This window comes from Uloborus diversus, chromosome 2 (assembly GCF_026930045.1).
Source record: "Uloborus diversus isolate 005 chromosome 2, Udiv.v.3.1, whole genome shotgun sequence".
NCBI lineage: Eukaryota > Metazoa > Arthropoda > Arachnida > Araneae > Uloboridae > Uloborus > Uloborus diversus.
The window spans coordinates 27,291,032-27,418,557 of NC_072732.1; the positions used below are offsets into that span (position 1 = coordinate 27,291,032).

At 33.6% G+C, this 127,526-nt stretch overlaps 1 protein-coding gene across 1 annotated transcript; it reads left to right on the forward strand.

The window, feature by feature from the left end:
• The first annotated feature begins 2,912 nt into the window (after window positions 1–2,912).
• Window positions 2,913–120,006, forward strand: LOC129235139 (uncharacterized). Its single transcript, XM_054868830.1, has 19 exons — window positions 2,913–2,999; window positions 36,940–37,176; window positions 52,423–52,610; window positions 54,478–54,576; window positions 60,021–60,171; window positions 61,901–62,188; window positions 63,650–63,904; window positions 65,873–66,023; window positions 67,656–67,809; window positions 73,099–73,278; window positions 74,098–74,312; window positions 91,939–92,087; window positions 95,408–95,527; window positions 103,383–103,529; window positions 109,062–109,238; window positions 113,555–113,769; window positions 114,140–114,223; window positions 116,344–116,511; window positions 119,582–120,006. The coding sequence occupies exons 1-19, from the start codon at window positions 2,913–2,915 to the stop codon at window positions 119,829–119,831; spliced, it is 3,315 nt and encodes a 1,104-aa protein (XP_054724805.1). The 3' UTR covers window positions 119,832–120,006.
• The last annotated feature ends 7,520 nt before the right edge of the window (window positions 120,007–127,526 follow it).

Here is a 127,526-nt window from a genome sequence, read left to right on the forward strand (position 1 = left end):
GGTGTCTGTACGTTCCTAGGCATATATCCACGTGTGGTCGAGTCGAAAAAAAAAACAACATTCATTTGGGGGTGAGCAAAATAGAAATTAAGGTCGATTTTTTAGTGAAAATTTTTTCGCGAATACGATACTTCCTTTTTTGTAAAAGGAGATAAAAAGCCCAAAAAACGAGTGCAAACTGCAGTCTCTGGATATTGTAGCTTTGCAGGGATTGCTGGAAAAAGAGCTGTAGGGTATTTGCTTGCAATTCTGCCACATCTTCGGCCATATTTGCTTTGGGATCTAACCAGTACACCAATAAAAGGAAATATCCGTTTAAACGAAATAAATGCTCAGTCCGTTTTAATTTCCATTACATTGCATGAATTCTATAGCAACGGAATTCCCATTATGACGAACATTATTTACGGTCCTTTGAAGTTCGCTGTACCGCGATTTCAGTGTGCAGTGCATTGCCGTTACAACAAACACCAATGCAATGAAATAAGTGTTTTAACGAAATAAATGTTCAGTACCGTTTTAATTTCCATTACATTGACTGAATTCCACTAAGTTCGTAGTAACGCGATTTCAGTGTATTACCATTCCCAAAAAAATTCACTCTTTGACATGCTTCAGTATTTAATCAGAATTTGTGGCCGGTATTATTATTATTATATTATTATTATTATTATTATTATTGAAATCAGGTTGATAGAGTAATTTTAAAGCAAAAAGGGGTTAAGTTTCGAGCGAAAAAAAGAAGGCTAACACCATTTTCAAGATTGCAAAGAATTTTTCTTTTTCTTATCTAGATTATACTTTCTGATAAATATAAGTCAAGCAAATATCTTCCACGTAAAAACTTTCTGAAATGTGAAAAACCTCCGATATATCTCACATTCTTCTCTCTCTCTTTTTTTATTCCTTTTCAAATAGTCTTTCAATTTTTCCGTCAAACCTGTCGCGCTAATTTGGATGCGATTTTCCCCCTTTTATTCTAATTTTGTGTGACTTTAAGAAAAAATAAATATCTCTTGTAGCTACATTTTTTTAATGGCTTCTTTTATTTTCAATTAAATTTATTTCTGACTTCACACTTCAGGGGGGGGGGGGGGGTACGTGCCGTACGTACCAGTGTACGTAGTTTTATTAGAAATAAGGTAACATTCTTGTTCATATGCCTCTTGTACTCCGTGTGAATATTTTCTAGAAACTGAATTTAGTTTTGCATCTACGTTAATATGTTAAAACTCTCTTTTTTTTTTTTCCTTTCCTAAATTGAAAAAGGAAAGACATTTTAATCTGCTTGCAACTGAGCAATCGCAGTGGCAATTCAAGTTATAAAACTTTGATAAAGCAGTTGTTCCTTCCTTCAGGGGTGCCCACCTAGGGGGAGGGGTCATGGCACAGACTGCGCCATTGAAATTTTTAGGGGAGATGTTTTGAGGGGTATATTTTTCTTTTAGGGGGCTTTTGGTTTTGGGAGGGGTTTGCGATAGTTAGGGGGTCGCGCCCTTGCTCTTAGGGGGGTGGGCAGGGCACTCCTGCTCCCTCCGATCTTTTAAAGTAGGGTGTAGACCGGGGAATTGCCGCCACCTGGGGAAATGCAGCCACCGCCACCCCTGATATTTGTGTCAAGGAAACCGGATAGCCGGCCTGACAGCTCCTGACCTGTAACGAACGATGCTACAACCAATGCCCCAAGTTGATGGCAGCCATTGCGCGCGTTGTTTTGTTCTTGTAGTGACGAACGTTGTTTTGAAGAAGTTTGATCTTATTTTTCCACCGTGAATAAGCTGAGATACGTACCTTTAGATGCTACAACGGCTGCATTTGCTAAGAACAACCTTTAACTAGATATTTTAACCTATATTTTAATCAACAATATTCATGACTTCCGTTTGTTTTGATGTCTTTAAATCTACATTTCTTCCATCTTGTCGGATCGGGGTTATGACGCCACCTCTCTGGGGGTAATGCCGCCATGGTGGCGACATTACCCCCCGGAAGCATCTTTCCACTGTATAGGTCAAAAGCAATTTTATAAGGAACGACAATGTAAACTGTGCTTAGTAAAAACAGGATTAGTTAACAGAAGTTAGTCTTAACTAGACTTGCCGGACGTACCAGTTTGACCTGGACAGTCCCGGTTTTCAGACAAAATCCCGGTGTCCCGGCCGGTTTACTTCATGTCCCGGAAAAAGATAAATTTGATTACAGATGACCAAAAAAGTTACAAAATAGTTAACAGGAAAGGATTATCTGGGACTATTACTTTGTCATTTGTAACATTGACTTGAAAAATTAATATCGGATTAGCTTGTGAGGATTTTTACAACAAGATTACAACAAAAAAAATCTTACTAAAAAAAAAAACTTTGCCGATGAAAAGTATATGTAAATATTGTTCAATTTTTTATTCCTCATTCAAAGCATTTCTTCTTACAAAAATAAATTGTAAATATTAACGTACAAAGGAGAAAAATTTTAATTTTATCTGCCTGTGTTATTTTTTATTACCCTTGTTTTAGGTTCCAAATTAGTAACCCTTTAATCATAGAATTGAGAATGAGCTGCCCTGTAAAATATTCTAGAGGCCAGCCAAGGTTGTGAACCTTTTTGAATACTCACGACGCTAGGGGGGGGGGGGGGCATTCCGGTGACCCGGTTGAACATTTCAGAAATCTGGCAAGCTTAGTCTTAACAGAAGAAACTGGCGAAGAAAATAGTCTTGTAAATGCGAGCAATATACGTCTGAAGGTGAGTTACTGGATGTAGCAGCTTGTTCGTCAAAACCCGTTCAGGAAGTGCCTCAAAAAACGTTTCTTCAGTCGCTAGAAAAGTTTTCTCTAGTTCCAAAATTGGCAGCAGAAAGGGTAAGGGAAAGTTCTAAAAGGAAAGGCCACTCGTCAATTCTAACGGAAACAACAATGAAGGCAGCTTTGGAAGAAACAGAAGATAAAAGAAAGGGAAAGACATTGAAAAAGAAACAAGCCGAAAGAAAACCTGCAGCAAAGGTTCTGGGAAAGTCCATCAAAACTGAATCTGAGGCAAAAAAATGAGAAAGCAGTGACAACATAGCAAAAGAGAATGAATAAATCTGTTAAGAAAAGGGGCAAGCGACTTTTCAGTTTTGAAAACTCTTCAGATGAGGAAGACATTGACGTTAAAAAGTTTCGTGGCGACGACGAAAACGATGACCTTTTTTGATCCAAGCGATCCAAACTTTGTGCAATAAATATGGAACGAACGAACTGTAATACAAATGCACTTGCTGTGGCAAGTGGGTGGTATTCGGAATCTAGCGATGCTGAAACAACTGTAAAATACATTTGTGATTTTTGTAAATTTTAAGAAAATCAGATGAATTCAAAATACTGTTTTTTCACTCGTATAAACTAAAAGTGTCATTTTTTTTGCTTTTCGATTCCCATATTGTAATTCTAATTGCATATAGGATTTTCAATAAATTTTCCTTCTTGGTCTTTTAGTCATATTTGCTAGTGGTGGGATTACCCCAGCTCCCTGGGTAATACCGCCACTCTGCAGAGGTTGACAAATTGATGTTTTATGACTACAGTACACTCCCGATTATCCGTGTGCGGATTATCCGGTTTGCGGATTATCCGTGCATCATTTCAGAATCACACTTTTCTAAAGCTTCGATGATGTTATCGATAATATCGATAACATCATTGAGGAAGTTAAAAAAATCGAAGGTTTAGAATCAGTTGACGCTGAAAATGCAGAAGAATGGTTTAAAAGCGACGAATGTGAATCAGGATTTCAATGTCTAACTGACGAAAATATCATTGAACTTGTTACTGAATCAAACGCAAGTGATGATACCAAAAACGAAGATGAAGAACAGGAAGATTATATAATTTCACATTCTACTGCTCTAAAATCTGTGGAACATTTATTGGATTACATGAGTGAAAGAAATTACGATTACGGAGAAATAATTGCAGTAAGAAGAATTCGTACGGACATACGCAACTATTTAAACAAACAAAGAAAACAAAAATATATCACCGATTTTTTTAAGCAATAAATTTTGAAGAAAAGTTCTTGGTTTGTGTGAGTATTTAGTTTTTTCTAATTTCCCCTTAAATAGTTACCCTGCATATTCCTTAATTGATTTTTCGGATTATCCGTGCTTTTCGATTATCCGTGCTACGCCGCCCGGTGATTAGCACGGATAATCATGAGTATACTGTATTTCGTTTATATATTTATTAATAACAAATTTTGTAAACATTCTTAAGATTGCGTACAATAATCCAAAATATTGATCCAGCTCATAAATACGATTTTTGATGGGGATAAAAATTAAAGTTCCTTAAGGTGGCGGCATTCCCCTGGTCTACCCTGCTACTCGCTGATAAATGCACGGAAGTGCGTTTTTGCGATGAAATGCAGGGATGGCATGTTTTTCGTTTCTTTGAATTAAAATTGTATTTCATGATTTAAATTTAAATAAATTTTTATTGGTGTTTTATTGACTAGTTTTTTGTGATTGTTCAAGTAAAAGAGTTCAGTCCGTGTTTCACATGATATTCTCTGCGATAGAAATTTCCAGCAGGTTTAACCGGTTGGATGGGGCACTAATTTTTGATCCAGACCAAGAGCAGAGCAACCTCTGATCCAGCAATAGCCAGATGACAGATCTAGCCCGGAGATATTGATTTAAAAGGGATTTTGGAGGACTTTCTGGTCACGAACATATTTAACGCTCCTCAGTCACCATTAACAAACACTGAGGATCTTCGACGCGTCGGCATCGAATCCGGGACCTTCCAGTTACGAATCCGACGCCATACAGATCAGGTAAAATTTATTTCTGACTGCAGTTCTCTGGGATGGAGGAGGAAGCAGGACACATTCGAATGCAGTGAAATACCACGTTGAATATTTTTCCTTTACAATTCACTTGAAGTAGAGCAGGGTTTTCAACCGTTTTCAACCAAAACGTACCTATTTTGTGTACCATTATCTACGCGTACCCCAAACGAAACATAATACAGTCGAACCTCCATATATCGAACTTCCACATATCGAAATTTTCTATATATCAAAATCCCAGCAAATTTCTATGTTCATTACACAGAAAAATTGTTTATATATATCGAAAAAGTCTCTGTATATCGAAATTTATTTCGAGACATTCGTAAGGTTTTTTCCCCACTTTAGACTTTGTCTCGTGAAAAATGAAGGTTAGCGGAGAAAATTATGATCACTAAAGGTTGGTACGAAACTCATACGGAATCTGTGGGTTCAAGGGTGTGTAGATAGGGTCGTCGTTCCATTCTGGAGTTCTTACATTCCCTCAAGTTTATTTCAAATCTTAGTTGCAACCAACACTAAAATCAGTTTCAAGTTATCCCTTTTGTCTGTTGATTATCATTCCTAGTATTTTTAGCTTCAGTAAAAATCATTCAAGTCAAGTAGATTGATTTTTTACTCTTCTCTCGATTACATTGTTAAAAAGGAAATCCCTAATGTGGCGGTTCAAGTTGAAATGCCGAAGAATGAAAGTGTATGAAAGAGCAAAAATGTAATTTCTGTTAAAATTTTAATTAGTAACTTTCATTTAATCCGATGCTCGTTTAAATTAGAAGTTGGGCATACACGAAAATTAGTTTTAATTTTAATGTTTTAGGATATTTTTATGATAAAATAAGATTATTTCTATATATCGAAATTTCTATATATCGAATTTTTTTCCGGAAATTTGCTACTTCGATATATGGAGGTCCGACTGTATGTTATATTAGTTTTATAAAAACCTGTTACGCAAGTAAAAGTTTAAGTGTTTGACTATTTAAATTAGAGCGTTGACTTTGCAACAGAGTAAAACAACAGCTCTCCAACTCACAACTCACACCTAATTTTAAAGACAGTTCCAGCTCCTTTTCCGGACAAGAAACACGACCGTATCTAGTAAATTCCATAGTTATTTATTACGCTCAAAATGTTGTCAAATTTGTCCTCAAAAAGAAGCCAGCTTGGTGATATATCGCCAATTTCTCACCAAACCTATTTATAGAGCTCCATGTTAACTGTTGGCTAATTAGGAAAAACCCACAAGTAAAACTTCCAAATACAAGCAAATTTTGTACAAAAAATATTGATAGAATAAAGCCAAAATGCACAATATTATAACAAATTAAGTAGAGGAATGTGGGGCAAAGGGAAATAGTTAAGACAACATGCTTTTTTCAAAATGAACAAATTGGAAATTTGTTCTGAAAATTACGGTTAAGAAAGAACAATATATCTAACAGCAAAATTTGCACTGAAACATTATATATTTTTTTCGGCAGTAAATTTTCAGCTCCAAGCAAAAGTAGAAATTTTTCACTTTTTTATGGGGCATAATGAAAAAAAAATTGTTTTTCTAACAATATATTTTTTATTCGATAATTAAAATATTTTTGATCAAATAAATGAGCAAATAAAGGAGTGAATCAATAAATGAAAAGAATGTAAAGCAAAAAACGAATAAATAAATTAATTAATTAATGAAAAAAAAACTGTTTTATAAACTGTTGAATAAGTAAAATAAACGAGCTATTTCACTTTTCCCCATAGATTTTGCCCCTCAAGTATGTACTAGGGCCGTGGTAGCCCGATCGGTAGAGTGTCGGATTCGGGGTCGGAGGGTCCTGAGTTCGAACCTCGATGGTCGAAGATCCACCGTCGTCATTAAAGGGGACTGGGCGACGTTAAATATGCTCGTGGTCTCAATGTCCTCCAAGTGAAACGATACCTCTGGGGGTGCTAGCACCAGGTAGCTATTAGCTCCTGGACTAGTTCTAAATTCTCATTAACTGTTCGATCCGGTGATGGTGCTGCCATCTATCGGTATAAAAAATAATGGAGGCAAGGCACTTAGTATGCAGTCCTCTACATAAATACAGTTGTAGTCAGTTGTGACTCGAAATCGGAATCGGAAGTATGTACTAACTTTCCAAAGCATTTAAAATACAAATTCATTTAATATTAAAAGAATAAATGCTGCACCGAATATTAGTAGACCACAATTTATATTTAAAACGTTAAACAAGAACTTAATCATTTAATATTAACAAAAATAATTTTTGAGTTACAACAAAATATTATAATATGAATATCAACTTTCGAAAATTGCGTTTATTATTGAATTCCTTGATTTGCAGAGGTTATTTTTCTTGACTGTAATAGATTACATGTATTACCGCATAGTTAAAATACTACCAGATAGGTAGCTCTAAAAGCGGAGTAAATATTTCACCATTTCACTTTGCCCCACATTCCCCTTCATATAAACATAAAAATAATAAATAGTAACGAAATGTGTAACAGTAATTACCCATGCAAACTTATTTAAAAAACGAGCTGATGTGTGCATCACATGACTTCCTTTTACTCCAATTTAATGTTATTTCCCCATTACTGGCAATTTTAATGTGATTCAACAGTTTACTCTCTAAATATCACCAACAGTGGCCTAATTGTAACCAGATTTAAAAAAAAAAAGTTGACAAATTTGTCGCCATGTTGGCAACAAAACTTGGGGACCAAAAGACTGGCGATATATCGCCAAGTGTCCTTCAAATTATAACACCACTTGAGTTTACATCGAAACTAACAATGATTTCCCCTAAAATGGGGCAAAAGACCCTTTAGAAACATGCGAATGCAACCAAAAGGGGAGGTGCACAACTAGACCCCACTAGGAGTCTACGTACCGTATTTCAACTTTCTAGGACTTACCGTTCTTGAGTTATGAGACATACATACGCACATCCGCAAAATTCGTTGTAATTAACTCGGGAATCGTCATTATGGATATTTCGCGTGTCTATACGTTCTTAGGCGCTTATCCACGTGTGGTCGAGTCGAAAAAAAAACTCAATAGTCATTCGGGGGTGAGTAAAATGAAAATTAAGGTCGATTTTTGAGTGAAAATTTTTTCGCGAATACAATACTTCCTTTTTTGTAAAAGGAAGTAAAAACTTAAGTTAATTGTAACTTTAATGGTCAGTAAGCATCCTACACAGTAGAACATTTTCGTTTAAACAAATTCATGAATAACATAAATGAAAAAAATTAACGATATCCACAAAATGATAAAATTAATCCGGGTGCTTCGCCATTTTTATGCTAAAGTTTTTAACGCTTTTGACAGTTACATTAAGCCAGACGTCAGGAGAGAATTATCTCTCTTTCGGCCAAAACATTCGCATAAAACAGGGAGGAAAGCGTTTAAAAAGGATATAAGGATAAAGGTATATAAGGAGATATTGAGCGTGCAAAGAAAAATGTAAGTTCCAGTTTTTTGGAATGACAAGTATTTGAGATTACTGAAAGCGTCATGTTTTGCACAGGTAATCTTAAACACGAATCCGAATCGTATTTTTTTTTTTTAATTATTAATCATCCGTGTTGTGAGTTTCAATTCAATTACTATTCTTTTAAACATAGAGATAATTTTTGAGGTGAAGTTGCCTTTTTATTATTTTTTAAATGAAAAATAGTAATGCATCAAATCGAAAAATTTATTTTATTCGAATCACTAATTTTAATGACGAAAAGAAAAATTTCAATAAACGGATTCGCTACTCCAGAGCTTGAATACGCTACCTTGCGGTTGTTAACAATACTAAAGAAAAAGGTAAAACATTCCATTCCACGTGTTTTCTTGGGGTAAATTAAAGGCTTCAAACAGTTTGTGCTGTAATGTAATTTTAGAAAAATTGAAAAGAAAGCTTCCCACAAGCACGATGAAAAATTACTGCCACTCACGAAGCGTAGATGCAATTTATAAGTTACGGCATTTGTTTGTTTTACCTTTTTCATCCGCCATTAGACAGTGGCTGCAGCGCCCTCTATAGTTTATTGAAGTTGCGAATAAGCACTCTAATGATAATCTTTTAGTTGAACTATTTATGAAAATATTTTGACAGTTTTTTTTTTTTTTGGTGTTGACGTTGACATTTTATATTCTAACCTATGGGTATGGGATATGGCTATGGGTTTAGCTAATACCCTGTTTTGATCTTTAAAAATAATGAGTAGATCTTAAAATTAAAAAAAAAATTATGTATAATAGTGCATTTAAAAAGAATAATAATGAATAAAAAAAATAAATAAGTGAGATTTGTTTTTCTCTTTTAGAATATCTTGTTTCCACAGTTGAGTCATTCCATGTCACTTAGGGGTCCCCACCAGAGTTGGGCAAATTTTAATTGCATTGACAATTAAAGATTAACAATTGATTAATTGGTAAACGTAACCACAACAACTAACAATTGATCAATTATAATTGTGGAAAATTACAACTAATAATTAATTAATTGTTAATTGCAGTTTACTACAGTTAACAATTAATTAATTGTTAGTTGTAGTTTACCACAGTTAACAATTAATTAATTGTTAATTGTAGTTTACTACAATTAATAATTGTTAATTGTAGTTTACTACAATTAACAATTGTCGATTGTTCTGTGAATTTTAATTAAAACTAACTCATAAAAAAATTACTGGTTTTGTACAATATATTCTATCGACAGGTCTACCTGGGACGTGGACGCTAAACGGTTGCCAAATTACTATCTAACTATTTAAATATACATGTTAGCCACAAATAAAATATCAATAAAATATCAGTAACTTTCAGTAAATTACCGCCCAATAGCCAAGGCTAAAGCAGAAATATATGAAATACTCGAGTTGAACTGAACCATTGCTTCGGTCACTCGTCTGGTCTGCGTTAATTCTATATTAGCTACCAGTTTGTTTGGCACTCTCTTGGCTTCCTTAAGAGGTTTTCCATCTCCAACTCGGTCACTTTCCTATGCCGGGCTAATGAGTGCTAATAAGCACGAAACTGCAGGCCTCGGCTGGAAATGACTGAGCTGGCGGTGTATTTCATGTATCAGTAACTTTATTACGAGCAGTAAAATATTTACTGCGGCATATGACTTTTCTCAAAAAATTTTATAGCTCCAGTAAACTATCCTCAAAAAAGGTATATTTAAAGTAAAAATTAAAATTTTTTTTCCGTACTAGTAAAAGTCCGAAGAGCATCTGAGGGAAATTTTAAAAAATGCATCTAATTACACGATTTAAAAAAAAAAAATAATAAACAGCGGTCTCTGAGATCTTACGTCCCTTGTTACGTCCTTCTTTCTGATTTCCCCTGTTACAGGTTAAACTATAAAACAATGATTTGCACAGTTTTAAAACATTTAATTAAAACACAAACATTTGCGTGTGGAAAAAACTTGCCAAGACGAGAATAGTTTACGCGGCCAGCGAGCAATCTCTCTCAATACTGAATGAAAATACGAATTTGAATAATACTTTGAACTCTGTACGCTGCGCTGTACCTATTGATACATTAAGTTAATTGTTTCATAAAACAATTAAAAAAATTAATTGCAATTATTTTAATTGTGAAAAGCGATTAACGTACATTAATCCAATTAAATTAATTGCAAAGTACAATTAATAGTTTAATTGCCATTAATTTAATTGCAATTACTTTTTTAATCAATTAACAAGGCAATTGAAAAAATAATTGATTAATGCCCAACACTGGTCCCCACTCGACCATCTCCGATTTGGATGAAATTTTATAAAGGGGTAGAGATGCCTTTGAAACTAACCTATGCAAATTTTCAGCTTCCTAGATCCAAATCCTGAGGATCTAGGATCTTCGAAAACTGATCCGAAATGGCGGATCAGCTTTTTGTGCCAAATTGCCAAGTTTAGACTAAGTTTACAGAAAATTTTATCACACTGGAGACCAGAAATTTTAGGCGCTTAAAGTACGTTTGGCCGTTAATATATTCAAGTATTTTTGTGAATTTGAGCTTGTTAGATTTTGTGTAGTATGCACGTGAACTTGTGAAAAAGCGCAATGTAGGAAATTTTTCCAGGATTTTAGGATGTCATAAAATTTGAAGAATAGTAATTCAAATGCTTGTGCTGTGTGACTCCATTGTAAAAATACATGTTTTTAATGGGTTACAGTTGCAGAGCTTAAATATCGATTTTCTAAAAGATATTGTAGTTCAAATTGGCTACCAAAGCCGTTCAAGTGCAAAATAGCCCATTTTCAAAGCGCTATAGCTCAAGTTTGTCACCTCGCATCTTCTTTTCGTTAAAATCATTAGAAAAAGAGCAGATTTTTTAATTTCAAAATAAGTTTTTTCTTCCATGGTGTTCTTTCGTTTAAGGATAAAAAATGAGCTATGGATTCTGTTTGTCATAACGAATTTCCATGTTTAAGAGCAGCTTGCGGAAAAATTTATCACACTGGAAGCCTGAAATTTTAGGAGCTCAAAGTACTTTTAACTCTCAATACGTTCTAGTATTTTTATGAATTTGAGTTCATTATCTTTTTTGTGGCACGCGGTATACGCCCAAAATGTCGCGGCCAAAATGTCGTGGGCCAAAATGTCGCGGCCAAAATGCCGCCGGCCCGAAATGTCGCAGGCCCAAAATGTCGCGGGCCAAAATGTCGCTGCCGAAATGTCGCTGGCCATAAATGTCACCGGTCCAAAATGTCGCCGGCCCAAAACTTTTAAATGCTCGTACTTTTAAATTAATGGTACCAAATAAATAAGGAAATTTTGAACTGGCTACTATTTAGACCAGTGTTATTTTGGGAAAGCGACATTTAGGATCGGCGACGTTTTGGGTCGATGACATTCTGGACCAGCGACGTTTTAGATCGACGACTTACTTCTTGGATTGGCGACATTTCGGCTCGTCACAATTCGGTTCCAACATTTTGATCTCCAAACCCTCGAGAAGTAATAGAAAGATTCAGACAAATTTTGGTCTGCAGCTATATTTGAAAAGGGAAAGTGCTCATTCATTTTTGGCGTTTACCTACTCAAAGCTATGATGCAACCAAAACCTTTTCTAATTTATTATGAGACATCTATTCTCTCAAGAAGTAATGCAAAGCATTCAGACAAAGTTTAGTGTATAAGTGAAACTAAACGAAAACAAGAACTGTTTTCGTTTCAGTGGATTTTTGTCAGCGTTTGCGTGATTTATAATCATCTAGTAAACTAAACAATTTAAAAAATAAATTAAATTTGGATTATTCACTTACGATCGCCTCAAGATCAGCGAAAAAAGAGAGATGGAGAAGTTAAGCAGGATATAAAAAACTCTAAATTAGCCAAGTATTCTTCTCATTTTTGTAGCACTTTAACTACTGGGGATATTACATATCACTGAATTTGCATTCTTGTGCACTTTTCGTAGTGAAAATTTGCTAATCGAAAGAACAATTATTTCTGAGAACAATTTATTTATTTACTAGCTGTGTCACGCGACTTTGCACGGACCACCTCAAAAATAAAAATTACGTCAAGTGACGCAAGTTCAACAATTAAGCTTAAATAACAGGGGAAAAAGGGGGGGGGGGACAAAAATACTGTAAAATTTTTCTGCAAAATAATTATGCTTAAATAATGGCAAATCTAAGAGTGCCGAATAAATTGAACACAACCCTCCAGTAATACAACTAGAATCTGAAATTATCTTCTGCGGACAATTAAAAAAAAAGATAAATAGCCGAATTTTTACTTAAAAGCAAAAGCAAGGATTTAATTTGTTTGCAGTGTGGGAAAAAAATGGCAACAGATCTTTCTTCTCAATTACAATTATTTTATTCCCGTTAATTAAAACTGATCTCGTAGCAGACGATAAATTTCTGATTTAATTTTGATGTTCCATTACGCAAAAAGTGCTAAAAACTTTTCTCCTGGGATTTTAAATCCTTGTTTTTGAGCAATCACGATTGCTTATTGTTCTCACTTGACTGCTTTGATGTCCTTTGATTTTATTTTCCCACCGCCACCCTCTGCACTATCACCGTCGACCGGCTCCTCACGATGCTGCTCCTCTAGCGAAAGCCGTCTCCAGGTTGCATCCATGTCCTACACACACGCGCATACATACACAACTACACACACACACACATATACACACACATACACCTACACACACATATACACACACATACACCTACACACACATATACACACATAAACGCATACACACACATACACCTACACACACGCACGCACACACATATACACACAAACACATTCACACACATACACCTACATACATACACAAACACATACACACAAATACATACACACACAAATACACATGCACACACACAAACACATACACACACATGCAAACACCTATCCACACATTCATACCTGCACACAGACACAAACACATATGCCAACACACCACATACCTCCCCCACACACACACATTCATATACACAACTACCCACACACTTATGCCAGCACACAGACACAAGCACACATGCCTACACACACATACACATACCCCCTACACACAAACGCACATACCCCCCACACACAAACACACACGCCTACATACACACACTCGTGATTGCGAAAAACATAATTTGAATTCAAGATGTCAAAATTCAAATTATTATTATTATTTTTTTTTTTTTTTTTTGAAAATTGAAGGAAGTAAATCTAATGTAAGAATATTTTTCACAGGTTTTCGAATGAGACTAAAATTAATTCAATCGTATAATTACTTCAGGTAGAAATTAATTTAACGCCATTTTCGATTCCTAAAATTAAAATTCGGACGGTTCGGAACTTTTTTGGGGTTCAAAAATCCTCCTCCGGTTTCTTCTCGAGTGCCCAAATACCTCGCGAAATTTAAACTAAATTTGTATGAGGAACCTATATACATACACAATATGACCAAAAGAATTGGGACACTTTGAAAAATTTACATTTTTACTGATTTCTCTAGAAATAAAAGACAAATTTCTCTCATTTTTTTCACATGAAAGGTATACTCCAGCTGTCATTTTCCAATAAAAATTGAATGTACTATTCATTTAGGGGACCAACAACAAATGGAGAAAACGAAAATAGGTTTTTGATCATCCTTCATTGTAAATAGCTGGGATTAAGCTATCAATTTAGAATTAGCGCCCCCTGTAGCGACGCCACTGCATTAGGTATCTCATCTTGCGCGATACACCAACCTAATTTTCATCTTAAATCACATGTGTTTTTTATGTTTGATACCGTTTGATACCAAATAATACAAATGAAATTATAATTACTAAAGTACTTTTATAATTTTCAATGAAAGAGAACGGTGTTGTAACCTGATAACTGTAGCGCTAAAAATGTTTCGGAACTGAAGCTAGCATACACCTATAACGCGGCTCAGGCCAGACCTGGGTGGTCATTCCAAGCTCGTCAGCTTGCGAGATCGAGATTTTCGCTCACGTGATTGGTTGTGACGTAGAAATGTCGCCAAGTTGCATTTTAATCTATTCGAACTTAAATTGCAGCTAGGTTCGAGTAGATTAGAATACTACTTTGCGACATTTTTAGGTCACAACCAGTCACGTGAGCGAAAATCTCGATCTCGCAAGCTGACGAGCTTGGAATGACCGCCCTGTGCGGTCCACACTGCGGCTCAACTACTGCGACTCAGATATTGTGAGGCTCTGAGAAGTTGAGCTCCGACCATGACAATGTATTCCTCTGTTTCAGAAAATAGGGAGGGGTAATTGGCGCTAAGTTGAGTTGAGAAACTTTCAGTAGTTTTTCAAAAATATTCCAATCCGAGCCAATAACACGTCAATTTTTCCCTAAACTCCCCTGAAATAGGTAAACATATCCAAGGTTACAGCTCAACTAACCAGAGCTGCACTATACCTCTATTTCTGGTTTTAAAAACACAAAGAATCAGTTCTTGGAAAACTGGTTGCGATATTCTTCATAGATGTCGGATGCATGTTTTTTTTTTTTCTTTTTTGAGCAATCACGATTGCTTATTGCTTTCATTTGACTGTTTTTGGCGTACTATCATTTTTCCCACCGGAGCGGCGCCACCCTCTGCCAGCACCACCCGTCGCGTCGGCCGGCCTCACGATGCTGCTCCTCTAGCGAAAACCGTCTCCAGGTTGCGTCCATATCCTACACACAAACGCATACATACACGCACCAACACACACGCACACACATACACAAACACCACCATACACACACATACCCCTACACACATACACAAACACATACACACACGCATGCATACAGACACCTACACATACACACAAATACACACAACTGCCCACACATTCATGCCTGCACACAGACACAAACACATATGCTTACACACACATACACATACCCCGCCCTCACGCACACATACAAATACACACTCGTGATTGCGAAAAACATAATTTAAATTCAAGATGACAAAATTCAAATTATTATTTTTTTTTCTTTTTCTTTCTTTTTTCTTTTTTTTTTTCAGCAATCACGATTGCTTATTGTTCTCACTTGACAGTTATGAATTCCTATGATTTTATTTTCTCCCCGCCTCCCTCTCCAGCACCATCGTCGACCGGCCGCCTCTCGATGCTGCTCCTCTAGCGAAAACTTCCAGGTTGCGTCACTTACTTGCCTACACTTACACATACACCTACACACACAAAAACACACGCATACATACAGACACCTATACACACACACAAACACATACACACAACTACCCACACATACACTTACCTCCCCCCCACACACAACTACCACACACACATACCCCACATAACCTACACACAAACACAATAACCTACACACACAAACACATACACACATGCATACATACACACACCTACAACACATACACACACAACTGCCAACACACACATACCCCCCCCACACACAAGCACACACGCCTGCATACACACACACACACACACACACACATACACACTTGTGATTGCGAAAAACATAATTTGAATTCAAGATGTGAAATTTCAAACTATTTATTTATTTATTTATTTTATTTTATTTTATTTATTTATTTATTATTATTTATATATTTATTTATTTATTTATTTATTTATTTTTTTGAAAAAAAAATGCTCATAGAGTAAATTTAGAGCACTAGCAATTCAACTGAAGGCAGAGCTTGGGCATTAAGCAGTAAGTTATCTAACTTTAGCCAGTGCTAAGGCAGAACTACATGCAATATACCGAAACCTGGTTGTGACATCCGAAGACTGCAGTTTCGTCCTTTTTGCGGACTCTTTAGCCTATAGTAGTCCATAATCGAGCTAGAGGCAGATGTCATCTCATTGACGCTCAGAGTTCTGACCAACTGTTAGCTAAAACAAATTCAACACGCCAGCGAGAGTCCGCAGCAATAGCGTGGTTCAACTCGTCAATCGAAAAAAAAAATCTATGCCATGAGAAATGTGCTCCATTGCAGAAATAAAAAATGTTGACAAATCATGATTTAGTTTGAAAAAAAAAACATTCCTATTTTAGCTAAAAACAAAAATGAAAAACAAATTCTAAATGAACGCAATATCGTTGACATGAAGAAATTCTTATGTTAGATCATGTGGGCTATGGTTAGATATGGTTTAAATTATAATCAAGCATAATTACTGCTTCGAAGTGCTGAAAATTAAGTATTAAAATATAGTAAAAGTAAGTAAAATGTTCTGTTAAAAAGGTTTGCAGGCAAAAAAAAGTATATTCGCATAAACAAAAATTAAAACTTTTTATTTAAAAGCAGATAAAATGAAAATGCAAAATAATCTAAGTGGATTAATTTAAATATCTTTGGTACAAGAAATTATTTAGCTATTATTAAAGAATAACTATTCAAAGAATATTATTCTGCGTTCAATATTTCACACTATTTCGACGCTTAAAGTTGACAAACATTCCAAAAATGTACAGAAATAATAACAGGTACGAAGAATATCCAATCGAAAAGAAAGGTCTAAAACCGTATTTCTAAGCTATCACTGGTGATATCAGGAAAAGAGATGAAAGATTCGAGAGCTCCCTCTCCTAAAAACATTTTGAAGCTATCTTTCACGCTTTTAGACTACATAGTGGAGGTGCGAGAGGTTCCTAACCGGAATTATTTGAAACTGAATATGCTAAAAAACATTTTTAGACTATGTTTGGCCAAGTTGACCGACCAAATAATATGTTGAAAAATGAAATTCGCTTACTTCCATAAGGAATAGTCTAACATGTGATCCAAAGTTGTCGGATAGATTTTCTACTCTCAAAACAGAACACAGAAATCCCTTTTATTTCTTTTGAAATAAAGAACTCTTGTAATGAATACGAAATCAAAGTAAACTCAGCAACATATAAAGCCACTCCTGTGATGAGCAATAAATTGTTTCGAGAGCCATTTTTCATTTCTCCCTTCCTTTCTTACTCTTTTCACCATTTTCCTGAAGTTAAAAAAAAAAAATTGTTTTACAGAGAGGTTTTTAAAAAACTCTCTTAAAATTGGAAAATTTCATTGTTTTCTCCCTCCTTGAGTTCGTTTCTACAGTCAAAAAGAACATTGTTCCCATGACTGTCCACTGCCGCCCCCTCAGAAAAAAACAAGGCATTGTACTGATATACTATCAAGAAAGACTTTTAATAAAAAGTTTTGAAAGAAAGCGGAAAGTTTTGTATAAAAGTAATTTTAATCTGGTAGTGACACAAAAGTCTTACAATTCAAAGATTTTCATTTTGCCTGCAGCAACAGGTTAAAACCATAATTTCCTTATTTGAAAAACACGTTTATTTTTTTCACGCCAAAAGGGTTAATTTGCCGCCTCTCGAAAAGTGCCTCCTGGGGCGGACCGCCCCCTTCACCTCTCCCTAGCTACACCACTGGGTGTACGCTCTCCCACTGAAATTTCTACAAACGAAATTTTAAGATATCTTTGGCGATGTTGTGAGAATGCAATAAATTTCCACGACTATCCCGAAAATATTTCGACATTGAAAGATTGAAGTCCTTAAAAAGCAGTTTTAATTTTTACTTTCTTCTATATCTAATATATAGAAGAAAGTATTGGATTCGTGAAAATTTTCGAATTTCGAATTTTGACGGATTCGAACATTTTGAGGTGTGCTGAGTTCATTTCGACTATTTTTGGAAAATGTCTGTCTGTCTGTCTGTGTGTGTGTGTGTATGTATGTATGTGTGTATGTATGTGTGTCACGTCTGTGTGTGACCAGTTTTTTGTGGCCGCTCTACAGCAAAAACAACCGCATGAAATCGAACGAAATTCGGTACACATATGTGCCCGTATGTGAACTTGTGCCCATTGGTTTTTGGCGCGAATTCCTCCAAGGGGGGTGGAGCAATGGGACGTTTTTTGAGTTACGCGTGCTTGCTATTCCTCAGGAAGTAACTGGCGGAATCAAACAAAATTTGGTCCATATGTTGCCATTAACAGGAACAGGTGCTGATTCAATTTTGGTGTCAATAACTCAAACGGGGGTTGAGCTATAGAACGTTTTTTTGTCGTCAATTGTGACTGCTGTATCTCAAGATATAATGAACGGAATGAAAGAAAAATTTATCGGCAAGTAGCCCTTAGTGGGTATAAGAGCTGATTTTATTTTGGTGTCAACAGCTAAAAAGGGGGTAGCGCAATCGCCCGTTCTTTTTTTCCATTGTGAGTACCCTATCTCAAGAAGTAATGCTACGTGCTGGTTGAAATTTGGAATATATGTGAATCCATACGTAAACAGGCTTTGGTTCAATTTTGACGCCAATCGCTCCAAGAGGTGTTGATTTTTTTTTTTTTTTTTGCGAATAAAAATAGCTTTATTAATGCAACAATAAGAAAGATAAATCGTAATAGATTGTCGTCTGCGTATTTCTCGTGATTTTAATTGTATGGAAATGATCGGAAATATTATCTCAATGATTTAAAATTTTTAACTGTTGCCATCTTATATTTGTTAACAAATAAAATATTTGTAATTAATTCAAGCAAGGCTTTTAAAATAACTTTCAATTTTCGCTCTTTGCTTTGCTTTTGCAATAATTCAGACATTGGGATGGTCGTCAAGTTTTTGCATGTGTAATTTTGTTTTTGTTGGGAATATTGCTTCCTCGTCAAGCATGGGGAGGGATCAGAAAAAAAGAAAAAAGAAAAATATAGAAGAAAGTTTCGTGATGGCCACAACATACTAGTCTTTTTCTGTGGTGGCGTTAAGAGAAAATTCTCTGCTTTTTATCTTTCTCTCTAGAAAATTTTCAACATTGCTTCCTGAAAAATGCAATTGCAGGCATTGGCGGACCAGGCCCGGATCTATAAACTTTGAGTCCCGTACAACAATAGCTGTAGGGCCTCTCCCCAGAGGCCAGTAGTGTTTATTTGCAACGTTCATATGCTTAAGTTCTAGTTCTTTTTTTTTTTTTTTTTCAATTTCTTGGGCCGCTGGGCCAATTTCAGGAAGTGACCCCCCCCCCCCCCTACTGCGGAGTTCTGCGGGTACGCAGATCCGGGCCTGAGCGCAATTAACGGTACGCGGGTTAAGTGGCCACATGGGACCCCGTACCCAGTGATGTCATTGGGCAAAAGTTTGACTTACGAATACGTTTAGAGTTAGTAGATATCTCAAACTGAAACGAGTTTTTTGCGCATGCATGGTCTCGACTTCGCGCATACACACGCAACGTATTATCTGCTGAAAGGATCCTCCCTCCCGTATTCCAAAGATTATATTTAATGATTCTCTAAATTTATGCAAAAACGGAATTCATAAACCACTGGTTGAATTTTTTGATTTTAAGTAGACGTTTCTTCACTTGTATCAAATCAGTCTCTATCAAAAAAAAAAAAGTAGCACTAAAAGTGTAGCACAATCAAAACGTGTGAATTCTGATCTTTTATAGTCTTTATAAATAAAATTTTAAATTGAATTTTGTAATAAAAAATTAAATCTATCCGTTGTTCCGAATATAATTTCAACAATTAAGACGCTCATTTGCCAGGCCTGTACGGAAAGTGTCAGGCACCTCTCAAAGCGTTTTTAAGGCCTACCCAAACATTTTATCATATCAGTATTGGGACACATGGACGCCCCAAATTTAAATTTTTGGGAGAGAGGAAATTGAATTTGCCAAATGGAAAACCACATTTTACCAAATTATAACGAGTTGATGTGTGTATCACATGACTTCCTTTACTCTAATTTAATGTCATTTTCTCATTATTGGCAGTTTTAATGTGATTCAATACTTTACTCTCTAAATATCACCAACAATGGCCAAATTGAAACCAGATTTAAAAAAAAATGTCAAATTTGTCTTCAAGTTAGTGACAAAACTTAGCGACCAAAAGACTGGCGATATATCGCCAAGTGTCCGCCAAATTATAACACCACGTGAGCTTACATCGAAATTAACAATGATTTCCCCCCAAAAAGGGGCAAAACACCCCCTTTGGAGCCTCCGAATGCAACCAAAAAGGGAGGTGCACAACTAGACCCCACTATGAGTCTAAGTTCCAAATTTCAACTTTCTAGGACATTCCGTTCTTGAGTTATGCGACATACATACACACATACTTACGTACATACAGACGTCACGAGAAAACTCGTTGTAATTAACTCGAGGATCGTCAAAATAGATGTTTCGGGTGTTTGTACGTTCCTAGACATATATCCACGTGTGGTTGGGTTGAAAAATAAACTCAACATTCATTCGGGGGTGGGCAAAATGGTAATTAAGGCCGATTTTTGAGTGAAAATGTTTTCGCGAATACAATACTTCCTTTTTACTTTCTTCTGTATCTAATATATAGAAGAAAGTATTGGATTCGTGCAAATTTTCGAATTTCGAATTTTGACGGAATCGAACATTTTGAGGTGCGCTGAGTCCATTTCGACTATTTTTGGAAAATGTCTGTCTGTCTGTGTGTATGTGTGTGTGAGTATGTATGTGTGTGTGTGTGTGTCACGTCTGTGTGTGACCAGTTTTTTGTGGCCGCTCTACAGCAAAAACTACCGCATGAAATCGAACGAAATTTGGTACACATATGTGCCCCTATGTGAACTTGTGCTCATTGGTTTTTGGCGCGAATTCCTCCAAGGGGGGTGGAGCAATGGGACGTTTTTTGAGTTACGCGTGCTTGCTATTCCTCAGGAAGTAACTGGCGGAATCAAACAAAATTTGGTCAATATGTTGCCATTAACAGGAACAGATGCTGATTCAATTTTGGTGTCAATAACTCAAACGGGGGTTGAGCTATAGAACGTTTTTTTTGTCGTCAATTGTGACTGCTGTATCTCAAGAAATAATGAACGGAATGAAAGAAAAATTTATCGGCAAGTAGCCCTTAGTGGGTATAAGAGCTGATTTTATTTTGGTGTCAACAGCTAAAAAGGGGGTAGCGCAATCGGCCGTTCTTTTTTTCCATTGTGAGTGCCCTATCTCAAGAAGTAATGCTGCGTTCTGGTTGAAATTTGGAATATATGTGAATCCATACGTAAACAGGCTTTGGTTCAATTTTGACGCCAATCGCCCAGAGGTGTTGATTTTTTTTTTTTTTTTTTGAGCAATCACGATTGCTTATTGCTTTCATTTGACTGTTTTTGGCGTCCTATCATTTTATTTTCCCTCCGCCACCCTCCGCACCATCACCGTGGACTGGCTCATCACGATGCTGCTCCTCTAGCGAAAGCCGTCTCCAGGTTTCATCCATGTTAGAAACTGAAGTGAAGAGAGGTCCAATTGAATGATAGATGTGTGCACGAGAAATCGTTAGAACACTGAAAAATAAAATTAAAATCAGTTGGAGTTTAAAAATGGTGCTGTAATGCACAAAATGTTTTTGGCTCTGTAGTTTTCTGGTAGTTTAGCAAAATAAATGTCTTTTTTATGAAGAAAAGGTGAACTTCTTGGATTCTAGCACCACGCATTAAGTAATGCAGTCCTGATAAAATAACTCATTGTTAGAATTTGAGTTTGTATTCAACATAATTTTGGCGTCCGTGACAGGACTTTGTGGATGCTTCTAAAGGAGCTTACGCGGCGTGCGTCTACGTTCGATCAATAGTGGAAAATGAAGTTAAAATATATCTGGTTAGGGCTAAATCTAGAGTAGCTCCACTAAAACCACTGAGTATCCCTCGGTTAGAGCTCATGGCTTGCTGCATAGGTGCTAGACTTTTGAATTCTGTACTAAAAGCACTCGATTTTCCGAATTTTAAAATCTCACTTTGGTCGGATTCAAGTGTTGCTCTTTGGTGGATAAAACGTCAGGAAAATTGGTCAGTTTTTGTTAGTAATAGAGTGAAAGAAATCAGGGAATTGACTCAACCTGAGTTGTGGAAACATGTTTCTGGGAAAATGAATATAGCTGATGTATTGTCACGCGGATGCAGTCCTAGACAATTTCTTGACTCCAAATGGTGGGAAGGACCGACCTGGTTGAAGTTGGCACCAGAAATGTGGCCACCAAGTGAAGTAGATTGTGAGCCCAAAGAAGTCGACGTGGAAAGAAAGAGAATAAAAATTACCACTATTGATTTGAACCAGGACGCGCCGTTTTGGCCTCCAATAAAGATTTCTAGTTATGAGAAGTTCATAAATGTGTTCGGATGGGTTTTGAGATTTGTAAACAATTGTAGAAAAGCTGATAAATGCAAAGACTCTGAGCTAACTATATCTGAAATTGAAAATTCTGAAAAATGTTTAATTCTTTTAGTGCAAAACTTTTACTTTTCAGAAGAAAAGGTATTAAATGGTATCCATGTTTTTAAAGATCATGACGGCATATTAAAAGTTGTTACTAAGATCACTTGTAGAGAAGATAATAAGTCGTTTTTGAATCCTATTTTGTTGCCAGATAAATGTGAATTGTCGAGACTCTTGATTGAGTCCATTCATCGAAAATATTGTCATGCGGATGTTCTAATGATGTTATGTATCCTGAGGGAAAAATTTTGGATTTTGAAGGCACGTAAAACTGTAAAAAATGTTTTGAATGATTGTGTAAAATGTAAACGTTTTAAAACGAAGTCTTTAATGAGCGAACCATCACCTTTACCACCAGACCGTGTGGCAGATTCAGTTGCGTTCGAAGTGGTTGGAATTGATTTAGCCGGACCACTTTTCCTGAAATCCGGTGAAAAGGTTTGGATCGCCTTGTTTACTTGTGCAGTATATCGCGCAATTCACCTAGAGTTAGTGGGTTCTTTATCTTCTGATGCTTTTTTGTTAGCACTTAGGCGTTTTATAGCTAGACGCGGAAGACCTAGCACTATTTATTCGGACAATGGGACTAACTTTAGGGGTACACATAATGAATTTTCGAAGCTAGATTGGGCTAAAATTTTAAGGGAAACTTCTAGACCAAAGATTTTCTGGAAATTTATCATCCCCCACCGCCGCATGGTGGGGAGGCTGGTGGGAGAGGTTGGTTCGTGTTGTTAAAGACTTACTAAAACGAACTCTTGGCAAATCAGTACTGAATCATGATGAGCTGAACACATTAATATGTGATTGTGAATTAGTCATTAATTCAAGGCCTCTAACATATGTGTCGGAAAACCCTCAGGAGTTGATTCCTCTCACACCTGCAATGTTCCTTATTGAAAACCGTAGTTCTGATGTTACAGATATTGATCATGTGGATTTGCAAAGTCTAAGAAGGAGAATAAGATATAGATATAAGCTGTTCAATGATTTAAGACAGCGTTTCAGAAAAGAATATTTAGGCCAATTAATTCAAAAACACAATGAGAAGCCAACCCGAGAGCCAAGAGTTGGCGAAATTGTTTTAATTGGCGACGATAATAAAAAACGCGTGTTTTGGCCTTTGGCGAAAATTATTGAATTGATTCCTGGACGAGATAAAAGGGTTCGCGCTGTTAGGCTCAAAACTCAAAATGGGATTTTTGTTCGTCCAGTGGAACGTGTTTACCCATTGGAGATACGTACTGATGATGAGGCGGTTGCAATTTCCGACAAAGCCATGAGTGTGATGGAATCAAATCCTAAGGAAGGTGTTCAGAAGACTTCTGTTAAAAAGTGTTATCCTGATATTGTTCTGGAAAAATATACCAGATCTGGAAGGTGTGTGAAAGTACCAAAAAGACTGGATCTTTTAAATAATGAGTGTTACATGTTTGAGACCCTTCCCAGAGTCTCAAAGGGGGGAGGTATGTTAGAAACTGAAGTGAAGAGAGGTCCAATTGAATGATAGATGTGTGCACGAGAAATCGTTAGAACACTGAAAAATAAAATTAAAATCAGTTGGAGTTTAAAAATGGTGCTGTATAAGTCCTGATAAAATAACTCATTGTTAGAATTTGAGTTTGTATTCAACAATCCATGTCCTACACACACGCGCATACATACACAACTATACACACACACACAAACATATACACACACACATACACATACACACACATACACACAACTACCCACACATTCATGCCTGCACACAGACACAAACACATATGCCTACACACGCATACACATACCCCCCCCCCACACACATTCATACACACAACTACTCACACACTTATGCCAGCACACAGACATAAACACACGTACCTACACACACATACACATAACCCCTACACACAAATACATACCCCCACACACAAACACACGCCTACATACACACACTCGTGATTGTGAGAAACATAATTTGAATTCAAGATGTCAAAATTCAAATTTTTTTTTTTTTTTTTTTTTTTGCGAATAAAAATAGCTTATGCAACAATAAGAAAGATAAATCGTGATAGATTGTCGTCTGCGTATTTCTCGTGATTTTAATTGTATGGAAATGATCAAAAATATTATCTCAATGATTTAAAATTTTTAACTGTTGCCATCTTATGTTTGTTAACAAATAAAATATTTGTAATTAATTCAAGCTTGACCTTTTTAAAATAACTTTCAATTTTCTCTCTTTGCTTTGCTTTTGCAATAATTCAGACATTCGCAACTCCAACGAACTATAGGGGGCACTGAAGTCACTGTCTAATGGCGGACTTAGTTTTCTTTTCAGTTGATTGACCATTATTTCTTTTCACTTATCGAATTCTGTAATCTTACTACCATTTTATTCCACTCATGATAAAAATTAAAAATGGTTTAACTAAAAACGCGAAATCTCGCCAAGGCTACTTTGCTCGCACTATACTAAAACTATAACCCTAAACAAATTTGGCGAAACCTTTCAGCTGAGAATAAAAGGAATAAAGTAAATTTTTTCTCGGTTATTCATTTTGTTCTACGATAATATATTCAAGAAAATATTTTGCATACTGTCCATTCCAACTAAATGCTGCTGTAAAATATGGTAAGTTTAATTAATTTAAGATTAAAAAAAACCCCATATTCTTACAAATTCATACAAAACAATAAAATTTTTTACCTTGTATAACGTTATCCAAGTTTGTTAATCCAGAATTTTCGCTTTCACCAATTATTAAGGAAATACTGAAAACTAACATTATTTTGAGAAGCTGGAGAATACTACTGAGGGACGAACTAATTTCTGTAGCTGAAAGCAAACTAAGACACATTGATTGCGTTAATAAATACTCAGAACAAACTGCCTGTGTTTACGTCAACAGACACACGTGGAACGCAACGTGGCAATGTTTTAGTTTCATTTGCAGTTTTGTAAATCACCGCAAGGTAGCGTATTCGAGCGCTGGAGTTCCGAATTGGGATGGTCGTCAAGTTTTTGCATGTGTAATTTTGTTTTTGTTGGGAATATTGCTTCCTCGTCAAGCATGGGGAGGGATCAGGAATAAAAAGAAAAATATAGAAGAAAGTTTCGTGATGGCCACAACATACTAGTTTGTAAAAGGAAGTAAAAAGGTAATGCACTTAACTAATGGGACACTTGGGCCTTTAAAAATTGCAATATTGCAATTATATCTCCAAATTTGCCGAATTTCAGACAAAATTTGCCGAATAAGGATTTTTTTTTTTTCGGAGGGTATGATGGCTACTCATCGGGACCCCTGATTGAGGCCCCTTTCAAATTCTATGTCGGGTGAAATGAACCTGCATCCCTCCCCCTCACTCCCCTCTCCACTCATAAGAATCATACCCAGTTTCCGAAATCCAAGTTAAGGACTGATTAGGGTCTTTTTAAGCATCTTTTTAAGTACAATTTTTCAATCTTTTCGTACTCAAAGCTGATCTTTACTTAGCTGGTCTCAAAAACACCAGAATTCTGAGATCAAGCATTCTATTTTTTTTTTTTTTTTTTTTTGAAAAATTGACAGCTAATTGATTACTTATTTCGGGAAATAAAAAAAATTGTTAATTTTTTTTATCTTTCAGTGTTTTAGAGGGCACCTTTGATGTGCTTCAAAATCGGTTATCTACTTTATGCATTGATTCTGCAGCATAATTAGAGGCGGCCAATACAAAAAAAAATTGATCCATTCTATAGCATTGTTCATCACTGATTACAGTTTTCTAACGAAAACATAAAGCGCTATTATCAGACACAGCAGTTTTATAAAAAAAATCATTTATATAACTATCCCGGATCCGGACCTACAATTTCCTACTCTAGACCTTTCTAAAATGATGAGATTGTCAACAAAGCTGAAGTACACTAGAGATCAGTGTTGCCAGATTGGGGGAAATTTCCCCATTTTGGGGAAATCTGGTGCTCTCTGGGGAAATGGGTTTTGAGGGAAATTCTTTGGGGAAAAATTTTTTCCTAGGGGAAAACCTGGGGAAAAAAAACCTCGGGAAAAAAGATTTTTTTTCGTATTTAAATTCGCGTCAAGAAGTAGTGGGAACATTGTTTGTATCAAACAGCGTTGGGTTAGCTTTGCTCAACTTTATGGAATTCGCATTTCGCATAATGTGGAATATTATGCTATGAAATTCGCATTAATGTTCTGCGTGAGTAACTAGTTGATACGTGAAACAGGTAAAAATAAGTGTGATGAAGAGTGTTCTTGGATAAATATATACAAAAATCATAGTTTAAATGTACATACAAAAGTATGTACATTTAAAACTTTTACTACTTTTACTACTCTAGAAGCAGAGTAGTAAAAATGCGAGTAGAAAAAAAAATTTGGTTATTTCTTATCTCTCGGTCAGGCGCTTGTATTTATGACTAGTAGCACTCGCACGGCTTTGCCCGTAGTAGAAAATTAAAAGGTCTTTTGGTCCCCATGTATATTTACAAATAATGCATGACGAATTTCTCGCCAATTGGCTTGACCACGTTAAATTTTACGGTTCCACGTTATGATAACTTGGTAATTTGCTCGTCCATCTTATGATAATTTTGCTCAGGAAAATGTTCTTAAAATTGGAATATAAAAAGAACAAAATTAAATTTTCAAAAAATCGCTTAAACCCAAACAGCACAAATCGTCCCAAAATCGTAGAAGTAATGTAACATCAACGTGATCACATGTACCGAAATCCTCTTAAATTCGTAGAGAACTGGTTGATAAAACAGCAAAATGTCCGCACAGCACAGCGATTTTACGTGAAATCGCTGTTGATATGATATGACTTTCAACATTTTTGGGAGCAATTATCAACGTTTTTTGGATGCTTACAAAATATCAACGGTATTTCTATTTTGGTTATATTGTTCTCTGGAGGAGTTTTCAACGGATTTTAGAGGTTAAATAGATTTATCTACTAATATTAGATGAACTAACAACCTGTTTCAGATGATTTATCAACGATTTTCTCATGTGTTTGTGTCACAAAATATATACATAAATTGCATCTTGGTAGGTTACCAATAATTTATAGCCTGTTTGCACACTTTTTGAAAGTCTTAAAATCTTTTTTACCCTCAAAAATTTTAAAATATACTTAAGATTTTTTAAAAAATCATTTGAATGAAATTTAAATTTGGAATATAACTCAATAAAATAATTAAGAAAGACAAGAAAATGAAATAATTTTTAAATTAATTTCAAATATAAATAAATATGTATATTTTATTTAAATAATTTAAGAAAATAACTATTTCTAGCGTTTTAAAAAAGTAATTTTAAAGATTTAAGACTTCCAAGAAACATGTAAGTAATTGATGAATCATTGATAACCTATTTTGTGTTCATATTTAAGTAGACAATAAACCATTTCTTTTGTATGCACAATTCACAAATTTTATTCCAGCAACAATCTGAATAAACAAACAAAATAATAATAGTAATAACATGAGAACTTTTAATTCAGAGCTATCTCTACGTCGTTTCTACGATCCGAACATTGTTTCTTGAATTTAGAAAATATAATTTTAAAAAACTTAAAAAGCAGGCAATTACTTACTTCACGTTAATACAAGAAATCGCTAATTCTTTTACACACTCACGCTCGCAACAATACACAACCCGACAACTGACAACGTGGAAACATACTACAGTCAGTAAATAGCCATTTTTCTAAACTGAAATTGTTGCGCATGAGCAGATTAAACAGTTTTCAGACATGTAAAAACTCGTCAAAATGATTACAAAAATTAGAGATACGCTATATACTATAAATGTAAACTTTCAAACATATTTTGGATTTATTTTGAAACCTGTGCCAATTTCGTACTTTTGTCAACCATATTTGGAAAAGCCCAACTACGTGAGGAAATCGACATCGCGTCGATATCCGTTTGTGATATGTCATGAGTTTTGCACCAGTTCAACGACATAACAACGAATATTGGAAGGTCTGTGCTGTCTGGGAAGGTGCACACCCCTATGCTACAAACTAATTCTTTGCCAAATTTCATGAAAATCAGCCGAACGGTCTTGGCGCTATAAAGATCCTGACAGACAGAAAGAGATCCAAACAGAGAGACATCCAGACAGAGAGACTTTCAGCTTTATTATTAGTAAAGATGAAGAAAGATAAAGATAAAGACAAAAAAAAAGCGAAAATATGAAGAAAAAAAAAGTTGGGGAATTTTATAAGAAAATTTGGCTATTTGGGGAAAAAAAAATTTCAAGAGACAAAAAATATTAGAGGAAGTCGATTCATTTTATGAAAATATTAGTGGAAAAATAATTTTTGCATTTGGGGAATTTTGGTAGAAAACATCGGTTTTTGGGGAAAAGTTGGAAGGGAATTGGGGAAATCTGGATTTGACCATCTGGCAACACTGAACTAGATGAGAAAAATGTGAAAAAAAAAAGAAAAAGAATTGCAGTTATTGCCTTTTGCCTTTTCCTCTACACTGTGCTACTACTGTGGGCAGGTAAAGGGTAGTAACTGCAAATTTTTCTTTTCTTTCTTTTTTTTTTTTTTTTTTTGCATTTTTGCGTTTCTTTAAAGGTTTTGAAAACTCATTTCTGCAGATACTGCCGTTTACCTACCTGACTCCAATCAAAGGAAGAGAAAGATTCTGTCCAACGGATTGCATGGAATTTTCAGACGTCCAGATAAGACGAATCTATGTGAATAAGGGGGGAAAGTAAAAATTTGATACGCGTATTCCGCTCATTTGAATGAGACTCTGCTTCTGCAAAAGCTGACATTGGTAAAAAATAATAGATTCATTCATTTCCGACTGTAAAACGGATGTTTGTCTTTCCATACAATCCGTGGTCAGACAGTAGTCACGTTTAAGTCACGTGACTATCATTGAGCTGGCATAGTCGATTTTTTTTTCCACTATTAAAACTAACTCTATAAATAAGTTTTTCTTTTTTGCGTTTGGCATCTTGTTTATCTGTGTATATGCGCGCATTGTTTAATTTCTGTAATCGTAAGGTTGAAACTTTTATAACGAATATAATATATTCTTTTAGCAACTTGTCCGTCCAAAATGCGGTGAGAAACTGCCTTTCTTAAAAGTGAGAGAGGTAAAGTTATTTTATTTCTTCAAATTTTATACTGTGAGTCAGCTTTCAAACATTTTTTGAATAATTTGACGTAAACGTTTAAACTATTTGGCTATTCTCATTCTATGAAAACGGAGGTACGAAGTAAGATTTGGTCAATCATTCATACATATCTATCATAGAATCTGCATACTTCGTATTAAAATATAAAAATGATAGATCAAATTATGAACACCTTGACATACCTGACCTAAGCGACCTCTTTTTGCAGTTTCAAATTTTTATTTTAGAATACCTACAGTTTTTCTTTAAAAACTTTTAGTCATTATTGAAAGTCCAACAGTCGTTTCATAAGGGAGGGGACAAAGAGTTTTTGCTCAATGTAAATTTTATCGGAAAACAACAAAATCCACTCCCACTTAAACATTGATTTTTAAAAGCTGGGGGAGGGAGCAGTTAACCGCGACCCTCGAAAAATGACTCCAACCGATGGGTGATTCAGGGCATATTTTCCCCCTTCCAAAACTCAGAAATTTTCGCTTTTTGACCATAAAATAGAACTAAAGTTAGCCATATTCCCCTCCCTGAAATTACAGAATATCCCCCTCTAAAATTTTTATCTGGCTATGCCACTGGATAGTTTGTCATGCTAAGCAGTTATTGAGATCTGAGTTATGCTATTGCAGGTATAAAGTAAGTTGACAAAGCAAATTGTTAGAATGTATGGTGCAACACAAAATGCTGAAATTATCAAATAGCATTGTTATTTTTCTTTCTCCCCCTTAAAATTTTAATCCTTTTCATTGGTGCTGTTCTTGAAAAAAACTGTTTGGGAAAATCACCTTAGAATTGAACTAGAAGAATCGGTGGTTTGAAGCCAACTGATATTATTTCACTTACAATTTTACTTTTAAAAAGCCAAACGCTTCGAGGAACAGACTCCCCTGTGCTACAAACAATAGCACTGTTTTTCATGCATAAATCTTGCACAAGAGCCTTCTCCCCCCCCCCCCCCCCTGCCAACGCATACACTTCAGTGTGTTTGAATTTTAAACGCTAGAGTTAGAATTTGTTTCATTTAATTAGGAAATTCAGAAGCGTTCAATGGCCAATGAAATTCTTTAGATCTTTTTTAGGGCATTTTCTTTTTTTATGAGCTCTCTCTTGGGGAATATTTGTATTTTATGGGGTTGTGCCCTGACTCTAGTGGGATGAGCACCCTTGCAAAATTCATTTTGTGCTAAGATGATTTTTTTTCTTCTAAAAATGATTATTTATTTATTTATTATTATTATTATTATTTTTTTGAAACTGCATGGCACAATTGATGATGCCAATTTAGAACTACTAATACAAGTTGACAAGCTTCAGTGGCAAAGATTGTGGGCATTGCTTCTGGTAGAGAATTATTTTCTAGGATAAGAGGTTTAATCTCATGTGGCCTAGTGGTTAAAACCACTATCTTTTATCCAGTCACTTTATGACAAAATTCTCAAATCATTAGTCAACAGTTCCTTTCATGATGAATCTGAACTTGCAACCTTTATTGGTTCCTGCACAGGAACCAATAAAGGTATTTTTGTAAAGGTACCTATTTTGTTATTCCATGGTATTTTTGACATTATGTAGAGTCCGTAACGTGACCTTTTTTTGCCATAACTTTTTAATTTACCGTTTGATTTGCAAATTATTTTATTTTGAGCTGGTGTGTTGGTAGAAAAAGATCAAACTAAAATAATATGCTAATCAAACAGTAAATTAAAAAGTTATGGCGAAAAAGGTCACGTTAAGGACTCTACATAAATGTCAAAAATACCGTGGAATGCCCACGGTCGGTGATTCATTTTATCACATGATAAAACAGAACACAGGGTCAGTGCTAAGCATTTGCCACTGCTCCAAATGCAATTCAGGGGCAGAAATTTTTAAAATAAGATACTAGTTCAAAGGACCAGTAACTGCAAAATTTTACTGGTCCGTAGACACCTTTAGTGGTTTTTTCTTGCATGCTGGTTTTAAATAATGAAACATTTAGGGGAAATGGCACAGCCAAATAAAACTTTACTCTACTGGTCCCATGGACCGCTGCAATTTGTATTCTGCTGGTCCAATGGATGTTTTTGTTGTCCCGGACACAGGGTTGTTTGGTTTAATCCAAATAGTTTTTTTTTGAAAATCTTCATTGTTTTCTCCCAAATGCGTACATAAATTTTATATATTATTCAGGCCCGTGTCCAGGATTTCATAAAAGGAGGGGTTGAAACTTTTTGCCTTTGTAACTTACGTTGTCAAAGGAAAACTGAATGCGTGTTGAATAGTTCATTTTAGTTTGATAACTAGGCTTTTTTTTTTATACGTTTTGTGTTTTTTTTAATGAAATCTTATTTGTACAGTTGAACATTTTGTAAAAGCACACATATTTCTTTTATGCCACCTAATGCTAGTTTTTCTTTCTTTTTTTTTCTTTTGTTTTTCCATCAAATAACATTGAACAGGAATTTAATGAAAATAAAAATTTTATTTAAAAGAAATTGCTGTTTCGCATAGAAACACTTTTCTAATGTGTGAAACGACTAATTCATCCAACACTAAAGGTGTACCATAAAAAAACCTAACAGTAAGCAAAGTAACCATTTTCCCTGTCCCTAAGTTTTTTTTTGGGGGGGGGGGGCTACGTCATTGTCTAATCTTCTTTTAAATAATTTTCCCCTGCATGCTTACAGCATTGCCGGACTCTTCAGCCATTCCTCCGTCGTTAATTTTTTCAAGTACTTAGAAGCGAAGGGGCTTGGGAATCCTACAATTGAGGAAAATGCTTATTGTTAAGCATGGGGAAATACTAAAGAGGGTGAATACTGTATCAGAGTTTAACTCTAAAATTAATTAAAACTTAAAATACAGTTTGGAAAATCGTTTAATGATTCATTGATTTTTTTTCTTTCAATGGGAGGGGTTTAACCCCTAAAACCCTCCCCTTGGACGCGGCTCTGATATTATTGCAAAGAGTAAAATCTAATTGATGCAAAGTAACTGGCAAAGCTTTATAGATAAATTACTGATTTAATAAATTTAGAAACTTATATTTTTTAAGGTAATGCAAATTTGCTAGATTTTCTTTTGTTTTTTCTTTTTTTTTAATCAGTGCAACTTTACTATTAGTACATCTTTATGCAAGGCAGACCAACTAAGTTTTTCTAAAATTACACGGAGAAAAAATCTAAGTAGCTCTTTTTTTATTAATTCAATTATCATTATTTTTCAGTCTTTTGTGTTTCAAAATAGTCCAAAAAGCATATTTCAACTAAAATTTCATTTACTACATAATTTGCTTGATTATTTAAGATTTATTATGAGATTATGAAAACATATATGTAACTCAGTTCTCTTATAAAAAAGAAAAATAATGTCAAATTTTCACCTTTCAAAGAACTTTTTTTAATTCTCCAATATAATAAAAGAAGTCTCATGTATAAATCATAAAAAAATCAATAAACTTTAATTTTTATCAATCTCCATAAGTAAAATACTTAAAAAGAGTATTTTCAAACTAAGGCTTTTACATTTTTTTTCCCTTGGATAAAAAAATTGTATTCCTAAATGCAACCAGAAGAAATCAAAATCAAAATCATAATGGTTTTTTAAAACCTACTTGTCCTGTTTCTATAATTGCTGTCACTGATACATTAGGTAAATAGATTGCATGATTTGTAACTTTTTTCAAATTAAACAAAATATGTGTTGATCTTTTGATTTTTAAAGTTCTGTAATGTACAGAACTTGTGATTCATTTGCAGATACTGCAAAATACTTTCCATGTTTAAGAATGTGTGATTTTAAATTTAGTTTTATTTTTTTACTAGTGGTACCCGCACGGCTTTGCCCGTAATAGAAAATTAAACGGTCTTTCGTTTCGCCTGTATATTTACAAGTAATGTATAGTGAATTGTCTCACCAATTGGCTTGTGCCCATGGTGTTCCACGTTATGATAATTTCGTAATTTACTCGTCCATCTTATAATTTTGCTCAGGAAAATGTACTTAAATTTGGAATAGAAAAAGGACCACATCAAATTTTTGAAAAATCGCTTTGAGGTACACACCCCCATACTACAAACTAATTTTGTGCCAAATTTCATGAAAATCGGCCGAGCAGTCTAGGCGCTATGCGCGTCACAGAGATCCGGACAGAGACTTTCAGCTTTATTATTAGTAAAGATTTATCGTAGATAGCTATGAGGAAATTAGAAATTTACAAGAATTTATTCTTGGTTATTTGTAATTAATAACTTCTGAACAATCACAGTAAATTCTTTCTTTGATTATTTATACGGAGGCTCATTTTCGGACCGTTTTTTATAATAGCTAAAGATTTTCAAACAATATTCTCCTATAGAAATCTCTATGTATGCAGAAATAAAATTACATGATTTTACTCTTAATTATTTTATTAATTACAAAGAAATTAGGTAGATATATGAACATTAAACACTTTTTAACAATTAATTGATATAATCTTTATGATTTTCCTAAAGTATATTTTTTTCTTTGCAAAATGTAATAAAAACCAAACAAACCTGGTTTAAACCAAAACACTTTTTTTTTTTGGTTTTTTCAAAAAAAAAAACTTTTTTTACCAACCCTGCCCGGACCAGCTGACTACTGTTAATTTCGAGTCCTGGATGAATTCATTAATTGGGCGGAAGCGACCTATTTGGCGAAAGTATTGGAAAATGGGAAAAGTCTCTGAAATTTCCACAAAACGAAAAAAAAAAGAAACTCGATGTCTTGTACATTGCTATTAAGTATTTATTCAACAAAAGTATATACTGCATATTTAAAATATAAGCACTTGCATTCTATATTTTTTTAAAATTATTACTTGAGTTTCTGATTGAAGTTTTCTAAAAAAATTATAAAATTCAAAATTAAAATTTATTGAAATTAAGTTTGGGCTAAGATCTTTAGAATTTGACAAAGACTTTTAAAATTTCTCTAATTTGCTGACTACCAATTTTAAATTCCAAATGCAGACCCTGCTACAAATATTTGAATTTATAGATTTAAATGATATTGTTTAATTCTTATTATAGGTTCTAATTAGAAACTTTCCACCATGGTGACATACCATGATGTCATGAAGAAGTTAAAAAGTCAGGATATATATACGTTTCTTGATGAAATACAGGTAACAGTTTTTCACTGCATTGAGCATTTCTTTCTAAATCGATAATGACTAATTTATTTTCGGAACAAATCTGATATACCCCCCTCTTGGCGACTTTTTCCTGTTGGCGCCAAAAAAGCGTCGCCAAGAAAACTATGTATGACGTCATATGTCATACATCGTTCTTAGCGATGCTTTTTTAGCGCCAACAGGAAAAATTCAAATTATGTCATTAATTATTTAATGAAATTAATGCATTAATTTTTTTCCGTTGTTTCTCCGGGATACGAGCCCTCGGTCTCATAGTACTTTCGTAATGAGACCCCTGCCTCGGTCTCATTACGAAAGTACTATGAGACCTCGGGCTCGCCAGGACCTCGGTCCGTTATCCCTCCGACTTTTAATATACATCACAGTCGGATATAAGTCACAGATCTCCTCCGTTCTGTATACAATAAAGTCACAGATTTTATGTGAAATTAACACCATTTTTGTGCTACAAAAATGCCAACCAGACCAAAATACAAACTACCAGAAACACACTAAAAACACAATAATTCAAAATATGTTCACTTACCTAACCTCTTTATTTTCAATTAGTTTAAATATAAAAAATCTATTTAGGACTCCGGTACGTCCAAACGTTGGACGACCTGACGAAAAAGAAAAAGAAGATTCATTCAAAAATTTCAATTGATACATTTGGACAACATCACAAACCGAACTCATAATTAAAATAGAAAATTCAACTAAATTAACATTAAAAAACAACAAAAAAAAGAATACTCTAAAATAAAGTTTGAATTGAAACTTTATTTTAGAGTATTCAACTTAAAATCTCCCTAAGAGCGAAACATATGAGCACCTACCTCCTACCACACATACACGTGCAAAAAGAGACTTAGAGAAACTACTTTCCAGCGTTCAAGTTGCAAAACCAGGGTTGCCAAGTTATCGCCTTATTGGCGATTTTCGTATCGAGCGAAAAATTAAAATCTCGCCAAGAGGGGGGCATATCAGAGGAGAGCCTTATTTTCTTAGCTTTGTATGGAGTAAAATCTCCTCTAATTAGCAGACATTTTTTTTCAAGTTGCAGTCTCTTAATATAGAGAATGAATAGCGGCAGTTCCAGATTTTCAAAATTTTACAGATTTAGTGATGAACAGAACTATAATATATTTTTATGTGCCTCTTTGGATCGTTTTAAGGCCTCCTATGATCATAGAAGCCCCTAGCAATTGAGATATTTTCAACGTGTTAAATGTGTCATTGAATAGAAAACAATCCAAATCAGGGCTAGAAAAATCATTATAATTTTACATGCCTTGCCAGGCATGTTTGTCTAAAAGATACATGCCCAGTTTTCCTTATTGTATATCAATAAAAGCATTTGAATTTGTTGTACAGCATTAATCAAAAACAAATTTTTTTTATATAAATCATTAAAAAAAATAATTTGAATAAATAGTACAGAATAAACCGTCGTTAAATTCAACAAAATGTAAATTATATAATGGGAAGGATTGCTTCCACGCAAACCAGAAGCAGCAAACCACCTTAGCAGTAGGGCTTGTAAATTTTGAGCTCCAAGTAAGGATACGGTAATTTTTCAATAAAATATGAAATAATAAAGTTTTAGGAAAAGATATTTGATCAAAAAATTACATGCCCGGCCGGGCATGTAAGGGTAAAAGATTCATGCTCAATTGGAATTTTTACTTGCCCCGGTCATGTCGGGCAGTATAATTTTCGAGCCCTGGTTCAAATAACAGATAGTTATTGGAAACAAAAAGTTTCTTTTTTGAGTGATTTAATAAAATTTTCTATAATCTAACCTAACTATGTGCAAAATGGTTACATTTGTAAAGAATTTTGCCTTTTACTCCCTTTACCCTTTTTTACCTGCAAATCGTTTGATTTTGAAATTTGCAAAATTTGGCATTGTAATTATTTAACTTTATGAAAAATGAAAAATAGTAATTGTGGAATATATGTTTATGTAGTAATAATACCTCGTTTTTACAAAACAAAATGATTTTATGAATTTCTTTAAAACATCACCATCATTTTAGAAATAAAGTTACACTTGATTAAACATAATCTTATTTTATGACTTATATTGAAATTTTTCAGCTGCTTCTTAAAGAAACACCTAGCTGCTCAGAAATATCTAACATTCTTAGAGGCATTTATCATTTCATCAAAGATGAAGAAGCTTGTGCTAAATTTGGGGGAAACTGCACTTTTGATTTCATTCCTTGCATCAACTTATGTGTGGATTACTTACTGAATCACTTTGCCTGTGATGAACTTCTTACAAATCAGTTTGCTAACATATTATATTATTTCATTCGAAATTTCCTCAGCGCTGTAAGTATATTTTTTTCTTTAATTTTCTTTAAATAATCTTAAATTCAAATTGTTCCCAAGTAAAATCATAATGTTATTTCACAGAGGCACTCCGAGTAAAATCATAATGTTGTACATCCGACAAAAGTCGGATTTTTTTTGACGGATGTCTTTACATTCATGAGCTCACATTTTATACACTGAAAAAGACGTTCCTTGTAACACAGAAACACGTGACTGCAGTGTTCCTGCATATTTGTGCTTTTAACTTTGTTTTATTTGCTTTAAAAATTATTTACGTTTATCGGACTAGAACTATAATAGATTGATGCAGTTAATTTTAATTTCAATTTGATTAATCGCAACTTTTATTTATTTGTTTATTGTTCATTTTTAAAATAACTTTTTTGTAAAGTTTTTGACACAAATTTTTTAAGTAGTGTGTAGTTAAATTTCCCCTGGAATTTTGTTTTAAAATCGATTATATGGCCATGGAGGTCTATACTACTGCTCCAATAAGTTTAAATTCATCGCATGTATGTCGTTGGTTCTTCTTAAAACGTAATCGGTAACTCGGTTCTCGGCCGAGTATTGAAGGCCGGGTACTCTGTACATGTCTATATGAGTGTTCTTGGTTTGTTCTATTATGTTCCAGTACTTTTATGTCATATTTATACAGAAGCCCCTCATTATACAGGGTCCATTATGAAAGTAATGAGCATAATGTTATTGTGACGCGACGATAGATGGCAGCACGGTAAAACCGGCTGGGAAATGTGGTGCGGGATATGCCCTTTCAATGCATCCAGTCGTCAGTTGCTTTCGAGCAGTGTGAGCGGAGATAAGTGCCTCCGCTTGAAGTATGTTTTCAACTTTTGTAACATAACGCAATGGAGCGTTCGCTTGAACAACGATACGCCATAAAGTTTTGCTTTATGGCGTGTCATTGTTCATTCTTCTCCGTGAGGTTTGGAAAAAATGCAACCGAAACATTCCAGATGCTGCAAGAAGCCTTCAAGGACGATTGCATTACAAGATCACAGTCTGGGAAGTGGCACAAGACATTCAAAGAGAGCCAGGAGGAGATCGCCGATGAACTCCGTTATGGATGTCCCCCCCCCCCCCCCGGTGATCCCTCACCACCTTACAGTCCCTACTTTGCTTCATGTGACTTCTTTTTGTTTCCGCCACTCGAGAGAGAAAGAGAAGAAAAGAAAACATTGGGGAACCTTGGGAAACATCCAACACCATGTTACAACGTTCCTGAGAGGCATTCCCTTGGAAGAGTTTCAGGGTGCTTTTCAGGCGTAGCAAACACGTCTCCGCAAGTGTATTGATGCTGGAGGAATGTATTTTGAAGAATATTGAACATTTGTACAAATTACGATCAATAAATATATTTTGCCAGTAAATGCTCATTACTTTCATAATGGACCCTGTATATGGCTCCTTGTTATATCGCTCATTCTGATATCTCGCTTCTTCTGTCTTCCGGAATATTAAAACCTTAAAAAACCTTGCTTTAAGTTTAAAACCATTTATAAAAACATATGGTATTATTCAGAAAAGTTCTCTTTCTTTATTTTTACTATGAACAAAACGAAGATGGCTTCTATTCTGAATTTGCTGGAAAAGCTGTGGCAATTCCTATCATCCAGATATACATAAGGCAGCGTATTTTAGTTTAAGATATAGTTAGGTAATTACTTGACATTTTCTTTTGTATTGATACTAAGGCTTTTAAAACTGAGTGGGAGACAGCAAACAGATATGATACTGGCCCAAGTAGAGGAAAACATACACCCTTCTCTGATTGCCTTTTAGTACAGAAAACATTTGTGCTTGGTTGCGCAAATCGGGATTTGTATCAAAGAAAGGAAGAATGACCTGGACAGGGGAAAGAGTTTTCTAGAAACAATATGCTTACTTCTACTTTTCACATCCTTTCTACAGCAAATCGAAAAGATTAGAAAGTTGATTCGAATAAGGGGGTGTTGGAATTCTCTCGTGGCTCTATCTTGTGATAGCTAAGAAAGATAGTCATTATTTCAGGGTTTAAGCTGGATTCAAAAGTTCTTTAGCATAAAAGCTAAAACTGTAGGAAAAGTTTTAGCAAAATGCCAAAATTTTACAAATACAAATATGACGACCAGCAACAGGCTCTGGGTCCAGCTAAGCTGCTCCTAGTCAGCTTATAAGTCCTCAATGAAGATCAATGGCCCTCTTAAAGCTATACACCCCCTTGCTCATTACCGCCTCTTCCGGTAATCTGTTCCAAGTACCCACAACCCAAGTACTTTTTCCTAATTTAAGGTTAGCCTGAGATTTGAATAGCTTAAAACCATGACCCCTCGTCCTGCTTTCTATGCAAAAATTTAACCCATTAACATTGCTTATTTTGATGAATTTAAACAAGTGAATCATGTCCCTCTGACTCTCCTTTGCTCCAGGCTATACATATTAAACCTATTAAGTCTGCTATCATAGTCTAAATCTGAAAGGGAAGGGGGCGATTGAGGCAATTCCCCCCCCCCCCCCCCAAAGCTTGTAAATTCAAAAAATTTGCAGAAGAAGACTACCAAACCTCCCCCCCATCACAAAAAAATATTCGACAACTATTTTTATGGCTTTAATTCCAAAAATTTTCCAGGGGAGGGTCCCTGAACGCCCTTTCTCAAATGTAACCAAAGATCATCAAAAACTTTGAATTTTAGGAGTTTGAATTACAAAAAAATTGCCGAGGAAGATTCCTTGAATCTCATTTCTTTACCTAATGTTATCAAAGTCAACCTGCAATTACGTTTGTAAGGCTCCAATTCCAAACAACTTCCGCGGGAAGACTACAAAACCTCACCTTTTCCTAACATGACAAAAAAGATCTTAAACTATGTTTTTGTAACTTAAATATCAATACATTTCAGAGGGAAAGTTTTGAACCTCATGCCTTTGCCCAGTGTTGCCAGATGGTCAAATCCAGATTTCCCCAATTCCCTTCCAACTTTTCTACAAAAAGGGATGTTTTCTATCAAAATTCCCCAAATTCAAAAATAACTTTTCCACTTATATTTTCTTAAAATGAATCCACTTCCTTTAATATTTTTGTCTATTGAAATTTTTTTTTCTCCCCAAATAGCCAAATTTTCTTATACAATTCCCTACTTTTTTTTTCCTCCCATTTTTGCTTTTTTTTTTGTCTTCTTTATCTTTCTTTATTTTTATCTTTACTAATAATAAAGCCGAAAGTCTCTCTGTCTGGATATCTCTCTGTCTGTCAGGATCTCTGTGAGGCGCATAGCGCCTAAACCGTTCCACTGATTTTCATGAAGTTTGGCACAAAATTAGTTTGTATCATAGGAATGTGCACCTTGAAGCGATTTTTCGAAAATTCTATTTTGTTCTTTTTCTATTCCAATTTTAAGAACATTTTCCCAAGCAAAATTATCATAAGATGGACGAGTAAATTACCAAGGTATCATAACGTGGAACCGTAAGGTGGGCATGCCAATTGGCGAGATTCATCATGCATTATTTGTAAATATACAGGGGAACCAAAACACCTTTTAATTTTCTACTGCAGGCAAAGCCATGCGGGTGCCGCTAGTCATAAATACAAGCGCCTGACTGAAATATAAGAAATAGCCAAATGATTTTTTTTTCTACTTGCATTTACTACTCAGCTTCTGTATGTACATTCAAACTGATTTTTGTATATATTTATCCAAGAACATTCTTCATCACACTTATTTGTACCTGTTTCACGTATCAACTAGTTTCTCACGCAGAACATTAATGCGAATTCCGTAGCATAATATTCCACATAATGCGAAATGCGAATTACATAAAATTGAGCAAAGCTAAACCAACACTGTTTGATACAAACAATGTAACTACTACTTCTTGTCGTGAATCTAAATATGAAAAAAATTCTTTTTTCCCCCAAGGTTTTTTCTTTTCCCAGGTTTTCCCCAAGAAAAAAATTTTTCCCCAAAGAATTCCCCTCAAAACTCATTTCCCCAAAATTTCCCCAGAGAGCACCGGATTTCCCCAAAATGGGGAAATTTCCCCCAATCTGGCAACACTGCCTTCGCCTAGTGTCTTTAAAGAGGCCTCTCAATTGTGTTTTTGAAGCTGCAATATCAAACTCTTGAGGGACAGCTCCTGACCCCATGAAACTCTTAATGCTACCAAAGATGGCCAACAACAGCATTTTCCAGGCTTTAATTTCGAGCAATATTCGGTCTAAAGGTTTAAACCCTGTTCCTTCCCCCAACGTCATAAAAGATGACACATAACTGCCTTTTCAGGACTCTATATCGAAACACTTCTGGGTAAAAGTTTTGCACCCCATGTCTTTTGCTACGTCATAAATGGTGGCCTTCAATTGCATTTCTGGGGTAAAGCCCCCAAACCCCCTTGGCTTTAGCATCATTAAAAATATCAAAAGTTGCGTTTTTGGAGCTCTAATATCATAAAATGACTAGGGAGAATTCCTGAACCTCATCCTTTCCATTCAAGTCACCAAAGATGGCAAACTGTATTTTCAAAGATTATGTCCTCAAATTTCTAAAATTTTCCAGAGAGGGACTTCCAAACCTCCCTTCTTCCTATTATCCACCACAGAGCGTTTAAAAATGCGTTCCTAACAGAAATTTTCGGGGAGAGCTCGCAAACACTCCTACTTTTGTGCAAATAATAAATAGCTCAATCAACAAACAAATCCAACTGCAGTTGGCTTTCTATTTAACGACTTTCAAGGGTCCACAAAATATTGTCCTTAAGTGGAATGCATCCTTAAACAGAACGCTTCTAGAACTACAGTGGAGCATCCTGGACCGTCGTCTTTAAACAAAGAACATTGTTAAATAGAGCATCGTTAAACAGAAAGCCAACTGTATTTTCAAATTTTAGTTCTAAATGCAATTATGTTCGGTACGAAAACTAGTAAAAAAGGGGGGGGGGGGAGTAGAATTTATTGAGAATTTAAATGGCTTCTGAAATAGATCTATTGGTAAACCCAAGCATTCTGTTGGCTTTGTTACTTACAATGCTGCACTGTTGACTAAACTTGAAATCCTGATTTATTAAGAAACCCAGATCAATAACGTTTTCTGCCTGACTAATGACCAAACCTTGTAAATAATAACTCGTATGCTTATTTCCATGACCTAAGTGTAACACTTGACATTTCCTTTCATTAACTACCATACCACCCACTTAGTAATATGATCTAAATCCTTTTGAAGCTGACAATAAAATCCTTGTTTCATCTATGACATCTTTAAAGGAATAAATACAGCAGCTATTTTTTTAAGGTAAAATAAATAAAGAAAACTACATGTTTGGTTTTTAGAACGTTGCACTCCCCTCCTCCTAATAATGCAGTTCTTGCAGGGGACATAATGCAGGAAGACTAAGTATTGTTGAACTTAATAGTTCAGTTGAACTCTGTTCATATGACCACAGTTAATACGAACTAACAGTTAAAACAAACATTTTATAAACTAAGTTTGGTTTGCTATTTAACTACATTAATAATTTCACTCTTAATACACAGAATGAAATGAAAGTTTTGGGTAAGACGAACAAAACTTCTTTCCCCTTTACGGAAAATTTTACATACCATTATTTTTCTCCAATTGTTTGTGCCGTTGTAGAAGCTGTGCTCTGAAGCATTTGTCAAATCTCTTTCAACAGAGAATAAAGCTAGCACACCTGTTTACCTTTAGAAAGGACAGCATGCTTAGGGATAAAATCCTTCGGGTATTACCACCTGTTCTCCCCAATCAGTCACCTTTCTTTGAACGTGTGATTTAAGTATCGCAAAACGGATTCGCACAATGAAAATAATCATCCCACTATTTTAGGCTCTTCCATTTCGTCTGTCCTAGAACATTGATAAAGCCAGGATAAGGCAAGTTATTTCATGTTTTAAATCAGCTTAGCTTTTTCTGGTTCATGCAAGAAAAATATCAATAGTATCTATCGTGACAATCGTAAGTTTCTTGTAAATCAAAATATGCTTGTATTAGTAATCTTTCAAAAACTAATGATGGCGAGGCAACCATAAAAAGCCATCAATTATATAGTAACAAGTTTATAATAGAAACCTTGTTTAAAATGAACATTCAGATTTTTCTTTCCCATTTTACAAGTTCACAGCAGTTAAGAATAACGGCTAATACGAACAAATGTGTGAATTTTTAGCATTTCGTATGAACTGAATTCAACTGTAATTTTTAAATCTTGGCTTAAGATTTAAAAAAGATTTAAGTTGACTATCGCCATGCTGCTTCCTCTCTTACATCATACATTGTTTATTTTTCTTTTAAATTAATTTATTTTTTGTTTGAGCAAAAAAGCGAAAATGCTTTGCTTTATTTTCGCAATTGAGATAGTGTTTTCGCATTTTGCGAAAAATGTGACCGAAGCGAAAACCCTGCTTTATTTGCCATTTAATGTTTATAAATTCTGGTGCTGAAAAATTTACTTAAATTTCAATCTTGTTTAAATTTTAATGCATGTGATTGTACGTTCGTTAATTATGTTAAAAACATTCCAAAATCATGTCCGTGAAAAAAGAATGCTAATTCACTTGTATGTTGGATGGATAATTATTTTTTATTACCTCGGTTATATTGCTTTTTCGAATATGTCCCCTGAAAAGCGCGATATAATGAGGGATTACTGTAATTATTTTATAGATTGATGTTAATATAGAGTTTTCTATAATCTCTAGTATTAACCTCATTGTTTTTCTTGCAGTTGTTGGAATTCATGAGATCTCTTGTTTGCTTATATTGCTTCTAAGAAACTTGATTTCTTTTCAGGAGCTATATTCAGAGGCTTTGTCTCTTGCTGATATTTTGAAGAATTTTATTACTCATCCTGACAATAATGCTTCTGACAAATCTACTTATACGCAAAATATAAACATTTTATTTTGGAATGAAGCACTAGAAAAAGAAAAGAGGAGTCAGTCTGACCTAGATGCAAGTTTAAGTCTACGGATTAAATCTGTTGAATTTTTAATACTACAAGCAAAATTGCCTGATGTAAATGAGAAGGTAGTCTTAATGGTCTATAGATATATTCGTGATAACAAAAATATTGATTTTGAAAAGCTGTTCAACTTTTTAAAGAAGCTTTGGTCAGAAAGTTACAATAAAGATTATTCTTCTGCCGACAGAGCGCCTTATGTGAAAATTATTTATTCTTGGCTTGAAGTTCTTTTGAAGCACATAAATGGTACAAAATATTTGGAACTATTTGTTTTGTGGTTTGAAGATTTATCCAGTTTTAACTCCAAAAGAAATCAAAACCAGTTCTTTTTGACTACAATTGATGCTTTAAAATTGTTTTTGCAGTTTTTCTCCTTAAAAAACTGTACAAAAGTTTCAAAATCAGCTTTATCAAAATATGAGAAAACATTTAATAATCTCAAAGATTTTGACAGTGAAAAGTATGAATTATTTTTACATGTTTGCAATTTTTTCAATTTGAATTTTGTGGCAAATGTTAAAAGCATATGTACATCACAGAGCAAATTTATAAAAACTTTGAAATCAAACTTACAGTTCTGCATTGTGTTTGTGAAGTATTACTTAAGCATGTCATTTAAGGAAAGAAAATCTAAATCACATTCATCTTTAAATTATAAGATTCAGCTCTCTCATTGTTTGATAAATTTGTTTCAAACCCTGCTCAAGACTGAACCAGGTAATTATAAGTTTTATTTTTAAGTAGCTTGAAATTGAAATTTTTTCATAATTAGTTATAGTACTTTGTTATTCTAGATACTGCACATAAAAAACATTTACTATCAACTGCCCAAAGCTTCATTGAGTATTCTTTAGAACAGTTCAAATCAGATGGAAATGAAGAAAAAAGTCTGCTTCAAGTTTATGGTAAGCTTATTGTGTCTCCCCCCCCCCCCTCCAGAAAATTGCAAGTTTGATACATATACTGTTTCAAATCTGTTGGCCAGATTTTGTTTTAACTGATTTAATAACTTTAAAATTTAAAAATAATAGGATAATATTTTATGAAAAAATGTCGTTTTTATAGGAGTTTTAAAATAAAAAAATTTAAAAAGTTTAAAATGTCTCTATTTTTTATTTGATGCTGCAGTTTTTATGTGATTTCTTACCATGTTACTGAATTGACTAGAATTAAAAATTTTTGAACAAAAAAAATTACTTCTTCGAGGTTATGTTAAACATGTTTTTTCCCACTAAATCTTAAGCTGGACATATACTAGTTCAAATCTATTGACCTTTTTTTTTTTTTTTTTACCACAAAACTTCATTGTTGTAAATTGGTAGTTTTAGTATGTTCACTTACCCATTTTTATTTTGCCAAACCTTTAGCTAAAAATGTTGGAGGAATTGGAACATATGTGTATTCTATAGAGTTGTATGCAGAAAGCTGTTACTTCTTGGAAATTAGTTGCTCAATTTTATCTGAACATGAACAAAGGATTGAAGAAGAAAAGGTATCATAGTATTTGGCATTTTCATTCAATATTTTCTTAAATTTGTTACAAGTGTGGACTATGCACTGAAAACCTTTATTGAAAGGAGTACTAATAGTGCCATGTGCATAATTGCAAGTGGCATCTAAAATTCACTTTTGTGAATTATATTTTTTGTTTTTATTTATTAAAAGAAATCTTTCCTAATCATTTCTTCATTTCTGTTTTTTTTTTTTTTTTTTTTTTTTTTTTTTTCTGATAAGTCTTTAAGATGTCTTTTTCTGATAAGAATATATTTTGTAATTAGTGTACAGACATTATCAGTTTGTTTATTTTTTCAAACATAATTTGATGAAAGTTAATTTAGCATCCTTTTTTTAGGGTCCCAACTTGTCTTGAAAACACAGCTAATTTCAGGCTGGAAAAAAATTCAGTACAATTTGAAATTTCTAAGAAATGTTTGAAGCATTTTTCTGATTAGAAAACTAGTCGTATAATTTAAAATTCCTTTATCTGACAAAGTTTTATTGTTTCATAAATACTGTGAAGCAGAATATGGTTCACTTCTCAAGCTTTCTTTTGCCAACCTTTGCCTATTTTTACCCCTCTTTTTTTTTTTTTTTTAAATCTAAGTTTTACAAAGCAGGCTTTCACTTAAATCCAATGTTTCCCAGGCCCATAGCTGGGCACTTAGTCAGACATCAGATCATACAAGGGGAAAGCAAAATAGGCTCTTGAATCTTTTAGCTTTTTTATCTTTCTGAAGTGAAAGAACTTTTATTTATACCGTTTACTCCTTTAATTGAATAGCCAACTTTCAACTCATATCTATATATATAAAAATCTCGTGTCACGATGTTTGTTCGGGGTAAACTCCGAAACTACTCAACCGATTTTTATCAAACTTCATACCTATGCGTAATTTGGTCCAACTTAAAAGATAGGATAGTTTTTATAATTTTTTATTGCAAATTAAGTATTAATTATACAATAATAGTGTGAATTAATTGTTTAGTTCTAAAAATTTTTAATAGATGGCGGTGTAAGTTAATTAATTGATATAACTCTAACATCGTTTGACTTACTGCTAAAAACAATATGCTAAAAAAACCCGAAACGTTACTTATCATTTTTGTAGAACGTTTCGGGATTTTACAGCTTTTTATTCACTTGAGAAAATCAACTATATTTATCAAAAAGGTTTCTGAATTGCTAGAAATTGCAGATTTCACACTATTGTGAAAAATATTTTTCTCCACCAGTATCAAGATTAACTGAATGTATTTAATAGGTGTATCGGTTTCAGTTTGATCACGGTTCGTCCAGATCGTCTCAGCTCCCAATGAGAGCGAAAAAATGTCTGGATCACGGAGTCTTGAAAAGAACTGCTGACGCGTTACCGTTGAGCTACTTGCTCAAGAGTTTGTCTTAGCGTTGGCAATGATTGCATTAATGCTTTGGTAATTTAATTGGAAAACCAAGACGGTTCTAGACTTTTACATTAAACCTACGTTATGCTTCTCTAAATATGCCAGAAACATAACTGGCTTTAACCAGAAGACTACTGATTTCTTCGAAAATATTCCAGGATAATTTCTGGAAGGTTACCAAATTTAAGCGGAAAACATTTATTTTCTTTCTCCCCCCCCCCCCCCCCAAGAAATTTTTAATATCATTAATTCTTGCAAAAATACGTTCGCAACAGAAAATTGCAGTTACACTTGCATCGTCAGGCATTGCTGCTACCTTTTTTAGATGGTAGACGAACAGCACATTCAGCTTAAAAGTTGCGTATTAGATATTCATAACAATCCAAATGCAATGTGTAACATTAAAGAAAAAAACGAGAAATTGCTGCAGTGTTGGAAAAGAGATTGCATTATAATTTGGGATAAGTGTACTATGGTTCATAAGTAAAAGCATGCATTCGAAGCACATCATAGGATTATGCAAGATTTGAAAGGCAACGATAAACTTTTAGGTGGTATTGTCTGAATATTGTCTGGGGACTTCCGGCAGACAATACCAGTTATTCCGATGAAATCAACGGATGTTTAAAACAATCGTTTTGATAGCCTAATTTCGAGATGATACGGTTGACCATGAACATGCGAGTACAAACGCAAAATGATCTATTCGCACAAGAATTTTCTAATCAATTGCTGGGTGTTGGAAACGGTGAAATTGAAATGTATCAAAATACACAGTACATCAAATACCCTGACAATTTCTGCACTGCTGTTGAGACGAAAAGTGAACTAATTGAGAGTGTATTCCCGAATAAATTTAAGTTATTTTATTGTGATTGCCTCTGTAATCGCGTTATTTTGGCAGCAAAAAACGTTGATGCAGACGCATTTAACTTTTAAATGTAACAGTTGTTGCCCGGTAATTTGAAAAAAATTAATTAAATCGATACAATTACTGATTAGAACAAATCATTAAAGTTTCCAACTAAATTTTAAATTCTCTGTATATACCAGGAATGACACTACACAATCTCCAGTTGAAAATTTATTCACCAATTAATCTTCTCCATAATTTAAACCCACCCAGGTTTTCACAAATATACACGTATAGTTATCAAAAGGGTCACCGGAAATGCTCTTGAAGCAGCAATTTTGACGGGAAAGTTTAGAGGAGGAATCATCCTGCTGCCATGCATTACATTGATATCATCAGAATCTCCAATACAACTTAGAAGGCTTCATATTCCGCTTCGCTTTGCCTTCGCGATAACCATTAATAGATCTCAAGGCCAAACAATAATGTCGATTTGGACAAGGAAAGTAGGTGTTTCTCCTATGTTCAATTACATGTAACCTGCTCAGGTGTGGAAAAACCATCAAATCTGTTCGTGTTAGCAAAAGACAGATTAACCAAAAGTAATGTGAACAAATGAGTACAAAGTTAATTTTCAATTTTAATAATTTAAAATAATCGAAAAAATAGTTCGAAATCAATGTTATCTACCTTATTTTTAAAATTCCACTTTTATAGTTTATCAGTTTATTTAGTATATTTTGTGAGAAGTCATTGATTAAAAACTATAGTTAAAGCTAAGATGAATAAAATGTGCATACAAAAACTTTGTATTGGTTAATGCTTAATTTCAACATTATGATACTTTACCTACCACTTTCAAGTTATTTTGCACCATTGGACGAAGTAAGTACACGGCAAAAAAAATTCCGAAACGTTTCTGAGTATTTCCGTGTAACGTTTCAGGATTTCAGTGGTTTTTATCAACTTATCGGAAAAATCAAGTAACATCGTCAAAACGTTCTCTGAATTGCTACACATTGCACGAATGCTGTTTCTCACTGTTGTGAAAAATATTTTTAGCTGCCAGTTCAAATATTAACTGAACGTATTAATAAAGTGTATCGGCTTCCGTTCGACTACGGAATGTATATTCGTCCATACTAATCACTTCACAAAGAGAGCGAATGAGTATGAACTACTTGCTCAGCAAGAATTGCAAGCGCGTAAAATTCGTGGTTCATATTTGCAATTCTGGGTTTGCTTTGGCCATGTTTGCGAAGCTGCTTATGGAGTTTTCTTAATAAATCACAAAGGTGCCAAACTATTATATGATACCTAACTAAGTTTACTCTTAAGGCCATGTTTGCAATACTTCTTATGGAATTTTCTAATTAAATCATTAAAGTGCCAAGCTGTTATGTTATACCTACTTAAGTTTTATCTAATGTTCGGGAAACACGACTGGCTACAAGCGGGAAGATTTCTGAATTTTTCAGGAGGCTTCAAGGATAATTTCAGAAATGTTACTGAATTTTATCGGAAAACGTTTCTGATTTTTGTAAATTATCTTACTGGTAGAAATTGGTCACATCAGCCGCCCACTATTTTCCAGGAACAATTCTGAATCGTTTTAACAGTGATACTCACTAAATTTAATAAACGTAAGTATAGAAAGTAATGCTTTCACTGTAGAAAATTTAGTTAGTACTTTAGTAATAATTAGTTAGTTAGTAATTTAGTAGTCCTACTTCGGCCAAACACGACCATTCTCAATTCCCTGTAATTTAAAATCGACTGAATATTTTCCAGCATTGTTAAAAATATTGATTTGATCGTATAAAAATAATCAGTAAAAATTTATTTTCTATTATCAGCCACAGCAACGCGTGGCTGGGTCAGCTAGTTTTAAATATAAATGTAAATTGCAATGATTCACAATGTTATTTTACCATTGAAATCTTAGAGTCGGAATTATTACAGTGTAAAAAGAGGATTTGACTGCAAAATCAGTGCATACTATTAGTGGAAAGTTTTTCTCTCACATTATGTATGAAAACATGTTTTTTTTTTTTATTATTGAAAATTAACAGAGGATCAATACAGGATATCTCAGTATGGGGAAAAAATATTTCCAAAACGGGCATTGCCCGAACTAGTCTTCTTCTTGCTACAGCCCTTTGCTTTTCATGCTTCTTAAGAAGATTTATTTGCTGTTAAAAACAGAGAGAAAAGCAAGTCTTTGCCCTTTGAGGCGTAGTGGCTTCACCTAAGGCCACCTGGCATTTATTCATTTGTTCAGTTAACTGAGTCGTTACGTTATTCCCCCCCCCCCATTATTGAGGCATCAGAATCTAAACCTTATGCTGTTATGGCAAGCTAAACAATGGTTTAAACAGTTACCTGAAACAAATAAAATCTAGGTGACCTCAGAGGAAGCCACCGTGCCTCAAAGATTTAATGACCTTATTTCTTTCTTTGAGATCTTGACAGTACTCTTAAACTAATTTTTGATCATGCTTTAAATAAATGAGTTTCTTTTGGTCATCTTGATTTGAACTGTTAATGAAGTATCAATAAATCTAAGCTGCATTATAATTTTTTTTTTTTTTTTTGAGAAAGAAGAACTAAATGGGCTAAAAATCGCTCTCTATCCTCCCTAGTTATGGACAAACAATAGGTGCTAACGATTAAGATTTGCATTTTTTTAAGCTTCCCATGTTTTAATGTGTCAGTGGTTAAATTTTAATAAAAATGTTTAATGGATGTAGTGTGGGAAAGATGAGGGTAAACCTGCTGATTGCAGGTACAGTGGACTCTTTCTGTTTTGAACGCTCATGGGATGGAACAAAAATGTTCAAATTATAAGGGTTCATTGTGTTCATTATAGAAGGAGACTGGACAATGTATGTATATGTATTTTATTGTTTCAATGAACAATGCTCAGTACTTTGCCAATGAGCTATACCAGGTATTGAGGTAGAGGTGCATAATTTCGTATTGGCGGCTAGTGCAATGTCTAATTCAATGTAGTAGGACCTGAACTCTTGCTTTTGCTTCTTTCTTTTTTAATTTAAAAAGTTTTACGTTACTTTCAACATCGGTACAATAGAGGAAAAAAAAATAATTTTTAATATGTTTTTGCGTTGTGTATTCTCATGCAAGGTATGTGTTTCAGGGTTGGGTTTTTTGCCGGCAAAAAGGTATTTTTGCCGGGACAGTGGAAAAAACCATGGCAAAAATGGAAAAAAAAACGGCAAAAATGGAAAAAACGGCAGAAACCTAATTGCAAATAAAGTTGCATTATAATGTTAATCAAGAAATAGTGTCAATATAATATAAATAATGCACTTTAATATTTTAGTTATGTCTCTCCATGTTACTTCTAATTTATAAGGTGAAAAATAAATAAAAAACAAATATTAGGATTGCAAAACTTAAGATTTTAAATGTTTGCTAAAACAATTTTTTCAGAATGAGCCAATTCCTTCAATGCTAAAACAAAGAATGTTTACTTAAGCTTAGTAAATTAATAAAAAGATTGAATTCTAATTATATATATATATATATATGTATATGTATATTTAATTAATCACTTTTTTTTGAATCCCACTAAGATTTTTAAGCTATTTAATTAATAACAGAATATTTACTTGAATATAGAAAAATATTAACTTTTCCTCACTAAAGAAATAATGCATTTTTTCTCACTTACTGGGAAAATGGATAGCCAAGAGAAGAATTTAAAAAGAAGAAAAAAAAGCTGATCAATATGTGCATTCTATATTCACTCTACTCTTTAGTAATACTAGCTAACTCTACAGAAAATGGCAAAGCCTTTTATCAAAATCTTTTCATGCTTTTTCTTTTATATAAAAGAAAAAAAAAACTCCGTAAGTTGTTAACACAATCTATTTTTGCCACTTTGGCAAAAACTGGCAAAAACCTATTTTTGCCGGCCGGTAAAAACCGTGGTTTTTTCCATGGTTTTTTCCGCCCCCGGCAAAAACTTGCCAACCCTGTAGTGTTATCATCCGAGTGAAAATACTTCCGGCTGATTCTCAACAGCATTTTACTTTAAAGGTCTTGAAAACAACTTGATACAATGGTTGGTTCAGCAGCAGAAACTTCCAGCTGATATTGGCCAGTTGAATGATTGTATATGATGCGTGATGCAGTAATGTCCAGGAAAATAATTTTTCTTCTTCCCTCTCCATCTTCCTTTAATGCCTTTCAATCATTGTGATAAAATTGTAAATGCAGTTCCAACTTTACATCTTTATTCATAGGAATTCCCGAGTACGGATAGTGAATCTGTTCAGTATATAGAGGTAATAATTGAACAGGGTTAAAAATAGCGTTCATAATACTGGGGTGTTCAGAGTACAGAGAAGTTAGCTTATATTAAGTCTATAAAGTTTCTCCCAAGACCATCAAAATGTGTTCAGATTATCGGAGTGTTCAGATAGAGTGAGTACACTATATACAGTAAAGTCAATGTATTTTTTTTACGTATATCCTGTTCAATTTTTTAGCAAGTTTTGTGGAAAATGCTGGAAATTTTGGCAGCAGCATATTTATTGACTGGTAGACATGAAGAAGCTCTTCTCACTGTTGGAAGGTGTTATATAATGCATGAAAATAAGTTGAAACAATGCATGGATATGTGGCGAAGAATTAAAAAAGATGCCTTACGAGGAGGACATGAGAAAATAATTTCCAGGTAAAATTTTTCTCTCTTTACACAAATGTTTTTTTTTTTCACTTAACATCTAAAAGCAGAATTCCATAAATGACTAACCAATGTTCAAAATTAGGTTTGTTTTCAACCCTATTTTTTATGAAGTTTTATAATTCATAGTATAATGGTTATGAATTTTGAAAAACATTAAGCATAAAAATAATTTCTGAAATTAATAAAAATCAATTAATTTCCCCAAGTTAAATCATTTTCATTATCATTTGCCAAATATAATCCCATAGTCAAGTCTGAACTAATGTTTGCAAATTTATTAAAAATAAGCCAATTGGTACGAAAGATTTTTAAAAGAAAGGGTACCTGAAACGGTCTGGAAATGAAAACTCATATACTTGTTTCTTATATTTTTACCTAAATAGTTTGGCAAAGATTTTAAAATTATTTATGCCAAAAAGTGGCTTTTTTTCCGCAGTCAAAAGTCAAAGTTTTGAAAAAGTAGAGGTGGACCTATTTCAAAGCACTGTGTATGGAGAAAGAGCAAGTGACCAAACTAGTAAAGTATTAAATATACTTTGAACCAATGAATTCAAGCCGCATGTGTATATAGTGGAGGATACAAATAGTGCAGTAAAATCAGGCTGAAAAATGGCCAAACCCAAACATAAAAAAAAAGTAAGTTTAAACCTGTTGCAAATTACTTCTTACCCTACCAGTAAGAAGGGGTAAAAAGTCCCAGCATTTTGTGCTTCGGGTTTGGGGGGAAAGGGGGGATGAAATAATCCTCTTTAAAAAAAAATAATTTGTTGCTTAAAAAAATTGCTCAAAAATCACAGAAGCCACACTCTATAATAGTAGGATAATAAACTCTAATAGATGAAAATGCTAATTAACTGGGGTGCACAGGCAGGGGGGCGGGGGTCCATTGCGGCATTGGAATTTTTAAGGCAGTTTTTTTTTAAAGGAATTTTTTTCTATGAAAACCTTCAAAAATGCCCCAGAAAAAAAATACCATAAAACTCCCAACAAATTATTTCAATGCCGCAGTTTGTGCCATGAGCCTCCCTCCTCCCCCAACGCATTTATTAATGTTTATAAGTTTTAAATTTTCATTTTTACAAAATAATTTTATTTTCCACAAAAAAAAAAAAAAAAACTATCTTTCAAATTTTTTTTTTATTTTTCACAAAAAACGAACCCTGTGAAAAACCCTGGACAGACCCCTGCCTTTAGAATAGTGCTTTTAGATAACCTTATATTTTTTATAATAAATAAACCTTGGATTAAAAGGCTACTAATAATTTTAAAATAAATTTAAATTTAAAAATGCTCCTAAATTTGCCTGCTGACCACAGGCTGCGCCAAATATTTCTAAATTTTCTTGTCTAGTTAACATTATAAGATTTTATTAACATTAATATGAAAATTTGTCTTCAAGGAAATAAAGTATTCACTATTCCTAAAGTCAAAAAAAAAAAAAAAAAAAACCAAGAAAGAAGGGATGGAGGAATTGGTAGCATCAAAAATAATCATTATGATCATTGACCAGCCAGAATCAATTAATCCGCTGATTATCAACAGCCGATTAATCAGTAATCAGTTAATTTGCTTATCAGTGCATCCCTAATTATCACCTAAGCGGTTTCAGAAATTTTTCATGCCCAAAGCTGTAAATTTGTTCATGAGTCATTCTTCAACATGACCTCCCCTAAAATAGTAGTCTGTATTGGTTCCTGTGTGTGTACTTCTACCCTTGTTTACTATTATACTTTTCTTATCACATTGTTTTACTTCTGAATATTTAACTTTTTGAGTGCTGTATTTGTAGTGTTTTTTCTGTGGAAATTTATTAAGTCTTCAAATATGCTGTTTCTTTCTCCTTTTTTTTCTTTAGAACTATGAGTGACATACTTTTGCAATTAAACTGTACCATTGATGTAGATAAAGAAATAAGGTTGCTGTATGAGGAGTTGAAAATTTGCATGTCAGACAGGTATGAATCATGTTAGATTAATGTATTATGTTACAATCTTCATTGTTTTACTTCAAATGTATATTTTGCATTTTTTACCCACACATTGTTTGTATATATACATATATTTGCATATAAAGGGTGAAAACGTAAACTTTCAAGCACTGGAACACCAATGAGAAATAGTTACAGTAGGTGCTTCTTAATGTGACCACTTTGGGACAATTACAGTTTGATTACAATATCCAATTGATAACAATAACCGAAAAGAATCCAGGACACACAAAACGTTACAACTGCTAGTGAAAATTACAATGACTTAACTAAACATGCGTTTTAAAGCTATAAATTAGCAAAATGGAATACAGTTGACTCCCGCTACAACGTGATTCGACTTACGCGAAATGGCTACAGCGCGAATTTTTTCGGAAGGAAGTATCAGCTTCGTTATTGGCTACTAAATAATGGTTTCATGAATGTCATTGCAATGTGTATTAATAAAGAGGTCATGAAGATGAGATGTTGCCACAAATTGAAACATTATAAAAGAAAAGGCGAAGCAACCGTATTTAAAAATGTATTAGATAAGAATAAGGATCTGATCATGGAGCATAAATCATCACTATCTTCATTCTTTACTCTTAAATAGTGTTATTGTATCTACTGTACAGTACTGTTATAGTGCATCATTTTAGTATTACTACGTGCTACGCGTACCTGTGTGTGTCTTTCCCTCCCACTGATCATTCATTTTGTGCATCTTAAAGTAATTTGTGTTGAATGAAACAACTTTTATATTTTAAATACAGTAAATGTTCAGTTCTATGTGGAAAAAAATATAGTGTATGGTTGAGGAATGCTTTAGAGCAGTTTGAGGGGTGTTTATTAGTGTCTAAAAGAATTAGGTATGCTTTAAAAATTTGTATGCATACATTTTTCTACAACACGAAATTTCAACTTATACGAGGAGTCTTGGAACGCATCCCTCGCGTAAGTCGGGACTCGACTGTAGCTCTTTTTCCATCAATTAAATCATCCGTCCGATGCTGCAAAGTCCCTTTTGCCCATTTTAAAAACAAGATCTTCTGCTTTTTGCAGTATTAACGGACCATTTACTCGGGCATCCTTTTCCCTGACATTCGTAAACCAGTTTCAAAGCAGATTCAACTTCACCATCTTTTCCAGTACGGTTTCGATTGTTGTTTAAATTTCCATTTAGCATCACTTTGTTTTCAATCATGTCACGATTCTTCCAAAGTAATGGCTGAGAAATGTTTAGTTGTTCTGTAGCACTTCTTTGACTCATGATGGTTAAATTGTCAAAGCGTTTCAGATATCAATTTTTTCCTTGACAGTTAAATTGTTGCACTTTTTCTCCATGGCTAAAATGTTTGACTTTAGAGTGAGGTTTTTAGTGTAACTTAGCGGGAAGAAAAATTCTGATTTACTGATAAGAATGGAGCTTGTTTTGCCGGTTCGCCTTTGTATTTCTTTTGACTGAGAAACCAAAAAGGGGAAAAAATTTAAAGTTTATGAAAAAGTGATAACAGTAAACAAAGACACTGATTACAATATCCGACTTTTTTTAACACATGTTAATATGCAAATGTTCCGAAACTTCGTGATTCTGATAACATTAAGCGAATGATAACATTAACTATGATCCCATCAAGCGCTGCCTACTGTATTGAATCCTGAGTCATGACCAACTTTATGAAGAAAAGAATTTTTTTCTCCAGAAAACCTATATCGGAACAGCGCAGTGGTGCATTCTGGCATCTATTCACCCCTCATATTAAACACTCATACATACAGGGGGGACTTTGACCTAATCTGCCAGACAAATGGAACGATAGAAGGGCCTACGTAGAGTTTAGAAACACCCGGACCTTGTCCAAACCTTAACCATTTTTGAGATATGGCAGATAATAGGAAAATAATTCTAAAAACAAATTAATGAGAAAAAAGAATTTTATAATTGTGTGTTTATAATTAACATAACGAAATTTATACGTATTTAAGAAAAACAGACAAAACTACCCCCCAAAAAAAGCTTTTTTTCATAACAATAATCAAATTTTACAGCATGCTTGAAGCTTTGGAGGTACTCAAAGTTGAACTGGTGCAAAAATCTGCAATCTGTGTTTTCAAGAATAACAGTTTGATCTACAATCTGCCAAAAATTACTCCACCCCACTACCTTTTGAATGATGCAAATCAAATCACATTGGAATTCAAGTTTGGCAGAAATTAATCCTTTTCTTTGAAAGATTTAAATGGTGTTTGTCAAAGAGAGAATCCAGTTAAATATGTCAGTCCTTATAGCGCAAGATTCTGCTGCAAATTTCTGGTCCCATCTGTTTATTAAGCAAAACACAATTTTTTTACATAATTATATTTGGAGAAATATGTTTCTGCCAGGCTGCCTATTAAATTATGACCAGATTTAGAGAGAGAGAGATTGTTTTTTGTTTCAATTTCTGTTCCATATCTCAAAAATGTTTGACTAGTGAGTAAAATTATGTGTTAATAAATTAAAGAACATAAATGTACCTGTAGAAAGTGTTTTTATTTTAATTGTAGCTGTTATATGTGCAGATATATTTAATTTCAAAGTTCGTGAATGTTGATCCAGATGCAGAGTTGAAGAGAAAAGTGATTTGTAGGCCTTTCACAGAGTCTAGAAAATAAAACGAGAAAGGAAATACTCAGTTTTTCAAAAGTTTACGAACTTTGAAATAAATGTCTTCGCACCTATAACAAGTTCGATAAAAATAAAAACACTTTCTTAAAGGTTATTTCTGGCTCTTTACTTTAACAATAAATACTCTCAAAGTAAATAGATTTTGGGATAAGAAAAAAAAAACATACCTTTAATCTAAGATAGCGTGAGTTCCTTCTACCACTTCCCATATTTTGATAGACAACCTGGCTAAATCATATTCCTCTAATTATATTTATGTATAAAAATTGTGTTTTGTTTAAAAGTAAATTAAGGTGGTAATTTGGACTGAAGGATCTTGTACTAAAGGTTTTGTAATACCTTTACTGGTTTCAATTTTCGACAAACAAAGATTTTAATATCTGAAACAAATGGCTTAGTTTCTGTCAAACTTGAACCCTAGTATGATTTGCTGTAGTATAATTTGAAAGCTAGTGGGGCGGACTAGTTTTTGGTAGATTTCACCGATTGTAGCTCAAGCGGTTATTTTTTTTTAAATGCTGACTGCCAATTTTGGTGCCAATTTAACTTTGAGTGTTTCAAAGCTTGTAGCCCACCGTGAACTTCAGCTATCTTGATGAAAAAAATAATTTTCTAAGATTTTCTCTGCCCTTTCCAAATATGAACTTATTTTGCATTTAGGTTTCTCAGGAATTTCAGAAACCAGTCTTTTTCTAAGAAGTCGAACATAACTCAAAAAAAGTTAGGTATCAGACAAGATCCTAGGTGAAGTAAGACTTTACTGTTCAGCACAAAGGTATTTATTTATCTTAAGATCCTAAGTGGTTCTATGCTCCCCTTGGGTTCTTCTACTGTCCCCTTTGGTTTGGCAGATTAGGTAAAATTCACCGGTATACATACTCAAAAATTATCCCAAGTTTCATCCCTGGAATTAAACAAAAGCATTATTAATAAAGAGCAAAACATTTTTTTTTTTAGAAATCAAACGCAGCATTATGTTTTTTTTTAGTTAAGTAATTTGAGTATTGGCCTTTAGGAGTAAATTCACCCAATAGCCCCGCCCCATTCACATGAAGCTTTTCTACCTCGGAAAAAACGTGCTTGAAACCGCATTCCAGTTATTTCCCGGGTAAATGTAGATCTTTCTTCCTCCTGTTTCTGAAGTATATGCTGGGTGCCCGGAATACACTGCACAAAACGAGTTTGTTTACTTGCTGGATATAGCTGCTAAGGATGCTGGGTAAAACTGATTTTTTCTCTGGTACGAGGTACAAGCTTTTTTTTTTTTTTTGATGTTAACGGTGAATTTTCTAACTTTTTTTTCAGAGCTGGAGCAGGAAAATGCGAGGTGTAAAAGGCTCATGTAAATGCGGCTTTTTTTTTTGTTGTTAAACTCAATGAAAAAAAACTTTAAAAAGATGGGTTTGAATGAATGAATGAAGTGAAAAGGTAGAGCTCAACACGAGCGTAAGCACTGCAACCAGTCTATTGTACTATTCCTTATAGAACTCCTAAAAGAGCCCCCAATAACAGAAACCAATTTGAGCAATTGTCTAACCGAAATATTAGACAGTTCCCAGGGATCCACGCAGTGATATCCTAAATATTCAAATCTTTGTGCAGAATAATAGTCACAATTACGCAATACAGGAATTGAGCTGTCTTCTGTCATTAGGCAAGCTCTACACGTTGGTTTGTCCATGAGGCCTACCAAATTAAGATGTCTATTAAGAGAGCGGTGTCCGGGTTAGTAACCCGATGGACATTTTAATCTCTTTCCTACTCAAACCAAACAGTTAACGGTATGGTATGGTACCAGGGAAGCTGCTGTTTGAGGACATTGGTCTGTCCCTGCGAGTTAGCCCAAATCCACCTGCCATATCATTCTTCCATAAGTAAGGTTTTTGCAGTATTTCTGACAGTACTATAGGGCAGACAAGAGCTGGTTCAGATCCTACAAATGGTATATTAGAGCCAAAATGGGTAAAGGAGGCAGTTTCAAGATTTTACCTGGCTCGAAAAATCGTAGCTCAGGCACTGCACACAAACAAGTTCTTTCTTTATTAACTGTTATTTTAAAATAACTTGTCAATTTTGTTCATTTTAAAAAATGTAAATTATCTTTAAATATTCTCTTTTACCCCCACATTTACCTAATACTGTATATCAATATTGTTGTGTTCATGTGCGCCCATATGCAAAATTGTAAGGGGAGCTCAGATATTTTAACCATGGTTTAGCAGGATATTTTCCCCATGGAAACAGATTTCAGGATAGATTAGAGTCATTAAAATTTGACATTTTTAATTACTTATTCATTAATGGCTGGAGAACAAATGTATTTACATTTTTGCAAAGAAAAAAGTACTAAAAGCAAGAAAGTTCTAATGTCAAAGGGGATCTCAAGCCCCCCCTTGCTCCCCTATATGGGCGCCCTTGGCTGTGTTTGATTTTTACGTTTCATGTTTGATAATAACATGTATGAATTTCTATTAAAATATTGACAACTAATTTTTGTACATTTCATTTTTAGGTACACATTTGAAGAAGAAGTTCTAGCAGTGGTTACCACCATGTTTGAAAAATCTTCACGAAGTAGAATATGTGCCTCCACTTTTCTTAAAGTAGTAGGCATGAAAAAGCCTCTAAGGGATCAAATATGTTCCTTATTAAAAAAGTAAAATTATAATATATCTAAAAAATCATTACAAGCTTAGTTTTTTTTTCTCCATTAATATACTTGTAGTTTTCTTATTGCTAGCTTCTTTTTTTTTTTTTTCAGATCATGCATTGATATGTGTTTGGAAAGCGTTGAAATTCTTAAAGACTGCCTCAAAGAAAACTCTGCGGATAATACTTTAAAGCTACAGTTGTCCTCTGCTTATTTTTGGTTGTATCAATTTAAATTGAGAGCACTGCACAAAATTTCTGATGTGAGTGTATTTATTTTTGTTTTATTTAGTGTCTAAAATTCTTTCTCTAACATTGCTGAATTTATTGTTTATTTGTTTGTTTGTCTATTTTGCTCCTTTATTTCTGATTTCATCCCTGTGGTTTATTTTCACTTGACCATTTTTATACATCCAAATTTTCTCTCCTTACTCAACCTGAAGATTCAAATTTTTAGTCGGTAGCCGAAGGATACTTAAATTAGTCACTACTTTTTTATTAGTAGCTGCTGTATTGACTTTCTTCCATGAAAATTTTGAAATCTTAAGGCACTAAGCTAAAAGGTGGCTGTGAAAAAATGTCCTCGCTGATGAGACCTTTTGCCGTTTGCATATTTGTGTAAAATAGACAATGGAAAATTAATATTGTTTCACTCGTGGATTCTTGAAAAAATGAATATAGGTGTCCCTCGTATAACATGGTCAATTCGTTCCATGTAGTATCAAAACCATGTTATACGAGACTTTTTTTAAATAACATTTTTACTAATATTTAATACTTATATCAAAACCTTTTTATATGAGACTTAGAAATAATGTAAATCAAAGGATGTACTGTGTTATATTGAAACCAAGTTTCATCAAAACAAAGTAAAAACTTATTGGAGTTATCAACCATTAACAGAATGTATTAAACAAAAATGAAATTCCATCTTTATAAATATAACATTCGAGTTATATCAGAACTATGAAGTATTAAATTCAAGTTTCGTACCGTGTAACATCGAAACCATGTTATAATAATCGCAAATTTGAAACCGTTTTGTAGAAGTACCGTGTTATACGAGGGACACCTGTATATAAAGCATATACACACAAATTGAAAAAAAAAATTTAAAAAGACATTTAAAAAGTAATCATCGAATGGAAAAGGTGAATCTTGTAATTTTTTTACTGCAGTTATACACATGCAGATATCCCTCGTCTAACATAGTGCTTGTAAAACAATCTTTTATATTTGGGGCAAAGAAAGTGGGTAAATAAAAATGGATAACTGTCTGATTTAAAGCTATCACTTCTATATATAAAGAGTAGAAACAATTATTTTTTTAAAATCTGGTATGTGTTCTTAAACATAAAAAAAACAATAAAATCCTTCATTAAACACTTATTTAGTTTTTATTTTATACAAAATAGCATTTGTACTTAATCTTATCAACAGGCATTTACTAAGTATAAAAACATTTAATGTGCACTTTAAATAATGTTAAATCCATATTTTTCCATAAACAGACCAGTTCCCACCTTCGCCAAGGCTGATCTGATATCTATTGTACTGTAAAAATTTGGCCGGACATTATCTAATGACCTTGTCTACACACATACATCATGATAATTAATATGAAAACTTTGGGGACTCGAAGAATATTCACCAAATGCTAACAAAGACCTACCCAAACCTTATTGAAATTCTGTGAAATTAATTTTAATGTAGAAACTCAGAATTTCAAAATGTTTTATGAAACTTCCTTGAAGTAGTTTGCTATAATTTTTTGACATTGTTGTATCCAAAACTGCTATAAATATTTTTTATTATTTTCTGTTAAAATAAAAATATCAATCAAATTCTTCCTATCTGTCCTTTGGCAGAATACACAAATAGTAGGTTTCATAAAAACTTTTTTTTAAAAGAAATTGCTTACATTTTATTATTTATTTTATACTGTAGGCAGCAATAGATGACAGTTAAGCCTTTATTTTTCCTTTGTTCTAGAAAGAAGCAGAAAATGCATTAAAGCCTTCGCCTGTGAGAAAGGATGAGACCAAGTTGAATGATTGTGAAGATGAAAATGACATTTGTAATATTAAACCTGCATTCCCTCTTGTCACAATAGCTGTTGAAGTTGAAGTAACTAAAATTTTAGACCAGGCACTTGAAATATGGTCTGATGTATTTAATGATCCTGCCTGTGACTACAAGAAGCTTTCCGAAGTCATGAAAGAAAATATTGTTCTTGAGCTTATGCAAGCCGCAGCTGAAACATATGCTACTATTGTTCAAGTATTCTTTTTTTTTTTTGTTTTTAATCTACTTTCATTGTCTTTCTTATAATTTGATTTTAATTTTTATCTGTGTCAGTGATTTCTCAAAAAATTGACTGCTTCATCCAGATTAAGTTGAAAATAAGATAAATAAATACCTTTGTGCTGAACAGTAAAGTAAGAAAAACAATGTTAAAAATAGCACAAATTTGCCAATTACAGCAGACATGTGTTTCGGCGTTACAGGGAACGCCTTTTCCAATGCAAAAAGTAATGAGCTTATGGATGAAAAGACATCCGACAAGAGCTTTTTGTCGGATGTCTTTTCGGATGTTTTAACTGGCAAATTTGTGCTATTTTTAACGTTGTTTTTCTTTCTTTAAGTTGAAAATGTTTATCTAAAAGAAGTTTTGTTGTGCGAATTGTTTTATTCTTGGAGGTTATGTAACTAACAGTTAAAGAGAACTGCATAAACTTATTTCATAAACTTACTAATTTAAACCATACATACTGATTTTTAAAATAAAATCAAAAGAACAAATCTATTTATTTTATCTTTCCATCAAAACATAAAAATTATGCATTTTAAAAAGAATGATCAATTATGAAGTGTTACATATTTTTTAAAGGTGTATTTAAAAATTGCTTATGATCAATGTTTTTGTTTGAGTCATCAGGGCAGTGTTGTACTCTGCATTTCAACACTTGCAATGCAATCCTCATTTTAGCGTTTTAACATCTTCCAACAGCAAGGCATTCCTCATATGACCTCTCAGTTTCATCCTCCATCTGTTTTGCTGTAAAAATCTGGCGAACTTCTGAGGATTTTAATGTTTAAACAAGGGGGTATTTTGATACATCTATGATTCAACCTCTTGAGATATTGCATCTGAAGGATTTTAATTTCTTGGTTGACTTTTTTGAAAAATCTTGAGTATGTTAAGAAGTTTCTGATTGTGTTTCAAACACAATCCCTGATTTGAAAACTGATGACATTAAGCGATGTAATGGTCACATATAACAATTTTTACTGTACTTTTACAAAAAACAGAAACAATTAGGACCTTGGAATTTTAATAACAATTAGCGATTGGAAACATTAACTGCAATCAGATTAAACAGAGACAACTGTATTAACATGTATTAAAAAGTCTTTATAAAGAGCTTGAAATGGTTTGAATATTAGGCACTAAAATAAAATATCTTATGAGATATGAAAAAATAGAAAAAAAAAATCGACTGATTCTTTTCAAACTTTTTTGCTTGCTCCAAGAAGAATTTTTTTACTTTTGAGATTCTGTAGACATCCTGTCTCTGTTTTCATCTATATTTTGATATGTACATACCCATTTAAATAGTCTATTTTAAAATCTTGCCACCCTTTAAATAGAATTTTTTTGAATATATATATATATTTTTTAGTTTAATAAATATAATAAAAGTCAATAATCTTTTAGTAATATAATGTCTCTTCTTGCAGGATGTAAATGAATTGAAAATGTTGGTTATCTTACAAAAGGTTTCTGAAAATATGGGGAATAAGGAATATGAACTTCTTGCTGGAATTTCATTGGTCAATTTCTTAGTTCGGTTAGGATACTTGCAAATGGCGTCGAAAATTTTGAATCACATCCAAAAGGATGTGTCATTGCTTGATACTTCAGAGATTGACTCAGAAGTCATAAGTGTCAAGTTTGACTTGGCCAAGTCCAATTTTTGTTTTCATTCAGGAGAGGTAAGTAGCATTGATTTTGTTAATTCTTGATTCTAGCAAAATTTATCACTTGTGGTCCATTATAGTAATAACTAAGTATTGGTGCTAGTTACTGTATTCTTTTCAAAAAATGTTATAACGTTAGTGACATTTCAATAGAATAGAAAGTTTAGAAAGAAAAGCTCTTTAGCTTCATCAAGTTTTGTATTGCCATTTTTGAGAATATTTCTCAAAAATAGTTGCATTATGGCATTTGTTGAAGGTATATTTTTTTGCTGTGATCAATTCAAGGAATTCAGATCTTTTTCAATAAAAAACCAAATAAACATTCCAAAGCATTTAAATAGCATTCTTTGCAGACTATTTCACTGTTTATTAGTGCATAACTGATCAAGAAAGCTCAGTATTTTTTGGATGACTTTGATGTTATAATTTTTAACCTATTTAATCTTTAAACAACTGTGATTGATTATTGAGCTATTTCTGTATCAGGAGCAGATTCAAGTTTTATCATCAGTAACAATCCATTTTTAATCGAATCAGCTTGAAAAAACATTTTGTGGTCCGCTTGATTATAAGTTGTATGTAAAATAACTTTACAAGAGACATGCTCCAAAGATAGAGATATGACAAAAATATTCTCCTGATTTGAATTTTGAAGATAATCAAGAATAAGTTTTGCCTACAATCAAAATATTGTTAATATCATTAACGTTATGAAATGATATTCATCTATCGTTGTCAAAGATGAAACTGCGTTTTTATTTAAGTTTACTTATCTTATCTTATAATGATACCTTTCATCAATGAGATTGTTTATGAATAATGTCAGAATTTTTGTCAGTTAGGGAAAAACTTTGTAATTGAAAATGCAAGTTATTTTGTAAAACAAAAAACAAAGCACCATTGATAATATTATGATCATCTCAAAATTTTGCATTTAAATTACCCTGCTTGTTTCTATACCAAAATCTTGCAATAAACTTCATCAAACCCCACAAACGTTCTATACGATTCTCAAATTTACATAACGTTCTATACGATTCTCAAATTCTTCACGGAAACTTTCTCGCATAGATATTTTTAGCCAAATGAAAGCAGAAGCTTTTAAAATTGCAATAAAACGTTGAAAATCCGAACTTTGGGACCGTAGGTAGTTCGGATTTTCGGAAATAGCCTAGAAAATACCGTTTTGGGAATTAGTATACCATTTATTTCAAATACAATTCATGTACATACTATAACTATACTATTATACAGTACAGTACATAACGCTGCGATATGTAATTGTAGTTTTTAACGAAATGTTACAAAAAATCTTTTTTTAGCCTACTTTCTAGCAAAAATAAAATATAAAGAAGAAAGGAGCATGAAATAAATCTTAAAGCATCTTAAAAATATCGGTAAAAAAACAAAAAAGTAGAAAATATATAAAATATAGAAAAATTAAAAAAATCGGACCGTAGGGTTTTGAGATGCATTTCCATACTAAGCAGTTTGGCTAACTTCTGGTTTGAACTTTCAGTGTGCAGCTCTTAAACATAAATGCATCCATTGGCCTTAATTTTCAATCATTTTAAGAAATTTGTTTAGTATATCAGCCTGCTTTATGTCTTACATGAGGCTGGTGAAACCGCTTTCTGCTCTCCAGTCTGCCCTGCTTAATTTCAACTAATCATTCCTGATTTTTGTGTTTTAGAAGAATCTTGAATACTTTTTTCTTAAAAAAAAAGTAATGCTCTGTGTACTACTTGACATTATTATTTTTTTTTTTTTTGCTTGTTGATTTGGTTAGTTTTACTTGTATACCCATTAAATGATCATGTTTTTCTTTCATTTTTCAACTATGTATTGGAAATTCATTTTATTTCTATCTTTTCTTTTCAGTTTGTCGAAGGTTTTAAAGTTTTACAGAGCATTGCTGAACGGCATGTATTTGAACAAAAGTTTAGATCTGTGAAAATATTGCAAGCTGACTTCTCTCTTCAGCTGAGCTATTATTTATCTTTGCCTATTGCTGCATTTGGAGATGAAAACATTGCAGAAAGTTTGCGAACAAATACTGCTATGGCTTCATCCTTGGAAGCCATGTCCTTGTATAAAGCCCTTTTAAAGCATTTAACTGAAAAAGAAAACTGTTGTACGTATTAAAATTACCATCATTACATTTTAGGCAATCTTTTTGACACAAAATATGAATTTTTGCTTCCTTGTATTAAAGTTTAAACTTATTTCTGGCAACATAAAGTAAATGAAGTTCCTTTCATCGATTTCTTGCTCAAAAAATACCTTATTTATTCATGTTTTGCTAATGAACCTCAAAATCTGACTAAAGTACTTTTGCTTAACGCAAATATTTTTTCGATTTTAAAAAGCATTATGCGGAAAGTTACAATTATGCACTATATTCTCTCTCTCAAGAGGTAATACTTTTGAAGAAACAATAATGTGCTTAACCATTTTGCTGCAATTAACATTCAAAAAATTGTTTTATATTAGATCAGTTTTTTTTTGTGAATTGCTAAACTCAGCAAATATGCCATAAATATTCTGATTGTAATTAGGGTTGTAATGAATAGCGGTTTGCCCTAATACCGAATATTTGATGGCTCAATAATGAATCTAAGAAAAATTGGTTACCACATAATTCTTAATATTAAAAAATTGATCATTACTGAAGGCTAACTTAGTCATATTGTTAGTATTTTTAGAAAAATGTAAATGTTCTTGAACCTTTTTTTTTTTTGGTACCAGTTTAAGTTTTGAAATGTTTGCCAATAATAATACGAAGAAAATATGCAAAATAAATTTTTGCAGATAAAGCGGTCTTTAGATAAACTTCTAACAGTGTTAAGTAATCAGTTGCTGCCCTTAAGCTAGTGCTAAGGTAGAACTGCAAGGAAAATACCATGTACAACAGCCTGATTATGCCCAGTCTAATAGTTAGTTTGGAGTGTCCAATTAATTGGTGGGAAGCAAATGCAAAACATTTTTTTAAGCTTGCAGATTTGACAAAGTTTTTTCAGCTTCTGTTAACACTTGCATAGTTAAAGAATATTTTTGGTTGCAAGAAACATATATGAAACTGAAAGGAATTCTGACAGAAAATGCTAAGAAGCTAGTTTCTACATCATAATTTTAGAATTTAAATGATTTTTTCCACCATGTGACACTGTAATATATTTTTTATATCATTGATCTTTATGCATGAATTTATGTAATCGGGTGTTTGTGATTATTTAAAATTGAATTCATTGTTGGTTTAAATGAAATTTGATATTCATTCTGCTTATATCATTATGTACTTACCTAAGCATAAGTTTTATTGCTTTAACAATTAGTAACTTTTTGTAACGAACACTTTTCTATCAATAAGATGTTAAACAGTTTTAAATTCATATTCGAGAGACTATTTTCATTCTCGGTGTATTCCGCTAAAAAGCTAAATGCATTAGCATGAATACTCTATCTTGATTAGGTAGAAGTGCCGAATACCAAACAGTGACTGAATATTTGTTATATACCTAACTGTAATAGATTTAATTGATTTACTTTGTGTGTCTTCAAAAGAATCTGGCTGTTATTCTGATGCAACCTTTTTGTATATAATTCATTTTGTTGTGTTTTATTCAATAAAAACTAATTACACTTTATTAAATCTTGTTAGCAAAGTAGTTTTACTTATAAATTTTGTTAGTGATGAATGTATTAACAAATAGCATCTATTGTTATTGTGTAATCTCTGAGTTTCATAACATTATTTCTTTCCTAGCCTCTGTAGCTTTTAGTACGTCTTTGCTGAGAAGTCTTTTGAAATCATATTTACATCTTGGAGAACTCTATCGTGAGTGTGGCGAACCTCGCTTTGCGAGATGTTATTTACAAGAAGGTTTGCACCTTGCAGAATCGATGCTTCTGACTTATTGGTATGACTGTATTTAAAACTGAAAATTTTGCTACTTTGTATTCTATAAGCTAGTGTGTTTTATTCATTTTGTTTTGCAACCATTGTGAAAATACTTCAATCAAAGTTTTGCTCCAAAAATGGTCATCAGTTTCCTTATTGCGTGACACTTTGCCAAATACAGTAAAACCCCTCCTAACAGACACCTCTCAAAGGCGGACACCCCTCTTATGCAGACAATTTTTAATTCCCCAGTTCCAATACAAATAACATTATTAAACCTCTGTCCTGCGGACACCTCTCTATTGTGGACAAAAAAAATCATCCCGTTAGTGTCCGCATTTGAGAAATTTTACTGTACTTGGTTTCAGATTTGCACATAATACAGGGGTGATTGTGGTCCGGTATTTTACTGAACTTCCGGTATTTTCGAACGTATTTCCGGTATTTTCATGTCTGAAAATACCGGAATTATGTTCTTTTTTAGTTATACTTTTATCTCCCTACCTCCGAAATTTATTTTAAATTATATAATACTCATCAAATATACCTGCAAGAGCCTTAAGATGGACAACTATCCCTTAAGATGGACAAATGTCAAGATAATTTGTATAACACCAGCTCAAAAGTAACTTTGTGATCCATTAAAAATTTAATTAAATGTGCACGCAATATTTTGACTCAGAACTATACAATACTTTGGCAAAGGTGCACTTAAGTAATAGGAACCAAAGATTACCCCCCCCCCCCCCCCCCCCCCCCGTTCTCGCTTTGAAACTTTCAGGTGTTTTTTGATGAACTCACAATCACCCCTGATAATAGGAGGAAGACGCAATTTGCATGACAACTCACACATGCTCAGCCCCCACCCCCTGTAAATATTTACATAATTAGATGAAATTCATACAAGCTCTCAAATACGGTCCTAAAAAAGCAGCCGGTGCATCAGTTTTAAAGCTTGTGAATCATAATTTTCTTCCCCCACTTTCCTTTCCATTCTTTCCTTGATTATAAGAAATACTTCATCTGTGAGATAACTTAGCATCCAACAAATAGCTTCTATCTATCACCTGTAGTCATAGACTGAGTGATTTTATCTCTCAATCTCAACACGGTAGCTATTAGCACCAAAAAAACTAAATTGATACATTTATACCTGAAATACACCGCCAGCTCAGTCATTCCAGCCGAGGACTACAGTTTCGTGCTTACTTATTGAATGATTCACTTATGTCTGATATTTAAGGAGTTATTAGAGTTCAAAATTCCAAGGGACTGGGGCTGAAAATGAGATGGAAACATGTCGCTTGATGGAGCACTTATAATTGGCAATCGTTGAAGTAAGAATACAGTATATATTTATCCTTTTAATTGTTATTAAAAAAATATAAATATATGATAAAATCACACTAAAATTGCTCTTATAATTTTCAAGGAAATATCAAATTTATTAAGCCACTGTAGGATCCCTTAAAAAGTTAAATGGCCCCAAATTTAAAATGGTATGTGAGAAAAAAATTGGATTTCATTAATCTTTCTAATGTCTACTTTTTTTGTGCTTGTGATTTTCCTAATTTTGGATCTGAGAACCTAGGGGCTTTATAAAAAGTTAGATTTGCATTTCAAGTTTTTAATACAAAATAAATGGAATTTAGCTTTACACAATTCGGGTTTTCTAACACAATTCAGGTGGTTTCAATCATACAGTTTCAGCTATCCCACAAATACTTAACCAAAAGGCATCTTTTTTGACGTGGAAGGGCAACCCTAACGTGGATCATTTAGAACGTCTTCTTGGCCATCTTGATATCACTTAAACCATTCAAAAACATGTACACATGAGAAACATTCATTTCCACACTTTTTGTAATAATTTCAGTACCAGTTTTCCTAGGTCCATGTAAAATTTCACAATGATTCGTTATTCTACTTTTATGCTTAGCATTTTTGCGGTGAAAAAAAAAGCAACTCGAATGCCAGGATGGCGACGGATCAGGGAGATCAGGGAAAAGTCAGGGAACTTTATTCAGGGGTCGAAGTAGTCCTATGTATCCTATATTTCTTATATTTTCAAAAAAAGCATCAAAATAGTCCTATATTTCCTATATTTTTCAAAAATGTCCTATATTTCCTATATTCCCATTTTTTACCCTATATATCTTTTAAAAAGAACAGTAAATAAACTTTCTAACATCGGATTTTTCGCTACAAGTACGTGCCCAAACGAATTTCAAATTAAAAAACTCAACTGACTAAATTCTGAAACAGGCACCTTCTCTCATTAGCTACAGCAATGTGACGTCAATGTATAGTGGGCGGAGTTTCAAGAACTAAGGCTGAAGTTGGTTTTAGAATTTTGCTTTTGGCGGGCAACAGCCGTTTGTTTTGTTTTCCATCATGGTTTTCGTTGGTATATTTTTGTGTTCAGTGCATTTTCTTATCGGAATGTTCTAATTTTCTTTTTGCAATCTTTTCTTTTTGTGGAATTTTGGGATCGTGGCATGTTAGTTCCTTATGATGTTAAAATGTAGTTTGTTGTAATAAGTGGAATTATAATGGTGAAATCGCATCGCTTAACAAAATTCCCTGTGGAGTTGTTGAACCAGGAGGACATTAATTCTACAAATTTTGGTGCATGGTGCATTAAGGAAAAGATGAATTTACCGCTTTTTGCCATTTTTGCAACTGTTCAGTGCCCATAAGCAATTGTGGATTTTTGCAATTGAGGCAGCATGCTAAAACATTCAAGCAAAAGGAAAACTTTGAAAAACGTCTGAAGGATCCTTCTCAAGCTCTGTTTGTTCTTAATACAAGTGGTAAAGGGTTCAGTTTAGATATAAAATCAAAGAACAGTGGAATTAGTACTTGGGTCATGAATAAGGAAGAAAAAATAAAAATTATCTTGGTTCAAATTTTGTTTAGTTATTTAGTCTATAAAGTACACTGTTTTTTCAAAAATTATTCTTTCAACTACAGGAAAGTCATTTCAGATGTAAGGTATAATTTTGTTTGAGATTTTTTTTTAAAACAAGATCATTGATAAGAATAACTAAATAATATATGATATGTATTATTTCTTTTTTCATGGCAAAATTATTCATATAATGTGTCCTATATTTTTTGTGGAAAATGTCCTATATGTGACAAGTCGGTCACTTCTACCCCTGTTTATTAATCAAGGAAAAGTCGGGGAAATATCAGGGAACTTCGAAAAAATAATAAAAAATCAGGGAAAATTGATTTTATGAAGAAAAAAACTTTTTTGCTTTACAAAATTAAGTATCCTAATTCCCTACGCATTTTCCGCCAATTATCTGCTCAAAAAAAAGTAAAATGAATGAGGTGTAATTATACATTGCCGCATATTTTTGCATCTTTTTTCCTCAACGTCAAGGTATTGAATCTTACTTATTAGGATGAACTTCCTAAGATTGCTTCTGTGTCTGTTAGGTTGTTTATTTTACCTAGCTTAAAATTTCCCTTCACGCTTTCAATGCGACGTAAAATAAACAACCATACAGGCAAAGATTAAGCCTTCATTAATGCCTTAGCTCCTTTGCCTTTATTCGTTTGTCTCGAAGTGATTAGCGTACTGTAATCACGGTTTCAGAAGAAATCTTTGGTTATTGAATTAATACTGATAAAAGCTTAAAAGTTATTACTTCTTCGCGTTTTTAATTTAATTGCTAAAATTGAACTTTCATTCAAAAAAAAATTTTCATTTTTTGCATTATGCTATTTGTTGTCACCGCAGATTATAAAAGTTTTCTTTTCTGCAGACTTAAATGATTCTTTTATTTTATAACCAAGTTGTATTCTTCTTTTATATATTTCGAAATCAACTAATTGTTTTTTTTCTTTTTCTTGCATTTCAAAGTTGTTTGTTACAAAAGGAATGCAAGATTTTTTTCGTTACGTACTGAAATCATTTGAAACAGAGTTAACTTGTGTACTTAAGTAAATATATTTATTTTTTTATTGTTAAAATGCTGTATTCATTCATTAAAATCTATGTTCTTGATTAGAGAAAAGCTCTGTATGAATGGATGTCAAAAAGTTTCACCTGTTTTGCATAAATATGTCAATTAGTTATATAAGAATAACTACATTACTTTTATTCTTTCACTATTACTTGTTATTCTTGCAACAATTATTATGCTGTTTAAAAATTTAGTTCAAAATAATTTCAATTACTTTTTAGTTCTATCATAAATACACATATGTTTTTAAGAGTGATTTTAATAGTTTCTTAAAATTCTTATACTAAGTGATTTCTGGAAATAAAGTTTTTTTTTTTTAATTTTCTATTATCTTTCCATGTAGAAACATTGAATATACTGTTTTGTAGTTTTTTTTCCCAAAAAAATTGATTTGATAAGTTTTTTTTTTTTAACCATTTTGTTAAAAAAGTAGCATTTTTTAAAAAATATATCCTTAGTTCAACAACTTTACACAACTTAAAACGTTTAAAATATTGCATTCTATGCAAACATACAAGGGATTTCAAGTAGAGCAAAGAAAGGAAACCATTATCATTAGTAACGTAAATCAGGGAAATTTGGTGAACTTAGTCAGGGAACTTTTTTTCACAGTTTCTGTCGCCACCCTGAATGCGAATAAAGGATGTGGCTGTACTTATTTGTTCACAGAAGCGAGGTATTGCATTAAAAAGAGAAGGCTTCATGATAATATTTGTTGGTGTTTGGCACATGCAAACTTCTTCTATAGCAGACTCGGCCTCGTTATTTAATAGCCACACCTTGTACAATAATGAGAAGATAAAATGAATTATCATTAACCAAAAGCAGATGCTAAAAGATTGCTGCACAAGTAGAGCAAAACACTAATTTACGCATAACAAGTGGCATTGAAAAAACATAAAAATAAATTGCAAGTTTTATGGGTTCGGCAAGCAATAGCCAAACATTAACAGTATGGAATATTTAAAATTTTTAATTTGAAAAATATACATTTAAGGGGAAAATTTTTGTATTTCAAAGTTTTGAAATTAGGGTCCCGTACTGGATCTCAAATCTGCGTCTTATTTCAATCATATTTGCAATTGGAAGGTATAAGACTAATGATTGTAAAAATCGAGCTCATGCAGATTAAATGCAGACAGTCTGTATATATTGTCCTACAGCCTTATCTGAAGCTCTTATCTAAACTTAATAAAAATAGTTTCTATTTAACAGTTTGTGCAGAATTTTCCATACAGTACGGAATTTATTTTTCAAAATTCTTTATTATTTAGACAAGTTTTATTTCAATGAATGTATAGAAATTGAATATTTCATTTTCATTTTTCTAGGTCTTCTAAAATTCTAATTGTTTTGGCTCAAGTGGACCTATTGTGTGATAACACAACTGATTGCTTGGTAAAAATAAATGGATTGAAGTACATAAATGATAAATCTCAAGATGCTGGATCATTGCTGTCAGAGGCATTTCTGCAAATTGAAGATTCTACAGTGCCTGACTCTCCAGATGGGTTGGAAATGTCCCTTGGCTCTGTTAGACTACAAAGGAGTGTGAAGCACGATTTAATTAATAACATTGATGTTCAGTCTTCCCCTATTTCGCGTCGTAAAGTGAAAGCAAATAAGAAAGATAAAGATATATCATTAGAATCTGATGACGTTTTTTCTGTATATATTACAATGCTTGAAATATCAGCTCTTTCGTGTACATCTCATGTTTGTAAAGGATCTTATAAAGAAGCTGAAGATGAATTGAAAACTCTTTTGAAAAATTGCTCTACATTAGGGAAGGAAACTAATTTATCTAATATTTTGAAGACTATTAAAGGATTTTCTAGTGCAGCTTCATATCGTTGTCTCACAAAAGCGGAAGTGATGATTTCAATTCATACTTGTATCCAATTGTATCATGTATCGTTACTAAAAAATAATATCCAAGAAGCTGAACATTACCTCAATTATGGGTTGAACTTTCTTTCTGAGAAAATACCTTTTCCAAAGTATATGTATCCTAATAGTTTTGGTTCGCTGAAATATCTTCAAATTTCTATCAGTTTGAAAAAAAATCTTAAACTAGCTCCTCTCTCATCTGTTGTTCATCATATTTGTCCTGCCGTAAAATGTGTACAAGAATCATGTCTCAAACCAAGCAATGGGAAACTAAATACTGATCATGTTCAAACACCTAAAGTACCACGAATTACTGTCACAAAATTTGGAAACATCTCAAAACATAATAAGGCGCCAATTAAAAAAGATATTTTGTCTACAGTTGTTAAAAAGGATTTAGAATTGCTGAATTCACCTGGAAAACAAGCTTTATTATTCAGTGACAGTGATGATGAAATACTTTTTAATGATCCTAAAGATCTTCCCAAACCTAAAGCATCTACCATGTTGAGGACTCGAAAAAAAATTCTCAAAAGTGAATCTGAAAACTGTGATGACTCATCTTACAAATTTTTTAAGTCAAAAAATAATCATTTAGGTGTGAGTTCTGCTGGTGACATATGGAGTTTATCTTTGCTCTGCACTCCCAAAAAGAGTAAATCAAAAAGTCAGAGGCATCTTTATGATGCAAGGCCTGTTAAAATTGCGGAAAATCGTACAAAAGTGAAGCCAGCAAAATCTGACTCTAATGCTTGCAAAATATCAAAGAGATCAAAATGTAATAGCAAAGGAAATAAATTGAAGTGCAATAAAACTAGCTGTGATTCAATGAAAATTTCTGAAGATTTTGTAGTTGATGAAGCACCTGTTGAGAACTTGAGAAGCTCTCCACACAACAGAAGCCATACTATAAAAATAAATTTAGCCCGTAAACAGAGTGATGCAGAGCTGGAAAATTTTCAAGATGAAAATGTTTTCATTTCACCAAGTAAAGAGTGTGTTGATCACCATGACTTACTGGAAAAGCTTTGTCAAGATATTAGTTCCATGTGCTTGTCTAGGAAGACATCACTGCCGACTACTTCTATTCCAGGTTGCATGATTTTTGTTTGACAATTTGTTAAATTTTGTTCACTTGATAAATTTTACTTTTTACTTTTAGCTAGCAAAATGTTTTAATAAATGCAATCCAAAATCAGGGTTTCCACGGTCCTTAAAAGACCTTAGAAACTCCTTAATTTTCATTTTCAAAAATAAGGGCCCTTAAAAGTACTTAGTTTATGCTCAAGATCCTTAAAACCCTTTGAAAGTCCTTATTTTTTACTACTGCTGGCAGCTTTTTAAACAGGGGCAGTTTCTAAAGAAAAAATTCAAAAATGTCTATAATCGTTCGAGAACGAGGTTGTGTAAACGTAATTGCAGGCAATTTTTGAAGTTTGGAGAATTAAGAAGAGTCCTTAGGAATGTTTGAACCCTTGGAATGTTTTGAAAGATACTGAAATCGAAAAAAAGTTTAGGCTATCTTTAGTGACTTAATAGTATTGAAGAGAGGTCCTTTTTTTTTTTTTTTTTTTTTTTGAAAAAATTACAAAACTGGAGTCTTGAAAATGCTGAAGTATTAAAAGCCATGTTTTAGGTTATATTTGGGTGAATTAGGGAGAGGGGGTTCTGAGGCTCTCTCCTGAAAAACGTTTGCAACTGAAGTCTTAAAACTTTTATGCTGTCTCTTGTCTTGAGTAATACCAAGGTAAATGGCAGAAGAGTTCTTTGTAGAAAAAATTAAAATCAGGAGCCTTAAAGACTCAACTCTTGGCCATCTTTCATGAGTATAGGAGGAGGGTTTCGGGGCTTGCCCTCCTCCGACAAATTTTGAAGCTGGATTAAAACTTCTCAGCTGTCTTTAGGTCTAAGCTATCTTTCTATAACTTACAGAAAAGAGTATTTGGAGGTGGTCTCACAACAATTTTTTGAAATCGTACTCTTGAAATTTTGGACGGTCTTTGGTAGTGTGAAAATAGTGCGGGTGCTCTCTTCAGAAAAAAATATGAAACTGAACTGTTAAAAACGCAAATTTAAGCCATCTTCTGGTGAATTTATCACAAGGGTTTAGGGGGGCTCTCTTTCAAAAAAAATTTGAAGCTAGTATATTTAGAACTCTGCACCAAGCTATCTTTGGTGATTCAAGGATGAGGAAAGTTTTGGGCTCTCATCCGAAAAATTTGAAGTCTTAAAACTTTTAGTTTGTTTTTTGTAATGTAAATATAGGAAGACTTAGAAAAAATTCTGAAACTGGAGTCTTAAAAACACAAATTTAGGCCTTTGGTAAATGTAAGGGTAGGTGTTGGTGATTCTCTTCCAGCCTCCGGAAATATTTCAGAATTGATGATTTATCGGCCCAGTTTTAAGCTGCTTTCTTTTGTTGTTTAATTAGGGGTTGGTGAGATTCTCCCCGAAAAATTTCCAAAGCTGATCCATATGTAAAGAACATTACTTTAGGAAATTTTTAAGTGTCTTATAGGGGAGAATTAGGAGCCACTCTGCCAAAAATAGTTTTAGTATTGAAGTCTTAAAACTTTTAGGCTGTGTTTGGTGGGATAAAAGTAAGGCTCCCCTTTGAAAGTTTTCGAAACGAGAGTGGTAAAAACGCAAATTTAGATAATTTTTTGTGAAGTTTGGAGGGCTCTCCCTCAAAAATTGTTTGTAGCTGAAGTTTTAAAAACACTAATTTAGGCCATCTTTAGATGATTTAAGGCTAAGCGGATTCAGACGCTATTCTATTTTTTTAATGGAAATCTTGAAAGCGCAACTTAAAACTATCTTTTGTGAAGTTCAAGGAAGGGGAACAGTGGGGGATGTTCTTCAAAAGTTTTTAAAAACTGAAGTCTAAAAAACAGTAGGCTCTTTGGAGATGTAGAGAGAGTAGAAAACTAATTTTAAATGGAAAAAACATTCGTTTTGTTAAGGAAGTTTTTGCATTTTTATTAAATACTGTTTCCTAACGAATCAGCAGTCTCAATGCAAATTAGTCCCTGAAATAGTATTATTGGCTAGATGCATTCAAGTAACAAGGAGTAGAAATATAACCTTCTGAAAATGGAAAATTGGCTATAAGAGAAGTCGGACCAATTTAGTTGGACAGGAAGAAATCAGGGAACATGATTCTGTTCCTCCTGTGGTCACCTTGTTTATATCAAGGGCTAAAATTCAATTTCTTCAGTATGCCAATATTGTAAATGTTTGTGCTTGGAGTGCTGTGCTTATCTCAAAATTTATACTAATTGTTAACAAGCAATTCTTTTTAATATAAGATAATGAAACTTCTCTGGGCAGGAATTTCCTGTTCGGACTATTTTCAAGGAAGGGATTTGAGAAAGTTCTGTATGGTGTCATCCTGCCCTGAATTTTACCCTTTGAATAACCGATTCGAGATAGTGATTTTTTTAACTTCTGTGTAAATATTTAATCATACTAAAAACTAAACTACTAAAATAAATACTATTAAATTAGTTCTTCTTCTCATGGACATCCATTTAAGAATTTTTTTGGAAAAAATTAAGAATTGAGCTTTTTTTTTCCTTACATCAACTAATTTTAGTCTGACTTTGCAATGTTAAGTGTTATTTTTCTGCGGAAAACTGCTTAAAAACTAAGGCATATTTGTATGATATAGATATATGGATTTAATAATAAATAAGTTAATGAGTAGTTGATATTTTGAGGTCCTTAATTTATTTTAAAAAGGTCCTTAAAAATTCCTTACTTTTTGTTTTGGTAAAGGAGTGGGAACCCTGAAAATGTTATTTTAAAAAATATATACATACAAGAAGTAATTGTAAGGTAAACACATCAGTAGTATCCAGTGCTTCAAATTGCTTCAGTAGTAGCCACTTCTAGGTTTTTATTTAAAAAATAATAATATTCCAGGTTTTCCAATGAGTTCAAACTTTCAGGAAATAATACTGCTGTGCGCAGGTAAAGGGCAGTAACTGCAAAATTTTCTTTTCTTTTTTTTTTTTTTTTTTTGCGTTTTTGGCATTTATTGTACGTTATCTTTATTATACAAGTTCGCTTATTTGTTTTCCGCTGGAAAAAAGGCGAAAAATACGCCTCATTCCAACATTTTCCTATTGTTAGCATTGAATCCAACAGATTTCTTCAAATATCTCGAAAACTCATTTCTGCAGATACTGCCGTTTACCTGCACATGGCAGAATACCTCTTGCACGTTTGACGCATTTTTGAATCCACTGGGAGACCTGGAATCCTTTTTTTTTTCAAATATAAACCTTAAAGTGGCCACTACTGGTGTGTTTACCTTAACTATCGATAATTATTTTGTTATCAATTAGCACAGTATAGGACCCCAATTTTAGAATCCTAAAATCCAGAAAACCCAATCTTACTACAGTAAAATCTGCTTAATTAGACCACCGGTTAATCAGACCAGTTGCGTATTCAGGCCAAATCTTAAAGAACCGAAACAAATCCCATTAATAGTCTTTTACTAGGAAAAAAAAGTCCATTAATCGGGCCCAAGGAACATGAAATTAAGTAGGAAAACACTATGAATCACCTGCTTAACGCAAGTTTCAGGTGTGTCAGAGAACTTAAAAATTTGTGCATTCAAAAATAATTATGGTTCTTGTAATAATTTAAATCCAGCAATATTTACAGGAGGAATCTTTAACAAACTCCCACTGCGTGCCAGCACTGTTCGAGCAAAGTTCAGTGAAGTTTTTTTTTTTTTTTTTTTTTTTTTTTTAGTTCAGTTAGCACATACGATAAAATTAATTTCAATGTTTAGCTCTATGAATAAAATGTAATTTTTCAAAAATCTTTTGTTGTAAAATACGTAGTTTTGCTTTTCAATAGAATTTAATAGCTGCTATGTACTTTTTAAAACTTATTTTTTCTCTTGCTCATTTTTATTACTGGTTATTGAATTGAATCAATACTGGCCATTTACTGGCTGAAGAGAATGTAACTAAAACCATATCAGTCTGAAAATTGTTGTAATTTTTATTTATTTTTTTGAAGTTTATTTTTCAGTGAAAAATTTTTGTAATCAGTGATATTTCTTTTTTGTATACTTGCCATACATATCGGTCTGATTAACTGGAATTGACTGTAGGTGCAAATTAATTTAAGTCGCCATCATGGGTGCAAGACCTTCTGTCTCAGGACGGATTTCCGTCTTGACAAAATTTCCGAGACGGAGGTCGGGACGGAAAGAAATTCAATGACTTTCTTTTAGTTTTTAATGAAAAAAGAAAAATTGAGTGTTTGAAAAATATGCTTTAGTATTACTGGACCGTTCCATAACCACGAATTTACATTGACATTCTTTCGGTTTTCCGCCATGTGCTTGTTTTGTTTGCAACGTGCTTTTGGAGGAGTGGCTTTTTGACTCGCGCCGTTTGACTTTTTTTTTAGGTATAGCTTTGTTATTTCCAACTCACTGCATTGCAGACCGAGGAATTGCTCGCTATTCTCCCTGATTTTTCGAGGCAATCGGCTCTAATTGAAAATTTAGCCTTTTCTCATGCTATTTTAAATCATTCTTTCGTTTATTTCATTTGCTTTTTTTTTTTGCAAACTTTACACGCATAAATGAAAATTATGTACGCTCTTAAAATGTCTTAAGAGTTGAATCTGCATCACCGAATGAGAGTGATTGACAAAAATAAATGAACTATTTTCGCCAAAGCAAAGGGCGTCCACATACCAGGTAAAACAGAAACTATCAAGGATTTTGAAAATTTTAATGAAAATGAGAATTTTGGAAATAATTGGGGGGGGGGGATTTCAAGCTGGTTGGAAACACCGATGGACAACCGTTCCTGCATTTTTGACAATGACTTGAGGAATCACTAAAATCTAATGTCATTGAATCAAACACTCGCTAGAATGGAAATATGGGATGGGGGGGGGAGAGAAAGGAAAGGGGAGAAAAATGACGGCAGCACGAGTTTGCGAAAAAACGCTGCTCTTGCAAAGTGGGTAATCTGTCCGCAAATTAACCCACGATACTGGGGTCTTAAAACGTTGATATCTTGAACAATCTGGGGGGGGGGGGGGTTACTCACGGGTTACAGTATAAAATATCGAAAAACTGAATTGAAAATATTTTCGATGCTAGGAGTGATTCGATATTTCTCCTCTGCAACCTCTGAAAAATTTAAAAGTCAAAAAGTTTTAGGCTGTCTCTAATGATGTAAAAGTGTGTTTTAAAAAAATCGAAAGACTGGAGTCTTAAAGACACTAACTTAGGCAATCTTTGGTGAATTTATGCGAGATGGTTTTGGTGTTCTAACATGAAAATGTTTTGTAGCTGACGTATTAAAAACTATTTGAGGCTATACTGAAATGACTTAAGTTAAAGGGCATTTGCGACCCTCTCCCAAAAAGTGTTTGTAACTGAAGTCTTAAATCTTTTAGGCTGTCTTTGTCAATGTCAAGAGGGAGGGAGGGGGATCTCTTTAGGCGAAATTCCGAAACTGGAGTCTTAAAAGCGCAACTTTGGACCGTCTTGGGGTTCGGGGTTCTCCTTTCCCGAAAAATATTCCAAGCTAAAGTATTCAGAACTCAGCTTTAGGTAATCTTTGGAAGATTTAAGAAGAGGGAATGCGAAGGCTTTCTCTCAATACGTTTTAGAATTTAAATTCTTAAATCTTCGGTGATGAAAAGGGGAAACCGCAAATTTAAATAAAATTTAGTGACCTTAGAGGAAAGAGTTCGGGGGGGAAGGGGTCTCTCTCCCCGAAGCATTGAAATTGAAGTCTTAAAACTTTGGGTTGTCTTTGGCGATGTGTGGAAGGGAGTTGCTCTCTCAATAGAAAAATAAATCTTAAACAAAAACTTACACTGCGTTTAGTAAACACAATGAGAGGGGGGGGGGACTCCGCACCCCCAGCCCGAAATATTTTAGTTTCTGAAATTTTAAGAGCTTTGTTTTGGGCTATCTTTGGATGACTTAAGGGGGAAGGGTGTAGGAAGATTTTTTCAAAAAGTTTCCAAAATTAAAGTATTAAAATTTTTAGGCGATCATAAGTCATGTTTATAGGTAAGAGGGGAACTATTCCTACAAAACAATTTAGAAACTGAAACTTCAAAATTGAAATTTAGGAAATTTGTGGTGAGGAAGGGGTTTGGGAGTTCTCTTCCGAAAATTCTTTGATGCTGAAATATTTAAAGCGCCACTTCAGGCTATATTTGAGTGCCTTAAGAGGGATGTGATTCGGGAACCCTGCCTGGGGTTAGGATTCAGTTCCCCTATTTCTTTTTTTAATTAATGAATGTTGGAAAGGGCATCTTGTTTAAAAAATATATCTACTTCCCTGAAGCGATTTTTTATTGCTAATTTCACCACCTGCTATCTTATAAAAGAATTCTTTTTCAAATGAAGACTGTGGGGAATGGTGACAGTTCATTATCATTAGTCGGCCTTACCCTTCCCCCACCTTTCCTTCTTTTCTAGTTTATTGGCGCTACCTTGGGTAGGCTTTCGAATCAGAACTGATTTATGTTGCAAAAGTGAAAATCTTATGTCCTAAGCGATTTTATTGCTACAATAAAAATGTTTACGATCGGCAAAAAACTAATGGTGGGATGCTGCAAACGCTTTTACCCTTTACATTATCCAACATCGTCTAAAATTGCGTTTTTGAAACTTCAATTTCGAAATATTGCCAAAGGAGGGTTCCTGAACTCTATCCCTTAAGTAGTGCATTCAAAAAGCGTATTAACGTTGTGAAATTTAAATTACAATTTCGTTTTTAAATCTTCAATTTCGGGGAAATCCCATAGCGTCCCCTCCCCTTCCCCTCTTTCTTTAATATTTTTTGAAGGTTGCCCAATATTGTGATTTTGGGACTATCAGTTTGAAATAATTGATGTAAGAGTCCCTGAACCCCTCCTTTCTCTGATCTTTACCAAAATGGCCTACCACAGCGTTTTTTTGGACTTAAATTTGAAAAAATTTAGATTTTTTGGAATTATGATGACAAAACACTTAAATATTACAATTTTAAAGGCTTAAAATTTAAATCAAACATTCTAAAACTGGCATTGTTAAAATCTGCAACATTTATGCATACAAATTTTTTCTTAAGCCCGCATGCGGGGGGGGGGGGGGGGACTGAAAATATTTTCCGTCTTGAACACATCACCAAACTTGCACCCATGGTCGCCATTATACCTGTAGACTTTAAGTGCTTTGGTAAACAAAATGTAATAAATATCATATTTATGTTTCTTTGTTTAGATAAACAAATTGAAGAAATGATTATGCAATTGGTCGAATTGAAATCACTAGCACAAGTGTGTTTCCTGTATCCTTTGTATCCCAATGTCTGTCGATTACTTGCTGTTTTGTTAATGATTAAGGCAAGTATAATTTTCTGCTAAATTACTTTTGCTACAAATACTTAATTAAAATTGTGGACAATGTTTTTATGGTGTATATTTCTTTCAGCTAAAAGATAGATCTAAAGAAGACCAGGTGCAGGAAGTGGCATATCTATTAAGTGAAACATTTTCGACTGTGCTCCGTCACATTTATGTTTCAAATGTGATTTATTTTAAAAATAATGAAATTGCTGCGGAAAAGCAAACTATCTTAGAAAGCCTGAAGATGATCAACAGTCCTATAGATTTGCAAATGAAGTTCATGTTGAAATTTCTACCAAAAAGTAAGCATGTTCATATTGTAAATGATTTTATTTGAATGCTACTGATTTATTTCATTTTTAGAATTCTAACTGAAAATTAATGTTTAAATGTATTACATGTTGGGAAAAATAAAAAACCTTAAGCATATCAATTAGATGAACTCCATATCTGGAGTCCCAACTTTTCCTTTCTAATGGAAGCAGCATGAAACTTCCCTTTTTTCTTTCAGTAGGACATTAATGGCGGCTTTCCCGCATCTACATCTTAATGGGGCTGTAAAACTGGAAAGCTGTTGAATCACTGCATAAAAAAAAAGACTAGATATTGTTAAGTAATAAAGATCCAGAAATGAAATACAAATCATCAAAACTGCTACAGTTGCTTCAAGGACAATATGGTCGCCTCAGAGCAACAGTAAGATATCTAATCCCAGAAATAACACTAAGATATCTTACAGTTGCTCTGAAGCGACCATATGGCGCACATTGATAAAAGCAACATACATGATGCTCACCAGCAAAAGCAATGATATTTAAGATATATTATCATTTTTCAGTTCTATACTTTCTATAACAAATTCATTTTGGTCTTTTGGAGGTCCGAGAACTAGCAATATATCTTTTAAATTTACAATTTTGTAATTATTTTCACAAAATAATCTAAAAATTAAGAATAATAATAGTAATGATGATCCTTGCCAAATACACTGGCTTCAAAAAGTTATGGTACAACACAGGGTTGGAAAAAAACCCGGGTTTTTTTAAAAAAGCCCATGGACCCAGGGTTTTTTGGGTTTTTTTAAATAAAACCCAACTAAAGCTGGGTTTTTTAAACAAAATGTGTGTTTTTTTGTCTTTTTTTAGGGGAAAATGTGGGGAACTTGTAACATTGTAGCGTAAGTATATGGACAAAGCGCAAAAATTATCTTGGGGTAAAAAACCTGGAAAACTAGTTAAAATTCAGCGTTTTCTGAAAAAAAGTATAAAAGACGACAAAACCCAAGAATGGTGAAGTTTCAGACTTTTTTAGTTTCCATGATTACCAACAGTTAAGGCAAAGTTACTTCTCAGAGTGATAAAATCTATTGTTCGTTTTTAATTATTACGATTTTATTTTTTTTGCATTTTACTTTATTGTATTTCATTTTGTTATGCAAAACTACTGTAGAACCTCAAGTAGTTTAAATCCCTTTTTACTGAATTCCAGCTTAATCAAGACATTTCTTTGAACTTTATGTTGCCTGTATTTCTATTTCTGTGTACAGAATAAAAAAATGTTAAACTTTTCTGTAAGATAATGAAAATACTGTACATCTTATTTTGTTTTCTGTCTGACCGTTTGAGAAACCTGTTGATTTCTAAAAAATATACCTTGTTTATTCGAGATTTGTGACGTGTTGGGTTGCAGAAGATAATTCACATGAAAGCCTTTTAGCTAGAGTAGTTTCCTCTGTACAATCTACAAATATTGAGAAAATCAGACGTGACAGGACTTAGTCAAGATAATTTGAGTTATTTATTGACCAGTTAAAGAAAAAAGTTATGCATATTTTAAATCTTTGAAGTATTTTTTTTAATGCCCTTAAGAGTTAAGAAATACTATTAAAGTTCAAAATTCATTTTTTATGTCCATTGTTTGTAGTAAAGAACAAATAAAAAATAAGTTTAAGTTGTGAAAGTATTTAAAATAAACAATTTTTTAAAAAACTTCTCAGAAAATTTAAAAAAAAACCAAAAGTGGGCTAAATAATGGGTTTTTTTAAATGGGTTTTTTCAAAAAAACCCATTGGATCCAACCCAATTGGGTCCAATCCGGCCAACCCTGGTACAACATGTTTTACGAAGCTCACCATAAAAAAAATGGCAGCAACAATAAACTGCTTCATTTGCATGAATGATAATAATGAACTTTAAAACTATTTATGAAAAAAAGGTTGCTACTACTTTTATTTTATAGAAAAGAACATATTTTTAAGTGTGAGAAATGAATATACAAATATCAAGCTTTTGTGCAAGTTGTGTTGATTTTCAATTGTTGTTGTCAGTTTCAGTGACAATAGTCAATAGAGTTTAGAAAATGTCTCAGAGACGTTGTTTACCCGATTCGTTAAGGTAGAAGGCAGATTGATGGATGGAAATGGGATTGTCACATGCTGATTCTGCTAGACTTCCCAATGTGTCTCGTAGTGTTGTTCAGCGACTCAGGATCGATACCAATCCAAAATTCTGTGTCCAGAAGACTTCCACGAGCTACAATATCTGCAGAAGACCGTTTTTAAGTTGTTTTGGCCGAAGGAGAAGAACCACCACTATGATGCAGATTGTTGCAGACCACTGTGTAGCATCAGGAAGAAGAATCTCTGATACTATGATGCGAAATTGTTTTCACAATGTAGGTCTCTGCAAGACAACCACTTGTGTGTGTTCCCCTCAATGGACCACAGCGAAGGATCCATTTATGCTGGGCAAGAGAATGTTTCCTAAACCCAGCAGCAATCGGCTTCTGTGCTGTTTACAGACGGCTCCAGATTTACATTGGAGAGTGATTCAGGGCGTCTACTGATCTGGAGGGAACAGTGCAATAGATACTGTGAATCCAACGCTTTTGATGTTCCACAGTTATATAGGTGGTGGAATCATGGTTTGGGCAAGGATTTCGCTCGGTGGTCACACTGACCTGCATGTGCTCCATGGAAGAACTCTGACTGATTTGAGACATTGGGATGAGATCCTAGATCCATATGTCCGTCCACGTACTGGTGCTATTGGTAATGACTTCATTCTGATGGATTATAATGCATGACCTCACCAAGCTCGGGTTGTTGAGTATCTTGAGGATTGCAGTTTGGGACGAATCAGGGTTGGCCGGATTGGACCCAATTGGGTTGGACCCAATGGGTTTTTTTGAAAAAACCCATTTAAAAAAACTCATTATTTGGCCCACTTTTGGGTTTTTTAAAATTTTCTGAGAACTTTTTTTAAAAAAATAATTAATTTAAATACTTTTACAATTTAAACTTCTTTTTTATTTCTTCTTCACAATAGGCAATGGACATAAAAAATGAATTTTGAACTTTAATAGTATTTCTTAACTCTTAAGGGCATTAAAAAATGCTTCAAAGATTTTAAATAAATATATTTAACTTTTTCCTTCAACTGGTCAATAAGGAACTCAAATTATCTTGACTAAGTCCTGTCACGTCTGATTTTCTCAATATTTGTAGATTGTACAGAGGAAACTACTCTAGCTAGAAGGCTTTCATGTGAATTATCTTCTGCAACCCAACACGTCACAAATCTCGAATAAACAAGGTATATTTTTTAGAAATCAACAGGTTTCTCAAACGGTCAGACAGAAAACAAAATAAGATGTACAGTATTTTCATTATCTTACAAAAAAGTTTGACATTTTTTATTCTGTACACAGAAATAGAAATACAGGCAACATAAAGTTCAAAGAAATGTCTTGATTAAACTGGAATTCAGTAAAAAGGGATTTAAACTACTTGAGGTTCTACAGTAGTTTTGCATAACAAAATGAAATACAATAAAGTAAAATGCAAAAAAAAATAAAATCGTAATAATTAAAAACGAACAATAGATTTTATCACTCGAGAAGTAACTTTGCCTTAACTGTTGGTAATCATGGAAACTAAAAAAGTCTAAAACTTCACCATTCTTGGGTTTTGTCGTCTTTTATACCCTTCTTCAGAAAACGCTGCATTTTCCAGCTTTTTTTATCAAGACAATTTTTGTGCTTTGTCCATATACTTATGCTACAATATGCTACGAGTACCCCACCTTTCCCCTAAAAAAAGACAAAAAAACCTACATTTCTTTTAAAAAAACCAGCTTTAGTTGGGGTTTTTTGGGTTTTATTTAAAAAAACCCAAAAAACCCTGGGTCCATGGGCTTTTTTAAAAAAACCCGGGTTTTTGCCAACCCTGGGACGAATGGAATGGCCAGCTGGATCACCAGACCTGAATCCCATAGAACATCTTTGAAACTATCTTGGCAGACAGGTTGATGCTTTAAATCCTCCTCCAAGGTCATTACATGAGCTGGAACAAGGCTTACTCTGTGTCTGATCGTCACTTCCTATTCCGGTGTCCGACAACTTAATAAACAGCATGGAAAATCGATGCTGCCAATGAATTCAAGTTTGGAGGGACACATTCCTTATTAGAACCCATTTTTGTATTGTTTATATGACATTTTATTACATAACATTGTGATGTTCTATTTTCTTCAAGATTAGACTTTTCCTCAAAGATGGTTTTTTTTTTTTTTGCTATAAATCGTTTTTGCAATACACTTATACGAATTTCTATGATGCATTCAATAAAAAACCATTCAATGCACATATCCTCTAAATCTTTTGTTTCTACATTCATTCATTTGCAAATTAGACACAAAAAACCGACTGTACCTTAACTTGTTGAGGCCAGTGTATTTACAGACATACCATTACTTACTCTTAAGATCAGAGTTTCTGGTGAAAAGATATTGATCTAAATATTCATGAATACAAGTCTCCAATCCTCTTTATCATTTTCTGATACACAAGGCTAGTAATGGTGAAACAGCGCCCATTGGCCAGATGCAAAACAGCAACTGTAATATGTAGAACTAATGTTTCTGCAGCATTGAGGTTTCATTGATCTGGAAGGAAATTAATTTAAAAGGATCTCTCCCCTTTCTTCTGCGAAAAACGCAAATTTTTATAAAATAATACAGAAATTCAGTAAGACCACATTTGGAGTATTCTGTACAAATTCAGTTTTTTTATCTCAAGAAAGACATACAGTAAAAGACCGTTACAATGCACAGCCTCGGAGACCAGAAGTTTTTCGCATTATAAAGATTTTGCCGTTATAGAGATCATTTCATAAAGTTATTTAGCAATGTTCAGAATATATCAATATATTTGCAAATTAGAGTAAATCATAACTAAATTGAGTTCAGATTATAATAATTAAATTTAATTTATCATTCACAAATAAATAGGCTTTATAGCAGAGCATTTTTCTGCTCTTAATAGTTTGCATAGCAACTGCATTTTCAAAGACAACCTGGTACTATTTCTCACCGTGAATACTATTTTGCTTTAAAAAGCTTTGATTTAAGGGAGAAAGACAAGAAACAGTTTCAATAGGATTTTTTCCCCCACTAGACAGCTTATTGTTTACTTCTGAAAAAGTTGTGCAGTTTATAGAGAAATATGTTGCATAGATCTGTGGTTTAAAGGTACTCTACTGCCCCAAAGCAGAATACTGCTAAATTTGGGATGTAAGTTGCAGAACAGATACTTGAACTGCAGAACAGTTACTTTCAAATGTGAGGAGAAAACTCAGACAAATTTACTGCAGAAATCTGTAGAATTTCTGCAGAAACTCAGCAGATTTTTTATAAATACAGTAAAACCTGTAAAGTTGACCACCCTTGTAAGTTGACCACCTGTCTATGTTGACCACTTTTGTCAGGAACGGAATTTGTCCTATCTCATATAATGAAGGAAAACCTCTGTAACTTGACCACCTCTCTATCTTGACCACCTGTCTATCTTGACCACTAATGTACGCCGAATTTGGTTTGAAGTATTGTAAAAAACCCTTTGTAAGTTGACCACTTGGTTTATTTTTTAAAACTTTCTTCAGCAAATTATTTTATTTTATTATTTATTAATTATTATTATTATTATTATTATTTGATAGCTTTCCAAGAATGTTTTTAATGCTTTGATGATGGACTAGCATTTTACCAACAAAACAGCAGCATAAAGCTTATGCTGCTCTTGATTCTCTAAACTTGTTTTTCATTTGTTGTTCTATTTGAGATAGCTTTTTGTTCTCTGTTCAATGAAAATAGGTGTCAGTAGAAAAGTTCAAAATCTTTTCTTTCAGTTGCAATATGTTATGGCAACAGAGGAATTGTGCAAAAAGAGCTGATCAGGATCTAGCTATTTTGGGCCTCCCTGCAACAAAATGTGTTGGGCCCCTCCCTAGTGGCCAGCAGTGTCTATTTGTAAAGTGCATAAGTCTTAGTGCTAGTTTTTTTTCTATTTTATCTTCAATTTCTAGGGTCAGTAGCCACTTTAAGGACGCGGGCCGCTCGCACTGCGGGTACACAGATCTGGGGTGCTAATGAGTAAAGTTACATGTTTCTGGTGCAAGGGATTAAGAGATAGGACATTTTAATTTTGCCTTTATGAACTGGGAGAGTCGAGCTTGTTACTCTTTGTGCTATACATAAAAAGGCTTCAAAAAGAAAGTTAGTTGAACTTGAGATTAATAAAAAGTATCAAATATTAAAATTAATTGAAAATGGAGAAATCCAGAGGAAATTAGCTGGCATATATGGAATTTCTGAACCTACAGTGTCTAATATAGTTAAAAACAAGGAAAAAATAACGAAATTATTTTTTGTTTATTATTAAAAATACTAATAGGTATTTTTAATTATTGTTTCACTTTCAATAATGTTAAACACTGAAAGTGAGTTTAACAGAAAGAGTAAGGGTGAACTCCTCAAAAAATGAATACATAATGCAAGAAATGACAAAAAAAAAAAAAAATAACGCCCTTTATAAGTTGACCACCTGTCTAAGTTGACCGCCAAAGTGCTGAACCTCAAGTGGTCAACTTACACAGGTTTCACTGTATCTTCTACGAAGTGGTGCAGCAAAGGGGGGTTTTGGGTGGTGACCACACAACACTCCCCTCAGAGACATTGGTTTTAACATAAATACAAATTCTAATACAATAGTTTATGCATATGAAAGGTCTGTTTTGATTATAAACAGAAAACCCTTCAGAAGGTTTTTTGATCAAAAAATCCTCTTCAGAAGGTATTTTTCATTTAAAAAAAAGAAAAAAAAACCCTCCAGAAGGTATTTCTGGCTGCTCTAGTGCTTCTATCTAAAGATGTAATTTTGCAGAAATTCTACACAATTTCTTCAGATTTTTCCAAATTTAAAGTAAATCTAAAATTACGCTTATTCGATTACCCTGGAAGATCAATCAATACATGAGTGGGCTATATAAGGCTAAAATTTTACAACCATCATCTTTGTGTACCCATCTCTTGGTCGCCCTATTAGCCATGTGCTGTTACTCTTAAGGAAAACACTACTTCTGATGCACGTTTTCCGTTAATCGTTTTATTTGACAATATTCTGAAGGTAAGTTTCTAATGTATGAATTTATCTTGCAGCACAATTTTGGTAAAATGATTTTATGTTACAGAATATCCTGAACTATTTTGCTTTGAGGCTCTACTGTATTAGAAAGGGTTCAAAGAAGATAAAGTAGTTAGGGGTCTTTCTGATTGAGGTTATGATATCAAAGGCTTAGTACATATATTCTCTAACAAAAAGAAATTCGGACGGGGCATGATTCAGTTGCTTAAATTTATCCCAATGAAGTTGGAATATGTTGATGTGCTAAATTTTTGCATGAAAAGCAGGAACAGTAGTCATTGTTTAAAGCTCAAATCTCATGCTAATGTGGAAATGAATGAAAATAGCTACTTCAGTAGGACTGTATAACTTACAGGAAGAACTTGTAATCAGCAGTGATGTACATCAGTACAGCATTTACTAGAGACGTACCGAGTACTTGGTAACTACTCGGTACTCGGCCTACTCGGCCAATTTGCCGAGTACTAGGTACTCGGCCAATTTCTGATCAGATACTCGGCCAATACCGAGTAGTTGCAAAAAATTGAATATTGTCCAAGACAGATACTAAAATTTATAAAAAAAGAGCAAGCATTATATTCTGCAATCATTTACAATTAAAATTTATAAGTCAAATTTAAATTTTGAGAATAATGAAGTTTGTAATGCTTCAATGGAATAAATCTTTATTTTAATGTCCCCAAAGTTAATAAAACTTATTTATTAAAAATTACGCAAAAAATGTAAGTATAGAAAATATGGAATTTTTATATTAAAAATGGATTTTTGCTACAAACAAAAATTAGTTATAAGAAATGTAAAAATACCATTGCTTAAAAAATAAAACAACCTTAAAAGTACAGTGCAGGAACTCTGCAGACACGTGTTTTAGCATTACAAGGAATTCCTTTTTCAATGCTTAAAATGGGGGCTCGTAGATTTAAAGGCATCCGACAAAAGTCGTATTTTTTTGTTCAATGTCTTTATACATTCTTTAGCTCACATGTTATGCACTGAAAAAGACGTTCCTTGTAACGGGGGGGGGGGGGGGCAGAAACACGTGTCTGGAGTGTTCCTGCACATTTTTTTTATCTGCTTTTAAAAATTATTTATGTTTGGCAGATTAGAACTATAATTGATTGGTATACAGTGAAACCCCTCCTAACGGACACCCCTCTTATGCGGACAATTTTTAATTCCCCAGTTCCAATGCAAATAACATTATTAAACCCCTGTCCTGCGGACACCTCTATATTGCAGAAAAAAAATTTGTCCTGTTAGTGTCTGCATTAGAGGGATTTTACCGTAATTTGTTTTAATTCCAACTTGATTAATCATACCTTTTATTTATTTATTTTTAATTTAAAAAAAAAAATTTTTGTAAAATTTTTGACACAAACAAAATTGTATATATATAATGCGTAATTAAATTTCAGCAGGAATTTAGTTTTAAAAACTATTATATGGACAAGGAGGTTTATACTACTATTCCAATAAGTTCAAAATTCATCACATGTGTGTCGATGGTTTTTCTTAAAACATAATTGGTACTTGGAACTCGGCCGAGTAGTGAAAGGCCGAGTACTTGGTAACTCGGTACTCGGCCGAGTAATAAAAGGCCGAGTACTCGGTACTCGGCTACTCGGCCAAAGTGCTACTCGGTACGTCTCTAGCATTTACAGACTTTCAAGGCAGATAGAGTACACCTAGACGATTTGAAATCACGTATCAATGCATGGACGGAAACCCTTTCCTGGGACAATAGTGATGACACAAATCACCAAAAAGATAAGACACAAATTAGAGAAGAAAACATGTTTATTATCCTTAGTGCAGCAGAAAACTAAAAAAAAAAACATTAAGAAACCAACGATCATCATCGAAGTATGTGTTCGAAATTACAACCACACACACCGCGGGCCGGGATGCGTTCCTCTTATCTCCGGCACATTGAATATCGAACGTTAACATAAATACCAGGCATGTTCCAGACTTCCCGGTGTAACAAGTGAGCATTCACTGTCATCTGATGCTTCAGTTTACGTAACAACATCTATCGTGTACACCAGACAAAACCAGTATTTTTGTTGCATTAAAAACAATAAACATGTTTTCTCCTCTTATTCGTGTCCTGTCTTTCTTGTGCTTTGTGTCGTCATTATCTCGTCAGGAAAGCATTTCCAACTATGCATTGCTATGTGATTTCCCATCGTCTAGGTGTACTGTATCCGCCCTGAAAGTCTGTAAACGCTGTACTGATACACCCTGTAAATAGTTCTTAGAGGGCCTTTGATCTTAACTGGGGACTCATAAATTGACTAGAGCAATTGAAACTATGCTCAGAGTCAATTGCTGGTTATTGCTTTTTTATTTGATTTTTTTTCTGTTGCATTGTTTTCATTATATCTCATATTTTGCGCTTTTGTTTCTTACAGATTGGACTGTTGTTCAAGTGAATGCTTTATCTACAGAATCTTCAACAATGTTAAAAAAAATTCCTAGTCTCTCAAAGCTTATAATATGCCAGTATCGACTTAACACTACTCCAGTAATTATTAGTACAGATAGTTCATCTAATACCAGGGTAAATATATTTATTTTAATTTTTTACCTCGTACAAAATGTACAGTTCAAAAAATTTCAATTTTAGGTAATTTAAAATAGTCTTAATATGGTGCACATGTGTTTACAAAAAAACACACTATCTTGTCATTTCCATCAATTGAATTCATTGTTTGCAACTGTGATTACTGTATGCATATGATCAGAAATATTTTTTCATTCAATTGACCATCTTTTAAGGTCATTGCCTCTACTACGTTGTTACAACAGGAAATCTTCATAGAAAAAAATTACCCACAGTTCCAAGAAAAATGATTTTTTTTTCTTTTTTTTTAATTTTGAAAATGCATCTTTTTTGTAATTTAAATTTTAAAGAAAGAGCATTTATATTAACTATGAAGACACAAATTAATTGGCAATGATTGGCCAGCATGCCAATTATTTATAATCAGGCCAATTTTCACCGATTGATCAGCGGAATTTTTTTAAATACAATTTAAAATTATTTTAAGTACTTAGAACAAAATACTATGCTGAATGAGTTCACTAAAAATACACAAATGTGATTTTCTGCAATGAAAGGTTACTTGTAATTCTGAATTAATAATTTTAATAATAAAAATACAGAATTTAAAAAGCTTTTAAATCATTCATTTCAAAAATATTTTTGAATTAATGCATTTTTCTATTGGAGTTTATGAGATGGCTACTCATATATGCCCCCTTTCCCCCAAACGTTTAAGGAAAGAGTGAAATTATAACTTTTGTTTCAACATTTTGTTATTCACTTACATTATTCACTGTTTATGTGTAACTAGTAGTACCCGCACGGCTTTGCCCGTAGTAGAAAATTAATAGGTCATTTGGTTCCCCTACACATTTACAAATAATGATGAATTTCTTGCCAGTTTGCTATTGCTCGCCCCTGTTATGGTAATTTGCTTGTCCACGTTATGGTAATTTGTTGGTCCATGTAATGGTAATTTGCTCGATAAAATGTCCTTAAAATTGGAATAGAAAAAGAACAAAATCGAATTTTCAAAAAATCGCTTTAAGATGCTCACCCCCATGCTACAAACTCATTTTGTGCCAAATTTCATGAAAATCGGCCGAACCGTCTAGGCGCTAGGCGCCTCACAGAGATCTAGACATCCTGACAGAGAGATTTTGAGCTTTATTATTAGGAAAGATTTTAAATTTGGTAGTTTTTTGGTAGAGACAAATTTGGTAGAGACAATGACTTTCAGCTTTATTATTAGTAAAAATTACAACATACATTTTATAATTTTCTTTTAAAATTACTACCTTTTTCATTTAATAAAATATCGAGCATTTGACAAATATCTATGGTTTGATTTATTTATTTTTTAAAATTTGTGAACACTCTAAAGCAGTGTTAATTTTTAAATTTAATTTTCCTATTTCATATTGATCTGCAAATCTATTTTGTATACCATGTCAATCACATCTCATGTGTCAATACTTTTCTTCATAACCTGCTGAAGTATTGCATAATTTAGTACCTAGTTTTAATAGCTAGTAATTTTTGTTAAGATGAAAGGCCTGCTTAAATGGCTGCTAATATTGAACTAAAAGTGCCTATAGAAAACAGTCTATTAATGAAATATATGAATTTTCATGCTTAGTTAACAGAATATAATTTTACCAACAGAAAGAAATTTGGTTCACAGAATTTGAGTATAATTTCAAAGCATTATTTTAAAGAAAAATTATGAAAATAGATCAAAATAAATCCTTGCTGACATAATGTACAAACTATCAGTTCTGAAAAGTCAAAATTATGATATAAAACAAATGAATGGAGAAATAGTTGCTTGGAAATTCACTATATACATTATAATTAATCTGCATTTCCCGATTATCATTCGCAAATTAACTGATAATCAGCCAATTAGCGTATTGGCGCATCCCTATTATTAACAGCTTGCTTGCTCTCTGAATTTGACGCAATGAAGTTTAATATCTCTACATAGTATAAAATGAAGTCCCCAAAAAGCGTCTGTTTGAACTCGCAAAACTCGAGAACTACCGGGCTGATTGCGCTGAAATTTTCACAGTTTGTTCCTTTAAGTCCTGAGAAGGTTTGCAGGCCAGTTCGAATAAAATTCGACGAGTAGTTCTTTTTTAATTCCAATTTACGTCCAATTTTCACATAAGTTCTCAAATATGGAGGTGAAAAATTACTTGCACATATTAATATTACATATTGTTTGAAAGGGTAGAATTTTCCGCGTTCTACACAATTTGTTTCAATGCTCTAACTTTATTACGGCGGGAGTTATTTGCATTTTTAGCTCGAATATTTTTAGGCTTAGCTGAAATTTAGGCACTTCTTTCTTCATTAACCAAATCAATAAAAAGTGAAGGAATTGTCCCACAGCTTTCTTTTTGACGCCATTGGAAAAAGCGACCTTTTTTTTACTCCAGATCTAACTCGACCTATGGTCGAAAAAATAAGCTTTTATCTCGAAAGGAAAAAAAGTTACAAGCCTTTTTAAATCAAGTGTAAAAAATCTCGATTCCATTCAAATTGTGAACCATTTTCTTTCGCATTTTAATTCCTTAAAGTTATTTTATTCTGTGTTTCCATGGTTACGCATTTAAAATCCATCTATCTGGATTTAATTTCTTAAAAGTATTTTAATATCTGTCGTTATTGTTTGGAAGGGAAATCATGATGTTTTTTTATTTATTTTTTACGCCTGATTGTTGAATATACGTCACTTGACACAATTTTTATTTTCAAGGTGGACCGGGCAAAGCAGCTAGTCTGTTATAAAAAGGGAAATCTAGTATCCAGTATCTTTCTAAAATCACTAATTCATAAGTCCTACTTTTTCAACTGGGGCTTAAACAGAGACATTTAGTGCATTTATTTGTTAGTTAAATTTATAAAATTACTGTATTGTGAAAAAAATCTCTTACAAACATGTCTGGTGGCTCTATAGTTATCAAATACTAATAGTATGAAGCATGTGACTTATTAGTTTATACTGCTATATCACTAGAGGTGAAGTGAACTTTAACTTTTAATAAGCATAAATATCACATGAAAGGTAAACAATTTTATCATGTTGAAACTAAAATAGAAATATTTTTGTCTTATATTTTTTCCTATGTATTTCAACTTTAAAGTATGCATTGTGAATTTTTTATTGTAATTTATGTTCTATTTAATTTTACTACATACCATTCTTGTGGTTGAGATAGACTTTTTCAAATGATATTCTGCAACTCTGAATATACCTCTTTTTTTCTTTCTTTCTTTTTTTTTTCTAAGAATTATGCTCTGAGTACTTAAGTAAATCTATTTATTTTCAGCTAAACTGTAACTTCCTTGCAGAGTTGGGTAATATTTTAGGAGAAAATGCTTTGACAATGAAAAGCAAAGATTCTAAATTGTGGTGGACAACTAGATCATCATTAGATATGAGGTTAAAAGTAAGTAATCTAATCACTGCAGCAGGGTATTCCTTAAAAATATCTAGGAGTTGGGGAGTTGGGAGGAATGGGGCATGTATGCCAGAATGAAATGTGTTTTTTTTTTTTAAACTTGTCCTGTAGATGTAGCAGATTAGGCTGCAACACCTACTGTATAAGCTAGAAATAAATAATATTTACATCTTGTTTGGGCATAAATGCTGCTGTACCCCCCCCCCCTCCCCACACACACGACTACATCTGGTTTATAAAAAATATATCAAGTAATCCCTGCATAAACGAATTTCGGCTCCCCCCCCCCTTTTTTTCCTTTTTACACTAATATTATATTATATTATATCTATGTATTATATCTATGTTTATATTATATCTATGTTTTTCTGAGCATCAGTTAATGAAATGACATGGAATTGAACTTAATCATGACCTGTCTATCAGTCACGGTTCTGTTAGCCTCTTTTACACAGTTATATGATTCAGAAATAAAAAATATTCTTTAGTCAGTGCACAGTTATAAGACAGTTTCTTTTTTTGTTTTCTTTACTAATCATTTTATGAATATAAAATAAAGGAATATTTTATTACTTTGTTACATTGATGATGTATAAATACATCATAAAAATATAGTACATAACTTTTTGGTTATTTTTAATAATAAATGAACAATATTACAATGATTAATATATTTTTTGTATTGAAAATACAGTCGGACCTCCATATATCAAAGTAGCAAATTGTTGGGAAAAAATTCGATATATATAAATTTCGATATATAGAAATGATCTTATTTTATCCTAAAAGTCTCCTAAAACATTAAAATTAAAGCTAATTTACGTGTATGAAACCCAATTTCATATTAATATGAACATCAAATTAAAGTTAATAATTAAAAAATAAGAGAAATTACATTTTTGCGCCTTCATACGTCTGCATTCTTCTTCAATTCAACTTGATCCGCAACATTAAAGGATTTTCGTTTTGACAATGTAATCGAAAGAAAAGTAAAAAATCAATCTACTTAACTTGAATGATTTTTACTGCAGCTAAAAAGACTAGGAATGATAATCAACAGACAAAAGGGAGAACTTGAAACTGATGTATTTACAATGTTACTGGTTACAACTAAGATTTAAAATAAACTTGAGGGAAATAAAGAACTCCAGAATGAGACAACGACCTATCTACACACCTCTCAACCCCAGACTCCTTATGAGTTTCATAGCAACCCTAAGAGTGAACATAATGTTCTCCCCTAACCTTCATTTTTCATGAGACAAACAGTCTAAAATGGGAAAAAAATCTACGAATGTCTCGAAAAAAAATTCGATATATAGAGATTTTTTCGATATATAGAAACAATTTTTCTATGTAATGAACATGGAAATTCGCTAGGATTTCGATATATAGAAAATTTTGATATGTGGAAGTTCGATATATGGGGGTTCGACTGTATACCATAGTTGAAAAATTAAATATCAAAAATATGATATTTTCAAAATAAATATTGGAGATATATCGTGATATATATCATGATATATAGCGACTGATATATATCGGCAAACCCTGCTATCAGTAATGGAATTTGCTAATAAATTCTGTTCTATTTATTTATTCGTTGACCTATATATTGCCACAAGTTACCTATAGTAAATTGCTTCAAAATATTCCACTATTTTAGTATCAAATTCCTTGATTATTTGTTTTATCTTACCAGTTTTCTATGATGAGACTTACAATAACTGATCACAGCTGATAAAATAGCTACTATTGTCAAATTTATAAACCTGGAAAACAAAATTTTAAATGTTCTTGTTGTATTCCTTTAGCTGTGGAAGGAAAAATTTGCAGTAAATTTCGTTTACTGAAACAGTTAAATCGGCTGTTTAAAATGTATGCGTCACAACTTGTCGATATTTCATGGATGAAAGTTGGATAAAAATTCTGGTGCCTAAGTATTTCTTATAGCTTTTTCGCTTTAAAAGCCTGTTACACTTTTAAAAAAATATTCTCAGATGAAAAATTTGTCTGAATTTTTACATTTTTTAACTCATTAGAACTGCTTTATATTTGTTCATAAATTTGTTTGAATTTTTAGATTTTAACTCATTAAACTGCTTTATATTTGTCCATGTTGCAAGAATGAGATTTCCCTATTTACAGTCAAGTCTCCTTGCCCTTTCTGAATTCCCCTGCAATTTTCTCCTAAGATTCTACTTCTTACTCTGGTACTTTAAGAGGGTTGCCACGCCACAGAGAAGGATGGAAAAACAGGGAATATGCAGAAAATTCATAAATCATCAAAAAAACAAAAAATCCAGGGAATTTTGAAATTTTCTATAAAAACCTGTAAAATTGATGGAATTTTAAAGCTTTTTAGTTTTAATCCACAAATTTTGTTGACATAACAATTCGTGTCTAACTTCTTTAACGAAGGTAAACACCTAAGGTTTAGCAGATGCCTTTCTATTACGCATTTCTGTAGCTATCTAGTGAATGAAATGTCAGAACTCAAATTGAAAAGCTAAATCATTTTATTTATAAATCTAATAATTAACAACTGTAAAACATAAAAACTTCTGTAAATGGTGTAAACAAATATGAGGGATTTCAACAATACTCAAAATTAATCGTCATGTTCCAAAAGAACATCTTTCTAAAAAGTATTTAACACCCTAATGATAATTATTCTAAAATGTTTCAAAAAAATTTTTAGTCCCTAACTCTCTTGGCAAAATCCTAACAGCCATTTCCCAAGTTCAGGATGCCGCTTCAACAGCGAACGATCCTCTACAAAAATGGCTATCTGTTAACAACTATCTGGATAATATAGATGAAATACCCGAAGTTCAAGGAACTAAAACGGGTTGTTGTAAGCCCAACGGAAATTGTGGAGTGATTTGCTCGGGGGGGGGAAATGGAATTAAAAACACATTTAACATTCAAAAACAATTTTATTCAATAACGATAAATATATCTTAAAACTTCAACAAGGGTATATAAGCTACTTTCAAACCCACTAACATTTTGACTGAAAATAAACCCCCCCACAAGAACATTTATAGGAGCACATTTCATAATACAGTATCGTTTAATTCCAAAACTTTACGGACTAGTCAAAAGCTTGTCCACCTTGGGTCCAATGCCTAAAAATAGAATAGTCCTGATAAAACTGAAGATGAAAGTTCATACCACTCAGGATATTCATTCCTTAATACTTGACATATCAAAACGTGAAGGCCTGATCCTTCCATAGGATCCTGCGTGAAAGTTGATTGCAGTCCGTACCACTTGTGGCCAGCCGCCATGCTGGACCTCCCATAGACTTGACCTCTCGGACACCAAGAACCGCCACATACGGTGAAGAACCCTTACACTCTGACATATAGTTCACCAGACTCCAGGACACCTTTTACTTCAATCCGGCATGAACCTTCAACCGTCCTGTGAAGCCTATATCCAACAACATCAACTTCCAATGAAAGAAACTCCAAACTTTCACTCTTTCATTTCCTTCACCACCCAAATGTCTCAAGGTGACCAATGGAACCTGCCCGCTCTTTTAGCCAAACACAACGAACTCATTGCCTATATTTTTCGAAAAATGAAGTCCACTCGACAACTTGGAACTGAGAAACTGGAGCACACCGCTCCCAGTAACACACCTCACTGCAGTAACAGCGACATCAAAACTAATATGTTAGGAGTAAGAGATTGATTGGGTGCACTCACTTAAATACATTTCCCAATCGCGCCACGTGATGATGTGACTTTTATCGAATCACATGCATAAATTATCACTGTGAAACAACGCAACACCTTTTATATTCTAACTGTGAAACCTTTTAAAATAGTTGTTCACATGCACTCAGCAAAACATTACTCAACTCTGTAACAATGACGTCAAATTATCGCGTTGTGTAAACAAACGCATGATTCTGTTGGAGTTTCTACTTTGGGGAACAATTAGTCCGCCGGTTAGGTAACAGGATAACTTTCAATGTTTGTAATAATAATGAATTCAGAACTTTCTTAAACCTTTGTAAATTGTCTTCAAGAACTAAAATTTTATATTTTTGCTAACACTATCCTCAGTCGAAAGTGAGAAATGCGAGCAGAAGTGATTTCCTTCTCATTCCTTCCGCGGCACGTCACTTAGGATATGCTTACGTAAGAGCCATCTGGATCCTTCCAGAACATTCGATCTGCTTCAGAGTCATCGGGAGTTTACTTCACACATCCGCTCGTGCTCTGACGTCACTTCCTCCTTCCTGACGAACACTTCGTTCCAAGTCGATCCGTTGTTTACACATTGTTTACCGATACGCGATTTGAAACAAGAGTCCTTTAAAGGGACAAGATTAACTGCTTATTCATTAATAAAGAAAAACAGGTGAGTACATACATTTACATTTAGTTTACACTTAGCTTTTAAAATGAATTGGTGAGAATATCTCTCAAATAGACATTTTGTGGCTATCAAATTTCCATCTCTATAATTGTCTTAAAGATAGAAGAATAAACAACCCCATTTGCGGCTGCGAAACAGGACAAACAGGTGGTCCAGTCTGAAGTTCTATTGAAAATCGGAACACAAAAAAAAGCTTAATTCATTTATTTAAGAAATTTGTTAAAATGAATTTTATTATTATGTTTTGAAATCCAAAGATTGTTGGGAAGTTGTGTGCCGTGGCATTGCCGTGACACATTTTTTTTTTTTGGTATTAGAATATGATATTTACAGTTGATCTCGTTTTACGCAGTTTCGATTATATGCGGTTTAAGAGTTGACACCTTTATTTTATTTTACGCCGATGAGTTTTCGTTTTACGTGGAAGCGGTATGCAAACATAAAATTTTCCCCTCTTTCAAAATTCACAAAAACCCCCCGTTCACAAAACCCTTCACAAAAATTGGATCAACCAAAACGGACCCTTCACAAAATTACGATCAACCAAAATGGAACTTTCAGATTATTTATTGAAAGAACTAATCTGAAATCAAAATAACGCATGTTTCCCTGTTAAAGCTGAAAATTTTTTGAACCTTTTTTAAGTTTAGATTAGGGGGATCAGCTTATACACGGACCTGCTTATTTTGCAAAAAAAAAAAGTGTGCTCAGAGGGTAAAACTGTTTGAAGGGACAAAAATACCGACTTTACTGACCAAAATTTATGAAATACTGACTAAATACTGACCAAACACTGACTAAAATTTAAAAACTTAATAACTTTAATGTTACAAAAAAGAGTATCATATTTAGTCATGCTAGCTTTATTTGTAATGTGCAACAACAAAATGTAAAGCTTATTTGGTACAAATTTGACTGAAAGTTGTGAGTTTAGTTCATATATTTACTGAGTAATGACTGAAACTTTTCTGAAACTAGGAAAATAAAAGATATTGCAGTTGGTCCAAATATTATTAAATGATTAAAAGAGTAGTGTTTATTCACAATATTTTTCTTTGAAAATACAGTAGACTCTCGTTTTACGAGGGCTTTTTTTATGTGGTTTCGATTATATGCGTTTTAAGATTTGACACCTTGATTTTATGTTACGCGGACGAGTTTCGGTTTTACGCAGAAGTGGCTGTGCAAATAGAAAAAAATTTGCCCTCTTTCAAAATCCAAACTCCCAAAGATTGCAGATTACACTTAAAAAACTGCATTGTTTCTTGCTAATAATCAAGCTTGGGCCACTGGAGACATTTTATGCGATTGGTTCCAGAGCTCTTTCTAGAAGTAAAGTTATTCAACTCACATAAATCAGAACTCACTGGAAGAAGAGCTTTTAGGAGTGACAAAGGAGGACAAAACCAACGAGGATAACAACATCCATGACACAATAACAAAAACTTTCACATTGAAAATTTTGAGCCATAACTTGACAACTGCAAATGATTTCTGATTTGTTAGTGAGGGAAGGTTTTATCGTGGAAAAGGCACAAGTGATAATAGATGTGTTAATGCTTTTCCAGAAACTACAGAAAAAAATTATTAATGGCTGCCAAAATACCATCATAGCTAGCTTATTTATACAAACACAAAATTAATTTATGTTTTCTTTATGCATGTTGTACATATATATCGATATAAGTACACATTAAACTTACTATAAAATTTGTCATCTCTAGAATGAAATATATTTTTTCCATCTACTGAACCTAACCCCCTACTTTAACACTACTATTAGGTCTGAATTTACACGGTTTTAATTTACGCGGCATTTCAGTGGGACGTAACCCCCGTGTGAAACGAAGGTCCACTATACTTCCATTTACTACACTATCATGTATCACAGAGCTTTACAGAAACTTGAATTTAGAGAGCATGGGGTTAGTCACATCAATATTTTTTGCTGCTTTAGCATTTCTTATCTTATGAAGCCTGAGTAAGACTTCCTCTTATTTTATTTATTAATTTTTTTTTGTGATGAAATCTATCAGGATATTAATGCTCGAATACAACTGGCAGTGTTTGCTCGTCACTTGTAAAATATCGCACATTCATACAGAGAAAACACAAGGAATTTTTTTTTCTAGAATTGTGTGGCAACCCTGTTTAAACACAACAAAATTTCCAATCTTGAAAATGATATCTTCTAAGTGCCCACATTCCTACAATTAGTCATGTAGCCAGAAAAAAAAAAGAAAAAACTTCCAACAGAAGTTTCCAAATTATAATTTTAGCAGCCATTTCGAAGTGATGAACTTTTATGCATTAGAGACTGGTGAAAAAAATTTTCTTATTCATTATGAGCACCAATTCTGTTTCTACAGAAATACATTGTGTGAGTTAAAACACTGAAATTCTGAAAAACCTCATGGCTGTTGTCAGTTCAAAAATAATTCTGTATCTCTTAGCCACAAGGACGTAAGTCACATTATGATAGTTTTGCAGCAGAGAGGGACCTTTTTTCTGGCGCATGCAAAGGATGGGACACTTGCTCTTTTAACCTTGATAAAATAAATTGAAAAGGATCTTTTTTTTAAAAAATAGTTCACATTGCTCTACATACAATGCACTAATAAAAGGAAAATTTCAATTTTCGAACTTATGCCAGTCTGTCTCTGAAGTACAGAATTTATGATTAATACAGATGTTTTCTTAAAAAGAAATCTATACAAGCATGTCCTTTTTTTTTTTTAATGCTTATAAGTACATTGCATAAACAATTAAAAGAACAAAATAACCAGTCTTTTGTGATTTCTTTTCAACTAGAAAATCGCTTGTCAAGGTATGACAGGTGAAAATTGCTTCTACATTTGAACAAAGCGATTACCTGTTTTGTGATATTTTAAAAATTGAAATTTTAGCATTAACTCCAGTGGTTTGACCCTAAACTCTGGTAGATATCATTAGTTGTTGACCACTTTTTTGTTTCTTCATTCTCCTAAAATGAGTCTTACCAGTATTTTACTGGTAAGACTCATTTTCATCTGTTAAGTTACCGGATCCAGTTCAGCCTTGTCAAACTACAGCATTTTCCCACATGTCAGACATTACGAAAAAACACTATCAAATTATCATGCCATGGCACGAGTTTCATTGTTGGTGACGTCAGGAGCGTTACTCGATCAGTGAATTGGACATTTGATACATGAGGATTGTTGTTGAAGCACAAATAAATTATTTTTAAAAGATGCTTTTTCCTAGTGTGTTTCACCGTGAAGCTTTCAGCATTTATTCCATGATAAATTCTGAATTTATCATGGAATATTTAATGGAATTTTCTTATAGATAACTTACTTAACTAATTTAGTCCAGTTATAAGTACAACCAGATTGTATTGAATGCTTGAAATTTCCTTAATCATAAATAATTGCAAAAATCCTCTTCTAATACCATTGTCTTTAGCATTTAGCTCATGATATGGAAAATATCTGGTTGGGATGCTGGAAGGGACTTTTCTTGGGAATTCCTACTAACGAAGAAAGAATTCAACAGCTGTGCTCTGATGCTGCTCATGAGCTTTTCTTGTCAGCTGATAAGAAGCTCTTGCAGGTACGTTATTTGCTTATGATTAATTTTCTTTGCTTTTTGGTTCTTTCTTATGTCGGTTGCACACACATTTTTCTCAGAAACACGTAAGTTCTGCATTTTGTACCAAAAAGTCTTTTATTTCCTTTTCAAAATTATAAAGGAAGTTTTTTTTCAAAAGCTGCTGCAAGTTTTGTAGAAGAACCATTCTGGGTTATGGACAGCATGAAGTAAAAGTTTTTGCCAATGTGTTTTTATTTTTCCTGAAACTAACAAGTTGGACTAAATACTAAAGTTAATATGTAGAGCAATTATTATGCTACCAGTTTGTTTCGCACTCTTGGCTTCCTTAAGAGGTTTTCCATCTCCAGCTCAGTCACTTTCCTATGCCAGGCTGATGAGTGCTAATAAGCACGAAACTGCAGTCCTCGGCTGGAAATGACTGAGCTGGCAGTGTATTTCACGTATGTAGAGCAATTGTTCAGATTTTCCTTTATTTAACTATTTCTGAATGAAACAAATAATTTATTAAAGGTAGTGCATTATAAAACAAATAACTGACTCTTTTAAACAATTGACCATATTAACAACTAACAATAAAATGTTTGTTTCAAATTTGGTCAAATATATATTTTGCATTGTTTTTTTTTTATAGCATTGAAACAAATACTCTTTTTAAAATATTACCTTTTCATATTACTGTCTGATAAAATGTATTGTTGCTACAGAGCAGCAGTAGGATATCTTGCCATTGTTTCTCAAGCTTAGATGTTTTACTCTCAGGGCCTGCTTGCTTGGAAAGCTTTAGCTTCCCTACAGATTTTTGCGAAGTTCAAAAATGACTGAAAAATTGCTAAAACTATCCAGTTTCTACTTTTAAATGCATTTTTAAAAGACTTAAAGCTTTAGGTGTGGTGGTTTGCACACTAGTGTGTGCCCGCCACCTTAAGGAATCGGGCAAACGACATCTCTGAGACATTTTCTAAACTGAGACTATTGTCACCAAAACTGCCAACAACAGTTGAAAATCAACACAACTTATACACAAAAGTCCGAAAGTTTGCTACTTGCTTATTTTTTTCTCACTCATAAAGATATGTTCTTTTTTATAAAATAAGAGTGGCAGCTATTGTTTTTTTATAAATGGTTTTAAAGTTCATTATTGTCCATTCATGCAAACTACGTACTTTATTGTTACTACCCTTTTTTTTTAATAGCGAGCTTCGAAAAACATGTAGTACCTTAACCTTTTGAGGCAAGTGTATTTTAAATATAAGGCAGCTATCAACTCGAACGAGGATTGCTTGGGCCACACCACTTAGGAGATGACAACCATCTACAACCTCAAATTTAGTTTTCCCATGTGACTCATCAATATTGACTAGTTGGAACGCTGCATAAAAGGACTTATTGCCCTTTCTCATTCCTTCTTGAGTGAATAGAGACATCAGAAATGGTGAAAGCTCGTAAGTGAAGAAGTTCTTCGATTCTTTGTCAGAGTGTTTCAAAACGCATATCCTGTAAAACAGTGTAAGTGGGTCCATAGCCACTTCCCTACTGCCAACAGTAAAAGTACGAAGAGTAGAGGAAAGAGACACAACTTTTGATTTACGCTTGAATTTAACGTCTTGGAAGTTTTCCCCTACAATCTTCAACATTGCTTTCTTCCCAATATCCCTGGCCATGTAACAGTTTACTCCTTTCTCTCCTACAAGTCCACCGTTTAAGGACATGATAACATCCACTTTAGGAAATGGAGGGTACTTAAAAGAACCAGTCGCACAGCTTCTTTGCATGGGTCGAAGTAGTCCTATATATCCTATATTTTCAAAAAAAGCCTCAAAATCGTCCTATATTTCCTATATTTTTCAAAAATGTCTTATATTTCCTATATTCCCGTTTTATACCATACATATCTTTTAAAAAGAACTGTAAATAAACTTTCTGACATCGGAATTTTCGCTGAAAGTACGTGCCCAAACGAATTTTAGATTAAAAAACTCAAATGACTAAATTCTGTAGCAGGCATCTTCTCTTATTAGCTACAGCAATGTGACATCACTCTACAGTGGGTGGAGTTTCGAGAACTAGTGCTGGTTTTAGTATAGTATGGTATAGTTGGTTTTATAATTTTGCATTTGGGAGGGGGGGGCAACAGCCGTTTGTTTTGTTTTCCATCATGGTTTTTGTTTTCGTTGGTATATTTTTGTGTTCGGTGCATTTTCTGATCGGAATGTTCTAATTTTCTTTTTGCAATCTTTTCTTTTTGTGGAATTTTGGGATCGTGGAATGGTTAGTTCATTATGATTTTAAAGCGTAGTTTGTTGTAATAAATGGAATTATAATGGCGAAATCGCATCGCTTAACAACATTTGGTGTGGAGTTGTTGAACCAGGAGGACATTAATTCTTCAAATTTTGGTGCATGGTGCACTAAAGGAAAAGATGATTTTACCGCTTTTTGCCATTTTTGCAACTTTTCAGTGCCCATAAACAATAGTGGATTTTCGCAATTGAGGCAGCATGCTAAAACATTCAAGCATAAAGAAAAGTCATAAAACGTCAGGAGGATCCTTCCCAAGCTCTGTTTGTTCTTAATACAAAGGGTACAAAGGGGGGGGGTAAAGGGTTCAGTTTAGATATAAAATCTAAGAGCAGTGGAATTAGTACTTGGGTCATGAGTGAGGAATAAAAAATAAAAATTATCTTTGTTCAAATTTTGGTTAGTTATTTAGTCTGTAAAGTACACTTTTTTCAAAAATTATTCTTTCAACTACAGGAAAGTCATTATAGATGTAAGGTATTTTGTTTGAAGTTTTTTTTAAACAAAATCATTGATAAGAATAACTGAATAATATATGATATGTATTATTTCTTTTTTCATAGCAAAAATATTCATATAATGTGTCCTATATTTGTCCTATATTTTTTGTGGAAAATGTCCTATATGTGACAAGTCGGTCACTTCTACCCCTGTTTTTGTATCAGCTGCATGTATGATGAAAAAAGGAAATTGATTGAAAATATCCAAGTTTGGAGAACTTGCGAAACTTTGAAAAGCTGTGTCCCAGAAACTTGTAGGGCTAACAAGCCCATTCTGGTGTCAAATTGTAGTAAATGTAATCTAATTTAAATGCTTAAATAATGATGTTTATCAAAAACGTGCTTCTCCATGGTCAAAAAGGGGAAAATCTGAAAAAAGTACGAAAATTCAGCAGTTTTGGCGATTTTCAAAAGTGTTCCGGGAGGTTGCCCAGGTCGAAAACTTGGATTTTGCATCTTGGTCACATCCCATACAAGAAAAAAACATGAAACCTATTACCCCCATTTGATGCAACTTACGATGTACTAGGTTACTGGACTATAACAACTAATCACTCTTATTTGCTGAGAATTATAGCGCAAAATAATGTACTACCTTTCTGTATGTTGGAGGGGGTCCTAGAAGGTGGGTGTTAAAATACCATTCTTTGTGATTGATTTGACATGGAACTACCCCATATTTTTAACTATTTCAAATTAAAAAGTAAGCTTAAATATTAAATTTTATGTTTGTGTACAATATTCAACACACTATGTTTAATTTTTTTTTTCATAGTTCGTTGACAATTCTCTTTTAAGAATATGAAAGGCCTTATCTCTATGATGTTTTGTGTTTTTTTTTCCAGAATAGGGGGAGGGGGCAGAATCCCTCAAAGTCCCCTAATGTTTTTCATTGGATAAATTAAGAGTACCTATTCATGATCTTTTTTTTTTAATCAGGATTTTTAAAGCTGACCCTCTTGTAGAAATTCAGAATTTTGGCAATGCCTTTTTTTGACTTAAAAAATTCAAAACTTTCACTTTTCTCATTTAAAAACAAAAATTCATGTAAACTAAGACTATTGTAATATTTTTATTAACGTATTATAAATCTATATTTTGTGTAAAAATTTCCAAAAATTTTTGCATTAGTTACCAAGAAACAATTTCTTTTCATAAGAAAGTTTCAGTTAGAGTGTTGCAAAAATGACAAAAAATGTAAAATTGCAAAAGGCTATAAAATCAAAATTCATAGAGATTGGTAGAAAAAAAACTAGGGGGTTTCTTGTGACCATAAAGGGAGGAAGTAAAACAAGTTTGATCAAAATCCAAGACAGTGGGTACTAAAATCCCATTTTTGTGATTGATTTGACATGGAATGACCCATTAGCGAGTTTTGTTTCTATGTCCGTAGGAGTTTTTTAAAAATTTCCCCAAGCAAAAAGTGGAGCCCCTAAATCAGGGTTGGCCGGATTGGACCCAATTGGGTTGGACCCAATGGGTTTTTTTGAAAAAACCCATTTAAAAAAACCCATTATTTAGCCCACTTTTGGGTTTTTTTTAATTTTTGGAGAAGTTTTTTAAAAAAGTAATTAATTTAAATACTTTTACAATTTAAACTTCTATTTTATTTGTTCTTCACCACAGACAATGGACATAAAAAATGAATTTTGAACTTTAATAGCATTTAATAACTCTTAACGGCATTAAAAATACTTCAAAGATTTAAAAAATATATATTTAACTTTTATCTTTAACTGGTCAATAAATAACTCAAATTATCTTGACTAAGTCCTGTCACGTCTGGTTTTCTCAATATTTGTAGATTGTACAGAGGAAACTACTCTAGCTAAAAGGTTTTCATGTGAATTATTTTCTGCAACCCGACACGTCACAAGTTTCGAATTAACAAGTTACATTTTTTTAAGAAATTAACAGGATTTACAAATGGTCGGACAGAAAACAGAATAGGATGTACAGTATTTTCATTATCTTACAAAAAAGTTTAATATTTCTTAATCTGTACACAGAAATAGAAAAACAGGCAACATAAAATTCAAAGAAATGTCTTGATTAAGCTGGAATTCAGTAAATAGGGATTTAAATTACTTGAGGTTCTACAGTAGTTTTGCATAAAAAAATGAAATACAATAAAGTTAAATGCAAAAAAAAATAGTAGTAATTAAAAACGAACAATAGATTTTATCACTCAAGAAGTAATTTTGCCTTAACTGTTGGTAATCATGGAAACTAAAAAATCTGAAACTTCACCATTCTTGAGTTTCGTCGTCTTTCATACTCTTCTTCAGAAAACGCTGAATTTTAACTAGTTTTCCAGCTTTTTTTACCCCAAGACAATTCTTGTGCTTTGTTCATATACTTACGCTACAATATGCTACAAGTACCCTACATTTTCCCTAAAAAAAGACAAAAAAACCCACATTTCTTTTAAAAAACCCAGCTTTAGTTGGGTTTTTTTGGGTTTTATTTAAAAAAACCCAAAAAACCCTGGGTCCATGGGCTTTTTTAAAAAAACCCGGGTTTTTGCCAACCCTGCCCTAAATGAGACTGAGCGTCCCTTAACTCCCAATGTTGATCGGGCGCTGCTTACTGTTGCTCCGAGGGGATAATATCTATAGAAGATAATATTTATTTTATAACATTAAAAGAAAGTTAAATACTATTTTGTAATAGAATTGTGTTGAATGCTGTTTTTCTTTCCCGTCTTTCACACTGAGATTTCGTATTTTCAAAGGTTCTGCTTGACTCGGCCTCATTTCTTACACGAGAGCAATTGTCAGCTGCTGTGTGTCATTTATGGAACTGTAGCCCTCTTGATGAAGTCCATTCAAAGCTGTGCAATGCTATTCGAAACATATCTTACAGTCTACCTGAAACTGAGAGACATCCTGTTATACTGATCTTAGACAAGGTAATTTATTACTACGAACATTAGAAACATGATTTAAACCCTTAGGTTAACAAATTTTGAATTACATCACTATGGAATTTTGTATAGGGTAAACACTCCAGTAGTGGCCAGTGCTTGATAGTACTTCAGTAGTGACCACTTCAAGGTTTGTATTTTAAAAAATAGGATTCCAGGCTTCCCAATGAATTCAAATGTGCAGGAGGTATGAGTGCGTTTGAATCCATTGGGAGACCTGGAATTCTTATTTTTTTCAAGTATAAACTTTCAAGTGGCTACTACTAAAGCACCTAAGCACTTCCCATTACTGGTGTGTTTACCTTATATGCATTGTTTTTTTTTTTCTTTTACTAAAATTTTCATCCATTATATAGAGTGTTTATAAAGTCTTGCACTGAGAATGAAAATTCATTTGAAAAAAGAAAAACTTGTGTATTAAACTTATTTTTTAAATTTTAGAGAACTGTTTTCTTTTCTTTTTCACAATGTAAATGCAGTTGGACCTTCATACAAAAAAATTCGATATATAGAAATTTCGATCTATGGAAACAATCTTATTTTATCATAAAAGTATCCTAAAACATTAAAATAAAAGCTAATTTTCGCTTATGAAACCCAATTTATAATTTATACTAGCTGCGTGCCCGGCGTTGCACGGGCTACGTAAAAAACGAAAGAGATGTCCAATTGATGTTTTTGCATTACTCTGACATCAGTTTCTAAAGCGCTAAGGAGTAAATAAATACGCGTAATGCAAGGTTTGCAAAACACCAGTAGAGCATATTTTTGGCAAAAATCTCTTTAAAGTTAATCATAGTTATCGATAATGTAAGTTATGCGTATTTTCAATTAGCACAAAAGATAAAAATACATGCATTATCAATTATAATCTGTGCTCACTTTAAACTGAATTAAATCTGATAGACTATATCTGAAACATTTGTATGTACAATTACGATCAGCTTTTTACATAAAATGACACATACTTTTTGGTTGCTTACATGAAACTAAAGCACCAAGACTTAATAAATACCAATTATCATTAATTTAATACCAAGTCATCAGATTCGAATTAAGCTTTAGTTAAAATCCTTAAAAACAATATTTTTGTTCAACTCTGTTTCACTTAAAGAAATTCAAACAATCTTAATTTAACATGTTCTTTTAACGATACAAACTGTATTTCAAAAATAGAAACAGGAAGGAAAAAGAGAGTTATTATAATTCAAAAACTCACCCATGTGACGGGAAAAAGTCCAACAAAATAAACATAATTAGTCGCACATCCTAAATGTACCAAAATATGAGGTCGGTGAATAATAAACTTACACTACAATCAATAAACATAGCTAAAGAAACAACTTTCATATGCGGAAAAGAGTTAAGAACGTTGAATGTAAAAAATAAAAAAAGGACAGACGATAAAATAAAGGCTATGTCAGAATAGGGCAACCAATTTTAAACTAATTTAAAATGAAATTCTAGATGGAAACGTTTTAAGATTTGGACAGCAGTCAAAAAATCTCTTTTAAAACAATTATTAGAATTTTACTTGCTCGCGCATATGCAAAATGGCAACAGGAAAGAAATAAAAATTCCTGAATAACGTTATGTTAATTAACGTTTTAATTAATATCTTTGCTAATTAAAGTCGCACAATTACGAGATTGGTCCTATTGTTTTCTTTGGAAAATTTCGAATTGATCGGTATCTCGTTAGACTCCCGATTCGAAGTGGTTCTAGAGAAGATGGATCTTCAGACAGACAGACGCGAACAGATTTTAATATTATAGTGGATGAGCATCGGATTAAATGAAAGTTAATGATTTAAAAATTAACAGAAATTACATTTTTACGTCAACATACATCTTCATATTCTTCGGCATTTCAACTTGATCGAAAAGTTAGGGGATTTTCGTTTTAAGAATGTGATTGAGAGAAAAGTAAAAAATCAATCTACTTAACTTGAATGATTTTTACTGAAGCTAAGAAGACTAGGAATAATAATCAACAGACAAAAGAGATAACTTGTAACTAATTTTACAGTGTTACTGGTTACAACTAAGATTTGATATAAACTTGAGGGAATTGAAGTACTTCAGAATGGAACAACGACTTAATTACACACTCTTCAACCCCAGATTCCTTAGTTCCGTAGCAACCTTTGAACATAATTTTCTCCTCTAATCTTCATTTTTCATGAGATAAACAATCTAAAGTGGAAAAAAAAATCTACGAATGTCTCGAAAAAGCTTTTGATATATAGAAACAATCTTTCTGTATAATGAACACAGAAATTTGCTGGGATTTCAATGTGTAGAAAATTTCGATATGTGGAAGTTCGATATATGGAGGTTCGACTGTACATTTCTAGGTGTTCACTTTTCATAGTTATGAGAAGATTTAGACAACTTTCAACTTTGTGCTAGGCACTAATGCAGCCATAATTTACCTTCAGGGGAGTGAGGGTTTGGTCATAAATCCATATATGGATAACCATATAAGGACTTATGGATATTATAACTTGCCATACAGTCAACTCCCAACTAGCCACGACCTTTAGCACTTTCAAAAATAAACTTTTTTGATTGACAATGAGTAACTAAATGTTGATAAATGCACACATTTTAACTTCAAAAGTGCAAAATTTATTTTTGGGCATTCCTATTGCTTTCTTCTCCCACCCTTCCAATAACATAAAACCTTTTAAGTTCACCAAAACCTGTCTAGTTGATACCTGATTTTTAGACCTCATCTACCCTACTTAGTGATTTTTAGATCTATACTATTTACATGCATAAATGAATGACCAGACCAATCTTGGAAAGAATTATCTCCCTTCCCCTTTGCATTTTTAGAGTAACCTAGCTTGATCTGTTGCAGCTGATCAGCTCGCATGATTTGCTCCCATATGTGAGTAATCCGTTTGTAATAATGAGTGATCCTTTTCAAGTTTTACACACATTTTTTACATACACTGTTATTGTTTTAGCTGTAGTTTAAATGCATGCAAGTGTTATAAATATTTTTAAGCTATTACATACACTAGCATCTATTTTACCTGCAGTAAAACATTGATTTAACGATACCCGATTTAACGATTTCCTCCATTGAACGATACATTTCACTGGTCTGGATTCAACTGCTTTGAATATATATGCTCCTCAATTAAACAATATTCCTGAGTTAATGATAACTTTTTCTTGTCCCTTGACAATCGTTAAATTGAGGTTGTACTGTAAATTTGTGGATTATCCATGAATTTGCTTATCCCCGGTCACCATGCCACCCTCTTTCCCGAATGGTCGGGAGTTGACTGTATTAGGATAAGGAATATGTGTTAAAACCAAAGGTTCTGGATGGTTGACCTTCAACCTGAATAAAGAAATAAATAAAAATAAATTAATTTGAATTCTGAAATTTTGAATTCAAATTAGGTTTTTCGCAATCACGAATTTCGGCAGGACCCTATTCATTGGAGTTATTGTTCCTAGAAACGGCTGTCCCTTCGAACTTCTGTCCCTTCAAGCCTGCCCCTCCTCCTGGGTGGTTACGTTAATATAATTATGTGTGTGTGTGTGCAGGCGTGTGTGTGTAAGCATGCGTCCGTGCATGTGTAGACTAGGCTTGTGTGTGTGCGTAGACCTGTGTGTATGCACAAAGGCGTGAGTGTATGTGTGTAAAAACGGGTGTGTGTGTGTCTCAGTGTGTATGTGTAAAGACGGCGCGTGTGTGTGAGTGTGTAGGACATGCACACCACCGGATTTCGGGGGATAGTGGGCAGGACCAGAAAAGGCCGATGGGCGGTGGTGGTGGTGGTGCAGAGGTCCTGGTCTAAGATGAAAAAAGAACCACAACATCATGGACAGTGAAGTGAGAGCAGTAAGCAATTGTGATTGCTCAAAAAAAAAAAGTTATATAAAAATCTTAAGTAGGTTTTTTTTTTTTTCAAATAAATCTTCTCTATCAATGCAAAGGATTAATGAACACCTTGTAATTTATGGCTGAATATATTCTTTTGTAAATTGGATACTTTAATGAGATAAGCTGGGCGATCATTCCAAGCTCGTCAGCTTGCGAGATCGAGATTTTCGCTCCCGTGATCGGTTGTGACGTAGAAATGTCGCAAAGTAGTATTCTAATCTACTCGAACCTAGCCGCAAGCTAAGTTCGAGTAGATTAAAATGCTACTTTGCAACACTTCTACGTCACAACCGATCACGGGAGCGAAAATCTCGATCTCGTAAGCTGACGAGCTTGGAATGACCGCCCTGGTGTTAGCATCCGAAAAAGAAATAATTTTCAAAAATTATTTTTAGGATATCCAATCACTGCCTTGGGAATGCATGCCTGTTCTAAATGGTGTTCCAGTTTCAAGAATGCCATCTCTCAGTCTTTTGAGCTATAAGTTATCATCTTGCAATTCTCAGTCTACTTTGTTCCAGGGATTGGATGACAATAAAACATTCTATATTTTGAATCCCAGTGGAGATCTAAAAAATACACAAAAATATTTTCAAGAAAAATTTGAAAAGTAAAAATTCTTTATTAATTATTTCATCATGTTTATAGAAACAAAAAATGTACATTGAAGTTTTGTATATTTGATATTAAATGCAGACGTAATTAATGCAAATATTTCGTTTGATGTTTGCAGAAATAATGAAAATTTTGCATGCTAACATACACAACATGTTGTTATTACATTTAATCATAAAATAACTTTTAATGCTTTAACACAGTAGATTTAACTCAGTATTGCAGATGATTCATCATTTTGTTAGTCTAACCATAATAAATAGTCTAACTATATTAAATTTTCACTATATCATCTGTTACTTCAATAAATGGTTAGTTTTGAATCAACTGTTCTGATGAAAATTTATTCTGGTGTTTTAATATAGGCAATCACAGTGGCTTGGAATTGTAGGTAAAGTTCCAGAAAACAACGAATATGCTGGAGCACTTCAGGATTATGATTTCCTTCTGTAAGTTAAACTGCATTTTCAGATGACTTTGATGGATTAGGTTGAACGGTTCTTTCTTTTTTTTCTTATTTTTAATTATTATTCTTATTTTATTATCCTTTATTTATTCTTATTTTATTATTATCGCCCTATAGCCTATAGGGCGGTAACTTACTGAATATACCTGCCTTGCCTTCAATATTCGAGTTGAACCGAACCATTGCTTCGGTCACTCATCTGGTCAGTGCTAATTCTGTATTAGCTACCAGTTTGTTTGGCACTCTTGGCTTCCTTAAGAGGTTTTCCGCCTCCAACACAGTCACTCCTATGCTGGGCTGATGAGTGTTTATAAGCACGAAACTGCAGTCTTCGGCTGGAATTGGCTGAGCTGGCGGTGTATCTCTGCCTTAGCCCTGGCTATAGGGCGGTAACTTACTGAATATACCTGCCTTGCCTTCAATATTCGAGTTGAACCGAACCATTGCTTCGGTCACTCATCTGGTCAGTGCTAATTCTGTATTAGCTACCAGTTTGTTTGGCACTCTTGGCTTCCTTAAGAGGTTTTCCGCCTCCAACACAGTCACTCCTATGCTGGGCTGATGAGTGTTTATAAGCACGAAACTGCAGTCTTCGGCTGGAATTGGCTGAGCTGGCGGTGTATCTCTGCCTTAGCCCTGGCTATAGGGCGTTAACTTACTGAATATACTCTCATTATTATTCAACCGTTAATTATGAACTAGCTGCGTCGCCTGACTTTGCACGGTCTACCTCGAAAATAAAAGTTATGTCAAGTGGCTTGTGTTCAACAATCAGGCTTAAACCAAAAAAAATCAGTAAAATTTTGCAGCAGATTGCAGAAAAATAACCAGAAAGGAAACACTTCAAATTCCCCGACTGCAGGAAAAGCCTCAAAACAAAAGTCAGAATTTTATTTGTTCATATTCAAGAAAAAAAATCACAACAGACCTTTCTCCTCAATGATTTTCTTCACACCACGAATTTTAATAAAAGCATTGTTACAGAAAGTTGAGTTGAAGCACTGACTAACAATTTGAATGGAGGAAACCCTTGAAAAGTAGGGATTTTATGTCAAAATCCAAGTATCATAATTAATAGATTTTAATTTATATCTCTGCTAATTATTATTAGAGGATTATGTTAAATAGCCAAACATAAAGACAGGAAAATTAGAAATCTATCGATACCTAGTTCGATGGTCAGTTCATTGGCATTCGGGAGAAGTAACTTGGACGTACATACATAGGTACATACATAGACACATACTCTCACTTTTTAATTATATAAGATTAAATGTGATTTTGTAAATAGTTTGATTTTGTTCCAGACCGAAATTTTGAACATAAATTTGCTTTTTTTATTTTACATATCAATGCATCCATTGAATGAAAATATATTAAAATTTCTATTAAAACATTTCCAATAATAAATAATACAGTCGAACCCCACTATAATGAACCCTCGACAAACTGTCTTAAGACATGACATCAAGGGCGCCCAGGGGGGGGGGGGCAAGTGGGGACTCAAGCCCCCCTTCCCTTAGCAATTCCTTGCCTTTAGTACTTTTTTCTTTGCAAAAATGTAAAAACATTTCTTTTCCAGCCATTATTGAATAAGTTAATAAAAATCAAATTTTAGTCACTCTAATCTGTACTGAAATTGGTTTTCACAGGGAAAATATCCTGCTAAACCATGGGTAAAATATCTGAGCCCCCTTCCTCCCTTGCATTATATGACTATCACCGAGGGTTCGCTACGTCTGATTTTTCAGAGAAAAATCCAAATTAATGATTGGGACAAAACTAAGTAAAATATTAGAATTAACTAGAAACTATAAAAATTATCATTTTTTAAATTTATCCATTGTATGGGAAGAAAGATGTTACTTTTGGTAGAAAACTTTTTGAATTTTGTGAATAAACGTAACTTGGGTAGAGTAAAAATTCCCTTTTTAAACACTTGCCACTGATTTTTTCTGCTTAATGCGTAGCAATACGTTTCATTATTTTCACCTAAAATCTGATGATAATCTGCAGATTTAATTGAAGATTATCATAAAAACTAATTACATTGTATCTTGTTTATTATCTTTCTCTCTGTAAGCACTAATCTAATTATTTCAGTTATTGTGGACATGGCAGTGGCAAGCATTATCTACAAAACAAATCTATTGATAAATTAAAGAATCGTGCTGCAGCATTGTTGATGGGCTGCAGCAGTGGCCGCTTGAATCAGCTTGGTAGACAGTTGGAAGCACATGGAATTGCTTTGAGATTTCTGCTGAGTGGATGGTAAGTGATTTTGAGATCAATTTAGATATCTGATGTTTTGATGTGTATGTTTTGTATTAGGATTTGATATAATTTTATTGGGAAACTTCAATTTTTTTGAGGAATTACAATCGCTTATTTCTCTCACTTGACTGTTTTTGGCGTGCTATCCTTTTATTTTCCGCACCATCACCGTCGACCGGCTCCTCACGATGCTGCTCCTCTAGCGAAAGCTGTCTCCAGGTTGCATCCATGTCCTACACACACGCGCATACATACACAACTACACACGCACACATACACACACAACTACCCACATATACACAAACATACACAAGCACATACAGACACATACACATACACACACACAAAAGCATACACACACAACTACCCACACATTCATGCCTGCAGACAGACACAAACACATATGCCTACACACACATACACATACCCCCGCCACACACATTCATACACACAACTACCCACACACTTATGCCAGCACACAGACAGAAACACACATGCCTACACTCACATACACATACCCCCTACACACAAACACACATACCCCCACACACAAACACACTTGCATACATACACACACTCGTGATTGCGAAAAACATAATTTGAATTCAAGATGTCAAAATTCAAATTAATTTTTTTTTTTAGCAATCACGATTGCTTATTGTTCTCACTTGACCGTCCTTGATGTTCCGATTCGTTTTTCAGCTTGGACCAGGGCTGCAGCACCACCGACTGGCGGCGGCGCGGCTGGTCCTGAGCACTGTCCCCCGGAATCCACTTTTGCTGGGCGGTGGCGTCCATGTCCTACACACACATGGTCATACACACTCCCCTACGTGCGCACGCCTTTACACACATACACACGCCTACGCGCACACACGTAAGCCTACACACACGTAACCACCCAGGAGGAGGGACATGCTTGGGGGGGAGCTGTTTCTAGAAACAATAACTCTAATCAGTAGAGTCTTGTCGCAACTCGTGATTGCGAAAAACATAATTTGAATTCAAAGTTTCGGAATTCAAATTAGAATTAATTTGGGGAAGTAGGTCACAGATTTTATTTTTTTTTTTTTTTTGCTTTCATTTGAGCGTCCTTGATGTCTGGTTCCTTTCTCAGAATGGACCAAGGGCCTCTGCAGCACCGCCATCCTCCAGAGGGCAGAGCTGCTCCTCTGGTCCTAGCCTCCACTAGCAGCACTGTCCACCGGAATCCCCTCCTCCTAGGCGATGGCTTCCATGTCCTGCAGACACACACTCCTACATACACACACGTCTGCACACAAACAAGTCCTTACACACATACACACACATAACCGCCCAGGAGGAGGGGCAGGCTTGGGAGGACATGAGCCGTTTATAGAAACAACAGCCTCCAATGAGTAGGGTCCTGTCACAACTCGTGATTGAGAAAAACATAATTCGAATTCAAAGTGTCAGAATTCAAATTAGATACACACACACACACACATATATATATATATATATATATGTAATATGAAAAATCCTTTGCTAGGCCTTTTTCATATTAAGTTCTGTTCACTTATATGTCAGAGCGTATGAGTCACAGACATTATTTATTACACACTTAAATGCTTCTCATACCATATATGGTTATGTTCTAGGCTTAGATGTGTTTTCCCTTAAAGTACCTACCAGACACTATTTTTCCCTCCAGACTTAAGCCAGCCTCTGTCTGCGGTGCAAAGCCCAATAATATTTCGTTATTGCAATCTGCTCCTCCTATATAGATCACGTGAGATCACACGATCGAGGGATAATTATCTGTAATCTTTTAATGATACTCCCTATGTAAAAATCGTGGCACAACTAAACAAGTTAGTTAGTTAAGAGAAGTTCCTGCTGGTATATTCTATGTAAAAATAAAGGTTTTGTGAATGTAGCTTTGTCCTCTTCCTAGGTGGTAGATTATCACGGCACAACACTGCAACTTGTGAAAGTCAAGATTCATAATAAGAACCGAGCGGCGGTTCTTACACACACACACACACACACACACACACATATATATATTTGCATTTCAAGGATCATTGATATTGCTTATTCTATCAGCCGAGCTCAGTGGATTTAATATTTTTTTACGCAAAAATCTCAACATTGTCCATCTATCACTTAGGGTCTATCACTTTTATGCAATTCTAACACAAAATAATATAAAAATGAAAGATTTATTTTACAACATGAAAAATCAACCCTCACTGCCACAAAAACTATAAAAGTTTTTAGATCTTAGAAGTCTCTGCTCATGCACACTTAAGTTCGTAAGACTTTGTTAGAGTTGATCGTTAATAGAAACAGTGATGTTCCCATCAATTTTTCTGAGAGTATACTCCCAGTAACCCATTACGCACAATGTGTGTATGCGATCATATGCGTAATGTCATAGTATGAAAATTTTTGAAGCTTGAGGGTATACGCTATGTGTCTAAAAAATGTTTGAGAGTGTAAAAATTGTTTCAAAACTTGAGTGAAAGCATAAAGAAATCACTTGTTAAAAAATATTTTGATAACAGCGGCGTAGTTTTCCATTTATGTACAGCAATAAAACAAGATGATGCAGGAAAATATCAGACCAAATTTGAATTTTGAGTAAAAAAATTTAAGAAATTTTTTAATGCTTGAGATAAGTTTATCTAAAATTTTGCTTGCTTAAAAGTGATGTTAGAAATTTAGTTTTCATGCCTTGAATATTACACCAAGTAACTCTTGTAATATATTATGGTAAGATTTACATAAAAACGTTATTTATTCATTCAAAAAACAAAAAAAAACTACTGAATGATGTAATTCTGTTTCTTTCTTTCTTTTTTTTTTTTTTTTTTTCAACAAACAAAACAGAACAACTACAGAAATGCTGCAAAGATTATATTTTTTGCTCCATTAAACTAATTTATCCGCTCCAAAATTCAATGCAAACTAAAAATATTGAGGCAGTATAAATGATACTGCAAGCGTATATTTATGTTTGGAGATAGTTAATATTGAAAATATTTTATTTTTATGAACATGTTTCTCTCTTTTTTATTAAATTATTTCCCTTCACTTTCAGCCCATGTGTTGTTGGCAATTTATGGGATGTGACAGACAAAGATATTGATCGTTTTATGGAGAAACTAATACAATTGTTGATGCCAAATTATGAAGAATCACACACCTCAGTAAACATCTGTAAAGCAGCCTCACTTGCGCGAAATGTATGTAAAATGAGTTATTTAGTTGGAGCTGCACCTGTAGTTTATGGATTTCCAGTTTTTGCCTCGAATAGAAGTGATAAAAATTTATCTCTTGACAGAAGCTGAAATTTACTTTGAATTTTTAGGACTGACTCAGAGTTTCCATAATTTATCAGAAATCTCAGAATGTTTTTTACACAGTTCTTGTATCGAGAATTTTGTACATTGTCTTTGTAAGAAAACCATCGATTTTATGATCCCCTTTCTTTTAGATTTGTATTTATATTACTTGATATTTCATGAATAACTCATTTTGATTTGTAATTTATATACAAATTGTAATTGTATGAATTTTATATTGAAATAAACCTCTGATTTATATTTTTCTTATTATCATTTCAAAGAGTACATTTAGTTGGGGTGATAAGATTTTGTATTGTGAATCTTATTACCCCAACATCCTCCCATACAAGTGCATCTTATAATGTCAATATTGTAAGATGTCTGCAAGTTACAAGCAAGAAATTTTAGGACCTTGTGGTCAAAGATCCCAAATGTACCTTGTGAATATGATGGAAATGTAAGAAGCATTTTGAAAGGCTAACTTCAGTTTATCCAGTGGCGTAACCCTTAAAGGTTATCCACGAGGCCTGTTTTAATGCTTAGTGTTACAAATTTAAAAGATTCATTTTGAAATATTTCTAAACAACTAATCATGGACATTTAGTGTTACCACTGATTGCTGCAAATTAGAAACCAAATGGTAGTCAGAAGTTGGTTTCTAAAAACAATGCAACTTTCATATCAATAAAAAGTATGTAGTATGAATAACAAAATTTCTTGATTTGTAATTTTCCCATGATATCTATGAATGTTTAAATATATTTGAATTTTATATATGTGTTGTGCCCACGATAGACATCTAAGTATAAGGTGCGATCCTCAAATAAGAAAGGATGACCACCATTAGATTATTCTTTTTGTTTGCCTTTAACAGATTATACACAACAGTACCCATCCCCCACAAGAGCAAGGGTGCATGCCCCCACTTCCTAAATACGACCAAGAACCCCCCCCCTCCCCACAAGAATTTCAATGGCACGGACCCTAGGTTGGCAAGTGTGGATTTCAACAGAAACGCTTGCATACATTTTTGCTTCCCTATAAAATTACTTTTATTAATGACTACTTATCACAAGTATAGGGTATTTCACATTAAATGGGACAAAAAGAATAGCATAGCACATGGTTTGTAATTGATTTATTTACCCAAAGCGAATTAATGCTGCAGCTACAATCATGTAAGTTTTGTATAGCAACAGCGAAAATCTTTCCCTTTCAAAATTGCCTCTAGGGAGTTATTCAAAATGGTGCCATCCACGCAGGAAAAAGGAGAAAGCATATTGCCTTTTGAAACCCACCAAAAAGTCTTTGTATATCATGGTTCAAAGGCATTCTCATGTGAAATTCAGCATTGAATCTGCATTGTCACAACATTGATGGGTGGGTGAAGCAGTTTCATGTCCATAGTAGGGACATAATCTAACCACCTCTTGATTGATCAGGCTCAGTCAAACAACATGTCCTTGCATCAAAATAACTATATCTAACCCCTTGCGATTTGTTTATTTCGGATTTTGTTAGGGACAAGAATTTGCGCTTCAATTTCTTTTTCTGCTGATATTACCCCAGGGTTCGTACGCCTCCTGAAAATCCTGAGAAACTCCTGAAATTTAATTTTTTCTTCTAAGGGCCCTTAAAACTCCTAAATTTTTGTTTTAACCTCCTGATTTTTCTCCTCTCCTCCTGAGAATAATTTTCAACAACAATCGCTAATTTTAATTCCATGTCATCTCCGTTTAGGCAGCCATATTGAATCGCTGGCAACCAATCAAAATTCTCGTATTATACAGATCACTCAGTGCTTTTCGCAAAGACATGGAGTGTGTTCAAACCGACTGACCTGTTACTCTGTTCAAACATGCCCATTACGGTTACTGATTGTAACTGCCACTAGAGAACGAACCAAGAGCATGTGCTAGTTTTTGTGTTAACAGCAATAGCTATTAAGCATATTTTCTATATTGCTAATTAGTAGTGCTGTTGCTGTTTTGTAGTATATTTAGTACTGGTAATATGCCAATATATCCAGTTTGTGTATTTGTGGATATTTTTGTGTTATTTTCAAATATTTTGAATCCAATTTTTATTTATTTATTTATTTTTGATTGAATAGTGTGCGAAAAAAAATTACTAATCGATTAAAAATTTGACAGCAAAGTAGATTAAATGTTACTGAAACTAATTTTCTTTTAAAAACCGCTCGTGTTATTACTCCTGAAAATTTTGCTTTTGACTCCTGAAAACTCCTGAAATTCATTTTGTCTGGAAGAGTATAAACCTTGTTACTCCTGTAAGTCTTGGGGAAATGGAGGCAGCACCTTAAACCAGCAAATAACTAAAGTGCTCGAATCATTACGAAAGTATTTTGTATTCTCCAAAGTATATCTCTCCATTTTTATGTTGTTCTGGACTAAGCTGAAACCCAGGTCAAAATTCAAGGTGTATGTTATGTGTTAAAGTATGTGCCCACACCTATGTATAAGAGGAGCTGTTATTGGATATTCTGTTCTGTGTCATAACTGAAAACACCATAAAGTTACAAAAAAAAAAAAAAAAACCTCAAAGGAGGAATAGAATGTGTGCTTTGAATCCTACAGATTGTGGATTTCAAATGAAAAGTACTTGAATGAGCCAGACAGAGAATAGCTAATAAATAAAATGTATACGTAAGGGTTTTTTTTTTGAGCAATCACGATTGCTTATTGCTTTTATTTGACTGTTTTTGATCTCCTATCATTTTATTTTCTCACCGTCACCCTCTGCACCATCACCTTGGACAGGCGGGCTCCTCACGATGCTGCTCCTATAGCGAAAGTCGTCTCCAGGTTGCATCTATGTCCTACACACACGCGCATACATACACAACTACACACACACACAAACACACGCATACATACACACACTTACAACTACCCACACATTCATGCCTGCACACACACAAACACATATGCCCACATACGCATACATACACACAACTACCCACACATTCCTGCCTGCACACAGACACAAACACATATGCCTACACACACATACCCCCCCCCACACACACATGCACATACCCCCCTCCCCCACACTTATGCCAGCACACAGACACAAACACACATACCCCGTACACACAAACAGCCCCCCCCCCCCCACACACACAAACACACATGCCTACATACACACACTCGTGATTGCGAAAAACATAATTTGAATTCAAGATGTCAAAATTCAAATTGATTTTTTTTTTTTGAGCAATCACGATTGCTTATTGTTCTCATTTGACTGTTTTGAATTCCTATCATTTTATTTTCCCGCCAGTACCACCGTCGCGTCGACCAGCCTCACGATGCTGCTCCTCTTGCGAAAACCGTCTCTAGGTTGCGTCCATATCTTACATACACACGCCTACACACATATACACACACTCATGCCTGCGCACAGACACAAACACACACTCCTACACACACACACTTATGCCTGCACACAGACACAAACACATATGCCTTCATTTACACACACACGAACGCCAACACACACAGCACTGCATACACAACACGCACACACACATGCATACACATACACATGCGCCTACACAAACACACATGCATTCATACACACACACGCTCGTGATTACAAAAAACATAATTTGAATTCAAGATGCCAAAAATTCAAATTAATATTTTTTTTTTTTGAGCAATCACGAATTTACTAATTATCCTCACTTGACCAAAGTTGATGTTGCTCAGATTTTTCAGATTACCATGTTGAGGGTTGTTTTTAATATTTATTTAGAGAGAGAAATTTCTGTTGTTATAGTTACAAATAGTCTGCAGTTAGATTTTATTTATATATTTTTTGGGCTTAACTCAAGCAGACTTTACATTTAAAAAAAGGTCTTCTTCCCTTTTTTTTTTTTTTTTGTGTAAAATAATGTTTTTCAATAAAAAACAATGAACTTAAACACAGGGCTGTGGAGTTGGATGAAAATATGCCGACTCCTGACTTCTTTTTTTTCTTTAATTTTCACCGACTCCCCTTGCATTTTTTAAAAAAAAACTGAGTACCAATTAATTTGATTGCATGTATAAAAGCCTACTAATAAGGAAATAACTATCATTGTGACAACCAGCTGGCTTGATTGTTTCTGTCTGTAACAGCTAACCTACGCCATCTACTAATTTGCTTATTTTCTAACTTTATTTAACTGATAGCAACTGTCAGCGAACAGTTTTGTTGCCTAACATTTTCTAATCACTCTCAAATAAAAATATATTTTTTACCTCGATCTCAGTTATGAAATAGTAAAAGGAATGTATATATCGCTTGAGCAAGTCGGAAAACTTCTGAGGGTGCTTGGTAAATTAAGTGTTGGCACGAAAGCGCAAATCCAAAAGATCCGATAAAACATACATTATTTTTTAAATCTAAATACTTTATCTAAGAAAGCTTGTTTATCACTGAAAAATACAAAATAAAATTAGTACATGATTTATTTGTTACAACACACAATAATTGTATTTAACCATAAAATCTTCATTTTAAGGTTAATTCTGAAGCTGCCAATCGAATTAAAATTAAAAATTAAGCCAAAAAATGTAGATATAGTAAAAGTTATTCATACAAAACTGTATATCGCCGCATTTTATGTAAAACTTACTCCAGACGTACATGTACCCGACCTCTCTCTACAATATAGTGCCATGTTTTTGTTGAAATTTTTATGATGAAATTAAGATTTATTATTGAGGCTTTTTTTTTAAGAATTTCAATTTTTATAAACTCTGAAATTAAGTTGAGGTGTCAGCCACCAAATGGGTGTCCCCTGGCAGGGAGGGGGGGGGAAGCCCCTCTCAAAAAAAGTTTTTTGACTTTACAAAAAAGGTTTTTTTTCTCTCTCTCTCAAAACTCTTTCTCTAACTCTTATCTGTGCTTTCAAAAATTGAAAGCACAGTATTTGATCAACATCTATTTTTCAAACATTAAAGGGGAGTAAATTAATCCTTTTCAATTTTTTTAAAAATGGGATTTTCAAGTAATCTCACTATAGTAATCACAATTATTGGGTAATTGATTTTAAAATTGAATTTCTAACGTATGCATCTTAGATTTACAATAGAATACAACATGAAAATTTCTTAAAAAGGAATTAATATTTCAATCTCTGTTTATGGTTTTTCCCCCTTTCCATGAGGGGAGGGGGGTGATTTGAAAAAGTAAATAAAAAAATCAACAAAGCCGGAGTTGGAGTCGGACGTTTAAAATTCCTGGAGTCTTGAGTCGGAGCCAATCATTTTTTTCCCCGACTCCGCAGCCCTGCTTTAACAGCAAAACTTCATCTAAATGCAAAATTTCCTGGTTACTAATTTTAATTATTTTAGATTGACAAGAAATAAAAATACATAACGTTATGTACTGTATATAATCTTTATGATAAGTGTACTGGTTGATATCAGCCATAAAATCTTTTATTACCACATCCTTATCACCATTTCTCTTTTTATGGATTATTACCTATTCTGGAAACTCACTAGTCATAATATGACAGGTGAAAATTTCTTAGCCATTTCCATTTATTTCCATTTGTAGAAACAAAAAAAAAACAGTGGGGTCTTATTGCAAGTTATAATTGTGAAAAACAATTTAAAGAATCAAGACATCAAAATTCAAATTATTATTTTTTGCAATTGAGCAATCATGATTGCTTATTGCTTTCATTTGACTGTTTTGATGGCCTATCATTTTATTTTCCCGCCAGCACCCTCTGCAGCATCACCGTCGACCAGCTCCTCACGATGCTGCTCCTCTAGCGAAAACCGTCTCGAGGTTGCATCTATATGCTACACACACAAACACATACACACTCTCAAACACATACAGACACCTACACATAACTACCCACACACTCATGCCTGCACACAGACACAAACACATATGCCTACACACATACACATTCCCTCCCCCCCCCCACACTCACATGAAAACACTTATACACACAACTACCCACACACTCAAACCTGCACGCAGACACAAACACACATGCCTACACACATACATATACCCCCAACACACAACCCCCCCCCCTTGCCACACGCCTACATACACACACACACACACTCATGATTGCAAAAAACATTTGAATTCCAGATGTCAAAATTCAAATTAATTTTTTTAATTTAATTTTTAATATTTATTAGCAATACTTCGATTGCTGATTTAGTAGTGCTGGAACTTCGACTTTTCTAAGCCGAGACAATCTTGAAACTGTCGCCCTTACCTACCTTCCTTCAAGTTTAAAAAAAAACACACACACACACAGAAATAGGGTGAATTTTTTCTTCCGGAGTTGGACCTCGGCTTGCTCCCCCTAGATCCAGCGCTGCTTCAGTATCTTAAATAAGGGTTGGACTGGGAATAAAATTCAACTTTGCATCTAGAGAAGGCCAGTGCCTCTCCAATTAATTTAGCACAAAATATCAGTTCCTATAATGATAGTTAAAGTTTTCTCTTCTGTTTAAAAGGTGTTTTTCATCATGAAATCAATTTTATATTACATATATGTCATATAAAATTGATCTGTCTGAGAGTCTGTGTAAAATTTTAATCAAATTATTGCTGCTTCTATTTACGTTTTCAAGTAGCCGAGTTGCACTTCTTAAATTAGATAGTTGCTGACTAGAATAGATTAAAAATTTGAGAGATTTATTATTTCGACTTTTTAATTTTTTCTTGCAATGAATGTTCTTAAAAATCCTAAAAAATAGTTTATAATAGACTGACAAATTGGCTGAAAAAGGGAAAGAATACAGTAAAACCCCTCCAATGTGTGTGCGGACACTAACAGGGCAAACATTTTTGTCTGTAATAGAGCGGTATTTGTTTTTTCTCTCCAAAAAGTAGCGAAGTAGTGGCTATATAATTGAAACTGCAGCCTCTAGATGGGATTATTGGGCTGTCGGTATATTGCATCCATACTAGGGGTTAGAAAACTACATTTTTTTATAGTGAATTATACTTTATTACAAATGTATTCAACTTTGACTATTTTTTTTTAATGTAGTGACTACCAACACTTTTGAAATGCATATTTCAAAAGTAATTTGTAGTTCCTACATTTTTAAAAAAGGAGTCATAGTTAAGTGCATTTGTAATAAAGTACAGTTTTAGTTCGCTATGGAAAAAATGTAGTTTTTCTGACCCCTAGTATGGATGCAATGTACCATCAGCCCAGTTATCCCATCCAGAGGCTGCAGTTTCAGTTATTGAAAACAGACCCGTGATTTTAAAATTGTACGGTAGAGGGGAGAAAGAAAAGGTTATATTAATACTTAAAATATTTTATAGGGAAAAAACAAGACATAAACAAAAATGCGTAATTATCAGGGTCTTGTTGATGCATGAACCTAGGCACCATAATGGAGTAAATTTATCTTTTAAATAACCACTTTAAAAATGCTGATTTTCTTGGGAAAGGGGCACTAAATTTTTCCTGAGTATCATTTTGACGTAATCGGGCCCTGATAATTAACTTTCTTTTTAGAATACAGGGGGGTCAATTGACCCTTCCTCATTCCCCAATTGGTGGGAGCCTGATTGGAAATTTCATGTTTGGGGAAAAGTCTAGGGAAATCCGTTAGTGAAATAATTCTATTTTTGTTGATACATTAAATTTGCTTGCAATAATTGTACCATAGCAGGGGTACGCTGCTGGGGAGA

Excerpts from the sequence above, each read along its gene's own strand:
- LOC129235139 (XM_054868830.1), top strand. The coding sequence starts at position 2,913 with ATGAAGGCAGCTTTGGAAGAAACAGAAGATAAAAGAAAGGGAAAGACA. Across the intron at positions 54,577-60,020 it reads AAAATTTGCATGTCAGACAG|ATCATGCATTGATATGTGTT; the intron begins GTATGAATCATG and ends TTTTTTTTTCAG. Across the intron at positions 114,224-116,343 it reads CAGGATTATGATTTCCTTCT|TTATTGTGGACATGGCAGTG; the intron begins GTAAGTTAAACT and ends TAATTATTTCAG.